Source organism: Macrotis lagotis, chromosome 6 (assembly GCF_037893015.1).
Source record: "Macrotis lagotis isolate mMagLag1 chromosome 6, bilby.v1.9.chrom.fasta, whole genome shotgun sequence".
Lineage (NCBI taxonomy): Eukaryota > Metazoa > Chordata > Mammalia > Peramelemorphia > Peramelidae > Macrotis > Macrotis lagotis.
The window spans coordinates 207,766,709-207,910,887 of NC_133663.1; the positions used below are offsets into that span (position 1 = coordinate 207,766,709).

The 144,179-nt window shown below is 35.1% G+C and overlaps 1 pseudogene; it reads left to right on the forward strand.

Annotated features, from left to right (window-relative positions):
- Window positions 1-3,623: 3,623 nt before the first annotated feature.
- LOC141491993 (ADP-ribosylation factor 4 pseudogene) lies at window positions 3,624-4,477 on the forward strand (annotated as a pseudogene).
- The last annotated feature ends 139,702 nt before the right edge of the window (window positions 4,478-144,179 follow it).

The following is a 144,179-nucleotide window of genomic DNA, read 5'->3' on the forward strand; positions in this document are numbered from 1 at the left end:
TATATATATACATATATATATATATAGTTTCTGTTGGTGTTACTATTGTTATTTCTTGGAACAAAAAAGGACAGATGTGAACAATATAAAAGTACTGACTGTTGCACTGACCTGGTTAATGACAGAACTCAAAGAGAAGTCAGAAAGGTTTGATTTCAAGGTGGAAAGAAGTTTCCAGTAAAGTGCCTCAGAGAGCTTTGCTTATTTTAACAAAACTGTCTGATTTTGGATGCTGTACACTGCATACTTTTCAAATTTTCAAAGGACACTAAGAAGGAAGGCATTTCTAACATACTGCCCTAAAGAGTGAAGGTTCAAAAATACCTTGACTAACTAGAATATAGGACTTTAAAAAAAAGATATCACTTCAAAAGAAAAACAAATATTTAACCTTTGGTTTTTAAAATATCTATCTTACATAGGCAAGATTGAGGATAATTTGTTGACCAGTTAGTGGCAAGTATGATAAATATCTTGGGAATTTAGTTATGATAAGTTCAAAATAAGCCAGCAGTATAAATATGGCAGCCAAGAAAAAAATACTGCAATCTTAGAATTCATGGAGAAAGTCATAATGTTGAGAACTGAAGAGATTATATTTGCACTTTGCTCTTATCAGACCATATCTATAGTATTGTGGTAATTTACAGGCAGAACATTTTAAAAGAACATGTACTAGCTGGAGAGGGTCCAGAAGAAAGTAATCAATGTGGTAGAAAGCCTTGAAAATGTAGTATATGAGAATTGGTTGAAGAAACAGCAAATGAGAAGAGTGGAGAATACAAAGCTTAGGGGAAATATGATAGCTATCTTTATAAAGAACAATTACATAAACATAAGTTTCAATTTAAGGTGTTTGCCCCCAGAACTCAAAATTAACATTGATGTATAGGAATTTTGAGGAAAATTTAGGTTTAATATAAGGAATTTTTTCTACTCAAATCTTTTCAAAGATGGAAGGGCTATCTCTTCACTTGAGGTCTTTAATCTAAGAATGAGTGATCACTTACTTAGTATGTAGTAAAGAAGAATCTCTTTCCTATCTCTGAAATACCTCCTAATTTTGAGTCTCTGTGATTCTGAGAAATAAAATGAGGTTTATATATTATCTTTTATGCATAGTAAAGTATGTGTATTATGTTATTATATATTATCTTTCAAAAGAGTATATAATAAGGGGGTGGCTAGGTGTTGCAGTGAATAGAGCACTGGCCCTGGAGTCAGGAGTACCTGAGTTCAAATCCGGCCTCAGACATTTAATACTTATCTGGCTGTGTGGCCTTGGGCAAGCCACTTAACCCCATTGCCTTGCAAAAAACAAAGAAAAAGTATATAACAAAAAAAAGATTAAGGTGAATAAAATATGAAAAAAGAAGGAAAAAATTCATGAAAATCAATCAAGATCAGACTTACTATAATGGAAAATGTAATTTTTACCTCACAGAATAATTAAAAATATAGACTCAAAAAAACATAGAATTATACAATAATTTGAAGACCAATGAAAAAGTAGATATCATCATACAAAAATGTTAATATTAGTAACATCTTAGAGAACTTGGAAAAATGGAAGACTATATTTCAGGAAATCATCTAGTAAAATTGGCAAAAACAACCTGCAAAATACAAATAGAATGCATTATCAAGAAAGGAGCCAGGATTTAATATGCCTAGGCACAACAAGAATTACCTGGGCCAAATACATCATCAAGTGGCTAGCTTTTTGGCAACAAGTTCTCCCATACTAAGATCCACCTAGTGGTGCAAGACCTCTATATGAAAATTTACCCATGAATCACGAATGTAGGATTTTAGTGGAGAGCAGAGAGGTTTTGAGTACATTCTCATTCCATCTCTGCCACTTACTTGTTGTGTGACATAATTTATAAAGTTAAAGAGTTTAAAATAGATAATCTCTAAGTTCCTTTCTATCTCCAAAAATTCCATGATTTCACCTCAGTTTCCTTATTTGGGAACTGGGAAAAAACTATCAACTTTACAAGGTTGTTAAGGCAAACAAACAAATAATCATTAAATGACTATTGGATTCTAGGCACCAGGGGATATAAATACAGAAGAGAAAAAATTCATAAGCATAAGAGGCTTACATTCACATTGGGGAAACAACACATAAGTATTTAGGCATGTACAAATGACATATATAAAGTAGATAAAAAATAATTTTGCAAAATAAGGTACTAGTAGCTAGGAGCACCAAGAAGGGCCTTTTGGGGAAAGAGTTGCTTAAACTAAATTTTGCCAGGGAATCCAAGAGGTAAAGATGAGGAAAGTTATAATTCTAAGGAAAACAACATGTCTATAGTGTATATAAATGATGAAAAATAGTTACCTACCTTTGTGGCTTTGGGCAAGCCACTTAACCCCATTGCCTTGCAACAAACCTAAATAAAAAATCAGCTTTAGGTCACTTCTGGCCAAGATGGCAGAGGGAAGACAGGCACTGTGCTGAGGTATCCTGGTTCCCCCTCTAAAATAACATGGAAGAAACCTCTTAACAGAAATTTAATCCATAAAACCCAGAAAGAGAAGTTAGGAGAAGAACACCTACCAACAAAGTCTGTCTCAGGGGACTGTGGGTGAACTTGGAGTGGAGAGCAGAGAGCCAGCAGGGGCCAGATGAGACCAGAGGATTGGACTTAGCCATCGAGGTTTTGGTGAGTGGAGGACCCGAGGACCAATTTTAGCCAAGGAATCTTTAGATAGGGGCACAGAGGTCTGGTGAGTGAGACCCAGACTTGCTGGAGGGCAAGTTCCAGCAGAGAGAGTTACAGAGAACTGCTAGACATCTAACATCTGGGCTCCGGGGCCCTGAGCTACATACTTTTTGCAGAACCCTCTTCCAAGAACAAACAATAATAGCCCCTCCACCCTCTCTGGCTCAGGTGTGGGCAGCACAGCTCCCTCAGCTGACAGAAATATTAACTACCTCCCCCAGGGCCCAAGTCACATTATTCAAAGACAATTCAGACTCTGCTGCTGCCCTCACTCCCCCCCAGGTCCAGGGAGAGGGCCTCAAACATTCCAGAAAAAAGCAACCAGCACCCCCTACTGGCCTTGTGAACAAAGCCTCTAGCATCCCTTATTGGCTGACCCACTTGGAGTTACAAAGCCTTTAGGGTTTCCAAAGCAAACCTCTAAGAGCCAGGCCCTCTTCCAACATAAGATCCTAGGAAAATAAAGAAAGGCCATTGAAAGGGGAGAGTAGATCCATTGAGAATCACTTTTCAGGTGTAGACCCTAACCCAGAGAGATCTAGAATTTCTGAGGAGAATATGAATTGGTCCTTAGCCCGAAGGACTTCCTTAAAGAAATCAAGAAGGAGTTTAAAAATCAATTGGAGGCGGGTGCTGACGCAATTCTGTCCGCTCTGGAGCCACCGCCCCGTGCCTGCCGCCATGTGACATGGCAGAGCCCAGCACCAGCCGCCAAGCACGAGCACCCTTCCCGACAATAAATGCCCGCCGGGCCACTGCCGCTGCCAGCTGCCTGCACCCGAGCCCGAGCTGCCACTGCCACCCCTGCACACACCAGCCACAAGCAGAGCTGGGCAGGCCACAGGGCCTGCCTCGCCCGCCCGTACCCCCTCGCACCCCGCTGCCGCCATGGGCCTCACCATCTCCTCGCTCTTCTCCTACCTCTTCGGCAAGAAGCAGATGCGCATCCTGATGGTTGGTTTGGATGCTGCTGGCCAGACAACTATTTTGTACAAGCTGAAGTTAGGGGAGATAGTCACCACCATTCCAACTATTGGTTTTAATGTGGAAACAGTAGAATATAAGAATATTTGTTTCACGGTATGGGATGTTGGTGGTCAAGATAAAATTCGACCTCTTTGGAGGCATTACTTCCAAAACACACAGGGTCTTATTTTTGTGGTAGATAGCAATGATCATGAGGGAATTCAAGAAGGAGCTGAAGAACTGCAGAAAATGCTTCAGGAAGATGAATTGCGGGATGCTGTGTTGCTGCTCTTTGCAAACAAGCAGGATCTGCCAAACTCCATGGCCATCAGTGAGATGACAGATAAACTAGGCCTGCAGTCCCTTTGCAACAGAACTTGGTATGTTCAAGCTACCTGTGCTACACAAGGAACTGGCCTGTATGAGGGTCTTGACTGGCTGTCAAATGAGCTCTCAAAACGTTGAATCCAACTGGATAACTATCCAAGGACATGTTTGATAGAATTGGGTCTAGGCTTGTTACAGCAAAATTAGTTTGCATCTTGGTTATTAAATGGTATCTTGGAACTGGTTTGGGCAGGATTTTACAGCATTTAAACTTATTTTGTTGCCAATTGTTGTTTACCAAGTTTAATGTTGCTATCACAGCAGATATACTTGGATTAAAAAAAATTTCCTTAACTTGAAAAAAAGTGTACTCTTATGATTTTACTTCCCTTGGCCTAAATGCCTGGACATAGCTATTGTGAGAACCTTTAAATGAATATGTTTTGAATTTTTTTGAGCCCCAATAAATAATGTTTTAAAGTTTCCCTTTGCTACTTTACTGATACCTTATGTCATTCCTTGGACAGTCTGCTGATTTCAAAACGTAGCATTCCATTTGTATTTATTTCTCTCCCTTGCCAAAAAGACTTTCTAAATACTGCTGCTGCCAGCCAAGAAAATGCTCTAAAACACTATTCAGATTTCCTGCAACTGAAAGACATTGGATTTTTTTTTATTAACCAGCCCTGCTTATCTTTGTGTGATTTGGACTTGATGGATAATTAATTCTGTGCTGGTGGCAAAGAGTTGATCCTGAGGTTGCTTTTAATACTCAGCAGATTGTCTTCCTTTATATTGTATCTTTTTTTATGTTGCATGTTGCTTTTGGTATCAGCCTGACTTTTTGCTCAGTGTATCATAGTTCAGCTGATGTTTTATTGTTTATTAGTGAACATATCTTCATTAAGAGATTTTGGAAAATTCATCAAACTCAATAATGAATTAATTTCTTCATAACCCACTTGAAATTATTCCTAATAAAATGATAAAAATAAAAAAAATCAATTGGAAGAACTGGGAAAAGAAATTCAAGAGAAAAACACCTTGCAAGAGGAAATTAGAATCTCACAAAAAGAAAACAAATCCTTGGAAAATACAATTGGACAAATACAAAATGAGAATAATTCTCTCCGATCCTCATTTGGGCCAATGCAAAAAGAAAATAATTCTCTCAAAACTACATTTGGGCAAATGGAAAACTCCTTTAAAAACAGAATTGGCCAATTGGAAAAGGAGTTGCCAAAGGCAAATGAAGAAAATTCTTCTCTTAAAAAAAAAGAATGGAATCAGTGGAAACTAGTGACTTCATGAGACAACAAGATTCTGTTAAATAAAACCAAATGATTGAAAAAATAAAAGAAAAGTTAAAATAACTCATCAGAAAAAACAATGGCCTCAAGAATAGATAGAGGAGAGACAACCTAAGAATTATTGGTCTTCCTAAAAACACTTAAGAGAAAAAAAATGCATGGACTTAATATTACAGGATTTAGTGATAAAAAACTTCCCTGATATCATGGAACCAGAGGGCAAAAGAGTTATTGAAAGAATACATCGATCCTCTCTGGCAAGAAATCCTAAAATGGAAACACCCAGGAATATTGTGGCCAAATTACAAAACTATCAAATAAAAGAGAAAACCCTACAAGCAGCTAGAAAGGAACAACTTAAATACCAAGGAGCACACAGTAAAGATTACACAGGACCTGCCTGAATCAACATAAAGGTATCAAGGGGCCTGGAATGAGATATTCTGAAGAGCAAGGGAGCTTGGAATGCAGCCAAAAATCTACTATCCCACAAAACTGAGACTTCTCTTACAAGGGAAAAGATGGACATTTAATGAAATGGGAGACTTCCAACTTTTCCTGATGAAAAAAGGACAGAACTAAATTGAAAATTTGGACATCAAATGGGAGACTCAAGAGACACATGAAAAGGTAAAAACAAAAAAGATAAAAAAAACCCAGTAAGGTGAAACTGTCTTTATGCCCACCTGGGAGAAAAATTCACATAACTCTCAAGAATTATAATTCTATTAGAGAGAATATACTTAGCCAGAAGTGACAGACACTCATGACTTTTCTGTGACTCAGATAGAATGATTAAAAACAATACCTCCATTAAAAGGGTGATAATAAGGAGACAGGAGGATGGAGGAGACTGAATGGGAGTAAATCTCATAATATTTAGATATACAAAGGATGTATTGGAATAGAGGGGAAGAAGGGGGAAGGTGAGAACTGCCTGAATCTTACTCTTATCAGATTTAGCTTAAAGTTAACATACATATGTTAACCCAGTTAAATTAAGAAACTTATCTTACCTTTCAAGTATTAAAAGGAGAAAAGGGGACAGGGGAGGAAAAGGGGAATTCACAGAAGGAAGGGAAGGAAGAAGGGGCCAAAGGAAAGGGGAAAGAAAGAGGAAGGGGTTGTATATAGATGGTAAAACACAATGTAGTTGATGGTATTCAGAAATACTGGGAAATATGGATAAAAGGAAAAGGGGGGAAAATATAAACAGAAGAACGATAGTATGGAGGGCAATAAAGAGTTAGTAATTATAATTTTGAATGAGAATGGGAGGAACTCTCCCTTAAAATGTAAGTAAAAAGCAGAGTGGATTAAAAACCAGAATCCTATAATATGCTGCTTGCAAGAAACTCATTTGAAACAGAGAGATACATATAGAGTAAAGGTAAAAGGTTGGAGCAAAATATATTTTGCTTCAGCTAAAGTGAAAAAAGTAGGAGTAGCAATCCTTATCTCAGACAAAGCTGCAGCAAAAATAGCATTAAAAGAGATAAGGAAGGAAACTTTATCCTCCTAAAAGGTACCATAGACAATAAAGTAATTTCAGTACTAAATATGTATGCACCCAAAGGTATAGCATTCAAATTCTTAGAGAAGTTGAAGGAGTTACAGGAAGATATAGACAGCAAAACTCTACTACTGGGACTCAACCTCCTGCTTTCAGATTTAGATAAATATAACCATAAAATAAACAAGAACAAAGTTAAGGAGGTAAAAAGATTGTTAGAAAATCTAGATATGATAGACCAATGGAAGAAATTGAATGGGGATAGAAAGGAATATAATTTTTGTGTAGTACATGGAACTTACACAAAAACTGATCATGTACTACAGCATAAAAACCTAATAATCAAATGCAGCAAAGCATGAAATAGTGAATACATCTTCCTCAGATCATAATGCAGTAAAAATCATATGCAATATTGGGCCAGAGTGATATAGACCCAAACCTAATTGGAAATTAAATAGCTCATTTTAAAGAATGAGTGAATCAAACAACAAATTATAGAAAGAATTAATTATTTCATCCTAGATAATGAAAATAATGAAACAACATATGACAACTTATGGGTTATAACCAAGGCAGCTGAGAGGGGCTCTAATATATCTTTAAATACTTACATGAATAAATTAGAGAAAGAAGAAATCAATTAACTAGATATGCAACTAAAAAAATTAGAGAAACAAGAAATTAGAACCCCCTCAATTAAAGACCAAATTAGAAATTCTTAAAATTAAAGGAAAAATTGATAAAAATCAAAAACAAGAAAACCATTGAGCTAATAAAGAAAACCCAGAGTTGATTTTATTTTAAAAAAACAATAAAATTGATAACTCTCTGATCAATTTAATTTAAAAAAAAGAAAGAAGAAAACCAAATTGTTAGTATCATAAATTTAAAAAGGTGAACTCAACACCAATGAGGAGGAAACTACAGTAATGATTTGACATTATTTTGCCCAACTCTATGCCAATAAATTTGATAATCTAAGTGTCAGGACAAATATTTACAAGAATATAAGTTGCCCAGGTTAAATGAAGAGGAAATTGATACCTAAATAACCCTATCTCAGAAAAATAAATTCAATAAGTATTATTGATCTCACTAAAAATTCTCCAGGGCCATATGGATTCACAAGTGAATTCTATTTCAGAAACAATTGGTTCCAATTCTATATAAACTCTTTGGTGAGGATAGAATTCTGCCTAACTCTTTCTATGACACCAATATGGTGCAGATACCTAAACCAGGAAGAGTTAAAACAGAGAGAGAAAATTATAGACCTATCTCGGCAAAATGATTACAAGTTATCAATAGGATAATGCATTATAACCAAGTAGGACTTATCCCAGGAATGCAGGGTTCATTCAATATTGGAAAAAATGTTAGTATAATTAATTATATCAGCAACAAACCTGTCAGAAATCCTATGATTATATCAACAGATGCTGAAAAAGCTTTTGACAAAATGCAGCACCCATTCATATTACAAACACTAGAGAACATAGGAGTAAATGCATTGTTCCTTAAAATAATAAGTAGTATCTATTTGATACCATCCACAAGTATTATATGCAATGGTGATAGGCTAGAGGCATTCCCAATAAGATCAGAGCTGCAACAAGGATGCCCTTCATCACCACTATTATTCAATATTGTATTAAAAATGTTAGCTTCAGCAATAAGAGAAGAAAAAAATTGAAGGAATTGGAATTGGGAAGGAAGAGACAAAACTCTCACTCTTTGCAGATGGTTTACCTAGAGAATCCCCCAAAATCATCTAAAAAACTATTAAAAATAACTAGCACCTTTAGCAAAGTCACAGAATATAAAATAAATCCTCATAAATTCTCAACATTTCTATATATATGACTAACAAGATGCAGCAGAAAGAGCTAGAAAGAGAAATTCCATTCAAAGTAACTTCAAACAATATAAAATAACTGGAAATCTACCTGCCAAGGCAGACTCAGAAACTTTTTGAAAAGAATTACAAAACATTTCTCACACAAATATAATCATATTTAAACAACTTGGCAATTAATCAACTGCTCATGGGTAGGCTGAGCTAATATAATAAAAATGACAATTCTACCAAAACTAAACTACCTGTTTAGTGCCCTACCAATAAAAATTCCAAAAAATTACTTTAATGACTTAGAAAAAATTGTAAGTAGATTCATATGGAGAAAGAAAAAGTAAAGAATTTCCAAGGATTTAATGGAGGAAAAAAGTACAAAAGAAGGTAATAGCCCTACCAGTTCTAAAAATTTTTTATAAAGCATCATTCATCAAAACTATCTGATATTGACTAATAAACAGAATGATGGATCAATGGAATAGACTAGGTGCAATAGCAGGAAATGATTATAATTATCTGCTTTTTGATAAACTCAAAGAGTTCAGCTATTGGGATAAAAACTCTTTCTTTGATAAAAACTTGGGAAAATTGAAAGTTAGTATAGCAGAAACTTAGATTAGACCAATACTTTGTACCCTATACCAAGAGAAATTCAAAATGGTTACAGGATTTAGACATAAAAATCAATATTATAAGCAATAGGAGATCAAGGAATAATTTACCTGTCAGACCTATGGAAAAAGAAGTAGTTTATGACTAATGAAGAGATAGATAGCATCATTTAAATCACACTATATGTTTTTGATTACCTTAAATTAAAAGGATTTGCATAGACAAAACCACTGTAACCAACATCAAAATAAATGTAATAAATTGGGAAACAATTTTTACAACTGGTATTTCATTCTTTATTAAAGACTTTATTTATGGAGTTTCATAATTTTCCCCTTATCTTACTTCCCTCCCCCCCACCCCCACAGAAGGCAATTTGTCAGTCTTTACATTGTTTCCATAGTATACATGGATCCAAATTGAGTGTAATGAGAAGAAATCATATCCTTAAATAAAGAAACATAAAGTATAAGAGATAGCAGGATCAGACAAGATATCAGGTTTTTTCCCCTAAATTAAAGATAATAGTCCTTGGTCTTTGTTCAAATTCCATAGTTGTTTCTCTGGACAGAGATGGTATTCTCCATCACAGATATCCCCAAATTGTCCATGACTGTTGCACTGATGGAATGAGCGAGTCCGTTAAGGTTGATCATTGCCCCCATGTTGCTGTTAGGGTGTACAGTGTTTTTCTGGTTCTGCTCATCTCGCTCAGCATCAGTTCATGCAAATCCCTCCAGGCTTCCCTGAATGCCTGTCCCTCCTGGTTTCAAACAACAGTGTTCCATGACATACAAATTCCACAGTTTGCTAAGCCATTCCCCAAATGAAGGACATTTACTTAATTTCCAATTCTTTGCCACCACAAACAGGGCTGCCATGAATATTTGTGTGCAAGTGATGTTTTTACCCTTTTTCGTCATCTCTTCAGGGCATAAACCCAGTAGTGGTATTGCTGGATCAAAGGGTATGCTCATTTTTGTTGCCATTTGGGCGTAGTTCCAAATTTCTCTTCAGAAAGGTTGGATGAGTTCACAGCTCCACCAATAATGTAATAGTGTCCCAGATTTCCCACAACCCTTCCAACAATGATCATTATAGTTCCTGGTCATACTGGCCAATCTGAGAGGTGGAGGTGGTACCTCAGAGAAGCTTTAATTTTTAATTTCTCTAATAAGTAATGATTTAGAGCAATTTTTCATATGACTAGGGATTGCTTTGATTTCCTCATCTGTAAATTGTCTTTGCATATCCTTTGACTATTTGTCAATTGGGGAATGACTTGTTTTTAGAAAAAATATGACTCAGTTCTCTGTATATTTTAGAAATGATTCCTTTATCAGAAACATTAGTTGTAAAGATTGTTTCCCAGTTTACTACATTTCTTTTGATCTTGGTTACAGTGGTTTTGTCTGTGCAAATGCTTTTTATTTAATGTAATCGAAATCATCTAGTTTGTTTTTAGTGATGTTCAACTAGTATTTCTAACAAAGTACTTGTTTCTAAAATATACAGAGAACTGAGTCTAATTTATAAGATAAAAGAAAAACAACAAGCCATTCCCCAATTGAGAAATGGTCAAAGGATATGCAAAGGCCATTTACAGATCAGGAAATCAAAGCAATCCCTAGTCATATGAAAAATTGCTCTAAACCATTACTTATTAGAGAAATGCAAATTAAAGCATCTCTGAGGTACCACCTCACACCTCTCAGCCTGGCCAATGTGACCAGAGAGGACAATGATCAATTTTGGAAGGTATGTGGGAAATCTAGTATACTAATGCATTGTTGGTGGAGCTGTTTATTCATCCAGACTTTCTGTAGAGCCTTTTGGAATTATACCCAAAGGGCAACAAAAATGTACATACCCTTTGATCCAGTAATACCACTACTGGGTCTATACCCTGAAGAGATTATGAGAAAGGGTAAAAACACTGAGTGGAATATTCCCTCTTAAGAGTTAGTATTCCTGGGGTGGCTAGGTGGCAGTGGATAAAGCACCCACCCTGGAGTCAGGAGTATGTGGGTTCAAATCTGGGCTCAGATACACCTAGCTGTGTGGCCTTGGGCAAGCCATTTAACCCCATTTGCCTTGCACAAACCTAAAAAAAAAATAAAGAGTTAATATTCCTTGTGAAGTCCTCTCAGGGTTAAAAATCATTAAAACAAAGATAGACTATTACTTTTCTACTATTCTTAGAAGAAAGAGGGAGAGAGGCCTTGCATTTCTAGTCAGACACCCTCCTGATTCTGTTAGGGAGGGAAATAGTGGAATACTTCCAGGGAAGAGATCTTGCATTCTTTGTTAGCCACCTATTTGATGATAGACTGAGAGAACAGTAGCCTGCCTTCTCTTGTTTGATGATAAGTACCAAACTAAGAAGATAGTAGAATTTCTTAGAAGACTTTGCATATTCAGACATTAATTCATTTAGATAGACAACAAAAGGCCATTAGAAATCCTCTTCTGATATCCTCACCATCTGGATGGTGAGATAATAGTCTATGAAAACATTTTTTTCTTCTCTTTGTTACTGGGTTGATTTTTCTCCTAAAGATTAACTCTCAAAACCTTAACCAATCAGGTTGGAAGAGAGGGGGCTAGGGAGAGTGTGAATCCCCTTAGGCAATATAATTTTGCTTGACAGGGGCAGCTCCTTGATTTTCACTAAGTTTGTGAGACTTGGAGTATGTCCTTTTCTCAAGAAAAAACAAAATACACTTCCTTTTTTTTTGCTAAGAGGAGTCTCTATATTTTTAAGTGGATTTTTATCCCACACAACATCACTCATACAAAAATATTTATAGCAGCCCTGTTTGTGGTGGCAAAGAATTGGAAATTAAGTGAATGTCCATCTATTGGGTATGGCTTAATAAACTGTGGTATATGTATGTAATGGAACACTATTGTTCTATTAGAAACCAGGAAGGATAGGAATACAGGGAAATCTGGAAGGATTTGCATGAACTAATTCTGAGTGCAATGAGCAGAACCAGAAGAACATTTTACACTATAACAGCAACATGGGGGTGATGATCAAACTTAATGGACTTGCTCATTCCATCAGTGCAACAATTAGGCACAGTTTTGGGGTATCTGTGATGGAGAATACCATCTGTATCCAGAGAAAGAATTATGTAGTTTGAACAAAGACCAAAGACTATTGCCTTTAATTTAAGAAATAGTGATCTTATTATGTAATTTTTCTATCTCTTATACTTTATTTTTCTTCCTTAAGTATATGATTTCTCCCTCATCACATTCAACTTAGATCAATGTATAGCATAGAAACAATGTAAAGACTAACAGACTGCCTTCTGTAGGAAGGGGGGAAAGGGAAGCAAGATTGGAGGGAAATTGTAAAATTCAAAATAAATACAATCTTTCTTTTATAAACAAAAAAATCAGTTTTAATTAGATTATTTGATTATGTGATCCCACAATCCATTTAATTATGAATTATAAATAAAGTGCATGAACTAAACCACAGTTTTATTAAGAAAAACTGCTTTATTTTTAGCTCATTTTCAAAGTTGTTTCTTTTCTCGCTTGCTTCCCTCACTTCTGACCATTATCAGTATCACACCCACACATATCCTCTGCTCTACTTTATCTGCACATTAAGAAGTAGCATTGTATAATGAACAGAGACCTGAGAGCCAGGACAATTTAATTTCTTTTTTCAGGTCTGACACAAGCTACCAGTGTTGTCTTGAATGAATCACTTAGTTTCACATTCTCTGTTTCCATATCCATCAATCAATAAGCATTTCTTGGGCATATACTCTATTCCAGGCAACATAAAATGAATGGGTTGAACCATATATCTTCTCTATAATTTTATAATTCAGCTAACATTTGTTTGTGTAAAAGTGTTGTCCAACACCCCTCAACTCTGATTAATGGTACTAGCAAGATGTTTTGTTCTCTTATACTTTTATCAAGTTAGAGTATCTCTTTCATTGAATCCATTGGTCAAGGTATATATCAGGTATGAATAATTCCTAGATATCTCTATTGACTCAGTCAATCAAAGATGTGAAGTAGATGTGAAATGAGTAAAAGCAGATTATCCCCTAAAGGAGAATCATTCTAGCCTTATGAGGTTTAAATAAAACTGCAAACCAATTCAGAATCCAGCAATCCAATATCAAACCAGTCAGCTCAGTATAGTAGAGCAACTCCAACCACATCCCTGAGAAGGAATCAGTTGGGAAAAGGAACGAAAAAGAGAGTCAGAGACAGAAATAAAGACAGAAGAACAAAGAAGCAGACAGAGATAGAGAACTACAGAGACATACATTCTCACATATAGAGATAAAGAGAATGCTTAATTACCCTCTCCACCTTCTTTTCCCCAAAAAATTCACTAGAGGAAATAAATCTTTTAAACATTGAAAAGGACTTCTCAATATTAATAGGAGCAATGGCCCTGGAAGAGTGGCTGATGGAATCATCTGACTGGGTACCTTAAGAAGCTTGTCTAGTAGATTCCAGAACTGTCTTTCTTAAATATGTCTAGTTTTTTTTTTTTTCTTGGCAAACTTCTCAGGTACTCAGAAAAATGATTCCATCATCATATTGGAAGATCAAGTCTTAGAGTGAAATACTACAATAAATAATGTACTTTTATTTTTTTCACTCCTTTATTTTCCTAAAACTTGACAGTGTTCTCACAATATTTGGCTATTTCTCCTCTCCTGGGAAGATGGCAGAAAATTCAAGTGTCATTTCACATTTTCCACAAATTAAAGTTCTGTTGTCAAGGAGAGCGCAATGATATGACTTTGCCCTCTGTAAGTCATTAAAAGCAAATCACACATTTGTAAATACAGTACTAAGAAGAGGTAGTAAGATGGTACAGAGGATAGAATTCTCATCCAGGAGACAGGAATTCTTGAGTTCAAATGCAATCTCAGACACTTACTAGCTGTGTGATACTGGGCAAGTCACATAATCCTTTCTTCAACTGTAAAATGAGGATTAAAATAGCATTACCTCAAAGGTTATTGTGAGGATCAAAGGAGATAGTATTTGTAAAGAACATGGTGCCTAGTATTTCCTTCCTTCATAAATATACTTATGGTATATAGTGTCATTGAGGGAGGTTCATTATAAGATTTAAATTGAGCAATGAATTTGCCTGATTGACTTAACTGAAATATCTAGCCTTATTTTCAGCATTTAGTGACAAGTGTGAATTTGAGAGCAACTTTTTCAACTTCATAAAAAGCATATTTTTAACTCTAGAAAAAATAATTTAAAATTTTCGTTAAGGGAATCAATACGTTTTCTAAAATGTTTTCTTTAGTGAAAAGTACAAGTTAAAAACTGTCTCAGAAAAACAAACTTGACTCTAAAATGCTGGATAAAAACTTCTTGATTATTCAAGATCTGCTCTTGTGAGTTCTCCAAATAGCACACATTTATTAAATATTATTAAGTATCTGGACTAAGAACTGGGGATGTAAAGTTCCTGTCCTCAAGGAGTTCATAAGGGGAAAATAAAGAAAAAATATGAAATAATTAACAGAGCAAAGGCAGTAGAAGTAAGAGATATTAGGAAAGCTTTCCTGTAGAAGTTCAGCTTTTAATTGGGTCTTGAAGGAAACCAATTAAACCAGGAGGTGGAGTTCAGGCAAGAAAGAATTCCAGACCTGGGGGACAGCCAGGGAAAACAACCAGAGCCTGAGAGATGGAGTATCTTATTTTTTGAACAGAAAGAAAACTTGTATCATTGGCAAATAATTTTGTATTTGATGGTTGGATTTTTTCCCCCTCACTTCTTCCTTCTTCGTTTTTCTGCCTTCCCTCAACTTGATCTCCCCATAGTCCCAAAAATTTCATTATTTCATAAAAGCATAAAATCCTTTAACTATAGGAAAAATTTGTGGTTAACTTTATAAATGAAGAAACTGGAACCCAAAGAAATAAAGATCATGTAGCTATTTAATAGCAGAATGAGTATTCATTCAAAATAATTTATTAAATATGTACATAATATTATGCTAAATGCTCAGAAATATAAAGAAAATTAAAACATGGTATCTACCTTGGTGGACCTTACAAAATAGCAAAGAATTCCATGCTTTAGTGGACATATGATTTTATTGGTGTGGGTATTTCTTCAAGCAATACTGTGTAGTTTCATGTTATGGTTATTCATGTACTTCCACCAGTCTTTCAAAGAGATTATACACAATCTTGGGATTCTTCATTTACTTTAATACTTCTTCCTTTAACTTTATGGAATTCAATCATGCCTTTGCTGCTTTCTCACAATGGGGCTTTTACTTTACTGGCTTTCTTCTCCCACTAATAAATTCTTCTTAGATCTCCATTTTGAGCATAGGCTCAGGCAACCCATCTTGGTTGTGCTTTTCATTTTTTTTCTTCAACATCATACCTCAGCTGTTCCACCAACTCTTGAAACTTTCAGCATATGCCTCTTTCTTGAAAATCCATCCTCCCATGCTGCCTTATCACTTTAGAATATCCCTCTATAATGTGAACCCCTTTTCATTCTCCTTCTGGATCTACTTTTGACTTTTAAGGACTTTAAATATCCCCTAAATCTTACACATGCACACACACACACACACACACACACACACACACACACACTCACAAACAGACATCTCTAAGCTTCTTTTTTTGTGTGTTGTCTTCCCCAAATATAATATAAACTCTTTGAAGGCAGGGACTGACTTTCTTTTTGCTTGTATTTGTATTTCCAGTATCCAGTGCCTGACAGATGGTAAATATTTTAAAAATGTTTGTTATCTGATTTTCTTCCTTCCTCTCTCTCTTCAGTTTGATGATTTAGTAATATCATTGAAACAAGGGCAGCTAGGTGGGCATCAGACACTTGATACTTACTAGCTGCTTGACCTTGGGTAAGTCACTTAAACCTGATTGCCTCTCATCCAGGGCCATCTCCAGTTATCCCGATTCATATCTGAGCACTGGATCCAGATGACTCTGGAGTCAAATCCAATTCATATGCTTGTCATAGCATCTTCTCCCTGATGTCATATTTGAGAATGAAGGGCAAAGCAACATTAAAAAAAATAGTGAAACAGTTGGATTGTTTGCCTATAATTCTTTTCTTTTGTTATAGTCCTCCCTTATTTCCTGATCACTCATATCCTTGATATTATCATATAATAATGATTTTAAAATTCAAGGAATTATTAATATGATGCAGCCTGCTTACACTCTCCATGATATACATCATTATTACATTGTCAGGAATTGGTAATAAAAAAGCTGGGGTTTTGTTGTCAGAAATAGATGGGATCATCAAAAGCATAATATAATTTCCTATTACTATCCTAGGCTACTCTCCTGCCATTCAACAATCTAATACCCAGAGATATGTGTACTGTTGGTTTGATTCAATATCCCTTAAATTGCATGCCATAATATCAGTATTGAGATTATATATATATATATATATATATATATATATATATATATATATATATATATATATATTGCCTTTTTCCAATCTTTACTGTAAAAGCAATCTATGTTTAGGGTGAGTAGATAGAATATACTTTAAGTAGTAATTGATGAAATCAGCAATCACTTGCAAATAGGAATATCTAGAGAACTTCATCATATGTAAGAGTCTTCCAAGTTAACTTTGGGTCAAAATAGTATAACAATGGCAAAGCCTATATGTTCTTATTTATTTCCTTGTTTAGCATTAATAATTTGAAGGTCCATAATCAAAATTATTTCTTATGTTAAATCTAGCAAGGAGTCTAGAGGATCATAAAATAATATTATTTTAGGAAAATCTCATATCTAAAAAATTCAGAGATTTCATCCACATCTGAAAAATGTCTACATTTCTATCAGTCTTAAGAGACTGCTATTTTCTTTTACCTAGTCAAAACTATTTTCTAAAGTAACAAACAAAATAAAATAGGATCTAGGTTTCCCTCCATTCAACTGCTTGACTGTGCTATAAAAAAATATATATTTTCTTGCCATTGGAGCCTAATTTTTCTTTCCCAAGACCCCTATTCCAGGAAAATAAGTTTAGTTTTCCTAAAACTATCCATTATAAGTCCAAAGCACTAAAACTTAGGACAGTAGATGTAGATCCCTGCTGTCTAAGTAAAGGGGAAAAAAAGTCTTCTAAATGGCATAGCATGAACAACAGAAAGGCTATACACTTGAGTCAATGCTTTTTATTACTGAATGTCTTCCTGCTATATCTAAGCAAACTTCTTTTGGTCAACTGGTGTAAGTGTTTCATTTTTTTTTTCATCTCAAAACTAAAATAAGAGATTACCCTGGTCTATTACAGAGACTAACTATTCCCTTGTCATAGTTTTCATGGCCCTTATTTCATACAGATTTTTTCCATTAAGATTTTGTAGAGATGAGAAAGTCAGTAATTACCAATGTGTTGGTAGTTAAGAGAAATACTGACTCCTGTATTTGACTTTTTGCATTCTTATTTTCTTAGGATGCTCTTAAAGATAAATCACTAGTACCCTTCAAATTATGTTACCTCCAGCACCAATTCTTTCTGTATGAATTTTTCTAGTCCCACAATTTTACTTTATCAACTTGAATATAATTTACACTTTAAAAAAATCCCCTGAGTACACCAGAATCCAAATGTTCACTGTCATTCCTGATGAAAATAAATAGCTACACTCACATTGGCAAATCTGTTATGTTTTGTAACTATCTACATTCCAACATTATCTATATTTAAATAGACTTGCAATCATTTGGTTTATTTCATTTCTAAAGATTCATACACATAGAAAGTATTACAAAATGAATTCAATGAAGGTGAATAAGGATTTCTATAATGCCATACTCATTTTTCTCTGAATAATAGTAGCATGTCTTTATCCCAACCAATACTGATTAACTGACCACAGACCTGGTTATTTAATTTATTGATTAAGTGAAAGATAAACAAAATGTAGGCACCAAAGTCAGTGGAGTTGAAGATATGTTTTATATTTCAAAATTCTGGGAAGAAGTTCTAACACAGTTTTTATGGCTAAAAAAAGAGCAGGATTTGTAATACTGCTCAAAGTCAATCTGTATTTTAGAATGTGGCAACAAAAGTCAAGTATCTTTTTCATTTTTTTCTGTAATGTAATTTTGTAGTTGATAATTTACATCTCTGCTTGTGGAAAGCAAAAGAAAATGTTGAGCCCACAACTTAGCCAATTCTCAAATGCAAAAGTTGTGAATAGACTCACCAAGTTTCAGAGATGGAAATTTCAAGATGACAGAGATATGGGAATATTAGCATGAATATGATGATGAGCAGGACAAGAAAAATAGAACAATAAAACCAACAAATGCCCATCATGAGAAAGCAGGTGTGTCAGTAAGAACTAATTGTATGTTTTAGGAAAAGAATGTAAAATAGGAAAAGTAAAGTGCAGTGAATCTCTGTGTTCTCAGTTTTTTGGAGCATATTTTGTCTTATAGTCTTGGAGATAATTGTGTGTGTGTGTGTGTGTTTGTGTGTGTGTGTGTGTGTGTGTGTGTGTACCTATCTGTCTGTCTTTTTGTCTCTCTCTCTCTCACTCTCTCTCTCTCTCTCTCTCTCTCTCTCTCTCTCTCTCTCTCTCTGTGTGTGTGTGTGTGTGTCTCTCTGTCTCTAGCTCCCTCTTTCTATCACTGTTTCTGTCTGTCCATCTCTGTCTCTCTATGTGTATTTGTGTGTGTATGTCTCTCTCTGCGTCTTTGTCTTTATCGTTATCTCTCTTCCTTCAATCAAGAGTTTTAATACATTGAATTTAAAAAATGATGCCTTATATGTCCCTGGGAAAAAAATATCTTTACTGCTTTTCTCTAAGATTTATAGTTCCCTGTAAAGTTACAAAAAATATATATCACCCATCAGACTTTTTTTCTCCCTCAAAATAACTCAGCCAGATCTACATTCTAAATGTAGAAAGAGGGAGAATATTCACTCACAATGCACAAAATAAAAGTGAAATCTAGGCAAGAAATAGAGGAAAGGAGGAAATAGATGAGGGTTCCCCCAGTGGTGATGATAAGATGCCTTTGGGCAGCTGCACCCTGTAGGAGGGAAAAGGCCCTGCTGAGGATGCCATACATAGCAAAGTCCATGGTTTTATATTTTTCTCCTTTCCTTGTTAATTGGTTTTGATATCCTACCAAATTGAGACAGAAAAGCAGCAGAATTTTTTTCATACCAAGGCAAAATGTGTTTTTGTTCAAGTACTTTCTGACCTGTTTATAAGATTTATATACCTCAGTAATTAAACCTGATAATAATCATTATCATCATTCTGTCAATAAGCATTACAGGAAATCTCTAAAATGAAATGGAACTGTTGAGTTCCTTCCAGAACCACTTTGCAAGGGATAAACTGATGTAGATAATGATTAAATAATGATTAGTATCTCGAACTGAGAAATACTGCATGTTAGACACATAATCAATGTTTAGCACACATATTAGCATATAAACTCTAGCTAGACAGTAAAATGTTAGGTTTTATATCTATATAGCTTCCCCTAACATATAACACTGAATATGAGTCAGTCAGGAAATTTAGTCAATAATCATTTGTTTAGAATAAATTAAATGACAGGTCTTGTACATAGTAGATGAAGGAAATCTGAAGGGAGAAAAATATATTGTTTTTCTGTACCCTTCTAAGATTTATAGTTTTCTGTAAAGTTAAAGAATTATCAAATTTTTTTTTGTCCCTCAGAACGAAGGAGAAAAATTCTCTAGGAAATTCTTTACATACTATAAAAACAGTAATTACTCTTTTGATATAGTTAAGTAAGGGGAAATTATCTCATATAACCCAAAAAGTTGATTTAGGTGGGGTTAAATTATACCTTTTGAAGTTTAGCTTCTCCAAAAACTAAATATTGGGAGCTAATTATAAAAAAAGTTATAAAATTTATAAATGTGGATATAAATAAGAGGTTTTAACAAAAGACCCATAATTCTCTATGTAGGAAAACTTAGATTTTTATTGTTCAAAATACAATATTAAAGCAATATGGCATTAAAGACTTCCTTGGGAAAGTATTCTTTTTTTGAGGGTTTTTTTTTTTACAACTTTTTTTTTAGGTTTTTGCAAGGCAAATGGGGTTAAGTGGCTTGCCCAAGGCCACACAGCTAGGTAATTATTAAATGTCTGAGGTCAGATTTGAATTCAGGTACTCCTGACTCCAGGGCCAGTGCTCTATCCACTGTGCCACCTAGCTGCCCTAGGACAATATAGTTTTAAAAAACAAAAACATTTGTCAGAAGGATAGAGAACATTATCAACAACAAAAATAATAACTAATATTTATATAGTACTTATCAATATAAATATTTTTGCAATGATTATCTCATTTAATCTCCACAACAACTCTGGGTGGTAGGCACAATTATTATTCTTATTTTGATTGTTATCTCCAACTTTTCAGTCTTGTTCAATCTCATTTGGAGTTTTCTTAGCAAAGATACTGGATTAATTTGACATTTAACCAGTTCTTTTTTATAGCAAAAGGAATGGAAACAAAAAGATTTAAGTAACTTATCCAGTGTTACAAGGCTAGTAAGTTTATGAGCCTGGATTTGGACACAGGTTTTCCTACCTCCACATTCAACACAAACCTCTACATCCATTAGCTTCTCTGATGATCTACTTGAAATCATTTAAATCTAAGCCAGAGAAGATTTTGAAAATGTTTCAGTACCTCTAACTTTATATTAATATTTATTTTAATTTATACTGATATATTTATGTTATTTGTATATTTACATAAATATCAAATATTTATTCTTATATTTATAGTAATATAATTTATATTAACAGTCAAAAAAAGATTTTGGTCTCAATTCAGATGTAAGGGTCAAAACGGAAAGCCTAATTTTAGTCTGTAGTGGCTCTGCTTGGCTTTTATTATGTGGATATATTGTAATGTCTATAGATTAAAAAAAAGATATATTTACTTTTTTTCAACCTGAGATTCTAGGTATTGTAAGCCTAACTGAATAAAGTTGATATGAGATGGCCAGCACTTAAGAAAGAAGACAAGAAGACATAGTAAGAGTACTGGGGAAGCTAGATGGTATAATGGAAAGAGATGTGGGACACAAGTCAGGAAAATGAGTTCAAATCTGAACCCATACACTTTGTAAACCTGAGTTAAGTCACTTAACTTTTGTTTGCCTTGGCTTTCTCATCTGTAAAATGGGAGTAATAATAGCACCTTCCTTCCCAGATTTTTGTGAGGATCAAATGATATATTTGTAAATCATGTGTGACAAAGTAGGAGATATATAAGGTTTAGTTGGAAATTAAAGTCCAATGACTACTAGAGTAGCACCTAACTGAGCCTATACAAACGTTTTCTAATGGAGATGCCATCAGATCAGGAGAGTAATGTGCAGTAGAAACCTGCACTATAGTCATTACATGGTTGGTTCCCCAGGATCCCCACAGAACAATTCTCTTAGCCAAGATGCCCCATGAAGCAAAGTACAGACCCAGTGAGAGGTAGGTAGCATGATAACATCACATTCTGTAGCATCAGAGCTGTGAGTTGCCCTTCCACACTGGTTTCCTTTGTCTAGACCCCTCTTCTGTGTGATCAACCTTCATGTACATTCTCCTGCTGTTGTGTGCGAGAGAGTATGCCCTATGTTTAAGGAGAATAGGGGGATTCAATTCCTAATCTTTCTTCTTTCTGGTGTAGTAGATGGATTGACATAATTGGAATCAGCAAGACCTGGATTCAGATCCCAATTCAATTGTTACTATCATAGATTTAGATACAGTAGCTATGTGAACCTAGGCAAATAATTTAACCTCCTTGGCTTTAGTTTCCTTGTGTATTAAATATAAGTATTGCATTTGATGATGTTTCAGTTGCCTTTAAGCTTTAAATCTATAATTCTATTTCCATAATAAACTTTGTTTTTGCATCATGTCCTAGAAATAATCCACAAAAAAGTAGACTCATAGTAGGATTTTGTGAGTTATCATTTTTATTCAAGGTGGACCCAAAAAGTTTTGTATATTGAAATTGCAATAACTATTTTGAGATCCCCATATGGGTGAAATGATATATAAATGATATATAAAATTTCATTAAAATCAATATTGGTATGTCACTGTTGATATAATTGACAACTAAATTAGTATACATTCCTTAGTTTCTTTGGTATTGTTCTCAAGATAAAAATCCATTTTGGGAAAATATACTTAAGTTCTCATTTTAAGAGTCTTATCATTTATTATAACCCCTCCATTCTTTATTAATTGTCATGAGTTGTAGAGGTACTTTACTTATCTAGTCAAGCAAAACTAAGCTGTTCCTTGGAACATATATAGGATCTATGATAATTGAAAGAGAATGGTGCAGTTGTCTTGATAATATAGGACCTAACGTCACATGTTTATAGTTTTAGAGATGAAGGATCATGGAGGTCATATACATGGAGTTCTATTAGTCTAAATAATGAATTTCATGAAGTGGTCATTATTTTTTGTTTTTTTAGAATATGATACTTGGTTCCCCAATGAAAATATAAAATACAAATTAGAATAATACAGCCACTTAACTAAATTCATTACTCACACCAACTGAAAGCCAGCCATAGTCCAATTTCTTCACTTGAAAAATATGGCAATTAAAGTCTAAGCAACTTGAACAATGATACATAGGTAGAGACCGGATTTGAACCCAGGTCCTCTGATATATCCATGCTTATTTTCATCAGACACATTCCTAAATGTTAGTTCTGCCAACTATTATTTATTTGGGTGACCTTAGGCAAGATAAAACCATTCTCATTTTTAGTTTCTTCATCTATAAAATGAGTCGTATTAAATGATTTTTAAAAATATAGGACCTTAATAATAACTCACATGGATGTAATGATTTTAAGGTTACTTAGTGCTCTTCTCAATGCCATAACTAAATAGTACAAATACCCCCATTTTGCAGCTAAGGGAATTGAGAGATTAAATTATTCAAGTAGTAAGTGTCAGAGCCAAGACATGAGCCTAAATTTCTAGGTTTTAAGAACAATGCTTATTCTGACTGATAGAATCCACCACAGTTATATTGGTCCAATTTGAAAACCTCTATCCCACAAAGTAACACTGAAATGAGGTTATATGAAATATATATATATATATATATATATATATATATGTGAGAGACAGACAGACAGACAGGCTTTCCCCAGGTTCATAGTTTAATATTAGAACACAAAGCTGCAGGGAAGAGAAAACTTTTCTCTGATGCAACTGTTTTCCCTCAAAGGGCTTATTAAATCCAGGGAAAAAAGCTTAATGCCTTCTTACTGTGTTTTCAGCCAGAGAAGCAACTTTAGCAAAATGAACTTAAAATTGTAGGACAGGACCCTGTACAATTCCTCATCTTGATGACAATTTGCTTCATTAGCAAATCACAATAACCCTTACTTTAGTTACAGAACAAAGTCTAAATCTTTACTAGATCATAATCTCTGTCTGTTTCTTTTAGGAATTTTAAATACCTTCTTATATCTTTTTCCTTGGATCCATGTGGATATTATAGTTTTACAGCACTCAGTTTTGGATTTTGTTATTGTTGCTGATTCTTTTGCTTTCCTGTACTTAGTACAGTATCTGTTACATACTAAGTGCCAGATATTTTCTAACTGACTTTGCATTACATTAGTTATTGTGTTTACATTTCCCCTCCCTCGGATCTACACACTTCACTTTACATCAGTTGACATGTCTTCCAACATTTCTGTATTTATTATATTCATTGCTTTTAGAGTTACATTCATTTGCCACAAACCATTTTACTATTCCCAAATTTAATGGTTATCTGCTTTGGTTCCAGTTCTTTGTTAACTACAAAAATTACCCCATATGTATGGTCTTTCTTTTTGTCATTGACTTCTCTGAAATATATGCCTAACAATGAATCAAAAAGTATGGACCCAGTAATCACTTTCTTAACATAATTCCAAATTGATTTCTAAAATGGTTGGACCAATTTACAGCTTCACTAACAAGGTATTAATTTCTACAACTCTTTCAGAATTGATTCTTCCTTTTTTTTTTCATCTTTGCATACTAATTTGATATGAGATGAAACCTCAGGGTTTTTTAAATTTCATATCTCTTCTTATTGGGAGTTAAAGTAGTCTATCACTTGGTAGCTAGTTTGAAATTTTTTCATCAATTATCTTTGGAGATAAGGGGAGGGACTTTTAGTAATATATTTCAGTTAATTGCCTATTTGTCTGGAATATCATCTTTATAAAAGATACAAATTTTCCCAGTTAAATATTTCCCTTCTTATCCTAGTTGCTTTTTAATTTCATATTCACATAAATTAGCAACTTTAACTTTTGTAATTGTCTCTAAGTATATTTAGGAATTTACCTCTTATAATTTAACTATGAAAAGATAGCCTTTTTATTTTCTACTTTGTTTTTATAATATGACTTTTACTATTCACATCACATATCCATTTTGAATTCATTAAAATAGTTGATATAATACATTTATTTAAAGTTAATTTTTCTGAGATAGTTTTCCTAACAATTTTTGTTAAATGAGGGTTTATCAAATACCATTTTAAAATTATTACTTTTCTATTCTATTCTATTGATCTATTTGATTTTTAGCTAGTACCAAATAGTTTTGATCATAATTTCTTCATAGTATTACTAGAGATCTGAAAGTGATGTTATCACTTTTTATTACTTTCCCTTAATATGCTAGAAAAATTTTTTATTTCCAAATTAATTTTGTTGATATTTTAGCATTCTTTGCTTTTTAAATTTTTTTTATTTTATTTAAGGCAGGGTTTAATTGACTTGTCCAAGGTCACATAACTAGGCAATTATTAATTGTTTGAGGTCAGATTTGAACTCAGGTCTTCCTGACTCCAGGGTTGGTGCTCTATCCACTGTGCCACCTAGCTGCCCGAGCCTCAGTCTTTTGTGCAACCATAACACTAACTCTGTTCATGAATTTTGGTAGTAACATCATTTTTATTTTGTTAGCATGACCCGGCCATGAGCAATAAATATCTCCCTAATGTTGATTTATTTAAGTCATTCTTTCTTTCTTGAAGAAGAAGAAGAAGAAGAAGAAGGAAGAAGAAGAAGAAAAGAAGAAGAAGAAGAAAGAAGAAGAAGAGAAGAAGTAGAAGGAGGAGGAGGAGGAAGAAGAAGAAGAAGGAAGAAGAAGAAGAAAAGAAGAAGAAAGAAGAAAGAAGAAGAAAGAAAAAGAAGAAAAGAAGAAGAGAAGAAGAGAAGAAGAAGAAGAAGTAGAAGAAGAAGAAGAAGAAAAGTGATTTTGTAATTGTACCTATAGAGATCTTGAGTATGCTTTGGTAAATCAACATCCAAATATTTTATGCATTTTGTAGTTATTTTGAATGGGACTTGCCTTTAAAGGTGCTGATTTTTTCTGTATGTTTTTCTAAATCTTGCCACTTTATTGAAGCTATCATTTTTTTCAGTTTATTTTCAGTTAATTTCTGAGCTAAACATCATGCTATCAATAATTAGAAATGATTTTGTCTCCTATATCATTATACTTTTCTTTCTCTTTTTTCTTTGATATTGCTACCATATCTGGAATTATGTCAAAGAACCATGGGAGAAAAGAGAATTTTTGTTTTATTTATGCATTTACTAGTAAAGCACGTGTTTCCTTATAACATGATTCTAGGTTTTTGTTTTGTTTTAAGACAAGTAATTTTAAATATAGTATGCTCTGATAATTTGTTTTATTTTTCTCTGTTGTGATTTTATGATGCTCATTTTAAATTTTTTTTTAGGTTTTTGCAAGGCAAACAGGGTTAAGTGGCTTGTCCAAGGCCACACAGCTAGGTAATTATTAAGTGTCTGAGACCAGATTTGAACCCAGGTATTCCTGACTCCAAGGCCGGTGCTTTATCCACTGTGCCACCTAGCTGCTCTCCATTTTAATTTTTTTTAATCTCATCTTTAGCTTCTTGAGTCTATACTAGTAGGATTTTGATGTACAAGAATATTATATTTTATACAAGGCATCTTCCTCAACTCTTCAAGAAGTATTATATTTTGGATATTTTATTTCAATGATTTTTGTTAATTTTTTTCAATAATGAAACATCATCCACTTAATAATTAGCTAACTGTGTGGCCTTGTGAATAAGAAAATGAAGTTTTCTTATAAGTAGGTTCTCTCGAGCCTGTATGAGGATGTGCCTTCCTCACGAATTTACCTTCCCCTCCCCCTCGGGACATTCCATAGGTGATTTGGCTGCATTCCAAAGACTCTAGGAGCCAGCCACTCCTTGGAATACACAGGTAGTACTGGGGAGAACTGGCTATTCTCATAGTATTGACTTTATTCAAAGTAAAATCTTCCAGCCCCCTATGGCATTTCCTTGAAGTCTTCAAACTGCTAGACTTGTAGGCTTTTCCCATATTACTGTTAAAGGAACTCCCTCCCAACTAAATTAGCATCTAGCCTTCTCTGTTCTCCACTGATAAATACTCTGAGGCTCCAAGCATTGGCGAGAATCTCACCCATGGAGAATTGATTCTGCCTGGGACTTTTCTCTCTCTTTCTCTCTCTCTCTCTCTCTCTCTCTCTCTCTCTCTCTCTCTCTCTCTCTTTCTTTCTTCCTTTCTTTCACAAATCGTGCCTTAACAGAAAGGCTGGAAAAAAGAACACGGGATCCCCCCAGCTGCGGACTGGTGCTCCCCCGAATTGGTGATGTTATCTTTATCTTTTTTCTTCTACTTTGATTATAGTATTACTAACCCATTGTCTTTAATGTATTAGTTGCTGTGTTGGATGTTATTGTAATCAATTTATTCCTCATGTTGTGTAATTAAAATACTTTCATTCTCAGGAGTGTCAGCGAGAGTGTCATTTTTTGCAGGAAGGAATCGGAACCTCTTAAAATCACAATACACCTTGGGCAAGCCACTTAACCCCATTTGCCTTGCAAAAACCTAAAAACCAAAAATGAAACATCATCTCATCCGTATTATAAATCTAATTTTTCAAAGATAAATTTTAAAAGTAAATTGCTAAAATATAATTTTAAAACTGCATTTATATTCATTGATGATATTAGTTTTCAATTGCCTTTCCATTCATTTTTCAAATGTTTATTATCTACTCTTTCCACTGGCTCCCCCTTTCCATAAGAATTTTTTTTTAAAAAAACCTCACAATAATTACCTATAGCCAGCAGCAAAATAGATTTCCAAAGAAGCAATATTCAAATATAACATTTTCATTTTTACTTTTGGAGAATAATTTTAGTATTTCACTAGAATTCTTTTCTAAATTCATCTGTACTAAGGCTTTATTTTGGAAAAAATAGGTCAACTAGCTAGAACAGTATAAAGAGCATGAGTTTAAATTTCATCTAAAGCTTATTGTGTGAACTTCGGCAAGACACTTCTCAGTTTTCTTATCTGCAAAATGGTGATTAAAAAAGGGCAAAGGAGATAATTGTGTTGTGAACATCAAAGGAGGTAAAGTTATTAGCATGGTGTTTGACACATAATAAGCACTATATGTATGTTAGCTATTTTTTTCCGCAACTAGTTAGCTCTTTAATTGATAGTTCAGTTGTCTTTTCTGAAACTTAAGATTTCTATCATTGAATTAGTTTATATTTCTGTAGATAACCCTCTGTTGTTGAATTCCTAATTTTGCTACTAAACATGGTATGCCCTGAAAACTTATTTTATTTTTCTCTGTTGTGATTTTATTTTGCACATTTTAAATTTTGTTAATCTGATTTTTACCCTCTTCATTTAAAAATAATTTTTAGGGTTTTTTTTTGTCATTCATGTTATATATTTTTTAATTTTCTAATTTATCTTTCTCTTTTCTGATTTTCAAGTTTTCCTAATTTGGGAATATTTTCATTACATACCATTTCTTGGTTTTATTTTGTTAATTGGATATTCAGTTCATTAAATTTCTTGCAAATTAAACATGTATTTTCCTGCATTTCCTCAAGAATTTTTTATATCTTATGCCTTTTCTTATTTTAGCTCAGTACTTAATTTCATGCTATTAACTTTGGTTAAATTTTTTTTATGTTTTTCGATTCTAAAGTTTTCCCCTGTTCTAATCTAATTTTTCTGGAACTTTCCATAAACTGAAGTTTTATTGAAATTGTTGATTTATTTTTCTTTCTATAATTATTTATTTCTTCCCAATTTACTATCATTTCTTTCATCTCTCAGCTAAATCGTTAGATAAGAATCAGACTTTCCTTTCTTTTCTCTATCTTTTTATACTTATTAGACTTCTTTTAGTTCACTTTTTGCTATTTTTTTCTTTTCCTAATATTTAGCAGAGATGTAATGCAATTTGTAGAATTGCTGAAAGGACATTTTGTATTTTGCCTTGCTCTGTATTATTTTGTTGAGTGGAGAAACTCTTAAAAATGTACATTAATAGAGTAAACACAAAGAATCATTAAATAAATCTGGTATTCTAATTTTTCTCAAGGCATAACTTCTTTTATTCAGAGCATATATTCATTTTGAATCTATTTTCTTGTATAATTTAATATATAAATATCAAAATTTTTCAAAGTTTTTAAGAATAATTTTTATTAAATTTTTTTCATATCTTTACCATTCCTAATATATCCCTTCCAGAGTCACTTTTTATTGCAAAGAATATTTGAAAAGAGGAGGGAGAGAGAAAGGAGTTCAGAAAAAAATAATCCACACATCAAAAAATATGATATTATTCACAATGTTCCATACCCATAAGCCCCCATCTCTGATAAAAAGGGGAGGAGGTGCATTGGACCTCTTCCCCCTCTCACCACTACCTCTAGATTTTGATATGATTTTGAAGTCGTTTAGTCTGAGTGGTTTTTCAGTTTCCTCACTTCCAATTTTCAACTCATCTAAAATTTTATATATAGCATTAAAAATGGAAAGAATCTTCCAATACTATATTTTAACCAATATGTTTCTGGTCATGGTCAATATGTTTCCTCCTTTGACTGTAAAACAAACATTTCATATCTTTGAAAAGAAAATCAATAACAAGAGGACCTCCTGTCTTCTTTTGTAGTATGAAATTGCCTTCTATCATTAAGAAAAACATTTAAAGATATTCTGAGAAAAAAAGATTACAAACCGACAGGTCTTTGTTGACAACGTCACATATATAAAGTTGAGTAATTTTCAAGCAAAATTGATCTCCCAAGAGATAAGTGAAAACAATCATAAACTCTTTTTTCTAAAGTTCATTTAAATTGTTTTGGTATTATACTGCTAATTTTATGAAGATGAAAACATGATTTTGAAAGTGTGGTGTTTTTCTGGTTCTGCTTGCCTCACTCAGCATCAATTCAAGCAAATCCCTCCAGGCTTCCCTGAATTCCCATCCCTCCTGATTTCTAATAGAACAATAGTATTCCATCACATACATATACCACAGTTTGTTAAGCTATTCTCCAATTGAAGGACATTCATTTGATTTCCAATTTTTGCCACCACAAACAAGGCTGCTATGAGTACTTTAGTACAAGTGATGTTTTTACCCTTTTTCATCATCTCTTCAGGGTATAGACATGGTAGTGGTATTGTTGGATCAAAGGGTATGCTCATGTTTTTGCCCTTTGGGTGTAATTCCAAATTTCTCTCCAGAAAGATTGGAGGAGCTCACAGCTCCACCAACACTGTATTAGGGTCCCAGATTTCCCACATCCCTTCCAACATTGATCATTGTCCTTTCTGGTCATATTGGCCAGTCTGAGAGGTGTGAGGTGGTACCTCAGAGACACTTTAATTTGCATTTCTCTAATAAGTAGTGATTTAGAAAAATTTTTCATATGACTATGGGTCATTTTGATTTCCTGATCTGTAAATTGACTTTGACGATTTCTCAAATGGGGAATGATTTGGGTTTTTTTTGTTTTTTTGTTTTTCTATAAATTAGACTCAGTTCTCTGTATATTTTAGAAATGAGTCCTTTGTCAGAAATACTAGTTTTAAAATTTTTTCCCAATTTACTACATTTCTTTAGATCATGGTTACAGTGGTTTTGTCTGTGCAAAAGCTTTTTAAATTAATGAAAACAAAATTATCTAGTTTGTTTTTAATCATATTTTCGATCTCTTCCTTCATCATAAACTGCTTCCCTTTCCATAGATCTGACAGGAAATGTACTCCTTGATCTTCTAGTTTGCTCATAAAATTGTTTTTTATGTCTAAATCCTGTATTCATTTGGAACTTATTTTGATAAAGGGTGTGAGATGTTGGTTTAATCCAACTTTTTTCCATACTAACTTCCAATCTTCCCAACAGTTTTTGCCGAAGAGAGAGTTTGGATTTATCAAACAGCAGATTACTATAATCATTTCCTTCTATTGCACCTAGACTATTCCACTGATCCACTACTCTATTTCTTAACCAATATCAGTTTTGATGACTGATGCTTTATAATACAATTCTAGATCTGGCAAGGCTAAGCCACCTTGTTCTGCACTATTTTTCAATGAATCCCTGGAAATTCTTGACTTTTTATTTCTCTAAATTTACTTACAACCTTTTCTTACTAATGAAAGTAATTTTTTGGAATTTTACTTTAAACAGATAGTTTAATTTTTATAGAATTATAATTTTTATTATATTAGCTGGGTCTACCCATGAGTAGTTGATGTTTGTCCAGTTATTTAAATCTGATTTTATTTGTGAGAAGGGTTTTGTAATTGTTTTCAAAAAGTTTTTTGAGTGTGCCATGGCAGGTAAACTCCCAGGTATTTTATATTGTCTGAGGTTAGTTTAAATGGGATTTTTCTTTCTAGCTCTTTCTGCTAAAGCTTGCTAGTCATATATAGAAATGTTGAGGATTTATGAGGTTTTATTTTATATACTGTGACTTTGCTAAAGTTACTAATTATTTCTCGTGCTTCTTTAGATGATTTTTTGGGATTCTCTAGGTATACCATCATGTCATCTGCCAAGAGTGAGATTTTTGTCTCTTTCTTCCCAATTCCAATTCCTTCAATTTATTTTTCTTCTCTTATTGCTGAAGCTAACAATTCTAATACAATATTGAATAGTAGTGGTGATAATGGATATCCTTGTTTCACCCCTGATCTTATTGGGAATGTCTCTAGCTTATCCCCATTGTACATAATGCTTGGTTTTGTTTTGCTTTTTTAAGTTTTTGCAAGGCAATGGGGTTAAATGGCTTGCCCAAGACCACACAGCTAGGTAATTATCAAGTGTCTGAGGCTGGATTTGAACTCAGGTACTCCTGACTCCAGGGCCAGTGCTCTATCCACTGGGCAACCTGGCCATCCCCACATATAATACTTCTTGATGTTTTCAGATAGATGCTGTTTATTATTCTAAGGAACAATCCATTTATTCTCTAGTGTTTTAGTAGGATTAGGTGCAGTATTTTGTCAAAAGTTTTTACAGCAGGAATTGATACAATCATATGATTTCTAATAGCTTTGTTATTGATATAATTAACTATACTAGCAGTTTTCTTAATATTGAACAAACCCTGCATTCCTGGGATAAATCCTACTTGATCATAGTGTATTATCCTATTGATAACTTGTAATCATTTTGCTAAGGTTTTACTTAAGATTTTTGCATCTATATTCAGCAGGTAGATAGTTCTATAATTTTCTTTCTCTGTTTTAAATTTTCCTGTTTAGGTATCAGCACCATATTGATGTCATCGGAAGAGTTAGGCAGAGTTACATCTTCACCTATTTTTCCAAACAGTTTATATATAATTGGACCCAATTCTTCCTTAAATGTTTGATAGCATTCATTTATGAATCCACTCTGGCTCTAGAGATTTTTTCTTAGAGAGTTCAATTATGGCTTGATGAATTTCTTTTTCTGAGATATGGTGGATTAGGTATTTAATTTTGTCATCATTTAAACTGTGCAACTTATATTTTTGTAAATATTTGTCCATTTCACATACATAGTCAAATTTATTGGCATGGAGTTGGGCAAAACAATTCCAAACTATTACTTTAATTTCCTCCTCATTGGTGTTGAGTTCACCTTTTACATTTATGATACTAGCAATTAGCTTTTGTTTTGTTTTTTTGATCAAATTGATCAGAGATGTATCTATTTTATTGGTTTTTCTATAAAACCAACTCTTGTTATTATTTATTTTTCAATAGTTTTCTGGCTTGCAATTTTATTAATTTTTTCCTTTAATTTTTAGAATTTCTAATTTGGTATCTAGTTGGGGATTTTATTTGTTCTTTCTGTAATTTTTTTTAGTTGCATATTTAATTCATTGACTTCCTCTTTCTCTAAATCATTAATGTAAGCATTTAAAGATATAATATATCTCCTGACAACCACCTTCCATGAATCCCATAAGTTTTGGTATGTTGTTTCTTTATTGTCATTATCTAGGATGAAATACTTGATTTTTTTATAATTTGTTGCTTGATCCACTCATTTTTTAAAATGAGGTTATTTAGTTTCCAATTAGTTTTGGATTTATATCTCCCTGGCCCAAAATTGCATATGATTTTTATACATTATGATGTGAGAAAGATGTGTTCAATATTTCTGCCTTTCTGCAACTGATCATTTTTATGCACTAGTACATGGTCAATTTTTGTGTAAATGGCATGTAACTGCACAAAAAAAATGTATAGTCCTTTCTATTCCCATTCAATTTCCTCCATAAGTGTATCATATCTAGGTTTTCTAACAATCTACCTCCTTAACTTCCTTCTTGTTTTATTTTATGATTAGATTTATCTAAATCTGAGAGGGGGAGGTTGAGGTCTCCCACTAGTAGAATTTTACTGTCTATGTCATCCTGTAGCTCTTTCAACATCTCCTCTAAGAATTTGAATGCTATACCATTGGGTGCATACATATTTAGTATTGAAATTACTTTTTGCCTATGGTAACTTAGGAGGATATAGTTTCCTTCCTTATCTCTTTTAATGCTATTTTTGCAGATGGTTTGTCTGAGCTAGGGAATGCTACCCCTGCTTATTTTCACTTCAGGTGGAGCAAAATATATTTTGCTCCAACCTTTTAACTTTACTCTCTCTGCTTCAGGTTAGCTTCTTCTAAGCAGCATATTGTAGGATCCTGGTTTTTTAAACCACTCTGCTATTTGCTTAAGTTTTAAGGGAGAGTTCATCCCATTCACATTCAAAGTTACAATTACTAACTCTTTATTGCCCTCTAAGCTGTCTTCTCTCAGTTTCTATTTTCCCCTTTTTTTCACCTTATCCATATTCTCTAGTATTTTGTTTCTGAATACTGCCACCTTCAATATGTTTGTCCACTTATACCAACCCCCTCTCCTTTCTTTCCCCTTTCCCTTTGCCACTTCTTCCTTCTCTTCCTTCTGTTACTTCCCCTTTTCCTTCCCCCCTCCCCTTTTCCCTTTTAATATTTGAAGGGTAACATAAGTATCTTAACTTAACTGAGTGTATGTATGTTACTTTAAACCAGATCTGATGAGAGTAAGATTCAGGCAGTTCTTACCTCCTCTTTTCTTCCCCTCTGTTGCACTAGGTCTTTTGTACCTCTTCATGTAATGAGACTTTCCCCATTCAATATCCTCCATCCTCCTGTCTCCTTACTGTCCCACTTTTTAAGGAGGTATTTTTTTAAATCATTCTATCTGTGTCACAGAAAATTCATGAGTGTCCATCACTATTGGCTAAGTTTATTCTAATAGAGTTAAAATTCTCAAGAGTTATTGGAATTTTTCTCCCAGGTGGTGATATAGCCAGTTTCATCTTATTCAATAGCAGGTTTTTTTCTTTTACTCTTTTTTTTAACCTTTTCGTGTGTCTCTTGAGCCTCCTGTTTAAGGTCCAAATTTCCTATGTATCTTTGGTCTTTTCATCAGGAAATGTTGGAAGTCTCCCATTTAGTTAAATGACCATCTTTTCCCCTGGAAGAGAAGACTCAGCTTTGCCAGGTAGTGGATTTTGGCTGCAATCTAAGCAACCTTGCTCTTTGGAATATCTCATTCCAAGCCCTTTGATCCCTTAATGTTGATGCAGCCAGGTTCTGTGCAATCATTACTGTGGTTCCTTGGTATCTAAATTCTTCTTTAGGACTTCTGGCCAAGATGGCAGAGAGAAGACAGGCACAATTCTAAAGTCTCCTGATCTCTTCCCCATTTATCACATGAAACAAACCTCTTAAAAGAAATCTGACCCACAAAATCCAGAAAGAAAAGCCAGGAGAAGAACATCTACCTCAAGATTTGTCTCCAGCAGCAGCTTTGGCCAAGTTCAGGCAGGTGAGCCTGGGATCGGAGGGAGGATTGGCCCCGGATCAGCCAGATTGGCAACTGAATTGAAACCAAGAGTCGGAGGGCCCGAGAGCCGGACCTTCTGGGTCAGCAGTGGGGCTAGATGACAAGGGCTTGGTTCAGTGGGGCAGCAGAGGCACTGGTGTTGATGCTGTCTACCTGGAGCTTGGGGACAAAGCTGGGGGGAGAGTTCTGGTGCAGGAGAGCTGCGGACACTATCCCTGGACTCCTCGGGTCTGAGAAACTCTGAGTCCATGCCTCCATTGTCCTGAGGCCTCTTTCCAAACAAACATATGCAAACTACTTCTGCCTTAGGCCCAGGTGTGTGAGCAGAAGAACCAGCCCAGCTGAGGAATGACCTCGGGCCAGGGTAAAGCCCAAAATTAATTGAAGGCAAAGGAATTCAATAGTTCCAACTCCTCCCTTCAAGCAAAGGAGAAGGCCTCAGCCAAGGTCACAGACACTCCAGAGAAAGCAACGAACACCTCCTACTGGCCAGCCAGAGAAACTGCACTCAGGGAGTAAAGCCTTTAGCGATCCCAAGCCCCGGTGAACCAGCCCACACACACACACACACACACACATCTCAAGGTCTTAGTAAAATGAAGAAGGGTCAGCGGAAAGGTGGATCCATAGAAAAATTCCTGGAAGGGAAAGAGCCTAACTCAGTGAGACCTGGAACCTCTGAGGAGAATACAATATGGTTTCCAGCACAGAAAGACTTCCTTGAAGAAATAAGGAAGGAGCTTAAAAATTTGGGAGAGACAATTAATACCTTGCAAAAAGAAAACAAAATCCTTACAAAGTACAATTGGACAAATACAAAAGGAGAATAAATCTCTCAGATCATCAATTGGACAATTACAAAATAAGAATAAATCTCTCACACCATCAATTGGACCAATACAAAATGAGAATAAATCTCGCAGATCCTCAAATGGGCAAATGCAAAAAGAAATTAACTGTCTCAAAACTTCAATTGGACAAATGGAAAGCTCTTTCAAAAGTAGAATTGACCAATTGGAAAAGGAGTTGAAAAAAGGTTAGTGAAGAAAACTCCTCCCACAAAAAAAGAATGGAGTCTACAGAAACTAATGACTCCATGAGACAGCAAGAGTCAGTTAAGCAAAATCAAAAAATAGAAAAAATAGAAGCAAATGTGAAAGACTTCATCAACAAAACCACTGACCTCGAGAATAGATCGAGGAGGGGCAACTTGAAAATTAAAGGACTTCCTAAAAACATTGAAGAGAAAAAAAAAGCCTGGACTTAATATTACAGGATCTAGTGATGGAAAACTGCCCTGATATCATGGAATCAGAGGGCAAAGTAGTTATTGAAAGAGTACATTGATCTCCACCAGAAAAAGATCCTAAAATGAAAACACCAAGGAATGTTGTGGCCAAACTCCAGAACTATCAGATAAAAGAGAAAATCCTGCAAGCAGCCAGAAAGAAAAAAATTAAATATCAAGTAGCCACAGTAAGGATCACTCAGGACCTGGCTGCATCATCATTAAGGGGTCAAAGGGCCTGGAATAGGATATTTCGAAGAGCAAGGGAAATCAGAATGTATCCCAGAATCTACTTTCCCACAAAGTTGAGCCTTCTCTTCCAGGGGAAAAAGATGGACATTTAATGAACTGGAAGAATTCTAAAAATTTTTGATGAAAAGAACAGAGCTAAACAGAAAATTTGGACATCAAACAGGAGGTTCAAAAGACACATGAAAAGGTAAAAAAGGGGGGCAGTAAAAGGAAAAAAAATGCAATCCAGTAAGTTGAAACTGGCTATATCCCAGCAGGGGGCAGGGGGGGAAGATTCTCATAAATCTTGAGAATTGTAACTCTAACAGAGAGAACACACCTAGCCAGAAATGATGGACATCCATGACCTATCCATGAGACTGCTATCTAATGGGATGTAACTGGCTTTAACCCCACTTGGGAGAAAGACTCTAATAACTCTCAGGAATGATGACTCTATTCGATAGAATATACTGAACTAGAAGGGACAGACACTCAGAATTTTCTATGACTTAGAATGATCTAAAAAAACACTACCTCCTTAAAAAGGGGCACAGGAGAGACTGGAGGAAGGAGGGGATTGAATGGGGTAAATCTCATTACACTAAGAGGTACAAAAACCCTATGGTAATAGAAGGGAAGAAGGGAGCAGAGGAGAAACACCTGAATCTTCTTCTCATCAGACTTGGTTTAAAGTCAACCTACACATACTCAGTTAACTTATAAAACATCTAACCTTTCAAGTATTAAAAGGGGAAAAGGGGAGGGAGGATGAAGAAAGGGAAGGGGAGTGGGGGGAAAAAGGGGAAATAACAAAGGGAAGGGAAGGGAAAAAGAGAAAGGGGAAAGAAAGGCAAGGGAGTGATATAGAAGGGCAAACACACTGAAGGGGGTGGTATTGAGAAACAAAATACTGGGGAATATGGATAAGGGGGGGAAGGGGTAAAAATACAAACAGAGGGAAGATAGCACGGAGGGCAATAAAGAATCAGTAATCATAACCTTGAATGTAAATGGGATGAACTCTCCCTTAAAATGTAAGCAAATAGCAGAGTGGAATAAAAACCAGAATCCTACAATATGCTGCTTACAAGAAACTCATCTGAAGCAGGGAGATACATATAGAGTAAAGGTAAAAGGTTGGAGCAAAATATATTTTGCTTCAGCTGAAGTAAAAAAAGCAGGGGTAGCAATCCTTATCTCAGACAAAGCTGCAGCAAAAATAGATAGCGTTAAAAGAAATAAGGAAGCAAACTTTATCCTCCTAAAAGGTACCATGGACAATAAAGTCATTACAGTATTGAATATATATGCATCCAGTGGGACAGCACCCAAATTCTTAGAGGAGAAGCAGAAAGAACTACAGGAAGACATAGCAAAACTCTACTAGTGGGAGACCTCAACCTCCCTCTATCAGATCTAGATAAATCAAATCATAAAATAAACAAGAAAGAAGTTAAGGAGGTAAATAGATTGTTAGAAAATTAGATATGGTAGACTTATGGAGGAAACTGAATGGGGATAGAAAGGAATATACCTTTTTCTCTGTAGTACATGGAACTTATACAAAAATTGACCATGTACTAGGACATAAAAACCTAATGATCAACTGCAGAAAGGCAGAAATAGTGAATACATCTTTCTCAGATAACAATGCAATAAAAGTCATATGCAATAAGGGGCCAAGGAGATATAGACCCAGAACAAATTGGAAACTGAATAACCTCATTTTAAAAAATGAGTGGATCAAAAAGCAAATTATAGAAAGAATTAACCATTTTATCCTAGATAATGATAATAATGAAATAACATACCAAAACCTATGGGATTCATTCAAATCAACTCTCAGGGGATATATTATAGATCTAAATGCTTACATGAATAAATTGAAGAAAGAGGAAATCAATGAACTAAACATGCAACTAAAAAAATTACATAAAGAACAAATCAAAAATCCCCAATTAAATACCAAATTAGAAATTCTAAAATTTAAAGTAGAAAATAATAAAAGCAAAAGCAAAAAACTATTGAATTAATAAATAAAACCAAAAGTTGGTATTATGAAAAAAACCAATAAAATTGATCAACCTCTGGTCAATTTGATTTAAAAAAAAAGAAAAAAGAAAACCAAATTGCTAGTATCATCAATGAAAAATGTGAACTCACCAACAATGAGGAGGAAATTAAAGTAATAATTCAAAATTATTTTGCCCAACTCTATGCCAATAAATTCAATAATCTAAATGAAATGAATGAATATTTGCAAAAATATAAGTTGCCCAGGTTAAATGAAGAAGAGATTAAATACCTAAACAAACCTATCTCAGAAACAAAAATTCAACAAGCCATTATTGAACTCTCTAAAAAAAAATCTCCAGGGCCTCATAGATTCACAAGTGAATTCTACCAAACATTTAAGGAACAATTGGTTCCAATCCTTTATAAACTCTTTGGAAAAATAGGGAAAGATGGAACTGTGCCTAACTCTTTCTATGAAACCAATATGGTACTGTTACCTAAACCAGGAAGAGTTAAAACAGAGAATGAAAATTATACACCTATTTCCATAATGAAGATAGATGCAGAAAGCCTAAATAAAATCTTAGCAAAATGATTACAACAAGTCGTCACTAGAATAATACATTATGATCAAGTAGGATTTATTCCAGGAAGGCAGGGTTGGTTCAATATTAGGAAAACTGTCAGTATACTCAATTATATCAACAATAAACCTATCAGAAACCATATGATCATATCAATAGATGCTGGAAAAAGCTTTTGACAAAATACAGCATCCATTCCTACTAAAAACATTAGAGAGTGTAGGAATAAATGGACTGTTCCTTAAAATAATTGGCAGTATATATTTGAAACCATCAACAAGCATTATATTCAATGAGGAGAGGCTAGAGGCATTCCCAACAAGATCAGGGGAGAAACAAGGGTGCCCATTATCACCACTACTATTCAATAGTATTAGAAATGTTAGCATCAGCAATTAGAGAAGAAAAAGAAATTGAAGGAATTAGAATTGGGAAGGAAGAGACAAAACTCTCACTCTTTGCAGATGACATGATGGTCTACCTAGAGAATCGCAAGAAATCATCCAAAAAACTACTGGAAACAATTAGCAATTTTAGCAAAGTTGCAGGTTATAAAATAAACCCTCATAAATCCCCAACTTTTCTATATATGTCTACCAAGAAATGGCAGGAGAAATCCCATTCAAAGTAACCTCAGACAATATAAAATATTTGGGAGTCTATTTGTCAAGACAGACTCAAAATCTTTTTGAAAACAATTATAAAACACTTCTCACACAAATTAAATCAGATTTAAATAACTGGGCAAATATTAACTTCTCATAGATAGGTAGAGCTAATATAATAAAAATAACAATTCTACCAAAACTAAACTATCTGTTTAGTGCCCTACCAATCAAAATTCCAAAAAATTATTTTAACGAGTTAGAAAAAAAATTGTAAGTAAATTAATATGGAGAAATAAAAATTCAAGAACTGCCAGGAGCTTAATGAAAAAAAGTGCAAAAGAAGGTGGCTTATCCCTTCCTGATCTAAAATTATAAAGCATCAGTCATCAAAATTGTTTTGTATTGGCTAATAAATAGAATGGTGGACCAGTGGAATAGACTAGGTTTAAAAGCAGGAGATGATTATAGTAATCTGCTGTTTGATAAACCCAATGAGTCCGGCTATTGGGATAAAAACTCCCTCTTTGACAAAAATTGCTGAGATAATTGGAAGTTAGTATGGAAGAAACTTAGATTAGACCAACACCTCACACCATTTACCAAGATAAGATCCAAATGGTTACAGGACATAGACAGAAAAAACAATACTATAAGCAAATTAGAAGATCAAGGACTAGTCTACCTGTCAGATCTATGGAAAGGGGAGCAGTTTATGACTAAGGAAGAGTTGGAGAGCATCATCAAAAACCAATTAGATGATTTTGATTGCATTAAATTAAAAAGCTTTTGCACAGATAAAACCAATGTAACCAAGATCAAAAGAAATGTAGTAAATTGGGAAACAATCTTTACAACTAATGATTCTGACAAAGAACTCATTTCTAAAATATACAGAGAACTGAGTCATATTTTTAAAACAAAAAGCCATTCCCCAATTGACAAATGGTCAAAGGATATGCAAAGGCAATTTACAGATGAGGAGATCAAGGCAATCCATAGCCATATGAAAAAATGTTATAGATAATTAATTATTAGAGAAATGCAAATTAAAGCTTCTCTGAGGTACCACCTCACACCTCTCACATTGGCCAATATGACCAAGAAGGATAATGATCATTGTTGGAAGGGTTGTAGGAAATCTGGGACACTACTACATTGTTGGTGGAGCTGTGAACTCATCCAACCCTTCTGGAGAGCTATTTGGAACTATGCCCAAAGGGCAACCAAATGTGCATACCCTTTGATCCAGCAATACCACTACTGGGTCTATACCCTGAGGAGATGATGAAAAAGGGTAAAAATATTACTTGTACAAAAATATTTATAGCAGCTCTGTTTGTGGTGGCAAAGAATTGGAAATCAAGGAAATGTCCTTCAATTGGGGATATCATGGAACACTATTGTTCTATTAGAAACCAGGAGGGACAGGATTTCAGGGAAGCCTGGAGGGATTTGCATGAATTGATGCTGAGTGAGATGAGTAGAACCAGAAAAACACTTTACACCCTAACAGCAACATGGGAGTGATGTTCAACCTTGAAGGACTTGCTCATTCCATCAGTGTAACAATCAGGAACAATATTGGTCTGTCTGCAAAGGACAGTGCCATCTGTATCCAGATAAGGAGCTGTGGAGTTTGAACAAAGTGCAAGGACTATTCCCTTTAATTTAGGAAAAAAACAGATATCTTATTGTCTGATCTGGTTACCTCTTAGACTTCTCTTCTCTTCTTTAAGGTTATGATTTCTCTAATCACACCCAATTTGCATCAAGGTACAACATGGATAAAAAGTAAAGACTGACAGTGCTTTCTGGGGGGAGGCAGGGGGGGAAGTAAGATGGGGGGAAATTGTAAAACTCAAATAATATCTTTAATAAAAATAAATTTTAAAAAATAAAATAAATTGTTTCTTTCTGGCTGCTTCCAGGATTTTCTCTTTTATCTGATAGTGCTGAAATTTGACCACAGTATTCCTTGGTGTTTTCATTTTAGGATCTCTTTCTAGAGGGGATTGATGTATTCTTTCAATAACTCTTTTTCCCTCTGGTTCCACGATGTCAGGGCAGTTTTCCATTACTAAATCCTGTAATATTAAGTCCAGGCTTTTTTTCTCTCTCTCTCTCTTCAATGTTTTCAGGAAGACCTATCTATAATTATCAGGTTTTCCCTTCTCGATGTACTCTCGAGATCAGTGGTTTTGCTGATGAGGTGTTTTACATTTTCTTCTATTTTTTTAATTTTTTGGTTTTGTTTAACAGACTTTTGCTGTCTCTTGAATTCATTAGTTTTCACAGATGCCATTCTTTTTTTTTAGAGAATTTTCTTCATTTACCTTTTGCAATTCCTTTTCCAATTGATCAATTCTATTTTTGAAAAAGTTTTCCATTTGACCAAGTGAAGTTTTGAGAGTATTATTTTCTTTTTGCATTTGTCCAATTGTATTTTCCAAGGATTTGTTTTATTCTTGAAATGTGTTAATTTTCTCTCCCAAATTTTCCAATTGATTTTTAAACTCTTTCCTGATTTCTTCAAAGAAGTTTTTCTGTACTCGAGACCAGATCATATTTTCCTCAGAGGTTCTAGGTCTCTCTGAGTTAGGGTCTTTTCCTTCTAGGAATTTTTCTATGGACTTTCCTTTCCAGTGGCCTTTCTTCATTTTCCCAAAACCTTCTGTTGGGCAGGGGCTGGTTCACAGAGGTTTGGTGCTGAGATTCCTAGAGGCTTCACTCACTGGATTTATCAACTCCAAGTGGGCTGGCCAGTAGACTTTGTTGTTTGCTTTCTCTGGAGTGTCTGTGACCTTTCCCTTGGCCTGGAGGGGATGGTTGAAGCTGCTGAATACTTTAATCATTGAACAATGGTGAGCTTTGCCCTAGAGCAAGGTAATTACTCTCCCTATTCATAACTGAGGGAGCTCTGCTGTTCACACTTGAGCCTGGGGTAGAGGTTGGCAGTAACTGTTTTTGTTCTGGAAGAGACTTTAGCTGAAATGTACTCTGAGTACCTTCAGACTAGAGGAGCCCAGGGATTGATGTCTGCACTGGAACCCACCTTCCAACCCTGCTGGCAGGCTCCAGACCATCAGTGCCACAACCAATGCCTCTGCTCCCCAGTTGGCCTATGCCCCTGTGGCTATTCAGGTCAGTCCAGCTCTTAGGTGCAGGCTCTCACCCTGTCCTGTGCTCCCAGAAGAGTCTGCCCTCTGCACCCGGTCTCACCCAAAATTCCAGAACACAAACCTTGAGAGAGATGTTCTTTTCCTAGCTTCTCTTTCTGGATTTTGTTGATTGGATTTCTGTTAAGAGGATTGTTTCATATTATATGTGAGGGAAGATCAGAAGATTTTAGCACAGAGCCTGTCTTCTCTCTGCCAACTTGTTCAGAAGGCCTACTCATGATTTTTAACAAAACAATAGTATTCCATCACATTCATATGCCATGTTTTGTTTAGTCATTCCCAATTGATGGACATTCCCTCAGTTTTGAATTCTTTCATGGTCTATATACTCTACCCTTGTATCATGCTTCACATGTATAATCCTTTTTATATCAACTACCACTATACTGGTTCAAGCCACTATTGCTTCTCAATTTATATTGCGATAGCATTATGTATGTCTCTGGATCTATGGTCTTACTTCTCCAATCCCTTCTATAAACTGCTGTATATTATATTTTAAAAGTCTGATTATATTATTCCATTATTTCCCCTATTTGCATCTTGACCAACTTTCATATACAATAAAAAGTTAAATCTTGTGGTAGAAGCAATAATCTAAGCTCCTTCCACTCAGATAAGGATAGTTTTTTTCCTTCAAAAGGTAGAAAAAGATCTTCCTCAGTATATGGTCAATTCAGGTAGCTATAGGGTCAGACTATTGTTCTTTTCTTATAACCTGAGAATAAAGCAGCCACAAGAAACTGATAGGGCCTTCTGGGGAATCATGATAAAAGTTTGCTCAGCTAAATCAACTCAAAGGTTTCTTAATACCTGTTCCTGTCAAATGACCTACTCCTATGGCTAAGAAAATCATATTTTGTTAACTGTTGAATAACTGGTGAGCATTTAATTTTGCTTCATCATCAAACTTAAACTCCCTGGGGACTAGAACAACTGCTTTGGTAAAGTGGCCTATGATCTCCTTAGCTACAAGTGATTCCTCCTTCCTTTTACTAAATATATTCAGGTAAACCTCAAGGACCAAAAGTGGGAGCTAATTGGAACAAAAGTTATAGGCAAGAAAATTTTAGCTCAGTATTATATATTTATATAACAGGAATATGAAAAAGGACAAAATTCACTCTTAGGAGGTTGCAAATTTCCCATAGCCTGATGTTTTCTAGAAAAAGTTAGATATGGTAGAGGGTGATTCTTTGTGTATACATATATATATGTATACATAAATATGTATTATATATATAATTATAAAACTTAAAACTTTGTAATTCTCAATTATCTTTATTCATTCTTTCCTGAAGTATAATTCTCCCCTAACACATTTCCAATAGATTGTCACCTAGCCTCTACTTAAATTCCATAACTGACATGGAACTCACCACTACTTCTCAGGAAATCTTATTCCACTTTTGTATTCTGGACCAGGACTAACTATTTAATATACATTGATTGATTCAGGCTTGAAATTGGAGAACAATGAAACACTCATGGAGCATAAAATACAATATAAATAACTTTACTAATAAGAAGAATGAAAATAATTATCAAAAAATGTTATTTTCCTATGGCATCACATTTGAAAGATGTCAATACTGTGTTGATACAATGGAAATTCACCTCGCAAGACAATGAAAATTCTCCAGCCTTCATAATACCAATGAAGTATATTCTCCTATATTGGTACTATCAGTTCTCAGGGCAAAGTCAATCCCAAGGTCTGCCTGACTCTTGGTTAGTACACTTTCTATCACCACTCAGGGACATTTCGCAGTCAGTCGCCCAAACTATGAAGACCAAGAAAGGTCTCCTGAAGAAGGCAGGAGCTGAACAGGTGGAAAGAGAAAGAGCCAGTGCTTTTTTGGATTTCAAAAATCACACCTGTGATTTTGGCAGAAAGTGCACTATATCTGTAATGGAGTAACAGATATAGCTTCTGGGGAGTGCATGATGACAAAACTGTAGCCATTTACCCTTTTGCTACATTCCAACATCTGATAATATGAATTACTTGAAGTTAATATGATGAAAGTAGGTCCAATTTCATACTTGCTCCAGATTAAAATGGGTGATTTGATTAGAGGCAATAGTAACAGGATGGAGATAGACCATAAAGAAAAATATGTTCTATAAGAGTTTTGATTACAGTTTTGATTATTTTTGTGGTGGCAGTCTTTTACTGACAATGCAAATGCCATATCCTGTATAAAGGCAATTACAGGAAAATTAACCTTCCTATCTTAAGAGGCACAGTGGATAGAGCACCAGCCCTGGAGTCAGGAGTATCTGAGTTTAGATCCAGCCTCAGACACTTAATAATTACCTAGCTGAGTGACCTTGGGCAAGTCACTTAACACCACTGCCTTACCAAAAAAAAAACTAAACTAAAAAAAAAAGATAGGGAAGAGGGTCAATATAATCCACTTGGCAGTAGGGGGCAAACTGAAAACCACACAGGATCTTATCATTTGAACTTTCAAAGGTGAATTTTCCAAATTCAACAATGTACTATCTTTAGCTAAGAAGATCAAATGGCCCTGTGCCTATTGAAACACAGCATCACAACCATCATACTGTGATTGATAATAGACCCAGACCCCAATCTCTGTCATTCTTATAAAGTCACCAACTTGATAGGTTAACTCATCAGAGGATATAGGCAGACAAACCTTGTGCTCAAAGAGCACACATCATTTGGGGGATACTTCATATAAGAGACTGCAGAACAGATAGTATAGTTCAAAAGAACTACTTAAGTTATTTTTTTTTTTCCATTAGGCAATGGGGTTAAGTGGCTTACCCAAGGCCACACCACTAGGTAATTATTAAGTGTCTGAGGCCTGATTTGAACTCAGGTACTCCTGACTCCAGGGCTGGTGCTCTATCCACTGTACCACCTAGCTGCCCCTACTTCAGTTATTAAGATAATAATTTCAGGTAACTGTAGCCTATCCATTTCATCTAAAAGAATGGAGTTAGCTTTTTGTTTGTTTTATTTTGCTTGTTTTTGACTACCATCACATTTAAAACACTATAGATAGGCAAGGAATAGGGCATTTTTTCCTTTTAGGATAGTCAAGGTCAGGAGAGAGGGAAAAGCAAAAGGGTAAAAAACTCTTGATCATTGTAGATTTTCCCATACCCAGGTCATGCTATATGGGTGAACCAAGGGCCAGGAGAAGCAATTGATAAAAGATGGAAAAGAGGGCCTGGTATCACTGTTAAGAAACTGATTTTACAATTTAACCCATATTTCCTCTGAGGGAGGCTTGATATTAATCAAGAAGGGTTTTTTTTGTTTTGTTTTGTTTTGTTTCTGCTGCCTATTATGAGAGCTTTCCCAAAGCAAAGGGAAGAATAAACAAATCTGAATCCTAGGTAGGGTAGTTTTAAGTGCTGGGAGGAACTTTGGTAAACACAAACAGCTAGAAGCTCCATTATGGCAATTGCCTCAGGTAAATTTTCCTTCTATTTTCTTCCCCTTATCAGATTAAAGACTCCGGTTTCCAGCTTCACCCCTAACTCTCCCACCCCAGGACTAAAGAGAAAAGTCATACCCACAGGTATACCTGAAAAGTACAGCTGGAAAAATAGCTATACTCATATGAAAGTAGGGAATAGAAAGGAAATTGTTATCTTTTGTCAAATACCATTCCATCTACCACCAAATACAGAAGAAGCAAAAACTCTTTAGGAAAAATAAAAGAAAGAAAAGAAATTTCACATTTTTAATAAAGTAAAATTAAAGTACAACTAAGCTCAATGAAAGCAACAACATCAGGCTTTCAAAATAAATTTCCTATATCAAAATTATGTTTTAGGTATAGGAATCCTGAAATATGTCCATTTTCCCATTCTTTGAATCCCACTCAACATATAGTAAAGTGGCATATAGTAAACAAATATCTGTTGACCTTAGAAATCATCAAAGTCCATGAACTTTCACTTACTGAAGGGGAAAACTGAGGTTCAAAAAAGTGACTTCCTCAAAGAAATAAAGCTAATTAGCTTTACTTACAAAACATAAGAACCAGAATTTTTTGAAACAAGTCAACAACCTTATGAATACCCTATATTTTAAAGGTGGCATAAAAGCTAATATTGATTTTTTCTTCTCTTACATTTCTATCTCTATATTGCATTAAATGATCATATTTGCATCTCCCTGAAATACCTTAAGGTTTTTTGTATTGGATTGAAAATTCAATGAATAATCAATCTGTGGATTTTTCATATAGCTGATATAGGAAAAGGAGAGAGAAAATATCCTAAATTAGGTCATAAGAACCTAAAAGATAAAGTTGGAAAGGATTTTATACACCATCTCATTTTGTAGATGCAGAAACTGTTGTACAGAGAAGTGAATTAACTTGCTCAGAACCATATAACATCTTTGTAGGGTCAGGATTTGAAAACTGGTCCCCTGACTTCATATGTAGTTTTTTTTAACTGCATTCTAGGAAATACAATTCAAATTAGCAAGAACTAAATACCTACTATGTATAGGACATTGTGCTACAAAAACAAAAGGAATACCATCCCAGGCAATATGGATTTTACAAATAGTTGTGGGATATACCATTGTTCACAGATAAGTAAATATAAAATGATTATAAATGAAGGAGAACATTAACAATTAAGGGAATCAGGGAAAGCCTCATTTAAGTGGTGACTGAGCTAAGAATTCCAAGCTGTTTGGAATTATAAGAAGTAGAAGTGAGAAAGGTCAATTCAGGGCTCAAAATTATTAAAATTTCATCAAGTGAACATAGTCAACCAGGATATTTTAGGTAAAATGAATATCCCTGATTTCTCGTTGCCAAAACTGATCTCAACCTCCTTAGATTTCTATAGAGCATTTTGTTTTCTTTCTTCCCTCCACCATGTTCTCTCTTGTATTCAAAGTAGGTAGTAGAATTGATAGAGCACTAGACCCAGAGTCAGAAAGATCTGAGTTCAAATATGGTTGTGTGACCTTGGGCAAGACACTTAACCTCTGCCTGCCTCATGTCCTTCATTTGTAAAATGGGAACAATGCCTCCAAGATCACTTTAAAGATTGAGATAGAGAAATATATTGTAAACCTTGATGCACAATATAAATCATACTTATTATTGTTATTATACAGCAAAAGTCTCAGAGTCAGGAAGAACCAAGGTCAAATCCTACCTCAAACACTTAACACTTGCTATGTGAGTGTGTGACCTAGGTAATTCACTTAAATTTTCTCACTCTCAGCTTTCTAATCTGTAAACTATGGATAATAACTGTATCTACCTTTTAGGGATATTGTGAGAATCAAATGAAATATAACAAATGTTTCTTGTTGCTGTTGTTTTAAGTTGTTTCAGTCTCAGTTGACTCTTTATAACCCTGATTGGGATATTCTTGGAAAATATACTGCAGTGGTTTGCCATTTCCTTCTCCAACTCATTTTATAGGTGAGAAAATTAATGCACTCAGTATTAAGTAATTTGCCAGGTCACACAGCTAGTAAGGTCAAATTTGAACTTAGGTCATCCTGACTCCAGGTCCAGTGTTCTACCAACTACAACCTTCAGAATAAAATGAGATTTCTGCAAAGGGCTCAGTATACTTTAAACCCCTAGAAAAGTATAAAATATTATTATCCATATTTTATAGCCATAATCCTTATATTTATCATTAATAAATCTTTGAAAGGAAGGATCATGTAATTTTTGATATCCCAATTATCACAGTGCCTCATAGGAAAGAAATCACAATAAATATTTATTGGAATTTTTTAGAGGGAGGGGTCTCTTTCTTTTTTAAACACATTTTCATACATTTTTAAAGAGTAAGACCTTATAATTTCCATGTCTATCAATCAATTGTAACTGTGAAAATAATTTCATTAATATTATAAATGTTACAATGACAGGGAGTTCCCACACTGATGAAATCATACATATTTAACTATTTAAATCACTGTACATTATTCAAAAAAGTTAAGCCAAAAACACAAAACCAATAGACCATAAATGCCAGAATCTTCATATAAGACCACACTTCTAATATCACATTTCTATTTCATAACAGAAAGCAAAAATTTGGGGTTATTTTAGAATTGCTATTTTGCAATGATCAGTTCTGCTAAGTCTTCAATGCCCTATGGCATTTTATTCACCTTCTTATTGTCATTGTTCATCTTCATGTAAGTTTGAAAAGACAGCTTTGGCCATCAATCATCTCTCTGAATAAGCAAAGTTTTTCAGAGCACAAATCACTGAGGAAAGAAGGGCACAAAAAGCAGGACCCTTCTGCTTTTCTCTTACTTGTCAAATTGATTAGCATGAAATTCCTAAATCTTTTGATTTTCAAAGGTCTCCAAATGAGAAATTAGTTATGGCCACATATTTTCCCATTTATCACATTTTTTTTCATAATCTTTGCTCCATTCCATTTACTTATTGAGAATGAGAATAGTATGAAAATATTTTCCAAGTACCTTAAAAAAAAGTGGACACATTTTGGTAAAGTGATGAGTCAATGATCTATTCTAGAACTGTAGGAAAACTAAGAGATCACCCAATCAGAGAGAAAACTTCACCTGTGTAACCAAGATGTAGAAGCATATTCTGTAAATTCAATATTCTATATGAACTTTGGGTCTGCTGAAAACTATAAGTTTCTTTAAATTTCTTTGCTCCTCCCTTCTCCTGTGACTAGAATGGTCCTTCATTTTACACCCCAATATCCTATTAATTTTTGTCAACCAAAACTTTGTTGGTATAAAACCCATTTTGTTGCTGCCCCCATGTTCTCATCCTTATTCACATTAGATCTACTCCTCCCTCTTCCTTCTTCTTCCCCTTAACTTCCAACTATGCCTAATCCTACCTCTTTATGCTATTATCTTAGCTGTACTCTCTGGGCCCTCTCCAGCTAATATACTACTTACCATATTACCCTCATTTCTGTCATTCATATATTTATTTGCACAAAATCTATGATGTTCTATTCCCTCCCCTGCCCATGATCATTCCTATTCCCCATCCTCCTTCTTTACTGTGTCTGATAGTGCCACCTTCTCAAGATATTATTCATCTTTCTCAATCCCTTCACTGAAAAAAATTATAGAAAGATGATGTCAGTCTATATACCTATGCTTTCTCATCATCCATTCACTCCTTAAAACTTAAAAATCTGGTTTCCATTTTCATTATTTTTCTGAAGCAGTTGGTTTGCTTAACTTCATAAACTACAAAATGAACTCTCTCCCTATTCATTTTCACCCTTCCCCTGTGGCTATGATGGCCTTCCAGCTCACATTCCAACATCCTTCTCCCCTAATTTCTATTATCCAGGAATTTACAGCCATAAAATCCCTTTAGTTGTAAGCTCATGCTTTCATCATTATTCATATTAGTCCCATTCTTCCCTTGAACTTTCTATTACTAATCCTTCTATCTCTTCTTACTGTTATCCTATCTTTATGAAGTCCTTCATTGTCAAACTCCAGAAAGAAGAATGTACATGTGGTACCTACACTGTATAATCTTTCATATTCATTTCATAAACTCTTGCAATCAGGCTTCTATTCCAATTTTATTGAAACAGTTCTCCTGATGTTCTTTTTATCACTAAATTAAATTAACTTCCCCCTCCTCAATTTTATCCTTCTTGAACTCTCTGTGGCATCTAACACTGTGCAGAATACTCTATACTTCTTTATTCTCTTCCTTTTGAACTTCTTTGATATTAAACTATCATGATTCTCTTCCCACATCTGTGATCCCCTTGTTAGTTTTTTTTACTAAGTCTTCCTCCTTCCCCAGAATTTCATCCTTGAGTCTTTTCTTGTTTCTCTACATTCTCTTCCCTGATGACTTTACCCATTTCTATGGCTATAATGATTAGATGTATATCAATGATTCCTAAGTCTGTACCACCATTGTATCCCTATCCTGAAATCTAGTTTCATGTTCAACAGTTTTCTGGATGACTTACCTAATAGTTTACTGACACTCCAGACTCAACAGTAAACAAAACTGAACTCTTTATCTTCCTCTATTTCTATTAATGATGCTTCTACCCTCATCACCCAGGTTTGTAAACTTGGAGTCAGTTTAATAGGATTAACTTGAAGCTCCCCTTTTACTTTTTCTCCTTATTCTATACATTGTCAGTTCCCAAATCCTGTTGATTCCTCATTCCCATTTGTTGTAAATCTGTTTCCTCTTTTTCACTTTCATTCTACTCTACTTTAGGACCTGATCAATTCCCATTCAGGAACGAGCAATGATAAGAAAATTATAAGAAAATAACCTTGCCTTCTTAGAGTTTGTGATAGATAATAAAGGGGACATTAAACATAATCCAACCCACACCAATGTCAATACTCATTATGAGGGAACTCAGTGTGGTAGAGAGAAAAGAATGCTGGATAGACGTAGAAAACCTTGCTCTGAGGGGGCGGAGCCAAGATGGCTACAAGAAGGGATCGAGTCTTGGGAGCTCTCTGATAAAATTCATCAGCTAAGGACTCTAACTAAACTTTTGAGAGACAGAACCCACAAAGGGACCCAGTGAGGTAGTTCTCCTACTCAAGGTAACCAGGAAAAGAGCAGAAAGGCTCTGCTCCCCGGGATTGGAGAGACAGCCCGCCAGAGGGGTGGCCCACCAGAGCCAAAGAACTTCAGCCTCCTGGAGACAGACCCAGGGTGCTGGGGGTCTCAGCTCACAGCAGCGGGGGAGTCTCCTGAGCTGCACCCCAAGGAGCACCAGGCACAAAGTGGGGGAACAGCGGGGGACCTCTGCCAGAGCAAGCATGTGGAGCCCAGCCCTCAGGGCACACAGCAAGCAGCATGGTCTTTCCCCACCCCTGATCCAGGAAACAGAAGCAGGCGGAGCTGGTAATGGGCATGAGCCCATTGAGCTGAGGGAGGGGAGTGAAGAGAGACTGCCTAGCTCTGTCCTCTACCCTGAAACAGGACTCTGGGGCTCTGACCACATTCAGATCCTGACCACAGTCTAGGGCCCCCCATAGAACAGCAGCCCCCCCACATCAGCCGCTTGGCAGAGGGGGGCGCTTATGGTCATTCACAGACCAGGAGGGAGGACAGAGCCGCACACACTGAGACCCTTGTGGGAGTGTCCCAAAAGCTCAAGAAAGACCCCAAACCAGGCCCAGGCTGGGAAAATGAGCAAGCAGAGAAACAAAAAGAAGACTATTGAGAAATATTTTGCAAATGAGCCTAAGAAGGACCAAAAGACTCAGTATGAAGATGAGGAAGCACAAGCTCCTGCATCTAAAGACTCCAAGAAAAACAGAAATTGGGCTCAGGCTATGGCAGAGCTCAAAAAAGATTTTGAAAATCAAATGAGGGAGTTGAAAGAAAAACTGGGAAAAGAAAGAAGAGAGATGCAGGAAAAATATGAAAATGAAGTCAGCAGCTTAGTCAAGGAAATCCAAAAAAATGCTGAAGAAAATAGCATGCTAAAAACCAGCTTAGGTCAAAAGGATAGAACAGTTCAAAAAGTTATTGAGGAGAAGAATGCTTTAAAAAGCAAAATTGGCCAGATGGAAAAAGAGATAAGAAAACTCTCTGAGGAGAACAAATCCTTCAGACAAAGAATAGAATTCAGGGAGATTGATGAATTTAACAGAAATCAGGAATCAATACTTCAAAACCAAAAAATGAAAAATTAGAAGAAAATGTGAAATATCTCATTGAAAAAACAACTGATATGGAAAACAGACTTAGAAAAGATAATTTAAAAATTATTGGAATACCTGAAAGTCATGATCAGGAAAAGAGCCTTGACATCACTTTCAAAGAATTACTACAGGAAAATTGCCCTGATATTCTAGAAGCAGAGGGCAAAATAGAAATAGAGAGAATCCACCAATTATCCAGAGAAAGAGATCCCAGAAAACCAACCCCTAGGAATATTATAGCCAAGTTCCAGAACTCCCAAGTCAAAGAGAAAATATTACAAGCAGCCAGAAGGACACAGTTCAAATATTGTGGAGCTGCAGTCAGGATTACACAGGACTTAGCAGCAGCTACATTGGAAGTTGGTAGGGCTTGGAATACAATATACCGGAAGGCAAGAGAGCTTAGAATGCAGCTAAGAATGAACTACCCAGCAAGGCTGAATGTCCTCTTCCAGGGAAAAAAGATGGATTTTCAATGAACCAGGGGAATTTCAAAGGTTCCTTTTGGAATGGCCAGAGCTGAACAGAAGGTTTGATCTTCAGATACAGGACTCAGGTGAAGCATGGAGATTGGAGGAGAGGGGGGAAATATGAGGGACTTAATGATGATGAACTGCATGTATTCCTGCATAGAAAAATGACACTGATAATACTCATATGAACCTTCTCAGTTAATAGAGCAGGTAGAGAGAGCTTTTATAGTTGAAGCACAGGAGAAAGCTGAATTCAAAGATAAAATATGGTGTAAAAATGGAATCAATAGGAAAAAAAGGGAAATGGAATGGGAGAAAGAAAAAGTAGAGGGGGAATAGTCCAAGATATTTCACATAAGATTTTTTTTTATTACAATGAGCTATTGCAATGATATGGAAGCGGGGAGGCAAGGGGGAATAAGGGAAACTTTGCTCTCATTAGAGATGGCTAGGAGAGGAAACAGCAAATATACTCAATGAGGTATAGACATCTGGAGTAAGAAGGAGGGGGGAGCAGGGGGAAGGGGTGGGGATGTGAATAAAGGAGGAGAGGATGGACCATGGCAGGGAGAGTGGCCAGATATAACACATTTTCTTTCTTACTTCTTTCAAGGGGCTGGGAATGGAAGGACTGCCCAGGACTACAGGGGCAGGTGGATTCTGGGCCTAAGGGGTGGTATGGGGGCTCAGGGCTTCTTGGCCCCAGGACCAGGGATCTGTCAGCTGTGCCACTCAGCGACCATACAGCAGAGTCATAGTGAAAGGAGAGAGAAAATAGAGTACATGGTAGTGGAGAAATAAGAAAGGAGGGAGTTGCAGTCAGCAATGGCAAGGGTGGAAAAATATGGAAATAACTTTTGTGATGGACTTATCATAAAGAATGAGATCCACCCATGACAGAGTTATTGGTGTTGGAACAAAGACTCAAGCACATTTTTTGTTATGATTATTTGGGGGAGGGTGCAGGGCAAGTAGGGCTGGATGGCCTGCCTGGGGCCACATAGCGGGGTGATCTTTGGGTGTCTGGGGCCGGATTTGGACCCAGGTGCTCCTGGCTCAAGGGCCAATGCTCTGTCTGCCACCCAGCCACCCCTACTATTATTACTATTTTATTTTATTTTCTGTCTTTTTTTTCTTTCTTTTTCTTTGGTTTTTGCAGGGCAGTGAGGAACGGGTGGTTTGCATGTCACACGGCTGGGTGATTGTTGGGTTTACGAGGCTGGATGTGGACTCGGGTGCTTGTGGCTCCAGGGCTGTTGCTTCGCCCATTGCGCCACCTGGCCATACCTACAATTATTACTATTATTATTTTTTATTTTAATTTTTTTCTCTCCCCTTTACTTTTTTCACCAAACAAGTCTATCTGTATTCATGGGGGAGGAGGGGTATTTTGTTTACTTGTAAACAAGAATATTTTATTAATGTAAAAAAACATTTGTACAAAATGAGAATAAAAAAAATAAATTAAAAAAAAGAAAAAAAAAGAAAACCTTGCTCCAAACTCAACTCTTTCAGTTACCATCTCTTCAACTTTGGAAGGGTCACTCTCACTGGAACTAAACTTTTCATCTGTAAATTAAGGAATTTTGTCTCAGTCACTTCTAAGATCCTTTCTAGTACTAAAGTTATGATCATTTGAGTCTAATGAACTTATTAGTAGGAAATATTAACAACAATAAAACAAGAGAAGAGCCAGGATGGCAATGTGAGTATAGGAGTTCCCAGAAACTCATCCCCAACAATCTCCAATAGTCAAAATTATGACTCTAGTCAAAATTTAGAGTGGCAGAGTACACAGAAAGACTGAGTGATACAATTTTCCAGTCTAAGACAACTTGGAAGATCTGCAGGAAAGATCTGTTTCACCAGGACAGGGGGTTGGAAAGAACTGCAGAGCATCTGGGCTGCAGGAGGACCCAAACGATGCTACACCAGAGTAAACCAGCTCCAGCCTTCCAGGAACAGCCCATGGAGTACATGGATCTGTGGCAAATGAGAGAAGTTTCCAAACCTTTTGGTCCAGGGATCCTCGGGAATGTTTAAAGGAGCATTGAGAGAACTCTGACATATAGAATAAGAACAGAGCCCAGAACAGCACTGACCTCTGATCAGTCCTGCGGCACAAACCTGAGGAGCTCCCCAGAGGAGCTCCCCAACAGTTGCTATCAGAGCATTCAACCCACAGCCAGTAAGGGGGCAGGGCGAGACAGCAGAGGTCTTTGCTATCCCTGGTGCAGGGCTCTGCTGTTTTGCCTAGACTCAGATCCAGCATCCAATCGGGGCCTCCATACTATCATAGAGAAGCAGGAACCCTCCTCAGAGCTCCAGGGCAGAGGTGAGTACTTGTGGTCATCCACAGAGCAAAGCACAGGTCAAGAGAGCATGTAAGAGTCTCTTCTAAGAATTGGGTTTGGGGGGAGGGGTGGGTATCCCAAAAAAACCCAAAAGCTTTGGAAGTGTGATAAATCAGTCATAGGCTGAGGAAATAAGCAAACAACAGAAAAAGAAGAACCTGACCATAGAAAATTGCATTGGTCCCACAGATGATCAAAATAAAAACTCAGAAGATAGTCAAACTTCCACAGTCCAAAGCCTCCAAAAAAAAGTAGGAAATGGATCCAGGCTATGGAAGAGCACAAACTTTGAAAAGCAATTAAAGGAGGCAGAGGAAAAGAAATGGGAAGAGAAATGAGAGTAAGGCAAGTAAGGCATGAAAATCCAAGCAGCTTGGTGAAGGAGATATCAAAAAATGCTGAAGAAAATAACATTAAAAGTTTAGATCAAATGGAAAAAACAGCCCAAAAAGCAAATGAGAATACTTTAAAAAGCAGTATTGGCCAGTTGGAACAAAGAGTTAAAAAAGCTCTCTGTAGGGAAAAAAACTCCTTCAAATATAGAACAGAACTAAAGGAAGCTGATGACTTTGCAAGAAATCAAGAAACAATAAAACAAACCCAAGAGAACAAAAATCTAGAAGAAAATGTAAAATAGCTCACTGGAAAAGCAACTGACTGGAAAACAGACCTAGAGAGATAATTTTAAAATTATTGGACTTTCTGAAAGTTACAATCAGGAAAAGAGCTTAGACTTCATTTTTCAAGAAATAATACAACATAATTGTCCTGAGATTCTAGAAGCAAAGGGTAAAAAAAGTTGAGGGAATCTACCAATCATCACCTCCTGAAAGAAATACTCCCCAAATCTCCCAGGAATATTATAGCCAAATTCAAAAACTCCCAAGTCAAAGACAAAATACTACAAGCTGCCAGAAAGAAAAAATACTACTCCTGTGATGCTACAATCAGGATTACACAGGATTTGGCAGCTTCTACATTAAGGGCTTGCAGGGCTTGAAATGTAATATTCTGGAGGCAGAAGAGTTTGGATTACAACCGAGAATAAACTATACAGCAAAACTGAACATCCTCTTTCAAACAGGGAACTTTCAAGTTTTCTTATTGAAATGGCTAGAGCTGAACAGAATGTTTGATCTCCAAATATAGGACTCAAGTGAAGCATAGAAAGGGTGGATGGGAAGGACTAATTAGTAGGAATCTAATGATGTTGAACTGCATGTATTCCTACATAGGAAGAAGATATTGAAAATTCATATGAGCCTTCTCATTTATAAGAGCAGTTAGATAAAACATATATAGACAAAGTACAGGAGGGAGTTGAATATAATGGTATAAATATAGTATAAAGATGAAGTCAATGAGTGATAAAGTAAAGTACTAGGAGAAAGGGAAAGGAGAGGTAGAATGGGCTATTTCACATAAAACAGTTAAGAAAAAGTTTTTGCAATGGAGTGGAAGAGGGGAAGGTGAGGGGGAGTGAGTGAGCCTTCATCCTTATGAGAAATGGCTCAGAGAAGACATAACATATAACGTCAAGAGGGTATAGAAATCTATCTTACCATAGAGCAAAAGGAGAAGAAAAGGATGGGATATGGGAGACAGGTAGAAGGGAGGTGGGGAGTAGGTGACAGAAGAGAGGGAAGACTGTGAAAGAAGGTAATCAGATACAATATACTTCTGAGCAGGGACATATAGGAGAGGGAGAATAGAATAAATAGGAGTGGGGAGGAATAGAATGGAGGGAAATATGGCTAGTAATAGCAACTATACGAAAAAGATTTTGAAGTAACTTCTCTGATGGATCTATGATAAAGAATGCAACTCATCTCAGAGACACAGAAGATGGAATCTGAACACAGACTGAAGAACACTATTTTTTCCCCTCTCACTGCATTTCTCTTGAGGTTTTTCTTTCTTTTGGGGGGGGGGGGACTGTTAATGTTTACTTTTACAACAAGACTATAGTAATAATATGAAAATAAATAAACCATAAAAATGAAACAACAATATTTTTTACTTCTGCCATTTATTTGTTAAAATAAATAAAAATTCAGAGCAATATGTTAAGATCTTAAGCAACATTCTTCACAGAGTACAAAATACTTGACAGTCCTATTTAATTTCATTTTGCTCTGAGCCCTCCCTTGAGATTTTGAAAACTCTCAGGGTGATTGATGAAATATGTTTTCTAGGTTCACACTTATCCCAAAGAGATCTGAAATTTGCAGGTTTTCTAATGAAAATAAACCAAGATGTTAATTATCTAATGATTTGAGAGAATGGATCTTTGTGCCTTGTTATTTCAGTTAATTATGGATATTAATCATGTCAAAGAGTTGTTTACCATATCACTTAATTTTGTCAAAGATATTTGGTCTTATTCCTTAAAAAATATAGTTTATGAAAATTGTGGTATATGAATGTAATGGAACAATAGTGTTCTATAAGAAATCATGAGGTACAGATCTTCAGAAAAACCAAGAAAGACTTGCATGAACTAATGCTGGATGAAATGAGCAGAAGCAGAACATTAAACACAATAAAAAACAACATTGAGTGATGTTAATTTCAGTAGTAAAATGATCAAAAATAATTCCAAAAGACTTGTGATGGAAAATATCATCCTTATCCAAGAGAGGGAACTATGGAATTTAGATACAGACCAAAGCTTACTATCTTCATTTTTAAAATACTATCTTATTTATTGTGTTTTTTTTTTCCTCTCTCTGATGTTTTTTCTTCCATTTGCATTTGATTCTTCATTCACAACATGATTAATATGGATCTATGTTTAACATAATTATACACGTATCAGTTTAGTTTTGGTCAGGAGGAAGGGAAAGGAAAGGGAAGGAGGGAGAAAAATGTAAAACTCAAAGCCTTGCCAAAAAAATTGATTGGTGAAGACTATCATTGCATATTGTTGGAAAAACAAATCAATAAAAAATATATAAACTGAAAAAAGTAGGATTTGGGAAATTGAAAGACAAAAACAGAATCTCATGTTTGAATGTCTGTCTTTTTGCCTCCAATTATAAATCCTTCTAAATCATTTCCAAAGACATTATTATACAATCTTTATCCCAAGAATGACTATGACAAACACAGTTTAGGGGGAAAGATAGAAAAGGGTGAAGCTAGGTGGCACAGTGGATAAAGCATTAGCCCTGGAGTCAGAAGGAGTACCTGAATTTGAATCCAGCCTACTAACTAGCTATGTGACCCTGGGCAAGTCACTTAACCCCAAATGCCTCTCAAAGAAAAAGAAGGGGGGAAAAAAGCTATGGGAGAGGCCTAGGACTTAAATGTGTGATTTCATTATCATTATTATTATTATTATTATATGTTATGTTATTTTGTTAAATATTTGCCAAAATATATTACATTTAAATATGATTCAGGCTGAATTTAGGCTGACAATACTAAGAGTTTAAATTATTTGCCCATTGTCACACAAAGCCAGTATTCCTAGCTTTCTATCCATTGTGCTAGGTTGACTCACATATGAGATTATGAAAATTAATCCTTTCCTTTAAAATAAATACAAGATAAAAATCCACTTTGAAAGAATAACATTCAACATGAACTCTGTTGGCATGTTTACAATCTAAATATAGAAGAATTTATCATAAAGCTACCCCTTCCATCATAGAACATGCTATCAAAAAATATGGAGAGTATAATTATAAATTAAATTAAAATGTTACTCTCCAAATATTTTAACTGATCTTTACTGGAAACCACTCCCTAGAGATCATTATTTGTCACTTAGCTTTTGTCTATGCTTCTAACTAGGGAAGCATAATTTAGTTACAGTTGTTCCATAAAATTTAATGTGTTTATTTGTTGATGTATTTTCAGAATTTGAATGTTGTTTTTATTATTTTGATATTAATAGTATCAACAAACATGAACATTTTCATAGACAAAAAAGAACAGAAATTGAGGATCATATATGAAAATTGGGAAACCATTTTTATGCATAATTTGTTTTTTAAAAGTTTATAATAAGGGGCAGAGCCAATATGGCATCATGAGGAAAGCATTTCCCAGGAACTCTCTTTCAAAGTATTTCAAAAACCTTAAAGTTATGATTCTAAATTTTCAAGAGACAGAACCCACAGAAAGAGCTATTGAGACATGTCTCCAGCCCAGGAAACCTGGAAGATCGTGGGAAGACTGTTTTATGGAGTTGGAGGAGAGGCAGTACAGGATCACTGGGCTACAGTGGAGTTCCAGACTTCTGGAAATAGCCCCACGGGGCCCCAGGGTCCATGGGAGCATGGGTTCCTGGCAACAGAAGCAATTTCCTGACCTGCCAACCTAGGGAATACCAAGAAAAACTTGGAAGACCAGTAGAGAAACTTCTACCAGAGCTCCCAGCATGGTTCTCGGGGCAGCTGCAGCCATCAGGGAAGCTGCAGCCCTCAGCAAGCCCAGATCCCAGGAAACAGAAGTAGGCCTACAAAGCTAACCAGCAGGGAGTCACCCAGCAGATGTTCCCAGAGCACTCAGCCTACAGAGGGTAAAGGGCTGGGGAAGACTGTCAAGGTCTCTCCTCTGTCCCCAGGACAGGACTTTTGTGCTTTGTCCATATTCAGACCCTGCTCGTGGTCTCACACTAGCAGAGAGGAGCAGGGATCCTCCTCACAGCTCAATGAAGAGGGGTGTGCTTGTGGTCATCCACAGAACGAAGCGCAGGGAAGGAGAGTAGTCGTAGCCTCTCATAAGACCTTGAAGGAACTGATGTCCTTTTGGGGATATCCTGATAATATTCAAAAGCTTGGGAAGCATCTCAAAACCAGGGCATAGGCTGGGGAAATGAGTAAACAGAAAAAAAGAAACCCAACCACAGACAATTACTTTGGTCTCATGGAAGATCAAAACACATATTCAGAAGATAAACAAAGTCAAAGCTTCTGTATCCAAAGCCTCCAAGAAAAATGGGAGCTGGTCTCAGGCCATGATAGAGTTCAAAAAGATTTTGAAAATCACATAAGGAAAGTAGAGGAAAAATTGGGAAGAGAAATGAGAGAGATTCAAGGAAAAACATGAAAACCAAGTCAGCAATTTAGTGAAGGAGATACCAAAAAAAAAAAATGCTGAAGAAAACAACATGTTAAAAACCAGTTTAGGTCAAATGGGAAAAGCAGTCCAAAAAAGTTAATGAGGAGAAGAATACCTTAAAAAGCAGAATTGGCCTGATGGAAAAGGAGATTAAAAAAATCTCTGAAAAAAAACAGCTCCTTCAAATATAGAGTGGAGTTAAAGGAAGCAGATGACTTTGTGAGATATCAAGAAACAATAAAACAATAATAAAGAATGAAAAACTAGAAGAAAATGTGAAATATCTCATTGAAAAAAATAACTGATCTGGAAAATAGATCCAGAAGAGACAATTTAAAAATTACTGAGCTACTTGAACACTGTGATCAGGAAAATAGCAGGTCAGCAATAGCAACCGTGGAAAAATATGGAAGTAACTTCTATGATGAACTTATGTTAAAGAATGAGATCCACCCCAGAGACAGAACTGATAGTATCTGAACATAGATTGAAACACATTTTTTTTATCTTTCTTTCATTATTTTTTGTGAGTTTTTAAAAATAAATTTGTGGGGGAAGGGGGGATTATGTTTACTTACAAGACTATTTTAGTAATGTGTAAATAAATAAATAAAAATGTAGATTAAAATAATTCTGTGCTTTTCCATTTTTTTTAAATTCTAAATTTCAACACTAAATAAAATGATAACAAAGTTTTTTATGTGAAACCACAAATCTATTATGTATCACTTGATTTTCTGTTTAACTATATAAGGTATATCCTTTATTTTACCAATACTCCATTTTTTAATTTTAATATATAAAAAATTCATTTTTGAAACTGTAAAAAAAGAAAATGAAGGACAAAAATATTGTACAACTTCACAATCCCATCAGCAATGTATTAGTGTCTGTTTTTCTACAACTTTTCCAATATTAATTATTCCCATCTTTTTATCATGTTTGACAATTTGCTGGATATGGTATGAAAGTTCATGGTTGTTTTGATTTGTAATTCTCTTATTATTAATTATTTAGTGTATTCTTCATAGGTTTGTTAACACTGCAATTTTTCTTTTAAGAACTTTGACCATTTTCTTATTAGGAAAATATCTTATTTTTATTGATGACTTTTGTTTTTATATCACATTTATTTTCAAATATACCCATGGATTCAATTTTTGTAACAAAGATTTAAAAACAGATAACAAATGTCAGCAAAATCAGTTTATCAACTGTGTTTAAGAGTACTTTTAATATTTCACATCAATAATACCCACTTCTGCAATGGAGGAAGGTGCATTTTTTCAATTGGTCCTGATAGTTATACAGTGCTTGATATTTTTTGTTGTTTCTATTTACATTGTGCAGTCAGTATAAAATTGTTTTCCTGGATCTGCATCAATTCATATAAATTATTCTATACTTCTTTGAAAAAAAAGTTTATAATAGACTCAGTGTGCTAGTTCTGAATAACTTTTATTTATTTGTATCTCCTGAACTTGATTCTGTTCTCTTCAGGATAGTTAAAAATATATCTTAGACTCTTGTGCTATTTGTTTCTTCTTTGTATCACTATAACTAGTCTCTCTTTCTGTCTCTATGTCTCTCTGTCTCTCTATCCCTTTCTGTGTCTCTGTGTCTCTGTGTCTCTGTCTGTCTGTCTCTCTCTCTCTCTCTCTCCCTCCCTCCCTCCCTCCCTCCTCCTCCCATCTCTCCTAGTAACAAAAAAGCATAGCTAAACAAAATTACATGGTGGGAATGTCTGAAAAATATGCCTCACCATTCCATCACTAATTTGTCAAGAGGTGGGTAGCATATTTTATCAATCATCTTATGAAATCCAAATATAGTCATTGCATTTATGAGACTTCTTAAGTGTTTCAAAGTTGTGGGGGGGTGTTCACTTTAATTTGGTGTATTTATTATATAAATCATTCTGCTGTTTCTGCTAACTTCACTCTGCAGTAGTCCATAAAAATTTCCCCAGGTTTCCTCTTAATCTTTCTCTTTTGTCATTTCTTTTGATAGAATTAAATCTAGTTCTTAAGAAAAGGGATGTTATAAATAATTTTGTTCAGATGGATCCTTTCCCTCTTCTTTGATTTTTTTAGTGTAAAAGTCTAGTAATAATATGTTAGGCATACTATATTGGTCTTTGAGGAGTAGTTACAGATTGCTTTGCAGAATGGATAGAACAATTTATAGTTCCACCAGTGGTACATTATTGTGTCTATATTCTCATATCCTCTCCACAATTTTCATTTTTTCTTTCTTTTTTTTAGGTTATTTTTATCAGTTTGGTAGGCATGTTTTCTTTATCTGTATTTCTTTTATTATTAATTTTGTGGAGAATTCTTATTTGATTTCTTCTTTGCAGATCTGGCTATTTATAAATTTTTCTGATCTATTGGAAATGAATGTTGTTAAATATTTTAAACAATTTCCAATATATTTTGAAAATCAAAACTTTTTCAGAGAAATTTATAATAAAGATTTTCCCCTAATTATTTCTCTTAGCATGCATTTATTTTGTTTATTCAAAAAACTCTACAATTTTATATAATCAGAACTGACTATTTTATCTCCTCTAATCCTCCCTATCAAGTACAGATAGGTCATTGGATTTGGAATAAGGAAGACATATCTCACCTCAGACACTTAGAAACTATGCAACCTTAGCAACTTAACTAAACTCTCTGTGTTTTAGTTTTTTTCTCTGTAAAATAAGGAGACTAAATATGATGCCCTTGGGGGCCAAAATGACTGAGAAAAGCCAGAACTTTCTTAAGCACTTCCAGGTTTCCCTCAGAAACAATGTTAATCAAGCCTCTAAATGGATTCTGGAATGACAAAATCCACAAAACAAAAAAGGGTGGAGCATTTTCCAGATATGGTGGAGTGGGAGTGGGACCAGGATCAGGGAGTGTATGTAGCCCAGAGCAGGAAGTTGAAACCAGTGTGGGCATGGTGAGTTTCTCATACACAGCAGAAATTTGCAGCAGAGGCCCCTGGAGTCCCAGATCACTGCAGGTCAGTAGAGCAGGGTAGTTGGGAGATCTCCAATGCAGGTTCCCCAGACCCACTGTTCAGCTAGCACTCCTGGGCTGGACAGCCTAGACCAGTCAGGAAGCCTAGCATTCTCAATGTAGAACAGCCTAGCCCAGTGAAAAAGCCCCTAGCACTCTCATAGAGGAAGGCCCCATCTCAACAATCAGGTCACTAGTGCTCTCAACACAAAAGGTCTGCTTCTGAATGGCCCCAGTCCAGTGAGTAGACTGCTAGTATTCTCAATGTAAAAAAGACTTTGAGCAGGTCCCTTTCCCCCAAACAGAAGACTGAGACAGCAAAGCCCAAAATAAGTATAAAAAATAAAGTCATAGAAAAGCCAGACCCATAGAAAAAAACTGCTTTGAAGGTGAGGTTAGGCAAAACATCACTTCAGAAAAAGACAACAGAAAAAGTAATATATGTGAAGCTCCAGAAGAGAATATGAACTGTCTTTTGCTCAAAAAGACTTCTTAGAAGGGCTCAAAAAGAGATATTTAAAATCAAGTAGAAAAACTGGGAAAAGAAATGCAAGAGGAAATTCAACATTTTGCAAAAGGAAACAAAAATTGACTAAAGAAAATAAATCATTTAAAAATTCAATTTATAAAATGAAAAAGAGAAAATAATTCCTTCAAAAATGCAATTGGGCAAATGGAAAAAAGATAACAGCTTCTTTAAAATTAGAATTAACCAAATGAAAAAGAAGATACAAAAGCCATTGGAAGAAAACAATTTCTTTGGAGATAGACAAGCAAGTGTGGCCAATCAGTCAAATAAACTTTTAAAAGAGGAAAAAACATAAGAACATGTAAAACGCATCATTGGAAAAACAGCTAACCAATATATATATATATATATATATATATATATATATATATATATATATATATATATATGTATATATATCCAGGAGAGAGAGAGAAAAATTGATGGACTACTTGAAATTCATATTCAGAAAAAGGATATGGATAACATCATTCAAGAAATCATCAAAGAAAACTACCCTGCTTTCCTAGAACCAGAGGGTAAAATTGCTATTAAAAGAATCCTCTGATTACCTACTGAAAGGGATCCCAAAAGGAAAACACCAAGAAATATTGTAGCCAAATTCCAAAATAATCAGATCAAGGAGAAAATCCTGCAGGCAGCCATAAAGAAGTAATTCACATATAGAGGAGCCACAGTCAGGATTATGCAGGACTTGACAGCATGAAAGGTTGAAGGACCTAGAATATGATATTCCAGAAGGCAAAGGAGGTTGAATAACAACCAAGAATCAACCAACCAGAAAAACTGATCATACTCTTTCATAGTAAAAAAAAGATGACGATTAATGAAATAGGTGCTTTTCAAATTTTCTTGAAGAACAAACCAGAAAATTTGATCTTCAAACAAGAAATGTGAGTTACATTAAAAAAATAAACAGGGAAAAAGAAAAGGAATGTTATTCAATAAAAGTAATCTAGTTACTAGTTACATCTCTAAAGGGGAAAGTGATATTCATAACTCTCGAGAACTGGATCTATTAGAGTGAATATACTTATGCAGAAGGTATGGGCATAAATTTATTTTGATGGGATAATTTTAAAAATTAATACACTGGAAAAAGGAATTGTATTGAGATGGAAGGAAAGAGGTGACAGAATGGGGTGAATTACATCACATGTAAAGGAGTAAAGTACCTATTACAGAAGAGGGAAAGAAGAAGGGAGGGAGAGAGAATTGCTTGAATCTTGCTTTCATGGATTTGACTCAAACAGGAAAATTTATCTTACTCTAAAGGTATTAGAAGGGGAAAGGGAGAAAATGAAGGAGGGACTGATAGAAAGGAAGAAAGGAAGGGAAAGTAAAAGGAGGAAGGGGAAAAAAGGGAGGAGTGTTGATAGAAGTGGGGCAGATTGAAGGAGGCACCTTTCAGTTGCAAAACATTGGTGAAGAAGGATAAGGTGAAAGGAAAATGAAAAGTACAAATGGAGGGGAGCTAGTATAGAATGTAATAAAGAATTAATAATTGTAACTGTGAATTCAAATGAGATGAACTCTCCCATAAAACAGAAGCAGAAAGTAGAGGATTAAAAAACGATATAATAAATTGCTTACAAGAAACACATTTGAAGCAGAGAGATACATACAGAGTAAAGGTAAGACCAGAGCAGAACATATTATGCACCAGATGAAGTAGTAGCAATCCTTATTTCAGACAAAGCAAAAGCAAAAATATATCTCATTAAAAGAGATGGGGGGGGGGGGGTGCAACTAGGTGAACAGTGGATAGAGCACCAGACCACTTAACCCCATTTGCCTTGCAAAAAACCTTAAAAAAAATGAGAGAGAGATAAGGGAGGAAAATACATTTTCCTAAAAAGTACCATAATCAATGTAATATCAATATTAGAATACATGCACCAAATAGTAAAGCATTCAATTACTTAGAAAAACTAAATGTATTATGGGAAGACATAAATAACTAAATTGTACTGGTGGGGGACCGCATCCTTCCTCTCTCAGAATTAGATTAGATAAATCAAACCACAAAATAAACAAGAAGTTAAAAAGAATTATAGAAAAGTTAAATATGATAGACCTCTGGAGAAAATTGAATGGAGATAGAACATACCTTTTTCTCAGCAGTACATGGAACTTACACAAAAAAAAATAAACATATATTAGGCCAAAAAAAAACCCACCTCACAATCAAATGGAGAAAGACAGAAATATTGAATATACCATTTTCAGATCATGATGCAATAAAATTCATATGTGATAAAGGAAAGATAGAATAAAATTAATTAGAAATTAAATATTCAATTTTAAAGAATGAGTTGATCAAACAACAAATTCTGAAAAGAATTAAAATTTCATCCAGGACAATGACAATAATGTGAACATACTAAAATTTGCGGGATACAACAAAAACAGTTATTTGGGAAATCTTCTATCTCTAAATGCTTATGTGAATAAAATAGAGAAATAGTAGATCAAAGAACTGGGTATGTAATTTAAAAAGTCAGAAAAAGAACAAATAAAGAATTCTCAGTTAAATACTAAATTAGAAATTAGAAAATCGAAGGAGAAATTAATAAAATTGAAAATAAGAAAACTATTGAACTGATTAATAAAACTGAGTTGGTTTTATGATAAAACCAATAAAATAAATTAAAATTTGGTTAATATGATTAAAAAAAGAAGAAAACCAAATTCCAATATCAAAAATAAAGAGTGACTGTACCACCAATGAGGAAGAAATTATAGTAATGACTTGGAGCTATTTTTCCCTACTGTATGCCAATAAATCTGACAATGTACAAGAAACTAATGAATACTTACAAAAAATATAATTGTCCAGATTAACAGAAGGGGAAATTAAATATTTAACCCCATTTCAGAAAAAGAATTTGAATAAGCCAACAATGAACCCATTAAGAAAATATCTCCAGGGCATTCACAAGTAAATTCTACCAAACATTTAAAAAGAAATTAATTCCAATTCTCCTTAAGGCATTTGTAAAAATAGGTGACAGTGAAGGAATTCTACCAAACTCCTTCTATGACACAAATATGGCACTATACCTAAACCAGGAAAAGTCAAAATGGAGAAAGAAAATTTGTCTAATGAATGTCAATACAAAAATTTTAAATAAAAATATTAGCAAAGTGTCAAGGGATATATTATATTTTTAAATGCTCACATGAATAAATTAGAGAAAGAAGAAATTATTGAACTAAATATAGAAGCAAAAAAATTAGAGAAAGAACAAATTAAAAATCCCCAATTAAATACCAAATTAGAAATTCTAAAAATTAAAGGAGAAATTAATAAAATCAAAAGCAAGAAAACTATTGAACCAATAAATAAAACCAAGAGCTGGTTTTATGAAAAAACCAATAAAATTGATAGACCTCTGGTCAATTTGATTAAAAAAAGAAAAAAGAAAACCAAATTGCTAGTATCATAAATGAAAAAGGTGAACTCACCACCAATGAGGAAGAAATTAAAGTAATAATTCAGAATTATTTTGCCCAACTCTATGCCAATAAATTTAACAATCTAAGTGAAATGAACAAATATTTACAAAAATACAAGTTGCCCACATTAAATGAAGAGGAAATTAAAAACTTAAATAACCCTATCTCAGAAAAAAGAAATGCAACAAGCCATTGTTGCACTCCCTAAGAAAAAATCTCCAGGGCCAGATGGATTCATAAGTGAATCCTATCAAACATTTATGGAACAATTGGTTCCAATTCTATATAAACTCTTTGGGAAAATAGGTGAAGATGGAACTTTGCGTAATTCTTTCTATGACACCAATATGGTGCTGACACCCAAACCAGGAAGAGTTAAAACAGAGAAAGAAAATTATAGACCTATCTCCCTGGTGAATATTGATGCAAAAATCTTAAACAAAATATACTATGATCAAGTAGGATTCTGAAGAGGAGGTTCACTGAGCAACTGTAATGGCTTCTCTCATGTCCACTTGTCTTCACAATAATACCTCCCTCTTAACAATAGTTCTGTTACTTAGGACATCAAATTGAAGGGGGGCTTCCTCCATATTTGCAATCTGTCTCAACTCAAACTGATTTCTTCCAGCATTGAATGACAAAATGATGAAATTCAAGGTCCTTCTGCTCATAGCTTTCAGGTATCTATTGGGCAAGTCTGGTGCATGCATGCATGCTTAGTCCATTCGGTTTCAAGAACCTGAAGAACCAACTGTGTCCACCTTTGAAATTAGTAACTTCTTTTCTTCTGGCCTCATGTTGAACCAACTTTGTGGAAATAGTAATTCCCATTGCTCTTTGTTCTTCAATCCATCTCTTCCATTACCTCTCTAACTCAGGCCATTTCACTCTAATGGTCTTCTTCTGCCCTGACGTTTTCAGTAGGTTTCTTCTTCCCATAGCCAGTCTCAGATTGTTTTCTCAGTTGGAGGAGGACCAAACTGACATTCAGCAGCATGATTTCCATTCACTTTTGCAAACTGGATCACTTTTCACTTGAATTCAGCACTGTACAAAAATCTTTTCTGAGTCATTCCTGTGCAAAACATGGCAAAATGTAACCTAATATACCAGTAACAAATGAGAAACAATGAGCACAAAGACAACAAGCTTGAAAAAGTGGGAAAAGCAAGTAAAAAAATCCACAATCATTGTAGAAGACGCTCCCAATTTTTAGACCCCAAATTTTTTTGAAAAAATGTTGTTTTATACATGGGGAAATATGGTATATATCTATAAATAGTGTATATTTTCTGGGTAAGTAATTATATCTATAATTTATTACATATTCATATTGTATGCATATATTCTCCATTATTCTGTCATCTATAAAGAATGGTTTAAGGTTTGCAAAGCACTTTACAAAATTTAACATATTTGATCCTTACTATAACCTTGGAAAGTAGAAGTTATTACTATCCCTATTTTTTCAAAAGAGAAAACTGAGCAAGAAAGGAATGACTTATGTTGGAGGGGTCACATAACTAATAATAAGTATCTGAGGCCCAATTTGAACTGATGTCTTCCTGACTCCAAACCTAAGGCACTGTATACTGTTCTACCTAATTGACAGTTGCTTCTTTTTTGTCTATTATTCTCTCAGTTTCTTTTTCTTGTTTTATGACTGTAACTAACAGAATAACTAGAAGAATAACTAGTAGAATTCTAAAAAATAAAATTTGTGGCAGTGAACATCCTATTTTATCCATGATCATGTTGGAAAAAATTTTAAAATTTCCATATTACAGATAATGCTATTTCTTATTTTTAGATAGATATGATTTACCATTTTAAGGAATTATCATCAAATTCTTATACTCTTTAAAATTTTTTTTAACATAAAGGGGTGTTGTCTTTCATCCAAAAAGTTTTTAAAGTTCTTTATTTATACTTTTCCTTAGTTTGAACCAACTTTGCATTCTTGGCATAAATTGTATATGTATCCAGAGTTTCATATGATACTGTAAACCTTTTGCTAGTATTTCCCCCATATATTTCCATCAATATTTATTAGGGACATTGGTCTATAATCTTTTTTCTATGATTGATCTCTCCCTAATTTACAATATAAACTTGTTTATTAAATGACTACTATGTTCAAGGCATTGTGCTAGGCATAATAAATTTATTATAAAATTTCCTTTTCATATTTCAAATTTAGAATCTATGATTTCAACATGGAGTACCAGCAAAAATTTTCATTAAGCAAGTCCTTAGTATTCTTTATGAAAATTTGAAAACATTTCCTTATTGCTAAAGCTACAAGAGACTCTAGAGATCATCTAGTCAAGTTACCTAATTTTTTCAACTAGATCATGAGATTAAAAAAAATTAACAAAGATAGGAGCTGCTGAGTCTTTCTTAGCAAAATCATCATTATCATCTACTTTATTTGACAATATTGTTTAACAATTCTATGATGATAAAACACAAACAAATAAATAAACATATGCTTAATGTGGCATAATAATGCCTGACTCCATCTAAATCTACATTGCTTCTTTTGGTCCTGACTACCAGAGAAAAGATGCCATCAACTTCTGATGTATAGTAGACTCTGATAAAGAAGAGTAAATTACTCCCCCTTTTTTCCTATTTTCTTAGTCAGGTCCTGTTTTTATATCCTCCTTCACTCAGACCACAAACTCATCATGTAAACATGCAGTCTTTTTCAAAATACTATAGTAAAATGGGGAAATTTGCTTTGTATTGCAATGTGTACTTATTAGAAAGATTTTTTTTCAATGTAGGAGAAGGTGGGAAGGGATAAGAAAATAAAGTTTTTCATGAAAAAATTAAATTACAAAACAAACAAAATTATTTGGTCACTAATCCCCCATTTCCACTCTATTTGACTCCAATGCCACAGAAATCAAATTGTAGATAGATAGATAAACAGATAGATAGATAGATAGATAGATAGATAGATAGATAGATAGATAGATAGACAGACATATATCTAGATTCTAGATTCTGATCCATGCTGGACTAAAAAAACTCAAGTTCAAAATTACTATCTGTGTGATTTTCCAGGTTATATCTTATTCAAATAAGTAGTCTATTATAACCTTATAAAGATGCCTTCCCCTAAATAGAAAAGTTGCTTGATGAAAGGATATGTGGTATCATAAGGCAAGGACAGGGATTGAATGTATGATTTCTTTGGTATGGAAAATTGCCTCTCAAGCTAGATCAGTCCCTCTTCTTTATCTTAAGTCTTGGAACAGGTGTCCTTAACCTAGCATCTGTAAATATATTTGAGGGTCTTGGAATTTGATTGGGAAATGGTACATCTTTAATTCAAAATAATTGTTTTCCTTTGTAATTTAGGTATTTTATTTTATACACTTAAAAGCATTATTATAAGGAGACCATAGACTTTACTACAGTAGCAAAAATGTTCATGACACTAAGAATATTGAGAATTTCTACTTTAAAGAGTTGCCTTGGGTTAAATGATTTACCCAAGGTCATAGAGCTAGCATATCACACTTGAACTCAGATCTTGATGGTCTCAAAGCCACCATCTACTACAATGAAAAAATCTCTTGGCAAAAGAAATAAGGCAGTTCCTGTTGCTTGGAAATGTTTTAAGTTTATACCTGGTATCTAGGAATCAAAACCAGGTAAATATCATTTCTCTTGAACTATTAATTGTAATCACATATCAAATTCACCAATAATAATAATAATAAGATTGTTTGTTAGAAATCCTACTTATATTTATAAGTCCATATCTTTTGCTTTATAGTGGGAAGAAATAAGGAAAGGGAGAAGGAGAGTAGTAGGCAAACCAGCATTTGAATGGGGGGCATGCATAATCTAAGTGAACTTCTTTCTCTTTTAAGAATTGCTTTTTTTTTCATCTCTTCTGGCCAAGATGGCAGAGAGAAGACAGGCACAGTTCTAAAGTATCCTGATCTTTCCACATCTATGATATGAAACAAACCTCTTAACAGAAATCTGACCCACAAAACCCAGAAAGAAAAGTCAGGAGAAAGAACATCGACCTCAGGATTTATCCCCTGCAGCCTGGTGATTCCAAGTGCAGAGGGCAGATCAGCAATGGATCAGCCTGATTAGGGCTAGATTGGAGCCCCAGAGCCTGAGGGCCCAAGTGCCAGACCTGCTAGATCAGTGGTGGGACTAGACCCCAGGTACTTGGGCCTACTAGGGAGCAGAGGCATTGGTATTGGAAATGACCCTTTGGAGCTTGCTGACAGGGATGGGGGAGAGCTCCATTACAGGAGAGTTGTGGACACCATCCCTGGGCTCCTCTGGTCTGAGGAACTCTGAGTCTATGCACCTATTTCCACTGAGGCCTCTTCCCAGAACAAACACAATTACATATTACCTCTGCCCCAGGCACTGGTGTGTGAGCAGAAGAACCATCCCAGCTGACAATAGGGAGAGGGTTGACCTCACCCAAGTGTAAATTCCACTACTGATTGAAGGCAAAAGGATTTAACAGCTTCAATCAATAGCTCCCTTCAGACCAAGGGAGTAGGCCCTCTATCAAGGTCACAGACACTTCAGAGAAAGCAACCAGCACCTCCTACTGGCCAGCTAGAGAAATTGCACTCAGTGAGCAAAGCCTCTAGGGATCCCAACACCAAACCTCTGTGAACCAGACCCTCTCCAACTCTTAGCAAAATGAATAAAGGTCAACGGAAAGGTGGATTCATAGAAAAATTCTTGGAAGGAAAAGACCCTAATTCAGAGAGGCTAGAACCTCTAAGGAGAAGATGATATGGTCTCCAGCACAGAAAGACTTCCTTGAAGAAATAAGGAGTTTAAAAATCAATTGAAATATTTGAAAAAGAAACCCAAGAAAAGATAAACACCTTGCAACAAGAAAACAAATAATTGGAAAATACAATGGGACAAACACAAAATGAGAATAATTCTTTCAGATCCTCAATTGGGCAAATGCAAAAAAAGAAAATGATTCTCTCAAAACCTCAATTGCTCAAATGGAAAGCTCTTTCAAAAGTAGAATTGACTAAATGGAAAAGGATTTGCAAAAGGTAAATGAAGAAAACTCCTCTCTAAAAAAAGAATGGAGTCTGTGGAAACTAATGACTTCATGAGACAGTAAGAGCCTGTTAAACAAAATTAAAAAATAGAAAAAAAAATAGAAGAAAATGTAAAATACCTCATCAGCAAAACCATGGACCTCGAGAATAGATCGAGGAGGAGCAAACTGAGAATTATTAGACTTCATGAAAACGCTGAAGAGAAAAAAAAAGCCTGGACTTAATATTAAAGGATCTAGCAATGGAAAATTGCCCTGATATCATGGAATCAGAAGGCAAAGTAGTTATTGACATGATACATTGATCCCCTCCAGAAAGAGATCCTAAAATGAAAACACCAAGGAATCTTGTGGTCAAATTCTACAACTATCAGATAAAAGAGAAAAATCCTTCAAGCAGCCAGAAGGAAACAATTTAAATACCAAGGAGCCACAGGAAGGATTACACATGAGCTGACTGCATCAACATTAAGGGATCCAAGGGCTTGGAAGTAGATATTCCAATGAACAAGGGAGCTTGGAATGCAGCCAATAATCCACTATCCCACAAAGCTGAGCTTTCTTTCTCAGGGGAAAAGATGGACATTTAATGAAATAGAAGAATTCCAAAAATTCCTGATGAAAAGACCAGAGCTAAATAGAAAATTTGGACATCAAACAGGAGGTTCAGGAGATACATGAAAAGGTAAAAAAAAGAGGGGGATAAAGAATTAAAACTGCTATCCAATAAGTTGAAATTGTCTATATCCCAGCATGGGGGGAAAGATTCTCATAACTCTTGAGAACTAGAACTCTAACACAGAGAATATACCTAGCCAGAACTGATGGACATTCACTACCTATCCATAAGACTGCTATCCAATGGGATGAAATTTGCTATAACCCCACTTGGGAGAAAGACACTAATAACTCTCAAGAATTTTAACTCTATTAGACAGAATGTACTTAGCTAGACATGATACTCAGAATTTTCTATGACTCAGATAGAATGATTTTAAAAACACTACCTCCTTAAAAAGGAGGACAGGAAAGATATGGGAGGAGAGAGGGGATTGAAAGGGATAAATCTCATTACACTAAGAGGTACAAAATACCTATGATAATAAAGAGGAAGAAGGGAGGAAATAAAAAACACCTGAATCTTCTTCTCATCAAACTTCGCTTAAAGTCACTTACACACACACACACACACACACACACACACACACACACACACACACACACAATCAGTTAACTTAAAAAACATCTAACCTTTCAAGTAGTAAAAGAGGGAAAGGAGGGGAACAGAAAAAGGAAGGAAAAAGGGGGGAACTAACAAAAGGATGGAAGGGAAAAGGGAAAAGGGAAAAAGGGGAAGGGGAAAGAAAGGGGAGGGCATGGATATAAGAGGGCAAACACACTGAATGGGTGGAGTTCAGAAACAAAATACTGAGGAATACGAAGAGGGGGGAAAGGGGGAAAATACAAACAAAGGGAAGATAGTATGGAGGGCAATAAAGAATTAGTAATCATAACTTTGAATGTGAATAGGATGAACTCTCCCTTAAAACGTAAGCCAATAGCAGAGTGGATTATAAACCAGAATCCTGCAATATGCTGCCTGCAAGAAACTCATTTGAAGCAGAGAGATACATATAAAGTAAAGGTAAAAGGTTGGAGTAAAATATATTTTGCTTCAGCTGAAGTGTAAAAAGCAGGGGTAGCAATCCTTATCTCAGATAAAGCAGAAGCAAATATAGTGTTAAAAGAGATAAGGAAGGAAATTATACCTTCCTAAAAGGTGACATAGACAAAAAAGTGATTTCAATACTGAATATATCTGCAACCAATGAGATAACATCCATACTCTTACAGGGGAAGCTGAAAGAACTACAGGAAGACATAGACAGCAAAACTCTACTAGTGGGAGAACTCAACCTCCCACTCTGAGGTCTAGATAAATTAAATCAAAAATAAACAAGAAAGAAGTTAAGGAGGTAAATAGATTGTTAGAAAAACTAGATATGATAGACTTATGGAGAAAACTGAATGGGGATATAAAGGAATATAAGTTTTTCTCTGAAGTACATGGCACTTATACAAAAATTGACAATGTACTAGGACATAAAAACCTAATGCTCAATGGCAGAAAGGCAGAAATAGTGAATATTATCTTTCTCAGATCACAATGCAATAAAAGTCATATGCAATATTGGGCCAAGGAGATATAGACCCAGAACCAATTGGAAACTGAATAACCTCATTTTAAAGAATGAGTGGACCAAAAAACAAATAATAGAAAGAATTAATCATTTTATCCTAGATAATGACAATAATGAAACATACCAAAACCTATAGGATTCACTCAAAGTAGCTGTCCGGGGATTATATAATATCTTTAAATGCTTACATGAGTAAACAAGAGAAAGAGGAAATCAATGAACTAAATATGCAACAAAAAAAAATTAGAGAAAGGACAAATTAAAACTCCCCAATTAAATACCAAATTAGAAATGCTAAAAATAAATGAGAAATTAATAAAATTGAAAGTAAAAAAAACTATTGAATTATTATATAAAACCAAAAGTTGGTATTATGAAAAAACCCATAAAATTGATAAACCTCTGGTCAAATTGATTAAAAAAAGAAAGAAAACCAAATCGCTAGTATCATAAATGAAAAAGGTGAACTCACCACCAATGAGGAGGAAATTAAAGTAATAATTCAAAATTATTTGCCCAACTCTATGCCAATAAATTTGATAATCTAAGTGAAATGGATGAATATTTACAAAAATATAAGTTGCCCAAGTTAAATGAAGAGGAGATTAAATACCTAAACAATCTTATCTCAGAAAAAGAAATTCAAAAATCCATCATTGAACTCCCTAAGAAAAAAATCTCCAGGGCCTGATGGATTCACAAGTGAATTCTACCAAACATATAAGTAACAATTGATTCCAATTCTATATAAACTTTTTGGAAAAAATAGGTACAGATGCAACTCTGCCTAACTCCAATATGGTGTTGATACCCAAACCAGGAAGAGTTAAAACAGAGAAAGAAATTTATAGACCTATATCTCCCTGATGAATATAGAGGCAAAAATCTTAAACAAAATCTTAGCAAAATGATTACAACAAGTTATCACTAGGATAATACATTATGATCAAGTAGGATTTATGCCAGGAATGCAGGGTTGGTTCAATATTAGGAAAACTGTTAGTATACTCAATTATATCAACAACAAAACTATCAGAAATTATATGATCATATCAATAGATGCTTAAAAAGCTTTTGATGAAATACAGCATCCATTCCTATTAAAAACACTAGAGAGTGTAGGAATAAATGGACTGTTCCTTAGAATAATTAGTAGTATCTATCTGAGACCATCAACAAGCATTATACTCAATGGGGAGAGGCTACAGGCATTCCCAATAAGATCAGGGGTGAAACAAGGGTGCCCATTATCACCACTATTATTCAATATCATATTAGAAATGTTAGCTTCAGTAATTAGAGAAGAAAAAGAAATTGAAGGAATTAGAATTGGGAAGGAAGAGACGAAACTCTCACTCTTTGCAGATGACATGATGATCTACCTAGAGAATCCCAAGAAATCATCCAAAAAATACTGGAAACAATTAGCAATTTTAGCAAAGTTTCAGGATATAAAATAAACCTTCATACATCCTCAACTTTTCTATATATATCTAGCAAGATACAGCAGGAAGAGCTAGAAAAAGAAATCCTATTCAAAGTAACCTCAGACAATATAAAATACCTGGGACTCTATTTACAGACTCAGAAACTTTTTGAGAACAATTATAAAACACTTCTCACACAAATTAAATCAGATTTAAATAACTGGACAAATATCAACTGCTCATGGATAGGTAGAGCTTATATAATAAAAATGACAATTCCACCAAAACTAAACTACCTGTTTAGTGCCATACCAATCAAAATTCCAAAAAATTACTTTAATGAGTTAGAAAAAATTGTAAGTAAATTCATATGGAGAAATAAAAAGTCAAGAATTTCCAGGGATTCAATGAAAAAAAAAGTGCAAAATAAGGTGGTTTAGCCCTACCTGATCTAAAATTATATTATAAAGCATCAGTCATCAAAACTGTTTGGTATTGGCTAAGAAATAGAGTAGTGGATCAGAGGAATAGACTAGGTGTAATAGCAGGAGACAATTATAGTAATCTGCTGTTTGATAAACCCAGAGTCCAGCTATTAGGATAAAAACTCTCTTTTGGATTAAAAAAAACTGTTGGGAAAATTGGAAGTTAGTATGGAAGAAACTTAGATTAGACCAACACCTCACACCTTTTACCAAGTTAAGATCCAAATGGATACAGGATTTAGACATAAAAAAAATACCATAAGCACATTAGAAGATCCAGGAATAGTTTCCTTGTCAAATTTATGGAAAAGGGAGCAGATTATGACTAAGGAAGCGATGGAGAGCATCACCAAAAACAACCTAGATAATTTAATTTGCATTATATTAAAAACCTTTTGCACAGATACAACCACTATAACCAAGATCAAAAGAAATGTAGTAAATTGGGAAGCAATCTTTACAGCTAATGATTCTGACAAAGAACTCATTTCTATACATAGAACTGAGTCATATTTTTTAAAAAAGCCATTCCCCAATTGACAAATGGTCAAAGGATATGCAAAGGCAACTTACAGATGAGGAAATGAAAGCAATCCATAGCCATATGAAAAATTGCTCTAAATCGTTAATTATTAGAGAAATGCAAATTAAAGCTTCTCTGAGGTGTCACCTCACACCTCTCAGATTGGCCAATATGACCAGAAAGGATAATGACCATTGTTGGAAGAGTTGTGGGAAATCTGGGACACTATTACACTGTTGGTGGAGCTGTGAACTCATCCAACCTTTCTGGAGAGAAATTTGGAACTACACCCAAAGAGCAACAAAAATGAGCATACCCTTTGATCCAGCAATGCCACTACTGAGTCTATACCCTGAAGAGATGATGGAAAAGGGAAAAAACATCACTTGTACAAAAATATTCTTAGCAGCCCTGTTTGTGGTGGCAAAGAATTGTAAATGAAGTAAATGTCCTTCAATTGGGGAAATGGCTTAGCAAACTGTGGTTTATGTATGTCATGGAACACTGTTGTTCTCTTAGAAACCAGGAGGGACAGGAATTCAGGGAAGCATGGAGAGATTTGCATGAATTGATGCTGAGTGAGATGAGCAGAACCAGAAAAACACTGTACACCCTAACAGCAACATGGGGGTGTTGATCAACATTGATGGACTTGCTCATTCCATCAGTGCAACAATCAGGGAAAATTTTGGGCTGTCTGCAATGGAGAATACCATCTGTATCCAGATAAAGAACCATGGAGTTTGAACAAAGTTCAAGGACTATTCCCTTTAATTAAGAAAAAACAGATATCTTATTGTCTGATCTTGTTATCTCTTATACTTTATGTTTTTACCTTAAGGATATGATTTCTCTCTCATCACACTCAATTTGGATCAACGTACAACATGGAAAGAAAGTAAAGACTGACAAATTGCTTTCTGGGGGTGTGGGGGAGGGATGTAAGATGGGGGAAATTGGAAAACTGAAATAAAATCTTTAATAAAAATAAAAAATAAAAGATGAATAAATAATTGCTTTTTCTTGCTCACAGTACAAATTTGGGGAGCAAGTTAGCCCTCCTCCCTCCTCTAAGATGGCCTCTCTCTGCCTTTCAGAGCCAGCACTGTGCTTGCAGCTCCCAGGCCAGCTTCCTTCTCAGGAAGAAAATGAATTCCTTCTCTCTCTCTCTCTGGGATCCTTATTTTTCCCCAGCCCAATCTGCAGGAGCCTAAGACCTGGACCAAGAAGGAAGCCTGGAGAGAATGGCCCCTGGGTACCTCAGCCCCCAACCTAGGAAATGTCAAGATCCTGTCTCCAGGCAGTTGACGAGGTAGCCAGACAGATTGGCCACCATTTTATATCCACTCAAGACTGACCAGCATCATGTAAAGGAGATGGACCCAAGTGTCCTTCATTGTCACCAATATATATGTCGATTGTCTCCTCCAGAGGGAGAGAGTAAATATATGCATTTCCCTGAAACTTGAAAAGGAGGTGGTCCCTTCATACCCCAACAGTAGTATTTTTTTAAATTTTTACTTATTTTTATTATATAAATATTTTGTTTGTTTTCTAGTTACATACAATGATAGTTTCTACCAATCATTTTTCTTTGCAAGGTTTTGAGTTCTATAGTTTCTCTTCCTCCCTTCCCTCCTCCCTCCCCCCAACAGAACACAATTTGATATGTTTTCAATTTACTACTATGATAAGCATAGATTGACCTTGATCATGATGTGAGAGAAAAATCAGGTGCAAAAGGAAGAAAGAAAACATTAGAGATAACATAATTGCATAATTCATAAGATGACTTTTAACTATTGAAGCTAATAAGCTTTGGTCTTTGTTCAAATCCACAGTCTTTCTCTGGGATACAGATGGCATTCTCCATCATAGATCCCCTGAAATTGTCTCTGTTTATTGTTCTAATGGAATGAACAAGTCCATCAAGGCTGATCATCAGCCCATGTTGTCGTTAATGTGTAGACTGTTCTTTTGGTTCTGCTCACTTCACACAGTATCAATTCGTGCAAGTCTTTCCAGGTTTTTCTAAAATCCTGTCCCTCATGATTTCTTACAGAACAAGAGTGTTCCATCTCATACATATACCACAGTTTGTTCAGCCATTCCCCAATAGATGGGTATTTCCTAAATTTCCAAATCTTTGCCACCACAGAAAGAGCTGCTATGAATACTTTTGTACTCATGGATTTTTGCCCTTTTTCATGGTCTCTTCAGAGTATGGATCCAGTGGTAGCATTGTTGGATCTAGGGGAATGCTCATTTCTGTTGTCCTCTGGGCCTGGTTCCAGGATGCTCTCCAGAGTGATTGTATCAGTTCACAACTCCCCAACAATGCCTTGGTGTCCCAGAGGTCCCATCCCCTCCAACATTGATCATTGTCCTTTCTGGTTATACCCCAACAGTCTTATTGCCAGAAAACTCTTTGCATAGATATTCTGGATCTGGGTTCCTGATCAGGATCACCAAGGTCCTTAGTTAAGGGTCCCTAAGCAGGAGGGAGAGGTGATCTAGCCTGAATCCATGCTGAGTTCAAACAATGTAATAAAAGAAATTCTCATAATTGTGATAATTGAAAAAAAGAATTGATTTTTTAAAAAATCATGGTTACCAGTCTATTCTAATCCTCCCAGGTAAAGGTAAACCAATTCAGAAAGGTGTGTAGCCATATCTCTTTTTAAAGACTGTTGAGAATGATTTTTGAGTGATTAAATGGTTATTTACTAGGCAAGACAAAAACAGCAGCAAGAAAAGTATTTTGACAGTTGTGATGGTATCATTAAAAACCAATAAAGATTTATACTACAAAAGAGACATGTTTGAGGATAATTAATGGATGCATTTATAATTAAGAAAAATAGTTTTAAAATTCCAACTTTTGCTGCTTTGGAGACCTAAAATCCTAGTCAGTTAAACTGTACTAATGAGATCCAGGTTCATGTAAAGTTTCTGAGGTACCTCATTATTTGCATATTTCTTCAAATGAGCTGTCATTTTGAAATCTTCAAAAATTATCTTCATTGGCTGAAAGCAGAATTTTTAATTTGTATACTTTATTGCATCTATGCCAGTTCTTGGTAGCTGTACATCCTTTAGCCACCTGCATGGGCAGTAGCCTTCATAACCTAAAACTATCAATGCTGTAACCTTTAATTTAATTCCAGAGCACCATCATTTGCTTTCATTGTTATAAAGAGTATTCAGCAAGAGTTGGGAACAGTGAGTAACTGATTATTTGGGTCTTGACATCAACATTGCATATAAGAGAATAGATTGGGACAGAAGAAAGCAGAACAGTTTGGCTTCTCACCCAGGGCCTTAGAAGGTGACCTGTACAATTCACTATGACCATGGTCTGGTCCTGAGTTTTTCAGACTCAAAACTTGATTGTATAAATTCAGTCAAAAGTAGTCAGATTGTGGTTGTGGGGTGGGGGGAGAGCAATAGATTGGAGTAAAAATAACATAAGTTCACATTTTGCCTTACTAGTGATGTGACCTTAGACAAGTCACCTCTCTGAAAGTGTCTTCTAAATAGTAAAATGAGGGTTAAACTGGAGATTGTCTAAAATAACTGTGAGCTCCAAATCATAAAATCTAATGACTCACATTACCCAAACTCATGAAAGATCATTTTTTTAAACAAAAATGTAGATTCATTAATTTGAATTGAGAAAATGTAATTTACAAAGATGGGGGAGAGTAAATACTTACAACAGCTGAGAAGCCACACAGAAGGACACAGAAGGATGAGATCTGCATATGGGAACACAAGTGTTTAACTCGTACTCAATCATTTTCTTTTGCATTCTAAAGAGACTTCCTATCAGACTTTTTTGGGAGGGTAGAATGGATAAGCCCTGTGGTAGGATTCCCTGCTCTCACTGTGGGTAAAAAGCAATGCACTTTAGGAGCTGAATTCATGGATTGCTGGTGGCAATGGCTCATATGTTATCTGCAGTTCTCAGGGACCTCTCTGTGGAAATGTGACCAGACCACTGAAAGAGAGGTAGGGTAAAAACACATAGATTAAGATAAGTCTGGAACATTTGGTTAGAATCTGAAGCTTTAGAAAACCCTATTGGTTTGTGGACTGGAAGCATCAAGCACATCCTCTCTTTGTTTTCAGATTCTTAAAGTGGGCAGGTAGTTGGAATACCTGTACCTGGAACTAGGAACTCAGTTACCAACATCTCTTTTCCATTTCCCCTTGGTTGTGGTCTCAACATTATGTCAATGTCCCAGATATGCATTTCTTTTCCTTGAACCTGACTATGTCCCATAAGCAAAGGCCATGCTCTGGACTGTTCTTCTAGTACCTCTGGAAAAAATTGTGAGAGGCAAGGAGATATCTTTAAAAATGGTTTGGCCAAGGATTCCCATTAAAAAAAAGCATAATATTTATTTTTATGCATTTTTATTTTGGTTTTACATTTACATGAGCAAAGTGACTGTTACTGATTGTGACATATGAGTGCATAGAAAGTCATTGCTTACAAAGGAAAATTAGGAATGTTTGGTGGGAGCACAATTTTTTCTTATATTTAATAAATCTGAACCAGATTTTATCATCCCTCTTCTTGATTCAGAATCTGGGCATGATAGGTCATAATGTTCCTTCTTTCACACTTTACCTATTTGGCCACATGGTTTTCCAGGGTAGGAAAACTTAAAGACATGTACCATAGTCTGAAGAGAGGTAGAATTGTACAGTGGAAAGGGTACTAGGTTTGCATTCAGAAAGCCTAATATTTGAATTCTGACTCTGAAATTTACTATCTGTGTATTCTTTTACTAATTATTTGTCTACCCTGGACCTCAGCTACAATATAAAATTTATGAGGAGTTCTACTCCTCTATCTATGATCCTAAGAAACTCCTTGACTGGTGTTTCAAATATAGTGCTACCAGGTGGACAAATAATATTATACTCTCCCATTAGGGAGATGATACAAAAGCTAGTATGGACTGCTACTGCTTTTGAAGTACACAAGAGTTTATATACATACATATATACAGAGATATACACTCACAACAAGCAGTCAATACTATATGTGTCAAATAAACAAGAGTAACCCATTGTCTCTTAGGATGAGTTATATCTGTGAATAGATAATGTCATTAATTTTATGTGAAATAAATGTTTTCTGATTTATAACTAGTAATATACTGATAGGTACAACAGATAAATAAGATACTGGCTTATTCTCAAGGATCACCTTGCAGCTCTTCTTTTTGACTTAAGAGGATGGTACTTTCTGACCTTTTGACCACATCCTAAGGTTTATATTCCCTTATTTACTGACTGTAACTGATATTTATGGAATTAATTCTTCATTGTGGAATTAAATATTGAAAAAAAAGTCCATTCTCTAATTTAGTCAACCTGAGCACCCCATTTTATAAACAGGGATTCAACATTACAGATATCATTTAATCAGCTTGAGGTATATGTATTTCCTTTTTTAAGTGGCTGGCTTTATATTATTCTAAACTGCAAACAGAGTAGATGAAGGCTTAACCTGTCTTCTCCATGATTTTAATATTTTTTCACAAAATTGGTTTATTTTCTTTTTCAACAGGCTGCTTTCTATGAAATGTCTTTGTTTAACTGCACTGAAAGAAAGTGCTTGATTGAGGACAGCCATTGATGGCTATTCACATAAGAGTCACATCATGTTTTATAGCTGCTTAAATTTGCTCAGGTGTGAAATGGATTATGAAATGATGATCTGAAGAGGAGATGGGAATTGAATAGCAAGCTATACATTTGGGCCTACTAGAAGGTAAAACTGTATATTACTTGACTTGAGGCAGTCCTATATGTTTTGACATTTAAACAACATTCTGCTTCACTAGACAATATTTCAAGCACTTCACTAAATTAGAACCACTAATGCTGGGAATGATTGGAAAGTAATCTGAATGGGGATTCAATCCATTGCACAATATACAACCAAGTCAAATAATTTCACTTACTTGTTTCTCCATGGTTTTCACACATATATATTCTATGAAAAGGAAATAAGGGCTTTGCTTTTCAGTTCAAGAATAGGAACAGAGACCTCAGTGCTTTTACTGCTTCACACTCTAGAGTTTTTCTACCTTCTTAAGGCTTATCAAACTTTTTGTTTGGATGGATGCATGCATAGAAAGGTATCTTGGGAACTGAAAAAAAACCCCAACAGTTTATGTTGATCCCCAGTTTCAGCAAGTCATTCATTCTAACATCGAAATAAGTTAGACTGAAGATCCTCTGCACAGAGGAGAAAGGAAGTAGCTTGCACTATACATGCATACATACATATACAAGCATATGTATATGTGCACACACATTTGTGTGTGTGTGTGTGTGTGTGTGTGTGTGTGTATGTGTGCAGCTCTTACTGAAGCTGTATAAGAGGTATCCTTTAGTGCTGCCTTAGGTAGAAGTCTAGTTAAAAAAATTCAAATTGAAGACAATGATGGAAGAGTCCTAAACACATGGTAGGGTAGCTTCTAAAAAAGGAATAATTCTATAAAAGCAAAAACAGTTTACTAGCTATTCTTGGAGGTCTAAAACTATAAGAACATGCATTTAAAGCTGCAGAAAACACTCTATAATACTTAATGAAGTATGATGTCAAAAAGAAGTCCCAGGTTAATATCAGTACACAAGTGATGATGATGACTTCAGAATATTTCAGTGAAGATAAAGCTCCAGCAACTTATAGTAAGGAGGCCTCCATCCTGTGGTGAATAGTTTTAGCTTTGTTAACAATATAGTGAAGGTAGGAGCTTCTTTGGCCAGATGTTGACTGATTAATAGGAGGTGACCACTGAAACAATATTTGGGAGTAGAGGATAACCATTTCTGAAGTGACAAACACAAGAAGATATTGACTTTGAGTGAGTACTGACAGTACAGAAATGAAGGTGATATGTCTATTTAGTAGGCCTATAAAGTGTCTCATGTTTTAATGGTTATCAGCTTCCCTCTATAGCATAATAAAAATTATGGGTAATCATATCATGCTTTAAATATCTGTCAATGTTTTGTCATAAGTCTTTTGTTTCTTCAGTTCTTCTTTTGTGGTGGAACAAATAAATGGCAGTCCTATATTTAATCTATGTTATGCACTGGATGCCTTTTGGAATGAATGCTAATCCCATTAGGGGAAACTGTAGACAGAACTATAGCTAAACTCTGGGTTATTTGAAAATTTTCTCAGAATTCAACTGTAGAGTAGGAGCATAATAAATCAAAAGAAACAATAATCTGACTTCTCTCTGTGAATTCAATCCCTAGTACTCAATCCAGTCTGAATAAGTCCAGAGTCTTGGGTCTTTAGTGTTAGGGGGGATACCTTATTCTCCTGGACTATTTAAATCAAGATTCATAAATCTACCTGAAATACTTCTTTTTGTCTTTTTCTAATATGTCATCTTAACCTTTGTGCCTGTCTCTTCTCAGTGGATCTTCTATCCTAGATTCTCAATGAGGGAAAACTAATTTTAGCAGTTTAGTTTCTTGAAATTGGTGAGAGACACCCAAAGGGCACCAAAATCACAGACTCAAGAGAGTATCCCTCCTGAGAAGTTCTTTGAGGTTATACCCACCAAAATTTAGGTCAATAGGGAGAGAGAAATGCAGCAAGGAATCTGAGGCAGATGAGAAGACACGTGTACAAGTCTAGTAGAGGCTGTCCAGAAAGTTCCCCTAACCTGGGCTTACCTAAACTAGATCTTTAGAAGTAAGCTCAAGGATATCTTTCTCCAGAGTTGCTTTGCATTTAAATTTTAACTCATGATACTTTCATCTAATAAATGAATTGTTTTATTTTTCAATAACTGCCAAAGTACATAAAAGAGATATTGCAGAAATATATAGAGATCTCATACTTTCTTGAATCAGGCATTTCTCCTCCTGCAGTGGTGCACTGGCTCCCTTCTCGATTCACAACTATTTTAGAAAAATTATTTGACATATATGTGTGTATATTTATACAAATATGTATATATACATTTATATGTAAATATATAAATAATTTGGGATTTTTTCACATGCTGAAATGCCATAACAGTTTCATGATACTATATTTTGATTACATTTTATAGCTTCTTTTAATTTTAAAATATAGAACAGCTCTTTTTGATTGTTTTTATGGAAGTCTGATCATGTCATCCCCTACTCTAAGCAGGAGGAATGGAAAATGCTCTATCAGGTATTCAAAGTCCTTCTTAGCTTAGACCCCCTCCTACTGTTCTGGTCTTCTTATGCCTTACTTTGTGTATGACTTACTCCTGGTCACTTCAATCCAATCACTGACCTTCTGGCTGTTCAACATACAGGATACTTCAACTTTTGGCTCCAGGCATTCTCTCTGACCTCCCCCCCCCATTTAAAATTCTCTCCCTCCTCTATTCTGACTACTGACCTCCCTGATCTTTTAAGGCTCAACTAAAATCTCACCTTCTACAAGTAGTTTTCTTAATTCTAGTGATTTCCCTCCATTAATATGCTGGTCATCCTATTTATAGTTTGCTTTGTATCTGTTTATAAGTTATTTCTTTAATTAAGTTTCTTGAGGACAGGAGCTATCTTTTGCCTCTTTTTTCATGCATAATGTTTACTGGAATAACTGTGCTAGCAGTTTATTGGTTAGGATATAACCCCACCTACACGTACACACAAAGTGGATTAGGATGCCTGTCAGTCTCAGTTATCTGTAGCAATAGTTTCCAAAGTGGAACATATGGCTTCCCAAGGGATTTGTTATTAACCAATTAGAAGATGGGACTATGAATTGCAGTTTACATTCTTTATAATAGCCAATCATGAGATATTCTCCAATACAACCACACCTACTCTTATCTTCCAACAATTCCTTACTTTGCCTTCTGTTATCCAAGTTTTCAACCTTCCCTCTTCAGAGCTAGGTATAGCCCCCTCCAGGTAGTTATAAACTACAGTTATTACAGGCAACAGTTGCCCAAGTATCATTAACAGAATTCTCTTCCCCTTTCTCCCACATAATTCCTTCCTTTCTTTCAGATCACCTTGTGGTTATCAAAAATGACTCTCTAGGGCATGCTATAAGTTTCAGACAAAGACTGATGAGTAAGACCCAAACTCATCCATCTTCCAAACCTCTCTATTATTGAAGAAACCACCATTCTTAGGTTCTCAAGGTCATCTTCAACTACTCACTCTCTCTTCAAACACACACACACACACACACACACACACACACACAGGGTAGGTGAATATGTGTGTGTGTGTGTTACTAATTGCCAGATCTTACCATTTCACCCTCTACCTGTCTGTTGCATATGTCCTTTTCTCTTCACTCAACCATTATCCTAGTTCCGAACCCCATCACCTTTCTCCTTAATAATTACAAAACTATCCAAATTAGTCTTCCTGCCTCCAGTCTCTATATAGCTGTCAAAATGATTTCCCTAAGCCACATCAGTCCTCTATTCAATAAATTAAACAATAACACCCTAGAGAATCTAGGTTTAGATAGTATATTATTCTTTAAAAAATTTATTTTTGTGTAAGTTATATAATTTACATAATAATTTCTACATACATATTTGTATAGCTTTTACAAATAATCAAATATACCATATTAAGGTGCATGCTCAAAAAAGTTATTAGAAAAATATGCAGTTAAGAGTTTGAAAACCCTTGATTTAGAGGTCCTTAAATACTTAAATTAAGCAGATTTCCTGGAAGTAAAATTAGTAATGAATAAATGCATTTTCAACTTGAATATTATTGAAGATATAGGTGGTTACAGTATCACCTATAAAAGGATACAGTATTTTGCTTTTACTGTTGTGTCTCTTCTCTCCCAATGATGTACAAAGGTCACATTGACCCAGAATTTGATGTTCAGGGATTAAAAAATTATCATAGAGCAAAAAAAAAAAAATGTTTTTAAATCCATCATTTGTCAAAATCTCCTTGTTGAATTGTTCTTTAGTGCTATTTTAATGAAAGAAAAACTTCTCATATATTTTTACTGAAATCAAGTTTATCTTTATAAATAAGAGTAATGGTGCCATAACCAAAATGCAAAGAAGCAACAACTGTTGACATTTTTCTCCGATGAAAGCTAGGATATCATTTAGGAGTCAAGTGAAAATAAATACAGTTTTGAAAAAGGTTTATTCCTAAACCTTGTCAACACATACTAAAAATATGATTCCTTAATGGAAAAGCATAGAGACAGTCTCCTCAAAACAAAACTTGTATAATCAAATTTGAAATTATTTCATTTTGTCTGAACAAAACTGCAACAAAAGAAAATGTTATCTAAATTATAAAAGTTCTTAACAATTTCTGATTGTGGATGCCATGAACAAATGTCCATTATGGCACAATATTTTGACAATAAAAAATTCAGGTGGAAACTTTGTGTTTATTTAGAAACTATTAACAATTGGTGCTTAGACCATTTTTGACCAGTTAAAATGGCTGGTCAAAAATGATGTCTTTCTTATTTTGATTACACGTCAATGTTTGCATGCATTGTGCTTTGCATGCATTAAATGACATGTAAAGAAGCAATAATTTTTCAAAATTTTTTAATATTTTCAAAGTGCATTGTAAATCTTAAAGCACTATATAAATGTTTGCTGTTATTGTGAAGTTATGTCTCTTCAAGTGCAAAATAAAAGTGATCTAGAACATTTTTGTTTCTATTTTCAATGATGGGATGAAAAGCAATTAAGGGTATGAAACATTAATTCCCCTGCTTAAGAAAGATAAACACTTTTACTGATGATATGCCGGAGTCCCACTATCAGCAGGAGCAAGAAAGAATAATTCATTTCACCAAGACTCAGACACTACCAACAATGACCATTGATTTAAATAGGAAAATTGTAAAGTCACAATGGCAGTTTGAAAAGTGCTGAGCCTAGTCATTGACAGAGCAGATATCTTTACTGACAGTTTCAAAGTATGCTTGGATGAGTTGGAATCTGAAACCAATTGACTTCAGGTAATGATGGATCTTTTTGTTCCTAAGGTTTGCATTATGAATACATTCAGAGGGTGTATTAATTAGTTGAAGAGATAAGATAATTATCTTAAGTTTCAAGCTTTTTATAAATCTATTTGATGCTTTGCAGTCTTACTTGTTATATTCTTCAAGTATAAGAACCTAATGTGTAAAATCAAGTAAAAAGTATTCTGTGTTGGACAAATTGTTAATTACAATAATTGAGGAATTTTAGACCAAAAACAGATAAGTGACATTTCATTCTTTTGTATAAAAAATTGAAGAAAACATATTCTGTTTTGAGCAATATAGGCAAACTTGTGATCTGGTTAAAAGTAAAAATCAAGAAAATGTACTATATAGTATTGTACATACCTATTCATCACTTTACCAAAAATTTGTGGATTTTTTGGTCTTATGTTTAAAATAAAATTTATCTGTTTTAAAAAATTAAGTTAAATTGTGATTTAATTTCCGTTTCTGGAAAGTTAAAAATGTCCTTTAAGGATAAATATTGAATGGGAGAGATAGGACGCCGATCATAGAAACAGGAAGATCTGGGCTTGATTCCTGCCTCAGATACTGGTTGCATAATCCTGAACAAGTCATTCAAATGTTGTTAGCTGAGGAGCAGGTAGGTGGTGCACTGAATAAAGCACCTGCCCTAGTGTCAGGAGGACCTGAGTTCAAATTTGACCTCAGACACTTAATGATTACCTAGCTGTATGACCTTGGGCAAGACACAAGGAATTATCTGATTTAATTAATCTTTGACACTGTGTGGAGAAATAGCAAATGTAGTTACCTTCAGTTTTCTCATCTAGAATATGGAAATAAAAATAGTGCCTATTTCAGCATTGTTGTAAAAGTCAAATAAATAACATGTGTAAAGTACTTTGAAAACCTTAACCAAGGAAATTCTATATATTAATATAAATGCTTACCTTTTTAAAAAATAACCATAATTCCTGAGGTAGACCCTAAAAAATTATGTTATGAACGTTTATGAATAGGTTCATTGTCAGAGCACTGTTTCTCAGGACTTGCTTTCAATCAGGGTTTACAAGGGCAAAAGAAAGTCTAAAAAAAAAAGTTGTTATTCTTTATGTTTCAGAGATTAGAATGAATAGAGCTTCACTCCAGAGGCTAGAGTGAGACAGGAGCTAAAGTATATTTGGGGAACCAATTGAATGCATACATTTTCTTATTTATTATTTACACAATCTCTTTCAATTCAATAAATACTCATTTAAAACTACTATATGTAAAGGATTGCATTTGGTTTGCAAAATTTAATTTACAGCCCCAATAGTTATACTCTGGCATAAAGCGAACTGTGATGCAAGTCTCTCTAAATCAGCAATCTGAAATCTAAGAGCTAGCGCATTAGTCATTCGGAGAAGAGGCTAGGATGAAGAGACATGTTTAGAATCAGAGAGTCAAAGGATGTGTCAGTTTTAAGTAGAAAAGATAGAATTGGAGCCTCAGGCAGGCAAAGTAGAATAGAAATGCATTCCTAAAGATAATATCCAGAGCATTTATTTCACCAAATGAATACTGACCTGTTATATTGTAGGATCTTTCTGAATATGGCACAATATTCATATTTTATTTTACAGTTAATTTATCCTATTTAATATTTGAGGGGGGTTATAGGACTTTTTGGCAGTCTAGAGGAGCCTATGAGCCCCCTTCTCAGAAAGATGTGTTTTAAGTGTATCATATATAAAATTGTAGATTATAATTATATTGATTATATTTAATTATATTGAAATGAAGATATATATATATATATATATATGTGTGTGTGTGTGTATATATATATATTTTTTTTTCCTGTTGAAATACACATACCCTGAAATCTCTCTTCAGTTGCTCTGAAATCTGTCCATAAGCATGTGGATCCCAGATTAAGATCTAGAGCCCCTGCAAAAATTTCCCTATTCTGTATTCAAATATCACCACGGCCCTTCAAGGACTATATTTATAATATAGAATTCTTTCACCTTGGCACAGAAGATATGGAGACCATATCAAATATCCCCTTCTTTTCTCTATTCTGCCATCTGCCCATGCTACTGAGAGTTGGTGCCATAAGGCAGTGTAGTAAAATGTCATAAAATACTTTTCTTTTTAAATGAACTGTCACTGTTCATTAGTCTTCATTTAAAATGAATTCACCTAGGAAGACTGTCATAACAACAAGATTTAGTTTGCATTTTCTGGTGACCTTAAACACCTTGTTCCTTTATTTCCATTCATCTCCATGTCAGTGACTGGTTGCAGCCTTGTCTAACCATTAGTGTGACTGAACTAATTCTTTTTAAATCTTTTTAATTGGAAAAATAATCAAGTGTAAGCTGGACTAATAAAATGAACAGTCCCATGTTATCATGTATAAAGAAAGTAGAGAATAAGAATAAAAAAAACAACTAAATACAATAAGGAGGAGGAATACAGAGAAAACATAAAATTTTAAATAATTTTAAGAAAATTAACTTTTAAGATAATTTTAAAATTAAATACTTAAAATACTTTTCTCTTTTATAATATTATAGATGTCCAAGTCTAATACTATAATTAATTATGTAATATTTAATATGATTGCATAATAATTGATTATGTAAAGGCTTTACAAAAGTAATGGGGGTTTGGGCATATACCTAGGCCCCCTAAAAAAATCACACACCCAGAAGACACTAGATGACTACTTGGTTTTGGGAGAAGGGGGCACAGTAACATACTTGAACATCATGTGTGGCCTATGATCTGATTGAGAACAACTTATTTTCACACCTCTTTTTTTTAATGTAAGAATTTTAATTTATTCTACAATTTGCTTACCCAGAATTTGTTTTTCTGTTCCAGGTTGCTGATTTTGAAAACCCCATCAGTTCACTAAATGGCCAAGGCTACCTCCTGAAAAAGGTCCAAAAGTTCACCAGCTTCAAACTATGCAAAATGAGTTTCCCAGAAAGTTTCTCCCTAAGTAACTGTTGATGGTTTTATGTGTGAAATGTAGAAGAAAGTCTGCATTTATTGTCAATTTAGTATTAGTCATATCATTTTCTTAAAAGCACAAAACTCAGAAAGGGTTGCAATCTTTTCCTTCAATGGAAGTCAGCCTCTTCATTCATCCCTCCATTTCCCCCCAAAGGCTAAAAGTGTTCACAAATAAAGAGATCTCACTTTTTTATAAATTTTTCTCATAGTGAAATACTCAGTTTTGAAGGAGGCCCAAGATAATTATATTTAAAAGTTTGAAATTATATCTTTTTGTTGGAGTTTCTTTATTACTTTCTAAATTAATATAAAATTTATCTTCAATTTTTAGCTTTTTTCATCTTGATATTAGTTACTGAATAATCTTTAAATTTTTAAACTCTCCAAAAAGGTAGTTTTCATGTATGAAATTAAAATTTTATGCTTACTATGACATAGATGATACTGAAACTGAAGTGTAATCTTTTTGCTATTTAAGCAAATAATTCAGAATAAGAAGTATGTGACTGCTTGTTTTTCTTTAACATTTCATAAATATAGACCGTAAGATAGGAAGAAGGCCTACAAGCTGAATTTTCTGACATGTTAATAGTTTTTGTCTTCTTTTTTTACAAGGAAATGGGGTTAAGTGGCTTGCCCCAGGCCACACAGCTAGGCAATTATCACGTGTCTGAGGCCAGATTTGAACTCAGGTACTCCTGACTCCAGGACCGGTGTTCTATCCACTGTGCCACCTAGCTGCCCCTACTTGTTAATAGTTCTAAAGAGGAATTAGTAGTTTGGATTGTTTTTTAATGAATGAATGACTTTAAAAGTAGTTTTACTCAGCTAAAATGGTAGTTTTTGTTCTCATCACAGATTCTGAAATGATCTATTTCTTTTTATTTTTTAAAAACCTTTCCTTTTTTACGTAAATAGGAGATTTGGAGGTATTATGGCACTGCTTCTTCCCCCCACCCCAAGGTACCTGTGTTTAAGTCTTCAAGCTATTATTTCATAACCTTTTCCCCTTAAATGTTAGCCTTGGTATCTGGCTCAACTTTATCCAATATGAAAGCAGTGATTAGGACTCATCTCTATTTGCCTCTGGCATCTCCCTAGGATTTATCTACTGATCTTAGATGAGTTGATTTGTATATACCGGTTGAGTTTTCTGTTGGTAGCAGAACAAATTAAACACTAGCAATTTTTGTTTAGCTATATGTATGTGTACATTTGCCTCAGCTATTTCTGTGGAAATCATAACCCTTATAGGAATGAAGGACCACTTTATACAGGATATGTTTTATCTCATCTACTACAGAGATCCAGGTAATGCTAGTAGGCCATTGTTCTAGAAATCTCACCAAAAGTTGCTGCCAAACCCTGTTCCACACCTGCTTCTCAACTTCATCCAATCCTTCCACTATGGTCTCTGGAATACATATTCCATAGGCAGCACATTTCTGTTCCTCTTTACTGGCTCCTGTATAGCCTCCCTGGTCACCCCTTCCAGCATTGGCAGCACTTTCACTCATTCTTCTCACTGGCCAAGAAGAAGTTAGAGTATTTCTTATTCTCCATTCACTTCCAGGTTCTCATCTGCACTATGACTTCCAGTCTCTTCACTCCACAGTTCTCTCCCAATCTATCTCCCCTGTACCAGCCACTCAATGAACCAGTTTAAATTTGCACTGTTCTCACTTCAATCCTCAGCCCCTTTATATTGCCATTTATGCCCAGTCAAGCCTCAGCCTTGGATCAGTCCCACCATTCATTGATTTCTCTCCTATACATGTGACTGAATGAAGGTGGAGAAAAGCAAGCAATGTTTCAACTGGGTCCACTTCAAGTTTATGTTTAATTACAGTGGATTAAGGCAAAAAGAGATTAAGTGACTTGCCCAGGATCACACTGTTAATGTCTGAGGCTTAAATTTGAACCCAGTTTTTCCTGACTCCAGGCCCATGCTCTATCCACCAAGCCACCTAACTGCCTGTTACTAGTGGTATGTGAGTATAGAAGTGTGCAAAATCCTCTGTAATGTGTATGTACCCTGCCCTCTGATATATAATAAGCTCAATTGTAGGCTCCAGAGCTAACTTAAACCTACATAAAGGGAGTATGTTATTTTAAAAGTTGGCCAAAGGTAGCACTCTCCTTGGGCAAGTCGACCTCAGATCACTTAATTTCCTTGATGCACTATCTACCCTTAACTACCAGAGGGCGCTCAAACTGAAAATGCTTCAATCGGTTCTGGGTATCAAATTCAAACCCATTTTAGTTTTAGAGTTACCTAAGAGGGACATGTCTCAAATCAGGGTTAATTTTCGAGGAACTACACATAAAAATTAAAAGAAACCTTCACATCCTTAATTACAGAGTAATTTGTGAGTGAGAAGAAAAGGGTGCACCTCAAAGCAGCTTTCCTACACTGCCTTTTAAATCTGATGAAATTTAAAACTGCCCTTGGTTCTTTTGACCTATTTTCTGTGCATCTCTGAAGGTCCAACCAAATCATTTATACATATAACCTAGCCACTTTTTGGTGGGTAAGGATAGAGACCTTAGAGATGGTAACTAGTATTTATTTAAAGATCTTAAATCACCATATAGAAATATGCATATTACACTTTACATTTGCAGAGCACTTTCATTTAATTTTCATCCCAGTCCTGTGGGAGGTGCTTATTCCCATTTTACAAACTGGCAAATGGAAAGAAATTAAGTAACTTGTCAAAGTCATATAGCTCTCAAGTGTCTTTGACCTCAGGTCTTCCTGATCCCAAGTCCAGTACTCTATCCACTGAAGCACCAATTTAAATCTGCACTGTCCTATATATATATAGGACCTATATAATGTTGTCAGACATCCTTGATAGGCTGGCTAATTTGGCCAAACTTTTCTCCCCTCTTTTTTACTTCTGTTATAAAAGAGGCATTGCTAATTAAGGATTGGGGAAGACATTCTGTAAATAAAAAAAGATGTAAAAACTTTTTTAAGATTATTATACATATAGCCTAAGCATTTTCACCAGAAAAAATACACAATTACCACCTTAAATCATCTTTGCCCTTGTGTGCCCTCACAAGCCTTTTAACAGCAACAGTTCATGTATTCAGTGTTTGAGATAACTCCTGTGCATCATTATATAGAAACCTATGTGTTACAGAAGCACATAGCAAGAGAACTTATATTATACTTTGCTATTGAGTCTTAATGTACTAAAATTAGAATTTTGCTTCATGTTTCTTCATTTTTCTCTTTCCTTCAATCTATAACAATATGTTCTGTTCATTTATTAACTAGCAGTTTCCACTAAGTTCAAGGAAATGTGGTCTAAGGAGTCAAGGACAGTTCTCTGTTAATGTTCTTGGGAGTTTAAAGATAATTTGAAAAGCCACAAGTTTTTTTTTTTAGGTTTTTGCAAGGCAAATGGGGTTAAGTGGCTTGCCCAAGGCCACACAGTTAGGTAATTATTAAGTGTCTGAGGTCGGATTTGAACTCAGGTACACCTGACTCCAGGGCCGGTGCTCTATTCACTGTGACACCTAGCCACCCCTTGCCATTTATTCTTTTTTTTTTTTTGCTAGGCAATGGGGTTAAGTGACTTGCCCAAGGCCACACAGCTAGGTAATTATTAAGTGTCTGAGACTGGATTTGAACCCAGGTACTCCTGACTTCAAGGCCAGTGCTTTATCCACTACACCACCTAGCTGCCCTAAGCCACAACTTTTTAATTCTTTTTTGGTTTGATCAGTTATTTTGCTATTAGGCCTTTAAGTTCAAAGTGTAAGATAAAGCCCTTCATATTTTATAAACAATTATTATAAACAAAATTGTGATGTGTCAAGTTATTTGCTATATTCTTGTATCTTTTAGACATTTTGTTTTTCTTGTCAATTTATCTATGGTAAACACTGCAGCTTGTATAATAGTTAACTTTTGGATTTGGAGCCAGAGGACATGAGTTCAAAGTTCTGTCTCTTTCTATTTTGGACAAATCATCTCTAGAATTCAATTTTTTTTCATCTGTAAGATGGGAATATTATTTTAGATTGGGAGTTCTATATTTAAAAGTAATTGGTTTTCCTTTGAAATTGTATGCATTTTATTTTATGCTTTTGGAAAAAATTAGGCTTTACCATAAATGCTAGTGGGCTATGATGAAAAAAACAAAAAAGTGCTAGAGAGATAAAATGATATAAACAAATCAACAGTATAGAAAAGACCTTTGAGAAGAAATACGAAATATAAAAAAAAAGAGTTGGAATTCCTTATCTTTTTTGTATCATGGGTCCTGCTCTGGAAGTTCTATGAAACCCATGAACTCCTTTTTCAGAATAAATGCTAAAACTTCAGGCAGAAGTTAATTTGTTTTAAAACATGCATTTTCCCCCATTTATATTCACAGATCCCCCTAAAATCTATTTACAGCTTCCTTGAAGGTCCATACAGCATCCACATTTTCAACCTCAGAATGAATGAAAAGTTGAAAACATCTGAAATAATGTTTTTTCAATGTCAGTAAAATCCTTATCTAAAAAGGAACTGGAAAATAATGGTTAAAAGATGATTCCTAAGATGGCATGAAAAGGGAAAAAAAACTGGATTATTTACCTATCAATATATATATTTTAAATGAGTCTAACAAGATTTCTTTTTGACTACAAGATTTCTCTTACTCTCCGGTTACATTAGTGTTATAATAATTTTGTTGATCTCCTTTCAATAAAATCATTTTTTTCTGTGTCCAAGATCTTGTTTCAAACATTGCAGAAAAGCACCTGTAGAGTTTCCTCTTAGACAATCAGATCCATAAAGAAGCAGTTTTTAAGAGCCTACTGTGCGGCCTCTACACACCCGTGTGTACAGAACCAAGTTGTCAGGGTGGGCTGCCCGCGCGGACCCTCCCGCCCCACTCTCTGGCTGCACTTGGGCCCAAGTCTCCAAGCGGCTCCGCGCCAGCCCGGTCAAGTTCATAGACAAGCGCCCCCCCCCCCCCCCCCCCCCCCCGCCTCTGCCTCCTTCCGGCCCTCCCTGGCTCCGAGAGGAGGGCGGGGGCTGGAGCTCTGCCAGTCGGGGCCGGGCACACCGAAGAGAAGCCGTCTGGCGCCCAGGCCGAGGGCCCCGTAACGACCCCCCCAGAACAACTTATTTTCACACCTCTTGGGGAGATCTTTTGGGTGATCTTCCAGGACCCGTGCTCCCTGGCTGCTCCCTGGCTGCCCTACCAGAAAAACAATGCAATCCAAATCAGGTTGAAGGTCAGGCCCTCAGGTGTGGAAGGAAGAAGGAAGATTCCCTTTACAATGCAAACAAAAGATTTACAAAGTTTGTCTCCAACTGATCTCATCCACTCCCAATGCCTAGTTTTTTTTGCATCAGGAATCTGTAACCAAAGGAGGAGTCACATCCTAGAAAGCATAGATCAGAGACACCAACTCAGTAAAAGCCTATATTGCTGGTGCTATAAAGAAAATGAGCTAGATTGTGAGCTTAATTCCACCCCAACCTCCTTCCCCATGACAAAATCTGGTATAAAAGAGATATTCCCAGATATTAGGAAAAATGTATGTTCTTTTTATCCTTTGAGGTACCAGTCACTGGGTTCCTAAAGCAGGTAGAACATAGGTGCTGAAAGCTTAGACTGTGGTGGAAAGGAGCAACAATCCAATCCTATCAGTGCATCTGAGAACCATGAATGAGGTAAAAATATTGCAAGCCTGGCCCTGATAGAATAGGGCCAGAGTGAACCATGTTGCATAACCCTCTGGGTCCTGGTGGCTATCTGGTGAGTATTGTTGCAGAGATATCAAGATTTAGAAATGATTAAACAGATTTTATCCTAGAATTCACCAGTCATTTTGATGTCTTGAACTTTGCATTAAGACTCGTGAGAGAAAAGAGAAGGGAATTCTATCTCACTTATGGAAAAAAAGGTTGTGGGTATAATCATGCAAAATGTATTTAATCTCTGGATCTCTGGATGCTGTCTCCACACCATCTTGCTCTTCCTATTTCCTCTGGGACTCTTTCAGGCTGTAGCTGTAGAATTTTGGGGCTGGAAACCCATGGAATAATCAGAAATGATTGGGAAGTCAATGATATTTAGTAAGGTTGAATTGTCCCACCCTGTTTCCTACTCAGTCAAGGGAGAGAGACATAGATCTTGGATCTATCTCTCCTGGCTGCTATCTATAAATAGCTGGGACTTATTTACATTGTTTACCTCCTCCTACATATCCTACATATTTGTTCATGTGGTTAATGCCATTGTGGGTAGAAATCTGAAGAGATACTTTAACCTCCCTAAAGAAGTCTTCCAGGATTTCTCTTTCAGGATGAATTAAGATATGGAGGGTTTAGTGGACATGTATTCTGGTTGAATTTTCCATAAAAAAATGGAAATATATTTTGTTGTTTTTACAAATGCAAGTTCCCCCCCAATAGAAAAAATGGCTAACCTTTATTTATATTTTTCTATAGGCCTAACATAGATCAATCTTTGTTTTGTTAACTCTTTTTCAATCAGGTCCAAGTCTTTGTGAACCCTTTTGGGGGTTTTCTTGACAAAAATACTGGAGTAGTTTACCATTTCTTCCTCTAAGTTCACTTTACAAGATGAACTAAGGGAAATAGCTTAAGTGATTTGTCCAGAGTCAACTAGGTAATAAGTATCTGAGACTGATTTGAACTTGATTGATTTGAAGTTCTGCAAGGCCAGTACTTTATCCACTTGAGTCACCTACCTGCCCTGAAAAGCCTTTAGGAAAGGATAAACTTCATGAGGGGGGAGGGGGAGGGTATCTCCTTCACCCTCCTTTTATTTATGTTATATATTTATATATAAATAAAAAACATCTGTTTCAGATATTTGTAAGCACCTTAGAAAAAACTCCTCATTATTCTCCCCATAAGGTTACAAATTCAGGGTTCTTTCAGGTCAGCAGCATGATTAGAGTTTAGAGTTTTACCTATGACATGATAGCATAGCCAATCTACATCTTTTCTTATTTTCTGCTTTGGTGCTTGAATAATAGATGCTTGTTTCTTTTTTTCTTTCTTTCTTTTTTTTTTTAGGTTTTTGCAAGGCAAATTGGGGTTAAGTAGCTTGCCCAAGACCACACAGCTAGGTAATTATTAAGTGTCTGAGACCAGATTTGAACCCAGCTACTCCTGACTCCAAGGCCGGTGCTTTATCCACTACGCCACCTAGCTGCCCCCAGATGCTCGTTTCTTAATATAAAGGTGGACATTCCTACAGAAAGAATAGAATTTTTTTATGTCATGACTAAAGTTAAGTTGCTGACAAAAATGAATTTCAGTGGTAATTAGAAGAGAGATACAAAATCTTTAGGTGTAGGCAGGTTTATATTAGTATGAGGAGATAGAAGGGAAAAGAGGAGGAAAGGTCAAGGATAAATAGGAACTATGCCAAAAGTGCAGGGATTCCTGAAAGATAAAAGACTAAACAGCAGTTCTCAGTATCATAACCTTGATATCACTATGAAGAATTGGTAGAAATGGCACCAATAAACTTCACGGAGTTCATTTCAAAAAACCACTATAGAAATGTTGCTATATAATGCTCTAAAACATTAATTATTAGAGAAATGCAAATTAAAGTTTCTCTGAGGTACCACTTCACACTTCTCAGATTGGCCAATATGACCAGGAAGGATAATGATCATTGTTGGAAGGGATGTGGGAAATCTGGGACACTATTACACTGTTGGTGGAGCTGTGAACTCATCCAACCCTTCTGGAGAGCTATCTGGAACTATGCCCAAAAGGCAACAAAAATGTGCATACCCTTTGACCCAGCAATACCACTACTGGGTCTATACCCTGAAGAGATGAGGAAAAAGGGTAAAAACATCACTTGTACAAAAATATTTATAGCAGCCCTGTTTGTGGTGGAAAAGAATTCGAAATCAAGTAAATGTCCTTCAATTGAGGAATGGTTTAGCAAACTGTGGTATAATATGTATGTCATGGAACACTATTGTTCTATTAGAAACCAGGAGGGACGGGATTTCAGGGAAACCTGGAGGGATTTGCATGAACTGATGCTGAGTGAGATGAGCAGAACCAGAAAAACACTGTACACCCTAACAGCAACATGGGAGTGATGTTCAACCTTGGAGGACTTGCTCATTCCATCAGTGCAACAATCGGGAACAATTTTGGGTAGTCTGCAAAGGAGAGTGCCATCTGTATCCAGATAAGGAGATGTGGAGTTTGAACAAAGTGCAAGGACTATTCCCTTTAATTTAGGAAAAAACCAGATAGCTTATTGTCTGATCTTGTTACCTCTTAGACTTCTCTTTAAGGATATGATTTCTCTCTCATCACACCCAATTTGGATCAAGGTACAACATGGAAACAAAGTAAAGACTGACAGAGTGCTTTCTGTGGGGTGGGGGAGGGATGCAAGATGGGGGGAAAATGTAAAACTCAAATAATATCTTTAATAAAAATAAATTTAAATTAAAAAAATAAAGAAAGAAAATAAAAAGAAGAAATGTTGCTATATATTTTAGACATGGCCTTGAATTTGTCTGAACCCTTTGTCTCTGGTCTTATTCAAACTTTTCCTTCTAAGTTTCATCACTATCATACATTTGGTCCATGCCAGATTGCAAGTACATACCAGCCAGCATTTGCTTGTAGTGCTTAGGACTGAATACATAAGGCAATAATGGGGAAAAACAATAGAAAAAAGCTTTTCCCCTTATTTTAGTCTTGTTATCTACTAAATGGCTTGCTCAGAGTTATATATTAGGCAATTTCATCAGAGGTGGATTAAAACTTCCAGGTCAATATTATCTTCATGTTGCAACACAGACTCTTAAATAATTAACAAATTATATTTATATATATATATATATACAAAAAATAAATATTATTTCCTATATAATTATTGAAAAATCAGGACTTAAGCAGCTCTAAGTAGAACCACATACATAGTATAGGTGCAATATTCAGAGGATTGTAAATTTATAGCTATTAAAGACCTTAAAGGCCATTTAATTCAGAATGCTTCTTTAAAGCTAAGAGTCTTTATTCACTTTTGCGTCATGGATCCCTTTGAGAGTACAGTGAAGCCCTTATCAGATTAATGTTTTTAAAAGTATAAAATAAAATACATACACAAAATAAAAGTATAAAATAAAATAAAATTAAAAGTAAAAAAGTATAAAATATAATAAAATAAAATATAAAAGTCATTTTATAAAATAAAATAAAGAAAACCAATACAATTAAAACATTTTTCAAAGTTCATGAATCTTTCTCCATACATTCCTTTCATAAAACCAAAAAAAATAGGAAAAACAATTCCCAGATTTTTTTGTTTGTCTTATTTAATTATCTCTGTAACCCTTGAAAACATTAAGAAGTTGAAGCAACATTTGTCTCTTTACTTCCTTCTAGAATATAGAAATTTCATCATTATTTGGTGCCTTACAATTGTACAAATGTACTTACCTTTTAAGGTTTTTCTTGACCTAGATGTTTGTATTTTAGCATTTCTACTCAGGTTCTATTATTTTATATGGATGGTCTTTATAATGGAAGCTCATTTCTCCCTGTAGGACTATACTCAATTTGTTAAGTTATTCTTAGTTCTAAGTCTTTTTATTTTACTTTTTGGAATGTCACATTTCAAAATTTCCTCTCATCAGAATTACTGCTAAGTCACATTATGAAATCTTGATTATGGTTCCTTAAACTTGAACTGTTTCTTTTTGGTCGTTTGCTGATTTATTTTTTCCCTATGATTTAGAAGTTGAGGCTTTGGGCTTTGAAGTCCTCATTGTTTTCAGCTTGGATTTTGTTCAGAAGGTAAAAGTTATATTATTTCTAGTTTTACTTTGCTCTTTAGTTCCAATAAGCCTGGAAAGAACAGATAAATAGAAGTAAGTATAGAATGATTTTACATGCATATATATTTATATAGTCAACTAAAGGGCATATGGGGGCAGAGGGAAGTAAGAAAGTTTCATGATAACCTTATTATATATTTAAAAGGAATTGCAAGTTATACATAATAGATTTGCAATTTTATATACAATTACCTTTTCATTTTATTCTATGTTATAGAAATGCTTGTTTAATTTCATAAATTAAAAATAAAAGAAGTACAGTTTTTAGGGTTAGGGGGTTTGAGGATCTGTCTTCATGGTTTTCAGGGAGTTTGATGATTCTTAAATTACCTTCTTTTGCCCTCTTTGCCAAGTCTTAACAACAGACACTTTACATTTTTTTTCTTTTACTTTCTTTATACTGTTCTAATTCCATTGATTATTTTTTGTTCTATTTTATTTCTTAGGAAGTTCAATTCTTATATAAGATTTTCTATTTTCTCTTATAAATTACTTCTCTTTCTGCTTTCCCCCCAAACTATAATTTTAGCTTTTAAGTGCTTGATTCATATGCCTTACCCATTTTTTGGATGCCTTTGTTGCTGTCATTTTTTTCCCCTTTGAGGTTTCACTTGTAGTTGTAGTGCAGTTATCATCTCCTTTGTTTATCTCGGTGGCACTGTTGAACCCAAAGAGCGAGAGGGAGACCAGAATTTGATAAGTTTGGAGATCTTTAATATTCCCAGGGACTGCCTAGGGATGAGGAATACCCAAATCAGACAGTACCTGAGTGTTCAAGGGATAGGGTTTTTATAGTGTTTTGAGGGGGGAGGGTACTAAGAGCAAGCAGGATACAGAATACAATACATTGTCTTGTCATACTAATATAAACATATGCAAACATATGTCTCAGTATAGATGGGGGGCTAGACAGGAAAAGGGTCAGGGTCTTTGTGTTATATCTGAACTTGTTTCCTGAGACAGAGGGAGTCACATATTCATAGGCATCCCATAGGTTTGGGGGAGTAAAATTTATTATCTTATGGTTCCAGCCTCATCTGGGGAAGGGGGAGCAGTCCTAGAATTTAAGATACAGCAAGATAATTAGGCTAATAAGGGTGCTTTGTAAATCTTTAGACAATTTTATGGTATATCTGTGACCCCGGGGTCAAGCATTTGGATCCTGTCAGTCTATACACAAATATTGATATTGCAAATGTATGGAATATCTGTGACCCCCAGAGTCTATCATTTGGGTCCTGTCTGGTTATTTTCACACTCAGAGGCACCTAGCTAAAGTTATATTTCTAAGGAGTTTCTCAGGGCCCAGAAGGATGTCAGGGACCCCTTTCTATGCAGGAATTTCACAAATATTGATATTGTACTTCAGCACCATGAATACAACACTGGGCCTGAGGTCAGGATGACAATTCAGATCTATGTAAGATGATCCTAGGTGAGTCATTTCTGTTAGTCTCAAATAGTAGTATCTACCTTCCAGGGATATTGCAAAGATTAAAAGAAATATTATTTGTAAAGCACTTGGCACAGGACCTGATAAGAAAGTCTTTATTTAATAAATGTTTGTTTCCTTCCTTCTGTGTTTATTTCTTAGATTTCTTTTATCTCACTATCTCTTTATTGTGTTGTTGAGTGATTTTTTTCAGTCATGTCTCACTCTTCATGTATGCATGCCTTCATTTAAGATTATCTTGCCAAAAGAATGGTTTATCATTTCCTTCTCCAGTTCATTTTACAAATGAAGACCTGAGACAAACAGTGACTTGCCCAGGTGATTATAGTAAATATCTGAAGCCAAATTTGAACTCACAAAGACTTCCTGACTTCAGGTCTCGCACTGGTGTGCTACTTAGTCACACTTCACTATATTTAATATAATCCATGTTTTTCATTCTCATTCTTGAAATGAGATATGCTTAGCTCAGTCCAGTCCTGTATATTTGAATAAGATCAATAGTGCTCATTTAGTTCTTTCTTCTATATAGCCTTTGTGTTTTCTTTTGCTACCTCTGCTGATTTGAATGGAATGGCTAGTACAAGACCCCATCTTCCCTTGAGCATACCCTTAGTTAAGTTCCAAAGTCCATTAGAGTTTAAGAAATCTTGAGATAAGACTGAAATAGCAACAGACATCGCCTCCCCTCCTCTCTTTGCTCTATATTCAAAACATTGAATAGGCTCCAAAAGGTGGGTTATATTTATTTTTCTCTACTCACATAGAGATTTTATATAATCACCCTTGGCAATATGTGCACATGTTGATAAACTATTAATTCAAGAATTTACCAGGAAAATTGGGCTTATAATTAAATTTTTCACTCTACCTCCAGGGCCTTTGATTACACTGGGCACTTAGCCATATCACCTGTGTGACCTTTTTACTTTGGCATCAGCTGAGATGTAAGACTGCCTGTTAAACAAAAAATAAAATTGTTCTTTCTATTGGCACCCCTTGGAGAATGCAGACCTGTAGTCAACACAAATGGAATTTAAAATCTTGTTCAGAAAAAAAAAATTGAGAGGATGGAACTAGAAAGGACTTAGTCTATGTATCTCCTTTTTGATTGCAAAATTTTATTTCCAAGAACACAAGGTACTTATCTATATTTTCTGTTGACTTTGAATTATGCCATTTGCAGGTGAACTTCTCACAAACTTCAGGTTTAAAAATTCTAATAGCCTATTTGTAGTAGAGAGGTAGGAACTCTGGATTTGAAATCAATGGATGAGGTTTTAAAATTTGAGTTTGTTCCCAATTCATTGTTTGACCTTGGTCTTCTTCACTTCTCTGGGTCTTAGTTTTCTTATTTTCAAAATGAGATTAAATCTTTAAATTCCTTTCTGGTTTAAATTCTATGATCCTTATGAGTCAGTTTCATCCACTGTAAAATGACACTATTACCTGTAATACTATGCTTACCTCATAAGATAAGATTAAAAAGAGATGATATATGTAAGTATGTAAAGTACTGAAAGTACCATTTAATGAAACCCCTATCCCAAAGCCCATTTTTTTGGAACTTTCTCCTTATTGATGAAGTTGAATTCCTTGCCCTGAATGAGAGGTGGGATGGAGTTAGTGAGAATTGAGAGAGCTCCAGTCTTACCCTTTGGATACTGGTGTGATTCTTCAGGCAGAATTCCTTTTGTGTATTCATTCAAGCTTTGAATCTTCTTTAAGACTCTATAATCTTTGAGTCCTTCTGGCACTTCTTGCTTCTAACTTTGAGAGAGTAGATGAAAGAGACCAATCCCAATTCAGGTTACTTCAGGAAAGACTCTCAGAAGACATGAAAGAATCTACCAGTCTCCATCATGGCCTTATTCTCAGCTAACTACAGTAGAAACTTAGGTAAGTTTTCCCAGGATGGAATTCAGGATAGTCTCTCTTGGTTGAGCTTGGTTATCTTCTTCTCAGTGAGAGAGCTCCTTCACTCTGTACTGTCTAGTATATATTCCCTTGTGTATATCTTCCCTGATTTTCTACTTTGCTACCTATTTAATCACTTGTTTCTTTGCTATTCTCTATGTATGTATGGAACTGGTATTTAGTGAGGAAAAGACCAAGCTTTGGATATAGAGCTTACCCCCAAAATGACAAAGAGATCTAAATTTTTATGTCCTCTAGACTATTAATATTTAAGATATACTTCTAGTCTAGGAACCATTCCCCTCTCTGGGGAGAACATAGCAGCATCTGAACCCAACCTCCTCCTTCCACTACTGGCAAAACATGAACTCTCCCTTGGAGAAAAGAGGCTGTTTTCTACATCTATTCTGCCTCCCTTTTGAGTCATGCAAAGACAACCCCTTACCACAAGTAGATCCTCACCACACATGTAGGGCCTGTCTTTAATTACATAAATGTTAGTGTTAATAGTTATTTTGGATAAAGAATTATGATTTCATTATAATAGGTAACATCCAGTGAGGAAATTTCCTTTATCAGATGCAGAGTAGAAACTCATAGGCAAATTACAGTCTTAGAAGGTAAAATGGGTCATTGAAAAGTAAGTGATTTGTCCAGGATCACACCTCCAATATGTGTCAGAGGTAAGACCCTAACACTCTATTCATTATCCCTCACTGCCTCTTATTATTAATAATGGTCTCAAATTCAAATTTCAAGTTCATTAAAATTATCTCATGTATTTATAGTACTATTACTTAAATCTCTATTTTGTTTTACAAATGCTCTAAATAAAAGTGATTTATTCCTCTTTCCTCAACTCTTTTTGTTTATCCTTCATTTTTGAAGAGGATCAATGGTATCAGAGAGTGATGTCCTAACAGGATATGAGCTAAAGTTGCCACTCTCTCTTTCTAAGGCATTGAATCCAGAGGAAAGACAAAATTTAATACTATAAGCAATGGTCATAGATGTAGTGGCATCTTCAATATCTGATCAAGTTCAAAATCCTACACAACATCTCTTTCAGCTGCTTTCATGGCCATCAGAACACATTCTATTGATCTGCCCATTCCAGTAAGGAAAGTCTTAAATTGCATGGGGTAGACGCCCTCCAATTCATTGACAGATTTGAGTATTCTAAAGTCTAATAGCATGGTGACCATCTATTCTACACTTTCAAAGTATACCTAGTGATATGGTTATTTGTGTTTGTGTTTAATTTTCTCTACTAGATTATAAATTCTCTAATGATAGAGACCATATCATATTCATCTTTATTTTACCAATACTCAGAAAAAATTATGAGCTCAAGCTTTGTGTTCAAATATTTATTAATTGATTGTTACTGATAAGTGCTGACCTGATGAATTAATATTAGCTCATCTATTTTTGTCATCTTCAGCACTTATAAAGATTCTGGAAGAAGTAAACTGTAGAAAGTCTCCAATCTGGGTTTAAAAAAAGGAAAGGAAAACAGGAGGGCAGGAACAGAAATCAGGAGGGGGGTAAAAAAACAAACCACAAAAGATATAGAAAATGAAGAACATATTTGATCATATAAATAGCATTCCTGTGTCCATGAAATTATTTGTGAGCAGTAGTGACATCTAGTGACTAATAAAGGTAAAGTGAAATTTAAATTCCAGTTCCTAGCACTATCTAAAGCTTAAAACTTAATCAAGTTAATTAATACCCATAATCAACTTAATTTATCCACCTTTCTCAGAGATAAAGGGGAAAAGGTAGAATAATGGGCATTTACTAGTTTAAAATGGAAAAGGGGATGAAATTTGCTATTATTTCTCATAATGGAGGTGTTTGAAAAGAAAGGTAGATAAGCAGGATATAATGGGAATCAGATGGGGAAGTAATGTATCAGATGAATTTAACTCTTACTAGATATACAAGATACACACACACACACACACACACACACACACACACACACCCATAAAACAAAAAATTTGGTATAGAAATATATTCAACTCAAAAAAGAAACAAAGGAGGGCAAGAATAGGAAAATGAGATAGTTTAAGAGGGAAGATAATATTGGGAAAGCAGGTATTATAAAATTACTGTTCCAGACGGGGATAGTAAAAGAGAGGAAAAGTGGAAAAGCAAATGATGACTCTAAGGGGGTTATATCAATGGAACAAACAAACATCAGCATGGTAGAATATTGCTGCATTGTAAGGAAATAATAAAAAAGAAAAGATTGCAAGTAATCCTGGATGGATGGTATGAATTGATGTAGAATGTAATGAGGAAAACTAGGAGAACAATTTTGAACCAGGAAAGCAACATTGAAAAGAAAAACAACTTTTAATCAATTCAATGACCAATCATGTCTGTAGATGAACTTTAATGAAGCCTGTTATCTTCCTCATGACAAATAGGTGACATAGCCACTATGTAGATTCACCTTGCTTGGTCTTTTTGTAGTGGCAAAGAATTGAAAATTGAGGAGATGACTATCAATTAGGGAATGACTAAACAAGTTATGGTATATAATGTTACATTATTATTGTTCAATATGAGTGGTCAGACTTTAGAGAATCATGTATAGAATTACATGAACTGATACTGAGTTATGTGAGCAGAACCAAGAGAACATTATACACTTTTAATGTGAGATTAATTAATTCACAATATTGTGGAAATGATCAGCTAGATGAATGTAGCTCCTCTCAGCAGTTCAGAGATCCAGGATGACCTTGAAATACCTGCTATGGAGAACACCATCCACACCCAGAGGGGGAAAAACTACAGAGTTGAATGCAAATTATGTTCACATTTTATAACTTCTTTTATGTTTTTTCTTCCTTTCTCATGATTTTTTCTTTCCCCTTAGTTCTAATTTCTATTTCAGGACATGACTAATATGTGAATATGTTAAATATGAATGTACATGTATAGCTCTTACTAGACTGTTCACTACCATGAGGAGAGGGAAGGGAAAGAAAGTTGGTAGAAAAATGTGAAACTCATAAATATGGAAATTGATGAATATTGAAAAATTACCATTGCATGTAATTGGAAAAATAAAATAAAATTTCAATAAAAAAGAGGGATTCACCTTGTTTGACTTTGCTTGTGTTACAGGATTTTGGTGTTTTTTTCTATTAGTTCTTTTCATTTGGGGTGAAGATGGTATAGGGGAGCATTCACATTATTGGCGCTAGGAATAGGAAAGCAGCACTGAAAGAGATTTTAATGCCCAGAGACAATTAAAAGAAGTCCATAAAGAACATAAAAGCAAGGCAGTTTTGAAAGAAACTTTTATACTGCTTTTTAAAAGCAGTATACAATGAAGACTCATAATTTCATAGTCAATTGGCTTTGTGTTGTTTTGATACCAATACTCTTTGTTGGCAGTATTTAAGGTAAAATAAATTAAATCAAAATAAATGTTCCTGAGTGTATGGTAACTGGGCACATTACTACTTATACACATGGAAATTGCACAAAAAAATTACTCTGCTCTTGCTTAGGGAGGGATAATGAACCTATCTCATAAAACATAAAATCTTAGATTGTTGGAACTAGAAAATAGCTTAAAGATCATTTCAGTCAGTCTCATTATTTTCCAGATTGAGAAATGAAGTGCAGAGAGTTTAAATGACTCACCCTATAACTGACTTCTATTTAAATGTTTCCACTGTTCCTTTGGTATTTTGGTACATCAGAATCTTATTTATCCATTCAATTAATGACCAGCAGGATTTATTAAATACCTACTATTTGCCAAACAGCTACTATGTATTTGAGATATGAAGAAAGGTCAGTAAGAGTGCCTACTTCAGGCTTATATTCTAATGGAGAAGACAATATAAACATAATAAACTAAATATGCAAACAAAAAAGGCAGCATCAATATATTCCAATTTGGCTCTGATAACTTCACTAAGTACAAACATTTTGATCAAATATAATAATCAGAACTGAATGCAGGTAGAGCCTACATACCTTCCTGAATCAGTCAAAGTCATTGTGTGAGAGACAGTCATTCTTAGAGCATTTTTTTACAAAAGAGAGAAGCTATATCAGGATCAAGGAGAAGATATCTGAAGAATCTGAATTTGAGAAATTGGAATAACAATATTAAGACCAGTCTTTGGATCTATCGGTTTGATAATAAATGAAGGATTAGACAAGAGATCCCCAGCCCTTGTTAAGAGTTATAGGATTTTTTTTTAGCCAGGAGCTTAGATCAATTATGGTTTAATTCAGAACTTTTCATCTAAAAATACTCTCATTCCTCTTTTGCCTTTTGGGTGAATCTTTGTATTCATGATTCACATAAATATAAAATCATCGGAATACTGTTGATATTACTAAAACAAGGTACTGAACAATGAAAGCCTAGTCCTTATGAACATGTACAGTAGACTATCTAATGGAATCCTTTATGTGGAGTCTGTGCAGATATTCTGCATCTTTTTCTTTTCTGCCTAGTGGTAAGAAAAAGACTTTTGATTGGTTGCCAAGTCAGCATAGGACTAGTGGCTAAAAGTATGCCTTACTCTTTTTCTCTATTTTCTGAATGGATCTATGTGAAGAATTTTAACTGTTGTGAGTCTGGGTGGAGAAGAGGATTCATGCCCTATCTCACTTGGAGATATCATGTATTCCCAGATATATGGCTTCATTGCTGTTGAGAGAGGTAAAGGAATAATGAAAATGACTTTGGCCTTGTGCTCTTTGAACAATTTGAAGTACATACTAGAGTTTGCCTCCAGCAGAGCTCCAAAGAATAACTTGCAGGATACAACTCAGGAGTGAATTAGAACTGACAGCAGAGATGCTGTTTTTGGAGCAAATTGGTCAATCAGATATAATATATTTGGAAATGAACTTGATGGAGTTATTGCTTTGTAACAAATTTGACCATCCCCAGGGACTGAGATAGTATAAGGAAGTATGTACCCATATTTGGGGCATTGGTTTGTACTTCTATTTTTACTGTATCTCTTCAGAAAATATTCCTACATAAAAATATGTCAATTGATTAAAACACTGAGGTACTAATCAATGAAGGTTCTTGATGATGGTTGGTTCTTGTCCTTTATTATTGAAGAAAACCAAAAGGACATCAATATATGTTTGAGACAAATTACAGTGTGTATGAGTGTGACTGACCAGGCCAATATGAGCTCAGAATGCTCTACCAAAGATTGGGCACAATCATCTTAGTTCATGTGAACACCCTGAGTAGGTACTGTAAACTTGGATGTCACGTTGCCTTTGAGCTGCTTCAATTCCACTCTCCTCATAGAGCACAGCACCCTCACTGATTAGGGCATGCCATGTTGGGCGATCTTGTGCCAGTATCTCCCATGCTGCACAATCAATTTTAAAGTTCTTAAGAAAAACCTTCAGGCATCTTGGTATCACTTTTTCTGATCCCTTTTTTGAGCACTTGTCCTGTTTGAGTTCTCCATAGAAGTGTTTTTTGGCAAGCATACTTCTGACATTCTAATTACATGGCCATTATAGTAGCACTCTCTGTAGTAATGTTGGAATGCTAGGCAGTTTAGCTCAAGAAAGGACCTCAGTGTCTGGTATCTTCTCCTGCCAAGTGATCTACAAAATCTCCCTAAAACAATTTAAATGGAAGCGATTCAGTTTCCTGACATGGCACTGGTAGACTGCCCAGGCTTCAAAGGCATATAGCAATGAGGTCAGCACAACAGCTCTGTAGACCTTCAATTTGATAGTGTGTCTTCTCTCCCACACTTTCTTTCAGATTCTCCCAAATACTAAGCTAGCTCTGGCAATTTTTGTGTCAACCTCATTGTCAATCTGTAACTCCTTAGAAAGGAGTTATATACTTATATACAGTATTCAAAACTACTCCATTTGCTGTAATTGATGGCTCCACATATGGATAGTGCAGTGCTGGCTGATGGAGCACCTGTGTTTTCTTGGTTTTAATTGTTGGAATGAAATTAGCACAAGAAGCAGAAAATCAATCCATACTTTGTTGATTCTCAACTTCAGAGTCTGAAATGAGTGTACAATAATCTGCAAACAGAAGATAATGCACCAACACTCCCTCTACTTTGGCGTTGGCTTGTAACCTTTTTAAGTTAAAGAATTTGCCATCAGTGCCAATAGCTGACCTTGAGGCCATGTTCATCCTCAGTGAAGGTATTTGATAATTTGGCTGACCTCATAAAGCTAAAAATCATGGGAACATGATTTTTGATGACTAGGAAATCTTGAGAGCATTATCCACTATCCAGAACCTGGGCATAGAACTACAATACTGATGAACTTCTCAAAGCAAACAAATTTTGACATAATTTTTCATAAAACCTTGCATCAAATGAGGGTTTGTCAAATCTACAAATGTTGTATACAGACCTCTGTTCTGCTCCTGGCATTTTTCATGGAATTGTCAGGTAGCAAACATCATATAGACTATTCCTCTACCCTTTCTGAAACCACAGTGGCTCTTAGGAAGGTGACCATCTCCAGGTGAAGGATCAGCCTATTGAGAAAGACTCTGGCAAGAGTCTTACCAGCAATGACTGAAAGAGAAATACCCCTGTGATTGCCAGAGGACAATCTATCTCCTTTACCTTTATAGAAATGGATGACAGAGGTAGTCTTGAATTCTTGGGGGAGATAACCTCTTCATGCCATATAACCTGGAAAATTTCAGTCAGCTTTTGGATAAGCAATGAACCCCCTACCTTGAAGACTCATCTGGAATAGGATCAGCATCAGGTGTTTTACCACTTGAAGGGAGTCTAATGGCATTCAAAACTCTTTTTCAGATAGAACTTCAGCTAGGGACTGATTGACTTCTGCTGATTGACTTATATTTCTACAATGACTTCTACATTGATTGACAACAGTCTGTTAATAACACTATGGAAATGTTGAGTCCATTTCTCTAAGATCATTTCCCGGTCATTAATCAATGTGGATCAATCAGTACCAAGTAGTTGAGATGCATTATAGGTCTTTGACTGTCCTCATGACATCATAAAAGTATTTTGGTTTGTTACTGACTGCATAAAACTGAATTTCATCTACCTTCCTATTGAACCAGGAGTTCTGCATCTCTCTAAGCTTCACTTGTACTTTACTTTTGATGGGAGTAAATACTGCCTTCTTAGAAATGGATAAACTATCCTGCTGGCAAATCCTGTAGAGTTCACATTTTTTTATTTAGCAATTACTCTATTTCCTCATCATTTCATCCAAGCAGTCTTTTTATTAAACTAATAACTTATTTGTTTTCAAATTATATGAAACCCTTCTTTTCTGTAAGGTTTTGTTTTACAATCTTTCCTCCACCCTCCCTTCCCTCCACCCATTCCCTCACAGAAGGAAGTCTGGTAAACTTTATATTGTTTCCATGCTATACATTGATCGAAATTGAATGTGTTGGGAGAGAAATCATGTCTTTGAGGAGAAAATAAAATATTAGAGATAGCAAAATTCTGTAATACATAAGATACTTTTTTATAAAAAATCAAGGTAATAGACTTTGATCTTTGTTTAAACTCCACAGTTCTTTCTGAGTATAGATGGTATTCTCTATCGCAGGTGCTCTAAAATTGTCCCTGATTATTTGCATTGATGGAATGAACAAGTCTAATAAGATTGATCATCACCCTCATGTTGCCATTAGGGTGTACATTGTTCTGATTCTGCTCATCTCATTCATCATCAGTTCATACAAGTCTTTCCAGGCTTCTCTTAAAATCTTATCCCTCTTGGTTTCTAATAGAACTATAGTGTTCCATAACATACATATATCACAATTTGTTCAGTCATTCCCCAATTGATAAACATTCACTCAATTTCCAATTTTTTGCTACCACATACTGTGCTGCTATGAATATTTTTGTACAAGTGATGGTTTTCCCCTTTTGCATGATCTCTTCAGGGTATAGAGCCAATATTGGTATTGCTGGATCAAAGGGAACACACATTTTTATTGCCTTTTAGGCATAATTCCAGATTGCTCTACAGAAAAGTTGGGTGATATTTTGCAGCTCCACCAACAATGTATTAATGTCCCAGATTTCCCACATCCCTTCCAACATTGAACATTTTCCTTTCTGGTCATATTTATCAAACTGCTTTAATTTTCATTTCTTCAATCAGTAATGATTTAGAGCAATTTTTCATATGACTATGGATAACTTTGATTTCCTCATCTATAAATTGCCTTTGCATATCCTTTCACCATTTGTCAATTGGGGAATGGTTGAACACTTTTTTTGAGCATTTTTTCTCCAAATATGACTCCATTCTCTATACATTTTAGAAATGAGTCCTTTGTCAAACATACTAGTTTCCCAATTTACTATATTTCTTTTGATCTCGGTTACAGTCATCAAAGCAGTCTTGATGGTCCACATGAGCACAAATGCAGTTCTGCACACCAGATATCTGAAAGCTCCAGTCTTTTTCTGCTCCACTATTGTCAGTTGAGTGTTGGCTCAGTTTTCCATCCAAGTTAGCCTGCCACATCATTAATCACTGTTTGGCTCAAAGAGACACTCTAATCTCTTGACATTAATTCTTCTATTGTCATTTGCCCTGGGATTGCCACTTTGGTTGAATGTGAATATTTAGCTTAGAGAGGATGAGTCTGTAATCAGTCCAGCAATCTGTACCACACATTGTCTTTGTCACTCTCACATCCTATCTGTCTCTTCTCCTTATGATCACATTATCTATTAGATGCCAATGTTTACTATGAGGGTACATCTAGGAAGTTTTATTGCATTTAGGTTAACAGAAGACAGTGTTTGTGATGAGAAGGTTATGAGATGTACAAGCTTCAAGTAGCAGATGACCATTGCTGTTGCTATTTCCAACTCCATTCCTTCCAAGGACTTCCTGCCATGTCCGATAGTCTGAGCCTACTCTAGCATTAGTCACCCAGAAGTATGAGCTTATCCTCTTTTGGTACTTGATGATAAGGGTATCTAGGTCTTCATAAAATTTTTCTGTTACTTCATCAATGTTCATCATGGTGGGAGCATAGGTTCTGATGATGGTGGCCACAATGTTTTCCTGGTAGTGGTAATTTCATTGTCATAAATCTGTCATTCGTTCCTTTTAGTAGGCATTCAAGAATGCTGACAAGATTAGTTTTGATGGCAAAACACAGAGCTCCCTTTCACTGAGATCACTCCAGAAAACCATGTAACAGCTCTGACTTCAGGAAACTGGCCTTCACTGCCAGCTTTGTTTCACTCTGGGCTGCTATTTCTATGTGATATTTGTTGAGTTTTCTTGTAACAAGAGCTGTTCGCCTTTCAGCTCTATTGGATCTTGTGTTGTCTATGACTGTGCACTTGTTCCATGCACTGATGGTGAATCAAATCTTCTTTGAAGAAGTTTTTGTTGAATTTTGGGGGTCTCAACCATACTATGGGATCCCCACCTGCCATATAATTAATCAGGCCAGGGTTGGGTAAGCAGACAATTTTTAGGATACCTTTTCTAGCCCCTTCCTCACATCAGGAGGTGATCAATGCAATCCTTTAAAAAGTTGCTCAGTTGCCCAGGGGCCTGCTGGATCCTATTGCTGCTTTCAGTGAAGAAAAAAAGACCCTGTGGCCTGGGCTGCCTATGTGCAGGGTTGTGACCACAGTTTCCAATGTATCTGCATCTGTTGCTTCATCATGTGCTTATCCCCACAGGACATGAGGAATACCAAAGTATAAGTGATGTGTTGGGAACCATTGTGTATGGGAGTATTGTGAATTAGCTTCACCTGGTATCCTTGAATACCAGAGTCTTGTCTTGCTAAGTGCCATGGGAGTGGGAATGGATTAGAGATTGGAAAATATTTAGGCACTGGTATTTTGGTGAATAAATGGAACATTTGGAGTTCTTGATGGAGTACTCGTCTCCCTTGTCTTCCTTGTCTCTCGCCCCCCAGTGTTCGCCTGGGAAGATTGAAGGAGTCCAGAACTGGGACTCAACATAAGAGTCCAGACAGGGACTCAACATATTGGTGCCTGAACAGGGACAATAAAGGTGGTGTTATCTGAGTAAAATCTAGTATAAGGACATAGCAGATACAAGCAAGAGAACCAGGTGACATCCCAGAGTAGAGGACTTCAGAGAAGGTAACAAGTTTACCATGGAGCTGATGTTAAGGAAGTTGGCACAAGGAAATGTGGAGGAAAAGGAAGGTACAGTGAAAGTGCATTTTGCCTCCATGGTCTGAGGCAGAAGAAATAAAGAAGTATTACCAAGAAAAGTCTAGGAACAGCCCTACAACACCTAGGGAAAAGATTTCTTTAATTTTTTTTATTTTTTAAAGATTTTATTTATTTTGAGTTTTACAATTTTTCCCCTAATTTTACTTACCTTACTTCCTCCCCCACACACAGAAGGCAATTTTCCAGTCTTTACATTGTTTTCATGGTATACATTGATCCAAATTGAATGTGATGAGAGAGAAAATATATCCTTAAGGAAGAAACATAAAGTATAAGAGATAGCAACATCAGATAATAAGATATCAGTTTTTTTCCCTAAATTAAAGTTAATAGTCCTTGGTTTTTCTTCAAACTCCACAGTTCTTTCTCTGGATACAGGTGGTATTCTCCAATGAAGACAGATCCAAATTGTCCCTGATTGTTGCAAGTCCATCAAGGTTGATCATCACTCCCATGCTGCTGTTAGAGTGTACAATGTTTTTCTGGTTCTACTCATCTCACTCATCATCAGTTCATGCAAATTAAGGAAGAGATTTCAGCAGTACAAAAGGCCATTGAAAAAGCAAAAGATCAGGGAGACAATTTGATGAATCTAGGAACTGAGTTTCAGTCATATCCTGTTATTTAGGAGCAAGACATAAGCCACATAAAAGCAGTCAGAGATTTAAAGAAGGCATTGGGGGAACGGGGGCAAGATCACCTTTTGTCAGGCTACAATTGGATACTCTTGCATACTCCATATTAACACCTAATGAATGAAAGCAGATAGAGCATGTGTGTCACCCGGACAATCTGTTTTTTGGATAACAGAGTTTATAGAACAATGTAGACAGATGGCTTTGAGGCATGCACAAGGTCCCAATGCCACCACATATTATGAACAATTAAGTGGTACAGGTCAATTTTTCAACAATGCAGACCAACTATATTATATGTTACAGACATATGAAAAAATTGCTACCTGTGTAAAGAATGCTTGGGTACATATTCCAATACACAATGATAAGAAAGAACCATTTGCACTTATTAGAAAAAGAAATGATGAGGCTTTTGTATATTTCTTTGCCCTGTTACAGGAAGAAGAAGGAAGAACTTTAGATGTAACAGGAATAGATGTATTTATAAAACAATTAGCATGGGCTAATGGAAATGCTGTCAGAAAGCAATAATTGGTTTAAGAAGGGATGCCACCATTGAGGAAATGATTCAAAGATATGACAGAGTAGGGTCTCAGGTGTATCATACAGAATTAATGACAGAGGTATTTGCTAATATGTGCATTGGAAATAAAGAGAAGCAGATTTGCTTTGATTTTGGAATGAATACTTGGACATTTAAAGAAAGACTGTTGGTGTACCCAAGGAACGAAACCCAGAAAGGTCAGGGCGCATCATCCTAAAACTCCATGCCCAAAATGTAAAAAGGCATCAGAATGTAGACAAGGAAATTTAAACAGAGAAAGGGACCCTCTCCCAGGGACCCCTCAAAAACAATCTTGGGGTATGACAGTTCAGGACCAGCAGGAGAATGGAATGGAAAAACCAGTATGGGACAGTGGCACAGGTGGCACAGTGGATAGAGCACTGGCCCTGGAGTCAGGAGTACCTGAGTTCAAATCTGGCATCAGACGCTTAATAATTACCTAGCTATGTGGTCTTGGGCAAGTCACTTTAACCCCATTTCCTTGCAAAAAATACCCAATATGCAGCTTTTGTCAGCAAGCTGACTTTGATGGTCAAAAGTGCTGGGAAATTTAAGAGTGCCTCTCCATGCTTCTACTGAAGTACCTATTCATCCTTTACAATTAATTTGTGATCATTTTGGCTCCACCTAATCCCCATGCCTTCTTCCTGGTTTGGGGGTGGGTGGGCAATGACTACATTTTTTAATAGGTTATTGATTGGGAAGGTTCATGGAATTAGTTAGGAAAAAGGGGGAAGAAGATTTTTTCTGGGATTGGAAAATTTGGATTTTGTCTTATGAAGTCTGTGCCTATGACTTACATTTCTGTTGACTGTTCTTGATTGGTTATGTGTGTTTGTGTATATTTGAACATCTATAGGGCATTTTACATCTCTCTACTGGCCTGGAGAGGTGGGAAAATGTTTCTATATTCTGAAATCTGGTACTGGCCAGATTATCAGTCTCAGCTTGGTAAATGTGATATAAGAGAGTTGTTTCTGTTTGTATTAGTGTCTAAACTCCTGTGTGTGCATAATTCAGATCTGAAATAGTTAAATGTTACCCGAGTTAAGAGTTACTACTTTTAGTTTGGGTTTTGAATTTGATTGCTTTGAAAGGTTTTTTTGTTGGCAAAAGAAAAAGCTTTGTAAACTTTGTAAATTGGGGATAAAAGGTATTTCAAGGAATTTGGGGATGTTGGTTTTTACTATTGTTTAATTGACATTTTTATACTATGTTTGAACTTTTGTTTACAATTTATGTGGTATCCATTATGTAACAATTTTGCTTCAAAAACAAGAAGTGGAACCATTGTATATGGAAGGATTGTGAATTATCTTCACCTGGTGTCCGTGAACACCAGAGTTTTGTCGTGCTAAGTGCCACAGGAGTGGGAGTAGATTAGAGACTGGAAAGGTATTTAGGCACTGGTGTTTTGGTGAATAAACAGTACTTGGAGATCTTGATGGAGTACTTGTCTCCCTTGTCTTCCTTGTCTCCCACCCTTCCAATGTTCGCCTGGGGAATATTGAAGGAGTCCGGAACTGGGACTCAACAGTGATGTCTTTTGATGCCTGTGTATGAGGCAGAACTGCACAGTCATCTGCCTCACTCTCTCTTCCAAAGTCATCATGATCCAGTGGGGCAAGAGAGAGTCAAGACACTTGGTGATAGCTCTAGATGTAGTAGATGACCTTGATCTTCTTCAGCTGGCTTCATGGACATTAGAGTAAATTATTCTCCTCTACTCAATTCACCAGTGGAAGATTTCACAAGCTTGGGGTAGACAGTCTCCACTACTCACCGATGAGTTTGAACCTCCCTCAGTTACCCTTAACCTGGTTTAGCCCACCTGCCAAAATGGTTTACCAGGGTGTGGCCGCTGTGCATTCAACTTCTTGAAGTCACAGGTGAGAGTTAGGTGGCTCAGGTGGACATCAAAGTGGAAAAGCAATCCTGAAAATGACTCAACAGCTTATATCTTGATGATACAATGAAGATAATAATAGTAAGTGGTAATTGATATTGGGGGAAAAACACTGGAATGTAGTGAACCAATGCCATTATCAGACAACTAATCCTTCAGAGGTACTTCTAGAACTCCAAAATTTCCATTTCCAATATAGCCAAACTTCATTTGGGCCAACCTACTAGTGTGAACGTGTGTTTGGTAAGACAGGTCCTGATGACAGGGACAAATTTGGGGTCATCAACACAATTTCCCAAAGACAACTAACCCACTTTTCTCTAGTCAATACTAGACACAGTTTAATATCTGTTTCTTTCCAAGATAAATGTACTATTGATGATCTCAAGTTTGTATGTCTATCTAACTGTTTGGATCCAACAGTTTGATATCCAACTGTTTTTCATTCTCTGGACTTTTTCTTTGTATTCACATAGAAAATGTTTATTTATTGTACCTTCCCATAAGCATCAAAAGGGGTAACCTCAAATCACACCAAACTTCTTTGAGTGATTATAAATCTCATTTAGAAAAGTTTGCTTGATATAGTGTCAGCACAATGTCATTCACTATGCTTGTCTGTTCAAATGAATTTAAATTCTAAAACAGTATTTATACAATAAAATCAGGTTATATTTTGGCTACTTTTATATTTCCTCAATACTTCCATTTCTTGGGAGAATTTCATTATTGTGGAATTAAATGCCACTGAATATCTGTAGTGTGTTCTGATCTACTTTAACAATTAAAATGAAAATGTTATTGAAATATAAAATATCACAAATGCTTAAATATATCAAATCTATTTCATTTAAAATAAAATTTTAAAATTTAACTTTCTACTTATTGAATTTTTTACATGCACTTAAAAGGTCAATTTGGACGATCTCAACATGATTTCCATACTTTAAATATTATCATTTTAATTTTTAAGCATAATTCTAACACTGAATTTCAACTTTTCACATGAAATCTTAAATTAGAATGATATACCAGATATTGAGTAAAACCTATGATTGCCATTTTTTCTCAGTTACAAGATGATTTCTCCTTCATATTAACTTCATTCTTTTACTTTTTTGGAAGAAAAATGTCACAAATTTAGAGTGAAAAAGGTCACAAGTTTGTAATGAAAAACACTTTTGTGATTTGGTCACAGAAGATTTGAACTTAGCTTGTGAAAGGGACACTTATCAGATTATGACATTGGATAAATTATTTTGTCTTCCTTAAATCTCTATTTTCTAATCTGTAAGATATGGATAATAATACTTGGAATACATATTTTACATGGTTAACTTGTAGAACAAATGGGATCACAAATATAAATAGCATAAATGTAGTTTTTTATGAACTTTTTTCTATAGATGAACAAATAAATATATTAAAGCAACTTAATTATAACAAACTTTACATTCTCACTAAACCAGAAAAAAAAGAAGCTGTAGCTTTGGGGAAAGATAATTAATAGATATCTTTTGTGCATATGAAGAAAAGGAGGCTGTGGAATAGCTTCACTGGATAGCCTGAGTCAACTGGAAACATCATTTTATAGACATTTTATAGACATTTGGTCATCTTAAATTATAGATTTTATCATCTTAAAGTTCAATTCATGATAAATATTTTGAAAAACTAAAAATAACTGCATCTTATTTGGTGGAAAAAAGTAACTCCCTTCCAATTCTATGGGGACTTTTCAGTAAATCCTTCAAATTAAATGAACATATATTGTTATATATGATGACTTTAAAGATAAGACACAACTAGATTAGGGTAATGAGTATAATAGTTTTTTTTTTAAAAAATTGGTCCTGGATAAAGAATGAAAGAGATAAAAGACTTATGGCATACATAAAAGCCTTATGCTTTTCATTAAAAATTCTCTAAGAAAATTACTTATAGTTATTCAAAATAATAAAGACAAAATAACATTGCAAAAATAAAACATTTTATTTTGAATACTGAATGAGACTTATTTTTGATGTGGCTATTTTCCCCAACTCCTATTTGAATTAGGGAGCAGAAATCCTTGAATGTGGCTAACATCTTTCACTTCAGTACTGTAGGATAAGCTGAAAGATTTGAGTTTTCCAAAAACCTTCACTCAAGAGACCTTATTGGTGCTCCTTTTTGATTATCAGTTTATATTAATTAGCTAACCAGAATTAATTAGATTTTAAGTTCTAAATTTATTAATGTAATACTATAAAAACAGTTGGAATCGTAGTTTGGGACACACTTCCATATAAGTACATACAGGGTCCAGTAGAGAATTAATTTAGAATTAGAGAGCCCATGCAGCAAGAGTGGCAATCTCAGAGCAGCTAGGTGACACAGTGGATAGAGCACCAGACCCTGGAAGGATCTGAGTTCAAATCAAGCCTCAGACACTTAATAATTACCTGTGTGACCTTGGGCAAGTTTACTTAACTCCATTGCCTTAAATAAATAATATTTTTAAAAAGAGTGGTAATCTCATAGTTCCTGATTACTGGAATCATTTCCCCTTATTTCCTGTTTATAGAGTCTTTATGAAGTTTACCTTAGGTATAGCACTCCCCTGGGCTCCTTACAACTTAGCCTTTAGCTAATTTCCTCAGAGTGCTTTTTTTAATTTCTGATTCAAATATATATATATATATATATATATATGTATATACATATATATATATATATATATATATATATATATATATATATATAGTCAGATGCAGATGTTCTAGGAACATTTTAGGATGCTGAGAATCCAAATGTCTTGAACTTTTGAAGTACATAAGGTCAAACTCTGGCCATTGGTTTCCACTTGTGATTCTCAAAGACCTGACTGAAACCTCCTCCCACCATGGTGGATTCTTATTGGAATTCTTCATTTTGAACTGTCCTGATGTTTTTATTAAAGACAATCCTAAGACATCCCTCCTTCTTCTTCAGTCATTCAAATAGATGTCCTTTGCAGAATATTTTGACTTCATCCAATGATTTGAAGCATTTCACTCCTTCCCAATTGATTATGGACTTTTCCTCCCTACCAAATTTGTACTTTTGATTGACTTAATAATGGTGTCCAGAAATAGTTCATATGTATTTTACAGTTTTGAATGATTGATTGATTGATTGTGTAACCCAGAAAGAAGAGTAGAACCTTCTTGATTCTAGATGTTTTATAGATAGGGTAGAAATGACACCAAAGAAAACAAAAAAGGAAAAATATCCAGATTAGATAAGGTGTACATACTGCTAACTCAAACCTTGATTGACATTAGTTTCCCTCTGACTATAGGTGGAGAACCAAACTCCTAGTACCTTCCTCTACAGAGGGCAGAAACTTGGATTTTAGGGACTTACTTCTCTTTGCATATTCCATTCCTCATGCCAATTCCATGGAATGAGATACTCTCTCACAGGTACTCCCTATCTCTCCTACCCCACCTTTCTATCTCATTTAAGGTCCTTGAGAGCAGAGACCAAATTCATTCTTATTATTAATTGCATCCCCAGCACTTATCACAGTGCCTGACACATAGAAATATTTAATAAAAATATTTATCGGATTATATTGGATAGATGAGATCTGTGCTTGAAATAATACAATTCTCAGAGTATTGAGGAATGAATTTAATATAAATTGTAGACAATATTTTAGCCCTTTCAATAACAAAAAAGTTAACCAATAACACATAAATAGCATCTGATCTACATACCGACTTCCCATCTAATATAAATCATCTCTACACATATAAAGGGTATCCTTGAAGATTTTTATTATTAGGGAACAGACGAGATTTCACAAATGATATTTCACAATGGACTGCAGTTTTGTCATTATACAATTAACTCAAAATTAGAGAAAATAAAGGATCCCACTGTCATTATTTTTTAAAAAAATGATTGAGTTAAAGCCTTCCTTACAAAAAAGGTATCTTTAATTCATAAATTAAAATCATTCAAGATTCTTGAAATATATAACAGCAAAAATAAACTTCCTCAATGACTCTCAGATAATGCCTATACCAGAGATGCATGTACTTACTGAGATGATTACCATTGTGATAAAAGACATCCAGGGCAGGGTCTTAATTAAAAACTAATTTAATTCACTTCACTGTGGATGGTGGTGTCTTCTAACTTTATACCCGCTCAGAATTGTTTGCCTGGCACTCTTATAGGAAAAAACAAGTGAATAAAGAAGGTTATTGCCCAGATTATGCCATGTATTTATAAGAACAATCTATATCTAACTGGCATAAGTAAGACAATTGGAGTTGAGCCTGGAAGTAAACAATAGGAGGAGAATAAGTTGAATTGCTTTCAGTAAATTTCAAAGGTCCTTTAATATTACTAAACTTTTCCCAGAATCCAGGGCTTACTTTTTAAAATCCTATTATTTTACCACTTACTGCTTTTTTTATATTGCTACAGTCTCAAAAGATCTCAAATAAATGTCACACAATGAGTAACAAAGAGACAAATTGTAGGTGTGAGTGGGCGATAATACTTTAAAAAATAAGGAATTTCAAAGAACAGAATTCAAGAATATTATAGGGAAAATATATGGTAAGAGGAAAACAGACTGGTAGGGCAAAATGAATCATAGGTAAGGAATGGCAGGTGAATAGATCAAGTATTCTACCATTATAATCCTTTTTAAAAAAAATTATTTATGGCAATGGGATTAAGTGATTTGTCCAAGGTCATACAGCTAGGCAATTATTAAGTGTCTGAGGCAAGATTTGAACTCAAGTCCTGGGGACTCCAGGGTTGATGTTCTATCCACTGCACCACCTAAGCTGTCCCATTATAATTCTTTTGTCAAATTGAAACAAGGAAAGCCTCCAACATAATGGAATCCCTTGTAAAGATATTATAGATTTATTCTCAAAATACATTCAAGTTACATTACATATATCAAATAATCATTTCATATTATCATTAATTGCTCTCATTTTATCACCTCAAATATCTAATTGGTTGCCATATCTCACTATTGCTACCACAACACTATCTCCCACCTTCAATTGTTTCTTTCTACTCACATAGTCAACACCTTAGTTAGGGCCTCTCTTCATTTATCATAGATATTACTATAGCCTCCCAATTGGTCTCTCTGACTCTAGACTTTAAACACTGCAGACAAATCATACAATATACTAGTGTTAAAGTAGTTTTTCTAAAGTATAGACATGTCATTCCCTTACTTAATCTGTTCTACTGGCATTCTATCAATTCCTCTGTTTAATTTTTAAAACTGTAAGCAACCTGACCCCCATCAATCTTTTCAGATTCCATGGACCCTTGGCCATGCTGTTTTCCAGACAATCAGCTTTCTGTCAGTACCTTTACATAACAAGGGATCCTGAAATGCTGGCCTACCTTGGCCAGCTTCTCATTATACAAAAAATAAAAAAGGAAATATTAAAGAAGAAGTAATTATCAAATGGACTTACAAGTTTAAGAAAGGGAAGGTAACATCAAGTATAATTAAGATATTTTGTTTGTGGTCAGGCTTAGTTCAACACAGTCCAGAGATTCATGATTACAATTAAAATGCATTGAAGCATTCATGGATAATAAATTTGTTTTAGGTTTTTTTTTGCAAGGCAAATGGGGTTAAGTGGCTTGCCCAAGGCCACACAGCTAGGTAATTATTAAGTGTCAGACTGGATTTGAACCCAGGTACTTCTGACTCCAGGGCAGGTGCTTTATCCACTGTGCCACCTAGCCGTCCCATGGATAATAAAATTTAACAAAAATAAATTTATTTACAATACTATTAAAATATCTGATTCCATAAAAACAGATACCACTCTCACCACAGCACTGTTTATAAAAATGCAATCATTCAACTTGCTAGGAGGAAAAGTTATATATTGTGCAATAATATCCACATTTATTTAATTAATATCCACATTTATTTTTCTTGCCTCTACAATTCACCAGAACAAGCCAAAAATGAAGAATGTATTCCATGAATCTAATTAGCATTAACTTTTTGCCCTTCATAAAAAGTTCTTCCTTAATCCACTATTATTGTTCCTCCAGTCTTACTTATTAAAAAATGTGGTTCTCTTTAATTTGTCCTCTCACCTTTACTTCTTTTATCTATTCAGTTACCAAGCTCTATTGATTTTATAATCACATCTCCATAAGATGGCAGCATAGCATAGTGGATGGAGGGCTAGTCAGAGAGAAAGAATTGGGTTGAAGTCATGCCTCTGAGGCATACAAATTGTGGGACTGTGCTCAAATCATTAATTTCTTAGTGTCCCCAGGCAATTCTCTAAAAATTATAAATTATATATAATTTACTGATCTGCTCTAGATGGAGATCATAAATGTGGGATCCACAGCAAATGAAATTACAGGTCTCCTTCCCATGAATTTGTTTTTTAAATTCTCCAATCAATCAATTCATGAGCATTTATTAAACACATACTATATGCCAGAACACAGGCTTCCCTTTTCCCAAGGACAATACTTAAGTATATGCAGTAATTGTCACTTTTTCTTATACTACTAAAATAATTTCTTAATCATTTTCTAATCTTTACTCTCCCCAGTTCTAATTTATCCTTCATATTTGCTACTAGAGAGTCAACTTCCTGAGATACAAATATGATCCTACTGCTACTCTGCCTTCCTAATAAATAATAATTCAGATTTCCTATAATAATAATTCAGATTTCTTATAAGGACATTCAAGGCCAAATTATCTGGATCCTTCCTACCTTTCCAACATTATATGGTACTTGCCTCATCATGTACTATAATCAGCATTTCTTATTTATTGATTGAGGCATTCAGTCTCTATAGCTTTGCTCAAACTATTCACTACATATTTATAATGTATTGAGAGTCAGTATAATGCAATGAAAAGAGTAATGAACTTCAAGTCACAGGTCCCAAGTTAGAATCTTGGTTCTGCAATTTACTAACTGTGAGACAAAACACTGTGAACCCTAAAATTGTAAGAACTTTAAAAGCATAGGGTTAAAAATAACCTGACAGAAAAATATAGATTAGACATAAAGTTTTATTCTCTGGATTTACTGACCAAAAAAATCTACAAGTTGAGACCATTTTCAAGATGGTCACATTGAAGCAGGAAAGAGCATGGATTCTTATAACACTGGCAAATGGGAAAAATAATTAACCTCCTTAGTTTCCTATACATAAAAGTTGGTACCAAATCACTACCCAAAATAGCTCCACAAAGATTATCATCTTTATATAAATTCTTCTCATCTCCTCTTGGGAGGATGGTCTTCTGAAACTTGGAAGCAAGGTGACTCATATGAACCCTATAATTCCCTATAGGGAATTAATCTTTTATCACAATAGTTATGAGAAATTATTCTTTTATACCACTTAACTTGTCTGCCTCAATTTTCTCATCTTTAAAATGAAAGCACCTTCTCAAAGTAAAAATTTCCTTGTTGGTGGATCCTGTTTTAAATGTTTTTATTTATTTCATTAAATATTTCCCAATTATATTTTCAAAAAATAAAATGAAATGAAAGCACTGACCAAGAGAACCCCTTAGGCTCTTGCTAGTTTTAGGTCTGCTATTCTATGTATTGCCTACATTTATCTCCTTATTTATAGAAATACTACCTGTCCTTGAAAGCTCATGTTAGATGTCATGTACTCCTTCCAGCTTTCTCTGACCTCCCACTACAATTTATAATGATCTTTGCTCCAGGAGCACAAAAAAAATATTTTGTTCTTTCCTAATTTCATCACCTAAACTCTGTCTGTTTCCTCATCAATGAAATATAGTTAATAATAGCACCTACATTCCAGTATTGTTAGTAGGATAAGATGAAAAATATGGGTAAAAATCCTTTTGCAAACCTTAAAGCACTATATGAATGTAATTATTAGTAATCATCATCATCATTATTATTATTATCATTATAATTATCATTATTATAAAAATTATGAAAGGGATTTCGGAAAAACCTGGGAAAACTTATATGAACTAATGCCAAATGAAGTTACAGAAATAGGAGAATAAATATATAATAGAAAATACTGTAAAGATAAAAAAATTTAAGACTTAAGAATTCTCAATGCAATGCCAACCATGAATACAGGAAATTAATGTTGATACATGCCACTCACTTCTTTTTGTTTGTTTTTGTTTTTGCAAGGTAATGGTGTTAAATGACTTACCTAAGGTCACACAGTTAGGTAATTATTAATTGTCTGAGGCTGGATTGAACTCAGCTCCTTCTGACTCCAGGGTCTGTACTCTATTCACAGAACCACTTAGCTGCCCCATACCACTCACTTCTTGACAAAAAGATCAACTCAAAATGTAGAAGAGATCATATATGCTTTTAGACATGGCAAAGGTAGGGATTTGTTTTCCTTAACTTTGAACATTTGTTGCAAGAGTGTGTTTTTCCTTTTTCTTTCAATAGGAGGATGAGAGGGTAAGAAAGTAAATACTTGCTAAATGAAAAAATAAAATGAAATTTAAAAGAAGAAAAACTAAAACAAAATATTTCATTTTGCAGTTGAGTCTATCTTAATTAAACTGTGTACTTCTTTAAGTTTAACTAATTTAAACATCTATTTTCATAGAATGAGCTTATTTGTTGATATAGAAAGTTCTAAAAAATTTTATAGAATGAGCAGGGACAAAAATGTGCTAAGACTGGGACCAATGTTTTGAGAATCCTCCAGAAAGTCCATTGACTTTCATGAGGGTACTATTCTCAGTAAGGTCCTTTCCCCACCACTGTCAACTCTAACCACCTAGATGCTTTTTTGAGAGAATCAGGATACTCCATATTATTCTGGGATTTGGTTTATACATGGTTGTTCCCAATGTGTGCTTATCACCTCCTGTTATTTCTTGTAGAACTCAAATCTTAGTTTTGAGTCATTAAGGGAAAGGACCTGGACTCTACTTCTAGTGTACTGTTGCTATGAATTTCATTGAATGATTGGGCACAAAGCAGGTTCAATGGCAAGACCATGAAATCTTACCAAAGAGATAATTTCTGAAGTCTCTAGGGTGACTATCAAAATCCAGATATCTTAAAACACATTTTCCCTATATATCCATCATCCAAAGGCTGGTTTCTTTCTCTCCAAATCCCCTCACCTTCAATAGTAAGGAACTACATACATTCTCTCTCAGAATAGGAAGAAAATCTCTCTTCTTCCAGGTTCTTATGCCAATGTTGCCCTTTATATAACCAAGCAGTAAAGTCTTCATTCTCTCCAGCAGAGAGGAAAATCTTATGTAAATGATCCAGATTTGAAACCCAGGTATTATAGGATGTTTCTCCACAACACAAGGCTCACCCTTTTTCCTTCTCTCCTGTGATATGGATTATCTTTCTCTGAAAATATACAATGAAACCCCAAGACCTAATGGGGCCCATTTCCCTGTCACAACTTCTCCCCACCCCCACTCACAATGTGGAGTAGACCCAGGACCCTATTCCTTTCCTCCTGCAACATGATTAACCTTCCTTAAAAAGAGAAAAGTCTATCTTGGGGACCTGATTGGTTATTGCTTCCCTGACTCAACTGCCTGGTCACCCAAGGGCATTAAAAAGTCCCAGGTACATGGAGTCGGGGCACTTAAAATTTGATGGAATTCTGAAGACCACACAAGCCAACATGTCTTTCCTCATATTCTGCTTGTTCCCACATGAAGAAGAAAGGGACCTTGTCCAACCAAACTAAAGACTTCCCTACCCTTGTTGCACATCTTTGGCATATTATAACAAAACCTTCATTGGTAAACTTATGAGTGTCTTACTTTGTCCCAACATTAAACCTGAACTAAAAGAGAGACCCAGAGAAGTTTTATAACTTGTACAAAATCAAGACCTAGGTGTTAGAAGTGGCATTTGAATTGAGTTCTTCCTTTCCAAATCTATTGCTCTTTCCACCATGTTAGAAAACTTAAAGGGTGGTTCAGTGGTTGTGTATTAAAAAACAAAACAAAACAATAGGGCAATAGAGAAAATGGTAACCTTTGTCCCATTCTGCAAGAGATCTGGGTGAGAGTAATCAAGGAAATCAGTGGTAGTGAAAGCAGAATGGAAGAAATGTATTCAATGTGTTGTGATAAGAATTTCTCAAAATTTAATGGTAGGGAGAAGGTCCCCTGAGGCTCTCCTTCTACCTAGCTTAAAAGAAAGTTATCCAATGAGGATATAAATCTCCAGATATAGTGTGGTTTCCATTAAATTGCAAAACTCATTAATAGCTCCCAAACAATTGTATTCTTTTCTTTGATGTAATAAACCTGTTCCCTTCAAGGATTCCAGGTTTTCTCACCTTGCCATTCAGAGAAAATGATTGTTAATCTGGGGGTGGGGGAAATGAGTGTAGTTAAAATGACAAATATTAAATGAATCAAGCAATGATTGCCCTTTGTTTCAACGTTCTAGTGGGCATTTGATGAGGCTTCATTTCACAATCTGCTTCAAATGTTTAAACCATGGCCGTCTATAAGCATTTTTCAGTTCACTGAAAAAAGGTTTTATGAAGAGAAGTGGTAAAATTATAGCATTTTTATAAACATGTTATGTTAATAGCTGAAAATGACTTCAATTAACATTTGTCACCATCTGTCCATACATCTGGGAAGGAAGAAATGAAAGTATGGAACATATCAACTATCAGGTAATTTTAGTGAGAACAAAGCTACTTTCTTGAAATCAAAGAGAAAGTTGGGATGATAGCTCTCATCAATATGTGGACATCTTTATGTCTTAAAGAATTTGCCAAGAGATTTTGCTGCCCATACAAACTTCCTCAGTTTGAATTTTTGGAGTTTGAATTCACAAGTATCTAAAATAATAATAAACAATTGTGCTTTTTCAATTATTCTTTCATTCCTTCAAATCACATGTTTCAATGGGGAAATAAGTCAAATTGCTCTTAATTTGAATATGTAGCTTAACTTTTAAATGTTAGATTAGCCCTCCTTAAGTACTGGACAGTGCTATATGTTTGAATGACTGAAAATTATGGACCACTAACTACTGCAGTGGGAAATTTTCATTCCTTGCACAGATGCTATTCTCTAATTCAAACAGGTTTTCACAGGACCATTTTACTTCAGGACTGGTAGCAGTCTGAAACATGCCATTTCTCTTTCAAATGCTACATTAACCTGGAAAACATGAGGGAATATGCTGGAAATCATCAATATCTATCCGCATCTTGAACATAAAGGAATGAAATCTTATACCGGCTCAGCAAAAAGTTAGCCTACAGCTAACAAAAGGAGACACGTTTAGATAAAACTGTATAGGTTAATGTAAATAGTATTACAGTGATCCATAATTTTCATTTACTCAAATATATAACATTGTCCAGAAAAATCAAAAAGAATTATTTATACTACTCTTTTCTAATGTAACAGTGATTCTGTTTTCCACTGTGTGAGAGTTAGATAGATATGTGGTAGTTGTGTAACATTTCAATCCTCCCCCAGGGTTTTCTGGTTTCTTAGGAGGCTGGGAGGTCTTTTATATTTGTCTTTGGCACAAGATTCTATTAAACTTATTCCCCTCAATTTGGAGGATATTAGCACTCCAGTTTAATTTAACCAATAAACAGTCATATCACCTTTTCAAAGAAATATTTAGTTAAGACATATAGAAAGAACAAGCATCTAAACATCTCCCCTTAATCCCTGGAATAAATACATAGTCTCCCTCTCCCTCTCCCTCTCCCCCTCCCCCCATGATCTTTGATAGAAGAGTCAAGTTCCCATTTTAATTCATTACTACATAATATTAGTCCCTCAAGTTTCAAGTCCAATGTCCCACTAACATCCCTGTCAGGTTAAGAGTCCTAACACTTCGGCTTCTCATAGGTTCTTGCTGGTCTGGCAACAACAATCAGTCTGGATTTTGCTACTCCAAGGTACCCATGGCTTGAGCTTCTCAATTGGGACTCCATTCTCCACATCTAGAAATGAAAATAATAAATGAAACAGGCTGAAATCCCCAGGGCCATAGGGCCTAAGGAAAGAGGTAGGTGGCCCCCATATCTTTCTATTTGCTTATCTCACAATGATCCTTGCAGTGGTTGAATGAGATCTTCACCCTCAATGCTCTGGGACAAGCTTTATGGCAGTTATGCCTACCCAGACAATGAAAAGTGGTCATTCTCAAGCATATGGTAGATCATACAAAATGTCAACACATATACAAGTCCTGCTTCTTAGGAGAAGGTGCCAAGTTATCTCACACAAAGATCTCTCCATCTTAAGTGGTTTGGGATTGTGCCAAATCTTTTATACTAGCAAACACAAATATGTCCAATACTTCCATTGGGTGATGTTTCCATTGTTTGTTTTTGCCACAGTCATCAATGGATAAGATAAAAATGCAAAATAGATTTCATTTCTATAGAAGCATACCTACCACATTTCATTAAAATATACATTCAAGGAATTTATTTCTAGAGGGCAAGTGCAGTGCCCACAAAGATCTGTGGCTCTTGGTGAGACATAAATTGATTTAAAAAGAATGTCCTCCACCTGTCCTTCTCCAAGACTGATTCCTGCCAGTAGGGGAGTGGGAGATTGGCATCTTTAGACTTCTCCATCATACCCACAGGAACTTTTTCATCCTGCATCAACCATGGAACTCATACTTCATCAGTACTCTTCACCCCTGAAGCACCTCAGATTAGAAGGTGGAGAGGAAGGTGTCCATTTAAGGAAGGTGTCCAGAACAGCTACTTTTTCATTTCCTACTAAGGTGAACTTCTTTAGTCTTCTACATTCAATGTCTGGTCACTTTGTTCTCTTCAGAGAAAGGATCACTGCCCTAGAATTTTACATTCTTTTACTGAAAAGATCTCTGCAATTGGAAACTGTAGTCATAAAATTAAAATATACTTGCTCCTTGGAAGGAGAACTATAACAACTATGGATAGCACACTAAAAATAGAGGCATCACCTTGCCAACAAAAGTCTGTATATTCAGAGATTTCAGAGTTTTCCAGTAACAATATATGGCTATGAGAGTTGTCCTATAAGGAGAACTGAGTGCTACAGAATTGATATTTTCAAATTGTGGTGCTGGAGAAGACTTTTGAGAGTCCCTTGAATTACAAGGAAATCAAACAGTCAATGTTTTTTAAAAATTAATTCAAGCTATTCACTGGAAGGTAAAAAACTGAAGCCAAAGCATAAATACTTTGGCTACTTTGATCATTTAATGAAAAGACAGGACTTAATGAAAAAGATCCTAATATTGGGAAAGTGAGTAACAAAAGGAAAAGGGGACAGCAGAGGATGAGATGAAGATTTAGTATCATGGAAACAATGAAAATTAATGGAGTATAGAAAAACTCAGTACTCTATGGTCTATGGGGTCACAAAGAGTTGAACATGACTGAAAAACTGAACAACAATATGTTTTCCAGGAGTGAGTGGTAGATTTCTAGAGATAGGAAGAGAGTAGATAATTCAATTAACTCCAAAGGGCACAAGTTTCTGCCACAGAGAAGCCCTTTAGCGTAGTTGCAATAGTGTCACAGAGAAAATATGGAATACTATTGATTGGGTGTAAGGGAGTGTTGTGTGTGGGAGTACTGTAAACCTTCATCACCTGGTGTCCTAGAGCACCAGAGCCTTATTTTACTGGTTGATTGTAGAGTGTCATGGGAGTGGGAGTGGACCAGGGACTGGAGAGGATATTTAAGAACTTGTATTTGGTTTAATAAAATGGAGACCTGGAAGATCTGGGAGTACTTGGAGATCTTGGAATTCTTGGAGATCTAGGAGATCTTGGAGAACTAGGAGATCTTTAAGGAGAACTTGCCATCCTTGTCATCCTTGTCTCCCACCCCTTCAACATTCACCTAGGTAAGGACAAGTTAGCCAGCAGGAGCCTAAGACATCCTGAGCTGTTAGTCAAAAAGTAACTTAACAAATGGTGACCAAACAGGGACAGGAAGGCAGAGCTATCTGAGTGGAGTCCGGTATAAGGACCAGCAGATACAAGCAAGAGGAATTCCAGGTGACAATCCGGAGCAGAGGACATTGGAGAGATAACAGATTGATTGCTACCAGGAAGCTGATTTTAAGTTGGAACAAGGAGGTATGAAGGAAAGTGAAAGTGAGAAGAAACAAATAAGTATTTTGCATTGAGGAGTCATCAGGAAGTGGAGTCTCTGAGGCTGCTCCTCAGGGGACAGAGCTTCTTCCTCAGCAGCAGTCTGTACCAGCACCATGAACGGGATGTGGGGGACCTGCTTGCTGTTCCTGTTGGCTGCTGCTGCCTGACTGGCTGCACTAAGCACAACCCAAATCCTTAAACCTAAGGTCAACTTTAGAGACTTCTCGTTGCTGCAGACCCTGATGCAGACCATGATGCCTACAATGAATTCCACTTCAGAAACCACAATGAATTCCACTCTCCAGCCTACAACCAGGCACACCACGACTCTTGCTCCCACACCAGAAAGCTGTGAAGCATACACTAACTGCACTTCCTGTGTTGAGAGCAAAAATGTCACATGCTAGGGACGGCTAGATGGTGCAGTGGATAAAGCACAGGCCCTGGAGTCAGGAGTACCTGGGTTCAAATCCAGCCTCAGACACTTAATAATTACCTAGCTGTGTGGCCTTGGACAAGCCAATTAACCCCATTTTGCCTTGCCAAAAAAATGTCATATGCTATTGGACAGTTTGTAATGGTGCTGACTACTGTTTAGAAAATGCAACAACTCCAAATTGTACTGTTGTCAGAAACTCAAGTAATTTCAAATGCTTTCTCTCATTCTCTGCTGCCCCAACCTTCTGCAGAAGGGAAATCTTCCTTTTTGGAACTTTGAAACTAAAACCTATGTCTCAGATGGAATGCAATCTTCACTACAGAAAGGGCAAGATCCCCCCCAAAAAAACTTATTTTAGAAATCAAGGGAAGCCCATGCCTTCTTCTTGGTTAGGAGGGGGTGGACAATAGGCTATTGATTGGAAAGCTTCATGATCAATTAGTTAAGAAAAAACGAAGAAGACTTTTCTGGGACTGAGAAATTCAGATTTCATCTTTTAATTTAAGCCTGTGCCTATGGCTAGTAATATATGAGGTTCCTCAAGAAATCCTTGACCAGTCTTAATTGGTGGTTATGTGTGTAAATGTGTATTTAATCATCAGTAGGACATTTTCACATCTCTCTACTAGCCTGGAGAGGTGAGAAAACATTTCTATATTCTGAGGTCTGGTACAGGGTATCAATCTCAGCTTGGTAAATATGTGTTAAGAGGTGTGTGTGTGTGTGTGTGTGTGTGTGTGTGTGTGTGTGTGTGTGTGTGATTCAGAAGGAAATTATATTAGGATAAATTATATTTCTAGGAATTTGGGAATATTCAATCATATAATTTAATGATTTCTTTTGGGAAAGAGATATTTGTACTATCTGATTTGTTTTGAAGTTAAATTGATATAATTGTCAAACAGTTACTTATACTATATATTCTTTGTCTCATCTATCATCACATGTTTATGGTAAGGGAAATATCATAAATCATGACCCCTTTCTGGGATGAATCTGTGGATTCATGCAAAATATAATGATGGAAATATTATTTTGTAACTCATGTTAATTGATTTGAATGCTTTGCTGTTTTTACTATTGTTTAAATTGACATTTGTTTATACTATTTTTGAACTTTTGTTTACAACTTGTGTGGTATCCATTAATTGAATTAAGGAATTTTGCTTCAAAAAAGACAAAAAGTGGGATATGTAAGGGACTGTTGTGTGTGGGACTACTGTATACCTTCATCACCTGGTGTCCTCAAGCACCAAAGCCTTATTTTACTGGTTGATTGTAGAGTGCCATGGGAGTGGGAGTGGACAAGGGACTGGGGAGGATATTTAAGCACTTGTATTTGGTTTAATAAAATGGAGATCTGGGAGTACTTGGAGATCCTGGAGATCTAGGAGATCTTGGAAAACTAGAAGAACTTTAAGGAGAACTTGTCATCCTTGTCTCCCACCCCTTCAACATTCACCTGGGTAAGGATAAGCTAGCTGGCAGGAACCTAAGACATCCTGAGCTGTTAGTCAAACAGGAACTTAATTGGGTTCCCAGATTTCAAGGTGTTCAAATCTCTATGTTTGTTTCCTTCCTCCCAAAGGAGAACTTCTCCAAAACAAATTAAAACAAAACAAAAATAAAAATCCCCCCTCCCCCCCAAAAAAAAGATATTAGTGGTAAGTAAAAGAAAAGACCAGTAGTAGCACGTGTTGACTATAGCAACAGAGGAAAGCTGTTCATTTCTTTGGAGGCCTCCAAATGCTAAATAGTCTCCCTAATATGGTAGAAATATTAGGAATAATAGAGTGGATCTGGGCATATTTGGCACAATTTTACTCTCACCTATAAATAGTATTTCACATATATTTATTAATGAATGAATTCAGCAAGGATAGAAACTAAGACAATCTTTTAGCTAGTGTAGCAGTTTTTTTAACTTAGAGGATAGGGTAGGAATAGGAACTGAATCTGCGATTTTATTGGTAGAGGGAACTCTTAGATGAAGAGACTCCTTTTATTAAAGCAGATAAGCACTTCTTCTGCAACTTATAGCATTAGAGAATTGCTTACTATATCCCTTGTGAAATTCATATTTTGGCCCAAATCTGACACAAAATATTCAACACCAGGTCTAAAAGAAAAAAAAATCAGCACTGAAAGAATTAATAGTATGTAGAAGTAATTTATTACTTAGTATTTAGAATTAGGCCCTGAATGAAAATCATGCTGGCTTCAAGTCAGACTTGATCTACCACACAAGCTTCTTATCCTCTTAATTGATTTGCCAATTCTTGATCAATAAGTAATATTTGAAACAGTCTTAAAGTGATTAATGATGTTTTTATTGTTCTTTATATGCCTGGTGCTTTCAATATTGTCCCACACATGTTATTGTTCAGTTGTTTCAATCATGCCCAACTCCCCATGACTCCATTTTGGGGTTTTTTTGGTAAAGCTATAGTAGACATAGTAAAACATAGTAAGTGCTTAATAAATCATTTATTTGTTTGTTTTTGTGACCTTAATTATTTTTGTATGTAATTATTTCTGTATTAGTTAAAGAACAAGCATTTACTAGTGTCTACTATATGTCAGCTAGGGGACACAGTGGCCAGGTCTGGAGTCAAGAAGACTCATTTTTGTGAGTTCAAATCTGATCTCAGATGATTACTAGTTTTGAGATGCTGGGCAAATCACTTAACCCTGTTTGCCTCTATTCTTCTCCTATAAAACAAGTAGGAGAAGAAAATGGTAAACCAATTCCACTATCTTTACCAAAAAAACTTTAAATGGAGTCACAAAAAGACACGCACAACTAAAAATCAACATTATGTGACAGACACCAAACTGTGTTTTACAAATATTAAATCTTTTGAATCTCACAAGAACTCTGGGGCTGGTTCCTCTCATTTTCAGTTTCAGTTTCAGTTTGACCTTCCAAGGAATAGCCTGAATTAATTTCTTTAAGTATTGATTGATTTGATCTGCTTGCTATCCAAGTGACTCTCAAAAGTCTTTTCCAGCAGCACAATTTCCAAGTGTCAATTCTGCTGCACCCAGTTTTCCTTAAAGTCCATCTGCCCAGTCATATATTGCAAGGGCCATCCCCATTTTGCTATTTAAGCAATCAGATGTTAAGTAACTTGCTAACAGTTGCACAACCAGTAGGATCACATTTGAACTCAGGTCTTTCTAACTCCAGGCCTAGTACTCTATCCACCATGGCAAATGAAAGTGTGCTAAATCAGTCACATATACATTTAGAGATATTTCTGGTGTTTAGCTCTTTTAGAATCATTTAAAATGCCAATTAGTTTTTGTTTGCTTTTATATCAAAAATTGACACGAATCATCAATTCAAATATGTGAGCACATTGATTTGGGCTAGAATGATGAATATGTGGAAGAAAGGATATAAGAAGTGAGACTGGAATGGTGGAACAATGCTAAGTCATTGAATTCTTGAGTAAGTAGCAGTTATTTTATTAGTTAGATTTCAGGAAGCCATTGAAAGGTTTTCAGCAAAGGAATAACATGGCTTGATAATGCCTTAGGAAAATTATTGAGGCAGTGGTATGGAAAAAAGGATGAATTGGAGTGAGGAGAGACTAAAGGTGAGGAATCATCATCTTTGAGGAAAAAAAAATTCTTGCCTTTCTGTAATGTCTGTTTCTTATCTTGATCCAAATCAGTTCCAGTGTCCATCCTCTACTGTTGTTCTTTTGTATACCATCCCCTGAAACTTCCATTTTAATATTAATGAACTTCATCCTACTTCCCTTTCTTTTACATTCAACTTCCTGGAACTCACAGCGATTAGACTCCTTCAAATTTAATAATAATGAGAACATCAACTAGCATTTTCATATACCTTTCAGATTTGTAAAACATTTTTGAAATATTAATTCATTTTACCCTCAAAATAATTCTAGGAAGTAGGTGCTATTATTATCATAATTTTACAGAGTTAAAAAAATCTGATGCAGGCAGAAGTCAAATACCTTGTTCAGAGTCACACAGTTAATGAATGAGTCCTGATTTGAACTCAGGTCTTCCTAACTGGACTTGAAGTCCAGTGTCCTGTACACTAGCTGTGTTCATTATAAATAAAAAGTCACCAAATTTCTGGCTATTGAGTGTACTATACTGAGGCTTTCATGCCTACAAATACACTGGACTTAAAGAAAAGTAGCAACTTTCTGGCTCCTCATTTTTTTTACTATAACAGTTACCATAATAAATTATCCAAGTTAACAATTTTAAAATATTTAACTTCCTAACCCAATCCTAATCCAAACTCTAGATATGGATCTCTAAGTGGTACATAGTAGCCGAGAGTTTCTTGTTGCTTTTTCAACATTTGGTGGCTAAATGGCACAGTAGATAGAGTCTTGACCTTGGGGTCAGGAAGACAGGAGTTCAAATACAACCTCAGATATTTGACACTAACTAGATGTGTGACCTTGAGCAAGTCACTTAACTCTCATTACCTCTCATCCAGGGTGATCTCCAGTCATCATGACTCAAAATTGACCATTGTACCCAGAGAGCTCTGGAGGGGAAAGTGAGGCTGGTGCCTTAGCATAACACCCCCTCACTCAAATCCAATTCATGTGCTTGTCATGGTATCAATTCCCTAATGTCACGGTCTTCTTTGAGAGTGGAAGATAAAAAATAAATAAATAAATACATAGCCACTCTTTTGTGAAAGTTCTATCTCTTTCCTAGTTGCTTGTTTTACTGTTGGAAACTTTTTTTGTTGCTGTTTTAAAAAGAGTTTATTAACATTATAACTAGGAATTTCTGGACCTGGGGCAAGAAATACAAAGCACACTCTCAATTGAAAGAACAGCAGTATATGGCAGAACAGTGGCCCAAATGGCAAGGAAATATAGACTTTAGTATACCTACATGAAGCCACTATGGGGGAGGCTGCCACACTGGGAAGAATAGATTTCGTTCTACTGAGCTTGCCCCAAGCAGCCCTTGATAACTTATTATTTTAACTAATTATTCTTGATAAACTGGTACTAAGCTCTGTTTCATCAATGTTGCTAAAGGGATCTACATTCTGTTAAGAGTACTCTTGTTTGGGGGCTGCTAGGTGGCTCAGTAGATAGAGCACTAGCCCTGGAGTCAGGAGGATCTGAGTTCAATTCTGGCCTCAGACAGCTATGTGGCCTTGCATAAGCCACTTAACCCCATTGCCTTGCAAAAACCTAAAAAAAAAAAGAAAAGATTACTCTGTTTTGAGTAGCCTGGACAAAACTTAAGACAGCCTACCCTAGTTAAGAATTCTGTTTTTTTTTTTTTTTACTATTATCACACCCAGCTACATATATCTACAGCTGACAATTTCCTTGAACAAACTAAAAGTCTCTCAAGGAGATCTATGAAGCATTCCACACAACTCCAAGGCTGCCTACAAGCAGACTAGGCTCACTATTAGACACCAGGTGTGTTTTCATGGAATCTTTAGTCTATATTGTTGTTCAGTCATTTTTATCAAGCCGATTCTTTGTGACCCCATTTGGAGTTCTCTTGGCAACGAAAGTAGAATGATTTGCCAATATCACTCTCCTACTCAACAAACTATAGTGGTTCCCTATTGCCTGAGAAATAAAATATAAAACTCCTCTGTTTGACTTTTAAAATTTCACAAACTAATCTCAATATATCTTCCCAGTCTTTTTATATATTCCCCCTCACCCTGAGCGCTACAGTACCAGTCAAACTGACTCGTCTTTCATCCTCATTCACATCCCTCACAGTCAGCACTTCTGCTTGTAATTTTCCCTAGCCTGGGACTCCTTCACCTCTGCCTCATAGCACCTTCCTCCTCCTTTAAAGCTCAGTTCAAGCCCCACCTTCTCAGGAAGCCTTTCCTAATCACTTCAACCCTTAGTGATCTCTTTTTCTTTCGAATTATCCTGTATATAAATTACTTCATGCTTACTTGATTATATTTATATATCTACTGGTTGTCTTCCTTGTTAGAATGTAAGATCCTAGAGAGTAGACATTATTTTATTCTTTGTGTTAGGATCCCCAGCATTTAACAGAGCTTGGCACATAATAAATGCCTAATAAATAGTTGGTGTTTGATTAACTAGGAGCAGAACCTTCATACTTTCCACTAAAGAATATCCTCTCATTCTCTCCAGACACCTCATATTCTTGTGAACTAATTTAAGCCCCTAATTATCTGTCTTCCAGCAAACAAAAACGATCTATTGTTTTCTATACAGCATCTATTTGAGATGAAAATTATTGTTCAATTATAGTATCACCCATTCAGAGGAGACATGTGAGAAATTCACAACCAGGGATTCAGAATTATTTGTAAAAATCAAGTGCAATCAATTAAGTTATGTAATTCTATGATGACGAAAGAATTAACCTTCAAATATTTATTCTGCTTACTTGACAAATACATAATATATAGATAGTTAAGGCACAGGAGGTAGGAATGACATGTCTAAGTGGATCAATCTTCCTATTAATCACATCATGACATTTTCCAAGATATTTTATGATGAATGACTAAGCAGTATTTGATGATGAGTAAAGATGCTCAGTTGCCTTTTCTGATTCTCATAGATTATACAAGATCTTTGGGGCCATCTTCAGCTATATGATAGCTCAAAACTGAAAAGATATGATGTTTTGTAATGACAAAACAAGCACAGAGTAGTCCTTTGGTCTTTTTCCTACTCCATGATAACATGATAAAAGCAAGAAAAGTTTGAAAATGTTAAAAACAGAAATAACTTCCTTTTTTATTTTCTTCCTTTGACCCTAAACATGAGCATCAAATAATTCTGAGAAGTCTATTGAATGGAAAAAAGCTGGCATTCTCTACCTCAGCATTCTAACTAACCATGGGAAGACCATGTGGCAAGTAATAGAGGGAGAATCAACAAAGTTAAGATTGCCTTTTTTCCATTTTTGTTTTTGTTTTGTCTTCATTTAGATGAACTAGCATTTTTTTTCAAAATAATTTGTGTTCAAACTTGAAAGTTACCTTGTGAGTTTGATGGGTCATAGCTCGAAGGTCAATTAAGTAAAAACATTTATTGTTAGGGGGAGTTTCTTTATTGGAAAAGATTGACAAGAAAAGACTGGCCCAAGTCAGACCCCCTTTACCAGTAAACCTGTAACTGAAATTGTTTGCACCATGCAGAGCCAAGATAATATTAAAAATGACTAACTAGTTGTTCTGCAAACTGACATGTTCTGAACATTCTCTTAGCAGATTATTATAGTAGCTATAAGGTAAATTAATTAATCTTGTTTTAAATTTATTTTTGCCAAATGCATATTTGTGGATATTCTCTCTTTAGCACTTCTTTTGTATATGAGAAATGAATATCTGTTCCATCTGATTCATACTGTGTATTGAGTAGCTTTTTAAACTCTCATTTTGAAGGGGGGAAGGGGGAAGATACTAGATATGAACTTAAAACTAAGCTTTAGATAATTTGTCCTTGTGACACCTGGAGCTAAGTCTTAATGAATACAGAGAGTGAAGCAAGTGAACCTCTGATTTCTCCCCCAACCCTTTCTTTATTAAAGACTATGTGCCTCTAGGACTAAACCTTTGAGTCATATGCCTAGGTCTAGAATACAAAGATTCCTTAGTAAAATCAGTGAACACATTTTTCCAATTTCTAAAGCCCAGTAATGTTCTTTAATACTAGATAAACAATATATTTCAAGATACTGTTCTTCAGAAAACAGCTATGGTTTATCAGTTCTATGAATCATCAAGTACATCTAGTTGAAGAAAATTTGACTGTTGGAGTCACAACTATAACCTTTTTGATTCTTCTTTGTGCATTTAACTACTTATGTTTTAGAAAGAGAATAGGTTTATTTTGCATTGCTTAAAAGGTATATAACAGTTTAAGAATGTCACTCTATTTTCAAAATGTTAAGTTTAAGGAATCCAAAGACTTCACTTGGGAGCCTTGAATTTTGCTTTTTCATAACCAAAAAAAAATTGACTCAGCTCTGTGATTAACTGAAAGTTCCTCTGGAGAAGAACTTTATATTATATTTGACTAAGGAGAAATATAGAGATACTATATTGATAGTGATGAATATATTACAACTTCTTTAGAAAATCTGGTTTATGTAAAATTCAGATCATGATTTTAGCATTCAGGATCTTTCTATATTCAGATCAATATAGCAGATAACATGTATGTGTGTGTATATACAACTATACATATATATATTATATATATACAGAGATAAATATCTAAGAAAGCTAGATATGAATTTTTCACACATGTCAATATTATGTCTGGTCAAAAATGCATAAATGTGGTATGTGTGGCCAAATATACATGTGCATGATAAGTTACTATGCTCTGTGAATTTTGTGGCTACAAGGAAGACTTGGAATTAATTACAATCTCTGATACTTTAGAAAAGATAATACAATTGTACACATAAATACACTAATATACATATTATTTTCTGCACAAATCAGCCCAAAGAGATTCAAGATATATAATATTTTCCCAAAGTAATTTCCCCTAAAATTAATAAATATGCATTTGTACACACACACAAACACATACACATACACATGCACATACATCTCCATCAAAATATAATGTCCTTATTTCATTTTTTTGAATTTGTTTCCCCATAACCTAGTATAGTGTCTGACATAGAGTAGTTGCTTAATAAATGCCTATTCTTGTGCTTGGTGCTTGTCTTGTGAAATTTCCCCATCCCTCCAGAGCAGAAATGGGAAACATTTTTTCTGCCAAGTGCCGTTTGGCATTTATAACATTATTCACAGGCTATATTTGGTCAAACATTTAATTAATTCATCCCTACAAAGCTAAAAGATTTATTGAATTTTGCGTCCTACCTGTAACTTCTTTGACAATGACAGACCAATAACCTGAAAATTGGCAGTTCCCCACTTAACCCCATTGCCTTGCAAAATCTAAAAAAAAAGCATTTGAAGAGTATTTTAGACTGTACTGTACTAGACCTGGAATCAGCAAGACTAGAATTCAAATCTCACCTCAGAGATTCCTAGTTGTATGTCCCTGAGCAAATCACTTAAGTTCAATCTGCCTTAACTTCTTGATCTATAAAAGAATGATGATGATAACAATAAGGTTGTTGTCAATATCAAATGAAAATGAAAAATTTAAATGTAAAGCACTTTACAAACTTTAATCTGCTATAGTAATACTATTTTTATTATTACAATTATTTATTATTATCTGAGGTCATTCTATTTGGCGATGGAAGGACATGCTCCTGTGATTTTGTATTGATATCTTTTCTGTAACCAGGAAGCAAAATGACTTGACAATTATCACCTAGCAGCATCTTTCCAGCTCTGAGAGCTCTCTATTTAATATACTTTGCTATCATCTCAGCTAATCAATTAAATGGAATGAGGGAAAGGGAGCAGTAATCCACTTCTCTTTTACACATTTGAGATATTGATTAAATTCGTTTAAGTCACCTTTTTTGTACAAAGCAATAAACAACTCTCTGACATTTCTCATTTTCATGGTGTTACTCTAAAAATAGAAATTAGCACAATGACTGGTACACAGTAAGCATTTTTAAAAGTTTAATGATTCAATGGCTATGAATATATCTAAAATTGAGAATTAATGTACTACTTTTGTCCATTTAGTCACACATTTAGCATTTTTCCCCAAGTCTTTATGATGATTATCTTTTATGGTTAATTGTTCTAATTCAACAGTCTAAAATATTTCTTTTTTTTTCAGAAGAGTTCTTGTTTTTATAGGAATGTCTCTTAGCTTGATAAAAGTAAAAACTGATTCTTCAAGGGAAAATAAAACAAAATCAATAAATATCTAGTCAAGCTACTTAAAAATATGTTGGTAGCTATTTTTTGATACCTGATCACATTGTTATGTGAAAGAATATATATATGGTACTGGCTCAATCTGCTTCTAACATAACCTCCCATACCCAGAGTTCCATCTGACAATAAAGAGAATGGTTATGATTATTTTTGGGTCATTTAGACTAAATATCTGTTTTACATGAAATGAACTAGAGAATTATTAGCTCTATGATAGAGTAAATTTAAACAGTTAAGTAGGTTCATTTTAGAAAATTTATATTTCCAAATAGTCTCAAAATGGCACATTTTTAATATTAAGATAAAATATGTTTGAAAGAACCCTAAATGCTTATCCTCATACTAAAAATAATACCCCCCAAATATACTTTATTTGGACCTGATCTGATTTAGAGGATCATTTTTGTTTTTCATCATTTTAATAAGGAAAAAAGAAATTTCTGTCTTAAAGTGATATTAGTTTCTAAAGACATTCATGCATCTATTCTGCCTAATAAATAATAATTATCATACTAAGAAGTATATCCTGATATGAGTTAAAACATTTTATCCTTTACTGAAAAAGTAATTTTTGGTCAAAAGATATGCAAAGGCAATTAATAGATGAGGAAATCAAAGCTATTCATAGTCATATGAAAAATTGCTCTAAATCATTACTGATTAGAGAAATGCAAATTAAAGCAGTTCTGAGGTACCATCTCACACCTATCAGATTGGCCAAAATGACCAGAAAGGACAATGTTCAATGTTGGAGAATATGTGGGAAATCTGGTACACTGATGCATTGTTGGTGGAGCTATGAACTCATCCAACCTTTTTGGAGAGCAATTTGGAATTATGCCGAAGGGCAATAAAAATGTGCATATCCTTTAATCCAGCAATTCCTACTGGGTCTAATTTTGAAGAGATTATGAAAAAGGGTAAAAACCTCACATGTACAAAAATATTCATAGCAGCCCTGTTTGTGGTAGCAAAGAATTGGAAATGGAGTGAATGTCCATCAATTGGGGAATGGCTGAACAAATTGTGGTATATGTATGTTATGGAACACTATCATTCTATTCGAAACCAAGAGAGATGGGATTTTAGAGAAGCCTGGAAAGACTTGCATGAACTGATGATGAGCAAGATGAGCAGAATCAGGAAAACATTGTACACCCTAATGGCAACATGGGAGTGATGATCAATCTTATTGGACTTGCTCATTCCATCAATACAATAATCAGGGACAATTTTAGAGCACCTGTGATGGAGAATACCATCTGTACTCAGAGAAAGAACTGTGGAGTTTAAACAAAGACCAAAGTCTATTACCTTCAATTCTTTTATTAAAAATGTTTCTTATGTACTACATAATTTTGATTTCCCTAATATTTTATTTTCTCCTCAAGGATATGATTTCTCTTTCAACACATTCAATTTCGATCAATGTATAGCATAGAAACAATGTAAAGATTATCAAACTGCCTTCTGTGGCAGCCTGAAAAAAATTGTAAAATTCAAAACCTTACAAAAAATGATAGCTAGAAACTACTATTATATATAACTGGAAAACTAGTAAAATATTTTAAAAAATAATTTTTTAGTTTGGAGTCAAGAAAACTGGAACTCAAGTTCCAATTCTAAGAAAAAAGAGAGAGACTGCATGACCCTCATTAAAGGAGAAATGGGGGCTTATGAATCTGGGAATACCTTATACCAATAAAATTACAAATTAAATACTTGTTTGTTAAGTGAATGAATTCTCTTAGTAAGATTTTTATCACACAAACAATGTATTTGAAAATAAATTTCAACATTTATTGGAAAAATTGTGAAACAATTCATAGGGCTAAATCAAAATTGCTTAGAATCTCAATTGATCTGGAGAAATTTTGTGAGAAAAATGTGATGATACAATTAAAATTCTATATTTATATCTTACTACCCTAATGTTTCACAGATTGCCAAATGACCTTTAAATGAGGCTGAGATTTAATTTGAATATACTGATGAAATCATTTTTCTCAGGTGCTATGGGTAAGTGAAACCCTAAACTGCTAACTCATTAGAACAGTTGATGTTTTTGTTTTGAATACACTTAATATTCATTGTTACACAGTGTGTGTCCAAAGTTCAGATATGAATATAAATTAAGATTTAGATTTGTGGTCATTCGAATACTAATCTCTACTAGAGCATGCTTTCTCTATACTATTATGATCTTTACTTTGCCCTGATATTAAAAATAAGCTTTTAGCAAATTGGTATTGTGAAACTCCATGTGGTAAATGAACCTTTTTTTGTTTTTGTTATTAATCATTCTTTTGA